Source organism: Pholis gunnellus (genome assembly GCF_910591455.1).
Source record: "Pholis gunnellus genome assembly, chromosome: 1".
Taxonomy (NCBI): domain Eukaryota; kingdom Metazoa; phylum Chordata; class Actinopteri; order Perciformes; family Pholidae; genus Pholis; species Pholis gunnellus.
The window spans coordinates 10,962,308-11,106,486 of NC_136528.1; the positions used below are offsets into that span (position 1 = coordinate 10,962,308).

The following is a 144,179-nucleotide window of genomic DNA, read 5'->3' on the forward strand; positions in this document are numbered from 1 at the left end:
ACACACACACACACACACACACACACACACACACACACACACACTGCGGATACATTTACTCAGAGAGGTAGTAGGTTATAGTCCAACATGGTGGCCACACTGATGCACACCACACAGGGCGGGCTGTTCTCATTCACTGTTGATACTTAAACGATACAAAAACAGAATACATTGTAATTCATATATAACCCACGAAATACAATAAATAATTTTCCTAATGTAAGTAATCAATTGGGGACGTTTGGTTATTACTTTTTACCCTATTCAGCATATCTTTCAAAATGTATGCAATTTTACAAAACATATCTTTAAAGACCGTTTTCTCAAATACACCAAACTTTTCCAGTTTCAAGCCTATCTAGATTCTGAAGATTTTCACAGACGGGTTTCTTCCTGCATCCTTCATAGCCTGATTTATAGAACATTTTATTGCAAAAGAATATGGCGTAAATGGATTTCTTATGGCTTTCTTGACAGTATTTTCTGATTTATGGAGTAATACAAAGAGATAACCGAAATTCCCTCAGTATAAACCTTTGACTCTAATATTTCAATAATACGCTGATCACTTATGTTTCTGTACATTCGTAGGTGATTGCATGAAACTTTTTGTAAGATATCATACGAACCGTTGTATGATGATGCACAGGGATGCAGTGTGCTGCTATAAGTAACGGCCAAGTGCTCACTCAAGTAATACTCATTCAGATTTCCTCTGATAGCAGATGCTGGATGGAAACTTGGCTTCACTGAGCTGTAAAATAAATATGCTAACCACATGCTTGTATCTCTCTCATGTGATGTTCAGTTTTTTCTATGTAGGGTATCAAATTCAGATAGTGGCTTTGTATCATGTAGAAGCCACAAATGGATGTGTGGCGTTAATTGCTCTTTTCTGAGGAAATGTTGCTTCTGAGCACAGTTTTTCTTGGAACGACTATTGTGTCAGACAAAGTGGAAGTGTGTGTTTCCTGATGTAGCATATAGTGGTAGTTTGAAGTCGAGAAAAAAATATGCCTTCTTTCTGAAAACCGTATATGTATTAAGGGAGCTATAGAGAGCTTAGTCAGGACCACTTTCTAATGTACGGAAAGTGTTTCTAATGTAGCTCCACTACGGTCGTAAACACAAGGTTAACGCTGTGAATTCAAACAAAAACACTTAGTTAGATTTAGGAAAATATGAATGTTGGGGGTTAAAATGACTACATTTGTAAAGTGAAAGTGAAATTTGACGTTGTGAACACAAAGACAACAACACGTTGGTGTCGCACGGGTCACGAACAGAGTTTTCTGTTAGTCCCATCCGTCAATTTTCCCGTCCTACTTGTCCTAAGTAGGTTTTTTCAGTCTTTAAACTGTCAACACACTACGTCCGTACTACACACACTGTCCACATGTCAAAGGGTCCTTTCGCGGAACACTGAACCCCAAGTTGCTTCCCGGATGCTTCACAGCCCACTGCTCCTTCATGCTTAGGATGGGATAAACGCAGAGCCAGAGGTCAAATTTCATGTACTTATATACACTTATTATATACTATATATTATTATATACTTGTTTTACGTATGCATGTTCATTTTAACCACTTTCTTTGTATCCTGAAGAAAACTTTTTCTTGGAAGGACTTCTGATGTCGCTATCAGACGACTGGCGTCGGTATCAGATGCAGAGGTGCGTGACAAACGTGTGTGAGCGTGAACATGGAGTTCCTGACAAAAAACACAATGCCCTCAATGAGACTTTTCTAAATAAAAGCATTGGATGAATGTTGTAGTGGATGAAATCATGTTTTATTCGCTATACTAGATTGACTTGCCTCCGTTTCATTTGTCACTTCTTTGTGTGACACTTACGTATGCACCATACATAACCTTCAAACATTCTCACACTGAGATCAAAATAAAGCAATCTCCACAGCATGCTCGTTACTTCTCGCTCAAAACCCTGCAATGCTTCCGCTTCGTTCGATGTGAAAATTACAGTTATTTGTCGCTGCATCTGTTAGTGTTGATTTATAGGTGTGTGAAACTGTAAAGCAAAGTAATGAGTGTTTCAGGAAGTAATGAATGAGTAACCATGGGAGTCATTTCAGACAAAGCACAGCTCTCATAATACATCCACGCTCCAGACAAGAGTCTTCAGCGATCTCAAGGCTGCGTTACAATCATCTCCAGAAAAAACAGCAAAATGGTGGCCCACAAAATAGAACAAAGTGAAATGCACAGTGCATGCCTACACTCGGATATAACAATGTTTCAGGGTTTTTCCACATTCTTTTTTGCCTTTTCTCTTCTCTTCTGAGTGTCTCCTCTGTCTCTCTGCTCTTGTTGGGTTCATTGTCTTTTATCCCACGCCTTTGCTCTTATTCTGTCGCTCTGTTTTCTGGTGGAGTCTCGGTGTTTAGAAGTTCAACCCTCAATGTCTGAACAGCTGACCTGCTGACATGCTTTGATCCCGACGTTTTCCTCTCCTCCTATTTCTCTTCCTCCCTGCCTGACTATCAGAAACAAGTGCAATGGTGAATCAAGCCCACACACAGACAAACACATACAGGGCAGTAGTTTGAAAGATAGTATTTTATTTAGAGGCATTTTTGATATTTTGTTTACCTCATTTGGACATTGGAAACACCTCACACCATTATACAGTTTAAGGATACCAACCACAGAGATCTTTCTCGACATCTTTTTATGTGTCCAAGTTGAACCACTTCCTGTTATTTGTATATGTGCAATCAAGAACCTGAAAAAGCTGGATTGTTATTTTAAAACAAGGGGAAAAAATTGTCTGCACACTGAGTGACTGTTGAAATATAGCAGTATGAATATTATGGAAATGTATAAATTCACTGCAGGCAAGTTGTTGGATTTGTTGTGCACCATCACCCTAGGTTGGATGTGTATATAATATAATATGAATTTAACCGGTTCCTCTTTTCTGCTGTAGAAATTAAGTACGTAGCTGTTACCCAATTCCATATTACTCACTGAAATAGAGTAAGACAGCAATAAAAGTTACAGTGCAGTGTAAGAAATGAATAAATATTTGATTTAATAAAAGGCCGCAGCAAACAGAAAAGTCTTCAGCCTTGATTTAAAAGAAGTCAGAGTTTTCTGGGAGTTTGTTCCACATATATAGTGCATAAAAACTGAACGTGCATGTTCGGTTTTGACTCTGGTTACAGAAAACAGACCGGAGTGTTCTGGATGGCTCATAATGTAGCAGAAGATCAGAAACATATTGTGGCATTAAACCATTCAGTGCTTTATAAAGCAACATTAGTATTTTAAAATCAAATTCTTTGACGGACAGGAAGGCAGTGAATAGACCTCAGAACTGGAGTGATATGATCCACTTCCGTGGTCTAGCAAGTGAGGACTAGCTTTCTAAATCAGCTGCAGCTGTCTGCTAAGACACCGTAGCGGAGTCTGCTGAAGGTAAATGCATAGACAAGCTTTCCCAAATCCTGCTGAGACATACGTTCTTTAATCTCTGATATATTCTTAAGGGCACAGTATGCCCACTTTGACCATATAATAATCGTTGTGATTTCGTTACCTTAGAATGAGCCCTTCGTGTCTACATAGGGAGCAGGTCCTCTTCTACAGAGTCCGTCATGTTGCACCGCCATGTGTCTACAATAGAACGGACAAACCAAACGCTGGCTCTAGAGGGGGGCCTTTTGCTTTTTTATGTTACATGAAGGCCACTGTAGGTTGTCCAAGCTTGAAAAGGGAGGGCTGATTGGAGGGGTGCTCAGTTGGTTGCAATCTGCAACCTCACCACTAGATGTCACTAAATCCTACACGCTGGTCCTTTAATCAAGATGTGTGCCAACAAACAATCAACAACTTTATATTATCATTGAAGGAAACAAAAAAAGACAAATGCTTTTTCTTCTTTCTTACACTACTACTTTTTCTCAAAGACTTTTTTTCCGTTTTGCTTTGCAAACATCTGATGTTACTTGCTACATGGTCCGCAATTTCTTATTATTTCTTATTTATTTTTTTGCATTGCATTGCATTTTTGGAAACCAGTTTCCATCAAAAAAACACAAAAAAATGAAATAAAATTAGTCTGTAACTCTTAGTGTATACATATCAAAACCATGTGTGTAGTATGGCAATAGGATACAGCATATACAGTGCATACAATTAGGTCGAGGTATTGCACATGGGGGTTCCTGGCAAACACAAGCAGAGGATGGAGAAAGTTATCACTGCGATCAGTGGATTAATTGCGAGTGTAGGTGTTCAGGTCGTCACCTGAAACGAGCGGGAACCACTTCAGCAGAGGACTGAGTGCAATACAGTGTTGTCCTCTTCTGAACTTCAGCTAATCAATTAACGTGATTTAATACACAGTCACTCCACGTGGACGCCAGCGATGCTCAGTGTTCTCCTAATTTATACCGTATCGACCGTTTCACACACATGCAGAGACAGAGACAGAGAGAGAGAGAGAGAGAGAGAGAGAGAGAGAGAGAAGAAGAAGAAGAATTGTTGAATGGTTAGGGGTAAATCTGGATCTCAAGGCAAAAATTAAATGATTGTTCTATTTTTTACAGTTTCACATTGCTGATGTTTAAAGGGCTGGAAAGAAAGCGGCGGAGAGCAAGCGGGGCAGAGAGAGACTGACTCAGAGAGTCCTCTCCTGTGAGCCTTCGCCTACCCTTTGGCATAGAAAGTGAGCCTGCATATTACTCAGTCTATCACAACACAGCAGGAGAATGGGAGGAGAATTAATACACTTGGCTTTCATACCAGCGTGCTCTCTCTTCGCCTTTATACTCTCCTGCTCTCACTCTTCTCTTCAAGCTCCACTGGCCAAAAGCACTTTGTGTGCTAATAAAATTAACTTGTATATTGCTTTATTTTGTGTGTTTCTTCAGCCGATAACAACCAGGCTTAAAAAGTAAAAAGAAGAAACAGAAAGATCCTTGAATCTTGAGATTGTTTTACAATTTTCGGTTCATTTGTAAACACACGGCTGGCGCCGGCGGCAGCTCGGTCTTCAGAGTGCTGCTGAGGCTCAGGGGCAAACATTTTTGTCTGTGTGCATTTCAATGACATAAATAAATATATAAATAAACTGTATCTAGCCTGCCATTCCCTCAGCAACCATCTATCTGCCTCCCATAAATCTGAATGACATTAACATTTAAAAAAAAAAAAAACACTCCTGTCTGTGTGTGGATGGGCCTCTCAGACAGACAGGCCTCCATTTTATTTATCCACATGGCGGGCAGGGAAGACAGGCACTGCCACAGACGGGCATAAATCTGTGCGGGTCAGAGCCGTTGAACCTCCTCAGCCGGCAGGTTAAGTGAATATCACCCTCTGCTTCCTGAAAAAGCTCACACTGCTATTTCCCACTCCCATTAAATATGTGTTTCATTTCTGCCTTATTTGGATGGAAAGTCATTTTACCCTCTTTTATAGAAGGTCATAAAATATATAGTGGGTTTTTTTTAACGCTCTGCATAACATTTACATTTTCTATTGTATAAATGTGATCGCCGCGACACGGGGCTGAATAAAACATTCATGGCAAAAGCCATTTCTTCTGTGACATTTGGTCTCCTATCTATCATCAGTTTTCTATATGCAGCCAGGAGAACAAACGCTGGTCAAATGTTTCAATGTGGCCTCTCCACATAAAATTCAAACCCTGCTTTCACATTAACATTAACACCCGCCGGCTAGTATATGGAAAAATGCTTTTTTTGTGTGTGCAGATAAGAGAAAAGTCAAATGGAAATGACTCGCAGGGCTGTTGTGGCAGTAGGGAGCGTGCTGATGGGCCTGGGAAATTGAAGCATGTCAGTAAAATTAGAAAAAAAGCCGGCTCTGCCTCAACTGGCAGACATGTAAATGTGGCAGAGCCACTCAGATGAGTCCATTATGGACCGTGCCACGCAGCCTTTTCTCATCAGAAATCCCATCAGTATATTAAAAAGGTATAGCCTTGGCACTGACAAATTAATTCTTTTTGACCCCCCTGACTGATTTGAATGGTTGCTGAACTCGGTGATGGGCAGCAATTCAATATTATCATTCATCTTCCTTCAGCTGAAAAATACAGAGAAATGAAAATGATTTATTGGAATACAATTGTCTTTTCTAAATCTTTGATTTGGTTTTATCATACTTCAGATATTGAGAATGGGGCATAGATGTTGTGGTACAGAGTCTTCTGAACAAAGCTCCTATACTATGCAAAGCACCAGTGTTGTGTTATTTTATTCCAGTTATATTGTATATAAGTTTAACTCCAAAACTCTATGTGGCAATTTTGAGGATGTTTTATCATAAAAGGTTGCATGAAGTAACATTCAGTAAAAAAAGGTTTCACATCTTAGTGGAGTCAAATAACAATTTAACTAAAAAACAATTATAATCCTTGATTTTTCATTTTACAGATGAGAAATGATAATTTATAACTTAAGTGTCCTGATAAGAAGAAAATAAGTGACAAGGAGCAGATGAAGAGCTCCTGATGAGAAGAAGACTTATTTTCTATATCAGGGGGTTGGAGTCTGTTATCACACTTATACTTTGGTCGCTCTTCAAAGGGAAGAAAATACTGCATTTAAATTATCATCTATTATTTAAAGTTTGTCTGTAGACGGTTTAATCCACGATAAAATGTATTTCTTCAGTGAGTTATCTCACCTGGAATCATTCCGATAAAGTAGTGCAGAACAAAGATTATCCAATTGAAATGATTTTTTGGCATTTAAATGTTTCTTAAAGTGGTTACCTGACTTCTTCCTTTACAAAGATAGTGGAAGCTAATGCGCTGAGAACTGTACTCCACTTGCAGGGCTCCATCCATCCGTCTGTTCATCCGTCCATCTGTCCATCCACCCGTCCTTCCACCCGTCCTTCCCTCCATCCGTCCATCCAGCCGTCCTTCTATCCATCCATCCATCCATTCGTCCACCCGTCCTTCCCTCCATCCGTCCATCCACCCGTCCTTCCGTCCTTCCATCCGCCCTTCTGTCCATCTGTCCTTCCGTTCATCCGTTCATCTGTCCTTCCATCCACCTGTCCTTCCCTCGATCCCTCCAATCCGTCCATCCATCCGTCCATCCATCCATCCATCCATCCATCCATCCATCCACCCGTCCTTCCGCCCATCTGTCCACCTGTCCTTCCCTCCATCCATCTGTCACATTTTAACCGGATGATGGAGCTAAATGAAAAGTCAGGGCATCAACAAAGTTCACAAAGACAGTGAGCATACGCACTAAATTGCTAAATAATTCATCCAACAGCCGGCGAGACATTTCACTTTGTGAACCTCACGCAGGGAAAATCAGGGGATCAAAAAAGTTCTAGTGATTAATCCTTTGGGAAACCTCTGTATCAACATTTGTGCCAATCCATCGAGTAGATTTTGAGATATTTCACTAAATAAGTTAAAGACCTCGAACAGCTGGTGGCGCTAAATGAAAAGTCAGCAATTCACTGAAGTCATCATGAGTCATCATCTGGGAAATTTCATAGCAGTTCATCCAAAAAGATGTTAAGACATTTAACGAAACCCCAAAATGTCATCCTCCTGGTGGCGCTAGAGAGAAAGTAATCATCAAAGCCCGTGGGCTTCATCCTCTGGGGACAATGAATGTCTGTAAAACAATTCATGACATCAAGTTGCTGTTGGGATATTTCATTGTGAGACCCATGCACCAACAGACTGATATTACCATCCTAATCATGGATAAGCGTAAGGCTGCCTGCTGACTTTGTAAAATGCAACATCAATAACACAGTGAGGTTGCCACAACAACAAATCTCAAGTCAAAAAGGTCAAAAGGTGGGAAAACTAGTAAGCAACCCTTCAAGCTTAGTATGACAAGTTCCTTTGTACTTTGAAGACTGGAAACCTCATTTTTAATTGAACCTCTGTTGTTCTATTATTGAAGTTTGGTTTGTTCATTTGAGCAAATATGCTACATTTCAACACATGTGAGACAAAATCAAGACCAACTTTCTCCCAGACTTCATGTATACTTTAGTGAATTGACAATCAAGGAGTTCACTCCTTATGATCAGGATGCTGTTTTTACACCCAAGTTGCTGCTTTTTCTGAGTTTGGAAACTGTGCTGCCCCATTTCAGGTTGCGTGAAGGACTCCCACAGGTACTCATTAGTATTGTTTACTTGTGAACCCAAAGGGGCCGTGTTGTCTTCTAATCATAGATTTTACAACACCTTCTACACTCAACGTTTTCCCACATGTCTGTGATCTTATGAAGAAATATTTCAGGTCAACATTTAAACAGCATTAATGTAGTTTTTTTCAGTATGGGAACCTGAACTCAAATAAAGAGCAAGTCTGTGGCTTTCAGATGCCCCGATTATTTCAATAAGTCCAATTTAAAAATGAATCTATTGTATCCGGATCTCGCCATTAGTGTCCATCATGACCAAGACAATCGATTAGTTTCAGCATGTGTGCTGATTTATATACGAGGCAGTGTATGCTGAGTTCAAGGTGCAGCAACCACAATATTGAATACTGCATAAGATTTCATGGGAGAAGATCAATAACCTTCTTATTATGCCATGTCATGAAGCCTCACAGCCTGAAGTAAACATGCCATAGTAAAACCTTTCTTACGGCCAACAGAAGACACATAGAGATGAAAGACACCAAGGGTAAACAGCCAATTTAGGATAGGATGTTTCTGTCTCCAGCATGATTAAAGTAATCAGGGGTGTGGATGTTGAAGGGCTTGCTTGGGGGTCGTTACCTGATTTGAGAACAAAAAATTCAGACGCACCTAATTTTTATACAAGGAGAAAGTGCGAATAAGAGAAGTTGAAGATGTTTTAACTGATTAGGCACCATGTTTTTAATATGGCACTCTTTAAAACTGGTTTGTACATTGTGACTTCAATAGCCAATGTCTAGTAAATCACTTACTAATGCTTTACAGATTAGTAATAAGCAGATAACACGGGAGCCTTTAATTACCAGATTATATAGAAAAAAAAACCTGAGGCTGATTTTCATCCTGCTGCAGCAAATGATTAGTCAACCTTTATTCAGCTTTTATAAAGCCATAAAACTTCTACGTTATTAATTCGTAAGTAAACCATAAAATTATTGAAAGAGAAAATATGTGACAAGTCAATAGTCTATAATCGTTTGAGCTTTATTAACTGACATGAATTTTGAGTAATGGGCGTCCCCTTCAACAATTTATTTATTAACCATTGATGACGCCAAACGACTTTATTTCAAAACAAACACATATTCCAGACAAATTAAGGGTAGGACAACAACAACAACAAAAAATTAATAAAGCTAAATTAAGCATTACATTATGTTAATTACGATTTATAAACCCTTCATGAAGTAGTTAGCTTATCAATGTATATAATAATTGCCCTACTTTCTTTTCTAATAATACCCTTTATGAACGTGTATTGTTAGAAAGTAGGGAAATTAGTATATACGTTTTTATTAAATATGTGTAACTAAGCATTTTGGCTTTATTCAACAAAAAAATCAACCTTCATTTAGTCTAAAATCGCGGCTGTCTGTTAAGTGCAATTTAGTAGCAATGTCATTTCCAAAAGCAAGTGAATGCAGCACGGAGGTAGAGCGGGACCACGCGAGCGCCCGCCTCCTTCCCTCCTCCCCCTCCCATCTCGCGCCTCGCCGCGCGCGCGAGCCCGCCTGTGAGGGCGCGCGCACGGGAGGTGGCGGGGGGTTGTGCTCGCTCCTGCTCTCTCTGCTCTCTGACCCCAGTGGCAGCTCCGACTCACTGCACTCCGTCAGAGGGAGGCTGCTCTCTCTTACTCTCTCTCTCTCTCTCTCTCTCTCTCTCTCTCTCTCTGTGTTGTCTGTCAGTGTCTCTCGCCCGCCTCTCCAGCTCTCTCTCTCTCTCTTCGCTTTCTTGTCTGGTTTCTTTCCACAGGAGCCAGCCGAGGTCCCGCCGGGTCGAAGGTTCTGCCCTATCTGCCCAGACTGCCGCAACCCCCGGACGGCCGCGTACGAACCTACCCGCTCTCCTGCTGCTGCTGCCGCATGGACCCGCGTCCCTCCACCGCCGCCGCCGCTACTACTGCTGCTGCCGCGTAGAGGGCGACCCCGACCCGACACTCTTTCTCCGGCCAGATATAAAAACGCACAAAAAAAAAAAAACCTACACGACGAAGGTAGAGCAACCTTTCCGCTTTGCTTTGAGAACCCGAAGAGGGAGGGAAGGGGGGGGGAGAGAGAGATAGGGGTAGACGGGGAGAAGAAAAGAAAGAAATTCCTGACACAAAGCCGTCGGTTAAAAGGTGGCTTGTCATTTACGAGGACGAGCAAGAGGTTAGCGCGGCGGTGCCGTGACACTGACCACCTTTGGGTGGTTTTTTATGATTGCAGGAGCAGAGTTCAGGCTTGCATGGACCTCCTTTCTTTTTGTGTACATTTCTGCAAGCGGTTAACAGCAAGAGGTGCATAGCACACATCGTGTGCGTGTGTGTGTCTGTGTATATATCATATATGCATGCATTGTATCAGTAAGGGTCAATTTATTCGCCTTTTACCCTCTCTGCTTACTGGAGGGCTTTCTACCCGTGAAGTTAGCTATTTGGTGTGTAGCTGGTGAGGGTGAGGGGGGGGGGGGGGGGGGGTACTGTATAGTGTGTGTGTGTGTGTGTGTGTGTGTGTGCGTGTGCACCCCTGTTATAGAAAAGCAGATCAGTGTGAAGCTAAAGCCTGCATAATAAAATAAAAAAAAATCTAGTGCCAGGGCAGGTTTAGCAAGCTAAGCTACGGAGCTAGTTGCTGCTACTGTAGCCACAAGGTAGAGACAGACGAGCGGGGAAGGCGAGTTACACACACACACACTCACACACACACACACACACACACACGGCGAGGAGACCGTGGAGCATGCTGCACACAAATCGGCCTGCATTTGCACAAAAAAAAGAGAGCACATTTTTTGGGGATTTTGTTTTGAGAGAAGAGATTGCTTAAGGGGAAGTGTGTGTGTTCAAGGCATCTGACAGGGCAGCTTTTAATTTAAGTGGTTTTTATTTATTTATTTAAAAATGCACAGGAGGATCTGCCAACTTGTTTCTTGTACTTACAGCAGCATGGATTAAATGGGAGTTGGAATAATGGCATTACAACATGTTTTCAATGTAAAGGCTTGAAGTGTGAGCTTCTTCTGTTTTTGGTGCTATCTGCAGGAATTGAGTTCAGCCTCCTCTTTTCTCCTCGGCTGGCATGAATCTTTGTGACTTAAATACATAGCACACATCATAGGAAGTAGCATCCAGCTGACCCAGAAAACATAAATCAATGCTTCTCTAAAAATAGGACAGTTTTTCGAGGTTCAATTGGGAGGTTTGTTTGCTTTACGATATTCAACAACTGGATTTATTTTTTTTACTCACCACTGCATCACAGGATTTAACCATCAAATGAACTCCTGAGCTGCTGATTACCCTCCAAAAATGACAAATTGATTTTCTTTTTCTTCCCTCTCGTCTTGTTGAAATGCTCGTGGCTGCACCAGGAGGTCTGGTATAAAGAGCCGGTGAAGCCCACATTGGCCACTTCACTATCAGTCAGGGAGGTCAGGCAGGAGGGAAGCTCAGGGGTTGCAAGGAGACGCACACAGAGAAGCCCGGTGAGTGAGCTCCGAGGACGCAAGAACAACCACACTTTGTTGTGCAGCATTTTAGCTGCTTTTCCCTCCAGAATTGAAGTGTGTTTTTTTTACCTAGTTGTAGTCTTTATTGTATGGATTTTGCAAAGCTATCGGATTGCATTCATCGTTCCTGGTTCTTTTCATAATCAGGCCTGGAAGAAGAGAAGTAGAACTTTGTGTTATTTCGGCATGTTTTCGGGGGTTTGTTGAGTGTGTCCTGCATTGTGTGAAAAATGTCTTGTTTTCCTGAAGGCATATTTGATCGTTTGCTTGGTTTAATTTCAGCAGGCTACTGCCTTGGAGGCCATGCCTGCAGTCATTTTTTAGATTTGATTATATTAGTTTGTATTAAAACCAGCTGGGTTATGAGCAGCAGAGCAGCAATTAACAACGTGCCTTCCAGATTGTAAATTGTCGCCTTAACGGTCCAGTGTGTCGTTTTTTGAAAGAATTTCTATTCACTTAACAAAACGCCATATTGTGTGCAAAGGTAGAATACGTCTGCTTATTATATTTAAATTGCCTCACTGCATTTTTTCTCTAATTAGGATTTTATGATTAATGGTTTCAGGAATTCATTTGTTTTCCAAATTCAAATTGTGACACAGCAAAAAAAAAACAACAACTCTGTTTCTGCTCTCTGAAAGCAAGCAAGAAAACTGTAATTGCAGCATGAAATGTTGATCACGTTGAACAGTGTGATTTTAAAATGATTGGACAAAGATAAAAAGATCACCTCCTTACTTCATGTGTGCTCTACTTCATGTGAGCTCCTCAAGCCATCTGTTTTTGCTGCTGCATTTTATTTTCTGAACAGTAAAAACGTGTTTATTTATTCACAGAGGTTTTATACCTTCTTACCAGTGTATTCAGAAGTGTGTGTGTGTGTGTGCCTTGTGTTCCTGTTTGAAGCAGCTGTGTGTGTGTGTCTCCTTTCTCCTGCCGGTGCAGACTGCAGTGTGTCGTGGTCGGTCGCTGCTGCTGCTGCTGCTGCTGCTGCTGTTGGGAGACTTCCTGGGCTTCTTGAGCGGCTCTGAAGGATGACCGCCGCACGGCTCGCTGCTGAATCCCGGTGAACGAACGGCGTCTCATGTCCAAACGGCGGAAGGATGGCTCATGGCAAAGTGACCATCGCGGTGGACGAGTACAGCTCCAACCCCACGCAGGCCTTCACACACTACAACATCAACCAGAGCCGCTTCCAACCTCCACATGTCCACATGTAAGTGTCGCACACAATCTGGATCACCTGCCATGGGAGCTAGCCAAAATACATTCATTCATGCTTTTCATTCGTTTACAATCTTAAATGGACAAACTTTTAAACATGCACTCATCCAGGGCTCATCCACCCATTGTCTTAATTCATTTATTTAATTCCACATTTTATGTTTTGGTGGTTTACGGCTGGTTTTGTTTGACGTGTAATAATCCAGACTGCAGAAATCTAGATAGTTTTGAGGGGTAACCGGAAGCCAATCAGGCGCCTGTTTGATGCAGAGTCTTTGTTTATACTCTCATTTAATTGGCTCAAGCTCAGAGAGCGTACGGTGGCCGTGGATGACAAACTTAGAGAACAGACGGAGACCAAAAAAAAAAACAGCTCAAACTGGGCTGTGTAACATTTGAGGAAATGAGATGTTACTGGTCCTCAAAGTTTGAACACGGAAGTTACATTTTAAAAAACACTGAGAATGAAATGCTTTCCGTGGTTCACACAGATTGGCGTAAAAGCTTTCCCTGACTTTGTTTCCCTCCCTGTTGTGCGTTGCAGAAGGCTCGCCGCCGCTTCCTATGAGAGTGTGATCGTTTGTGCCATGTTGTCACCGTGGTGCATGGGCGCTTTGTCCGCATTAGGGCGCTCTTTTTATTTTATTTATCAGACCAGTTACTTAGCGTGGCTCTTGTCTGATGCGGTTATGCTCTGCCTCTCATTAGTGGGTCAGAGTGCTGTGACCCGTCAGCCCTCACCACACACACACACACTCACACTCACCAGAGCGCCGTGTGTTTTATCTGTGGACAGATAGCCTCATACACAGCTGCATCCTTTGTGTCTTCTCCCAGTTACACCAGATTTAAGATGTTAAACAAGATTTCTGAGTGATTCTTTGTTGTAGTTTTATGCACAGTGTGCTTCAGATATTTTATCTGCGGCAGGGACAGGAAGTGATTGAAGGGGAGCCCTAGAGTGCTGCCTGTCTGCTGTTTTCATAGTGGATTTGTGTGTCGTTTCCTTTTTATTTTGCTCTTTTATTGAACTTTCTTCTTTGTTGGGTCATTTTAGCTGCGGTTTGGCTGTTTTTAGATGTACGATTTCTTTTCGGGTGGAGAAAAGCCGCCACACATTCCTGTTGCTCTTTCTCTTCGGCATTTTTCTATATTATTTTCTATATTATCACTAACTAATGATGGATGAAATGCTTCGGCAAAAATACTTTTAACATGAAGCATGTTGGCGGTGATTGTTCACACTTTAATTTAAGTTTTAGGAAGTCACACACCGAACAGGCTCTAATGTGAGAAAATAGAGCCCACGCTAACACCATGCACTAATTACACAAGTGCCATTGTGGTCTTTGTTATAGTTAGATGTGACTGTTGCGTATATACGTAAAAACGACACAACCAAGTCCTCACATATTTATTTTGTTGATGGTAAAAACACAAAGCTTGATTTCATTGTTGTCTTTAAAGGTGCAATGCCACCAGGGTTTATTCCTCACACGTGCATGTGTTGCATGCCTTCAACTGGCTCAAGCAAACACTTTTTACCTGCAGCGTAATTCAGGAATTCAAGTATAACGTGTATTTTATTAAAAATGTAAATCCTTGGATATTCAATTTTCACCAGCAATTTTCTGGTTTGGTCCAAATCATATTTCTTTCTCAAGTGTGCTGAAGTAGAATATCACCTGCGATGGTTAAGCTATGCTTGAGACTGAGAATATGACCACGAATACTGATTATCTCGTAAAACAATTTCATTCTTTTAGCAAAATATTATTTACACAAAGGTAGATCTCCTCCTGCATTTTGAATTATCCCCCCTCATACTTGTACAAGACACTTTTATGTGGCAGTCTTTCCTTCTTTGTATAATTTATTTTGACTAGTTTACTTCCTAATTTAAATGATTAGCATTGATCATGTTCTGCAGATGTCTGTTTGTATCGGATACAGTGGAAAGATAGTTGATCAAATTATAATAAATAAACTTTGTTTCATTTTATTTGACCGGTGTAAACAGACGCACACATGGTCATAAACGCCAGCGAGCGATAAACAACTATCAGGCCGGTTGGCTTCCATGTTTGTTACTGATCATGGACTGTTTTGTTTTCTTTACTGAATTGTTGTTTTTTTTGCTGCCGTTGCAAAGATGTTACCATCGAAACACTGGTGGCGCCTCATGAAAGCGTGATACCCAATGGTGTCATTTCATCCCTTGCTTCCTGGTTCACTATGCTGATTAGGAAGCAGCGCCGCTACATCACTGTAATGCCGCTGCCGTTAAAAATGACACAAATCCACCAAGTGCACTGCTTGTTAAAAGACTCCATGAAGACACCTCCAAGACTTCTTTTGACTGGATGAAATTTGACGGAGGCGAGCCGCCTCGTTATTCTCTATGAAGGAAAAACCCCGGCCACAGATTGTTAAGGCAGGTTAACAAAGACAGATTTATGCTCGACTGTTGAAGAAGCATTTCTCTACCACAAGTTTAGAACTCTTTTGAGTTGCTTTGGAGATCCTTGAAACACTGTTCCCGAAATCAGCAGTTGTAAGTTTAGCTTCTGCATCTCTTGTTGCATAATCATGACGATCTCTGATCGGACTTAAACGAAAGTAATGGAGTTCTCTTGTTCACTGACATTGGAGGCCATCAGATAAGAGACGCTGTAAAGTCCTCCTTTCACTTAATCGGTCCTTCATCCTGGTCCGGCTTCACGTGTGCTCAGATCATCGTGTTGCGTTCAGGTGGAAGTGAAGTGGCGTCTGACTCCGGTTAAACCGATGGAGGCCGGTGGGGTTGACACTCAGTACATGAGTTTATGATATATATCTCATAAAGGAGACATTTTTAGACTAATGTCAGATAGATTAGAGGAAGATTTGGGCAGCAGTGTCAAATCTGTGAAGACTGAAGAGCTGAAAAGTAAACCAGCTGCTCTCCCTCGCGTTGGGGGACATCTAGCAAATAAGTTTATTTTTGGTTTTGTTTCCCTGAAATTCCCACAATTCTGTCTGAATAATCATGTTCACGTAAACAGGATTATTTTGGGGGAGAAGGTCAAATTATGTAACGGTGTAAACCGCTGAATGGGACTCTTACCTTCCTCCACATTATTGTGCCACCGTATTGTTTTGGGATTCCTCAGCTGTGAGCCGCGGTGCCAGCACCAGCGAGCGCCGGTGCCTCGACTGTGCAGAAGGAGACGAGGTCACCCAGCAGTTTGTGTGACGTCAGTCCGTTTTTAATGGTCGACAGAGACGACAGTAAATCAGGCCAAATGCTTCAATAGGAATCAGGGGTTAACACATGGCCGACGTCAGAGGATTCACCTGAATAGATTCTAGTTTGAAGAGGCCACCTCAATTCTTTTCCTTTTCAAAAAGGCAAATAATAGATAACACAAACGTTTTCGCCGCTCTAAAACATGAATTACCCCCCCGCAAGGTTCAATTTTTGCTGCTTACTTTTGGGTTTGTTATTTAGGATTGACGGATTGTGTTGATGTGGTTCATCTCCGCCTTTTATTCTGCGGTGTTGCGCCGGTTGACCTTAAGCGTAGTTCAGTTAGAGAAGCAGCAGAGAAACCTTAAATAAGAAATCTCTTTTGTAGGGAAATAGAGAAACAAGCAAAGTTGGGGGAAAAAATGGATCTGCCGGCTGTTAAAGAGGAAAATCCTTAAAACGCCTACGTTTTTCATCTGTCATCGGGAGACAGCAAGACGACAGATTGTGGACGATACTGTAAAAGAAACGGCTGTTTATTAAGTGCATTAACAGTCAGACAGCAGAGAACTAGATCTTCCAGCCGCTGCATCTCTTGAGAAGCACGGCGATGAAAAAGGACACAGTGACGGTGTGTTTGAGGTGCAGAAATGCAGTTAGAATTCCTGAAACCTGGAAGAGGTAGGAAGGGGATGTGTTGAAGCCGCGGGGCCTCTCAGCAGATATGTGTTTGGATAAATACATTAGCCTGTTTCCTGGCTTCCACAGAGCCTGCACTGTTTTACTCTGCCGTTCTTAAACTCAGACGGGGGAACCCGGGATCACACACACACACACACACACAGACACACACACACGCACACACACACTCCTATAAGCCCATCCCCCCGCTATGTTTAAGCGCTTATAGAATACGCGCTCTGTTCTGGGAAAGTAAAGGCTTGTTTAGATTTGAGAGATAATGATCCGACTTGCTTGGGGGTTCCCGCTCACTACATCCACAGTATTTGGACATAAATAAAGTTGTTGCCTTTCTTCACAGCAAAGACGGAGAGAGAAAAACAAAGCTTGAGTGAGGGGGTTGCCCGCCATTTGAAATACAATCCCTGCTGTAATGTCGTCGTCGTCCCCCCCCCCCCCCCCCCCCCCCCCACCCCGACTGAATATTTAGATTTCCGTGATGGAGTACTCCAGCACCTTTTGTGTGGTGTGGAAGGTAGCGCTCTCTGAACCGCATATGAAAACGTGCATGGAGAGCATGCACACACACACACACACACACACACACACACACACACACACACACACACACACACACACACACACACACACACACACACACACACACACACACACAGTCACAAACTAATGCTCAGGAACGTGACCCTCAAGTCAAAGTGGGCTTTCTCCGGAGCATGGGACGTCTTGCTCTCTGTCTGTAAGTAAGCGACAGACTCGGTCCAGCCCCGTTTGTGTCTGGTTTATTTTTCTGCGCCGTCTATGTTTTCCTTTTTTTTTTTTTTTCCTCAGCCCCCTCTTCATCGTCTCGTGAAATGAAATGCTCAGCAACTTGAAACATATGCTTCGAGTTGGGACACTAATGGCTTCAAATCCAATTTGAGCAGGATCTGGGCCAGACTGCAGGACGCAGACAGACAAACTGACAGAGTATAAACTAAAAGGACTCTACACTGGAGATCTGGGGGTGTTTCAAGTGGTTTGTGAGACCTTAAATAGTCTGGAAAAGTCTTGAATTGTCTCCTATTATTGGACTCCAGGAAAAGTTTAGCGGCAAATCACAGCTGAACTTAAATGCGCTTAACGTTTAATTTCTTAGGGGCCATTTTCTCAAAGCGTTTTCCCCTTATAATTAAATCCTAGTTAGGTTTGCTGCTAGTATTTTCATTATCAATTACTCTTGCACCCATCATAATTTCTCACAGCCCAAGTTGACGGCTTCACGTCTGTTCTTCTCCTGCCAACAGTCTGAAATGACAGCAAATCCTCACATTGGAGAGGCTGGAAAAAGCAAATATTGTGCAGTTTTGCTCAATAAATGTGTATAAATCAATTGACTGATTGTTTAAGCACAAATCTATGAAAGATACAAATTGTTAAGTATTTTAGCCGTTCAGACAACTTAAATATTGTTCAAAGTGTGAAGGGAGAACTTACAATAGAAGTAAAAACGGCAGTTAAACGGAAGAAAATGGCTGCATGAAGCAGGGAGGCAGGAAAACGACCCAATCCCCAAAACAACATGGACTTAATCATTTGTTAGGTTAGATTGTGCAGGGATGATGATGTTGTTTGTGGTTGATCTCGATCGCACATGTGTTGGCATTCCTCACTCGATGGCTTAACCGCATTACACCATTAACGCCTTTAGGGTGTTAATTTATTTAATTCCCACCAGGGGCGCGCTCACCATGCAAGCCAACAAAACTGTGTCAGTTGAGAAAGCAGACTTGTCCGTTCCTCGCGTCAAGCTTTTCCAAATAGCACTTAAGACGGAACTCTGCTGCGTTAAGAGCTGTGAACATGGCCTCGTGTCTTTCTTAGTTTCCCAGACTGCATGCTTTTTGCCGCCAGCTTTGGTTTTTGTATTTCAGGTTTTAAAACGTTCTTCAGTGCAACTAAATCCGTCTCTGTAAAAGCTGCATGTATTGTGTTTTGATGAAGTGATCTAGATAGTTTGCTGTGTTTCCATTAGAGCCGGGGCTGGTCGGGTAAAGTCTCCTCGATGTCTGGTCTGTACAAATTCGGACATTCTGCGTTCTCACATTCGATAAGTTCAGGGTTGCAGTGCATGTGTAGAAGGGGACTGAGTGAAATTATGCATTGTCCCCAATATCTGTATCTAACCCTTATGTACAAGCTAAATGTTTTGAGGGAGACAAAACAATATTTGGACATAAAGAAACGCATATATTTTGTAAAGTGTAGAGCCTACTCTCTTCTATTTTCTCCATCAGGACACCTCAGATTTCTAGTCAGTTTAACCCATGTTTTGGTTAGTTTCTCACCAGTGGGGGTTAACTGCTAGCGTTGCACAAACCTGATTTAGAGCGGTTTAAAACTGTTGACTGCAGCAATGTGGACACACAAGAAGAAAACCAGTAAACACGGACAAGATGCTGCATCCTTTCCCCCATTTGTAGGCAGCTATTCAACATCATTCACTCAAGACACCTGAGCTCCATACTTTTTAATTTGAATGCCTTGGAAATGGAAATTCTCTAAAGCATCTCACAAATGTTGGGGGAAAAAAAAAAAAAAAAATATCCACATATAACAAACTGCTTCTCCTCCAGATGCCTTGTTAATTATTCCCGCCCTCTGAATAATTGAGGAGCTCGTAAGTATGAATCATTTAATGACGCCGCCGCCTGCATCCATTCACGTGGATATTTATTCTGACACAAGCTGGTGAGGAAACGGCACCGGAGGATCACGGCCTTCCCACAGACACTTTGACACCGTCCTAGTTTTTATTAATGAACTCCTTGAGAATATATTCTTAGTATAGTATACAGTGCTGTCAATGCAGGCGAGGAAATTGTTTAGACTTTTTTTATACGATGTGTTTCTGCACAGCTGATGCTGTTATACATGCACACATTTAAAACCAACATTTTTTAAAAATCTTTTGCCGTTTGTGTGTTTTGAAGGGAGGGATGTTGCTAAGCGTGTTGACTCACCTGCCGGTCGAGGTGCTCGGATGATGATCAAACATTTCCTTCTCTATGTTGGTAATATTGGCCGTCAGAGGAGGAAGGGACCCTGAGCCTTCACGTATCACGTTCTGGAAGTTCAACCTTGTTTACTTCGACAGCAGGGAATGCTTTGAAGATGGAAATACTCAGATAATTGGCAATTTAATTGTGGAGAAATGTGTGACTTTCACACAGATCTGTGGGCATTTCAAAACTCTCTGTGTTGTTTAATTTACCGTGGAACACATCAGAAGTGTCACAGTTTTTCTCTCTCCTCCAGCGGTAATAGATCTTTAGATACAAACACTAAATGTTCCTCCCTTTCAAGTGGATCAGTGTTTGCTTCATGTTTTGTTGTTTTGACCGTTTTTGTAGTGAAGCGCTTGTTTTGCTGTGTTTCCACTCCTTTCACTTCCTAAATATTGTCATCACAACTATAAAAAGCATATTTGTCTTGTTTTTGAGGAACATAACTGTTGAGTCCAAACGTTTGTTTCTACTTTTCATTTGCCGTGTTTTCTCAAAGTCAAAAGGTTTCCACTGTTACTGCTTCACTGTAATTGTTACAATCCAGTTATTTTATTAGTTTGTGGCGCAGCTACAGCCTGAAGGTGAACTCCATCCAGTGTCTGTTCTTGTTTGTGGTCGTCTGGTAGAAAGTGTCTCCAGATGATGGTTTCCACAGATTCTTTGTGTGAGGTTTGCGTTGGTTACATGGTTCTGATCGGTCACTTGTAATGGAAACACTTGTTCTTCCAGCCTTATTCCAGACCTTTAAATCTCTTCCCGATTTCTTTTTTTTTTTTTTTTCATTGATTCCAAAAACAACCGAGACTCAACCAGGACCAGAATCTGCTCCACCGATATATATGAGACGGATGAACTATGTAGGTCGACTTAATAACTTTAAAATCAACGTGTTTCCTTGATCAAAATAACAAACAGAAAAGGGATCGTGAAGATATTTTGAAGAGAGGTTGTTTGAGTTGCTTATCTATAGTCTGTGTGTAACGTACAGTAGGCGGCGGTCGATCAATATGGGTTTAAGTGCATGCTATATTTGGAACATTTTCACTATTTTACCTTGCCGTCCGACAGCCCGTACCGGCGGGCAAATAAAGCCGCTTTCTATGCTCTCTTCAAAGCCATAAGCCTCCACTGACAGAAGTGCTAATTGTACCTCGCAGAGCACGGGAGCTCCTGGACAGCCGCTGCTTTGCTCGGTTAGTTTGCGTTATTGTGTTATTTTGGTCTCTTAGATCGGATTCACCAAAGTCGCACAATAACACAAACCTACAGAGCGAGGCAGCGATAGACCAGCAACTCCTGTGTTCTGTAAGATAAAGTTACCCTTTTTGTGAATGGGGTCTGGTGGCTTTGAAGAGAGCTTTGATAACGGCGTCCGCTCCTAAAGGGCTGCCTGACAGCAAGATGAAGCGGCAAACATATTCTAAATATAGCGTACACTTTCTGATATTCATTTGTATTTATTTCTTTTAGTTGGCCCAGATACGTTTTGCATTACTTTGCTCTTGTGCTGGTACTCCTGCCTGCTTCTCCAAACCGCCATCTACTGTAGGTCATACATTCTGAAGTTAAAGTACACACAACCCTGCTTCAAAACATCCACTGCTACAAACTATCCTTTTTTAAATTCAACCTAACAACTGCTACCGTGTGGACTTGAAATGACGTTGTTGGGATGTCAACCGAGCCAACTGAGAACTCCTCAATCCCCTTTTTCAAAGCAGGAAACATCTAACACGGACACAATGTCTAAATTCCCGCCGGTTATCAGGCTATTGATGTACCACAATGCAACTGTTGTCAGGAAATCGATGATTATGAATCAAAAGGCGAGAGTTTCCGATTAATGGTGTGGCCTCATTTTTACTTTTGTTCCATTTATTTCCGTTTGAGGAGGAGGAGGAGCAGCAGTCAGGCTTCAGATCTCCTGAGAACAAAGAGCCAGTCCCATTTTTTTTTTGTGGCCTTTTTGTTTGTCAGGAGTGGAGGGGCTTTTGTAACTGGAGAACCCTTGATTAAGTTCCCTCTCCACCCCTGACCTGCTACTAGAGCCCGGCGGGACGGTGCTGCTGGTGGAGTTGGTGGGGTTGGGGTGGGGTTTGGGTGGGGGGTTAAGTGACAGTTGACATAGGACAGGTCTGCTGTTTTTTGAGATTGAAGCTCTTTTGATGTCTTTGAGATTTTCGGAGCCTGGCATCGCAGGGCCCGATCTCCTGATGATGTCACTCCCCTCTTGACATGAAATGGAGGCGGCGCCGCCCGAGCCTGCAACTTCTCAACGTGACACGTCCTGCACGTTTATGCAGTTGAGGAAATGGCGCTTAGTTTGCCTTTACCGGTAATCACTGTTTTGCTTGTGATACTTTTTGTTCAGAAATCGCCAAATGCGTCCGTCTCTACCTTCAGACACTAAGACAAGTGGTTAGATTTGTCCTGTGAGTCAGTGAGAAGGGAGACGGAGCGTTGTTTTTTTACATTGTTGTCGTTCTTCTGTTTTAACAGAAGCAGCAACTTAATGCTTTTATTGGTCGGTGTTATACTCTTCACTGAATCATTTGTTTTAGGTATACAATCATTCCTTTCTTTCATTTAACAAAAGAAACCTCATGTTGTTTTAAACAGGAACTTTGCCTAAATAAAGCAGCCCAGAGATGAGTTAAAAAGATTATGAATCTGAACAGACGTTAGTCGCTAGCTGAGATACCTACAAAGAGTTTTTATTTATAGATACCAAAACAGTATTGAGGTTCAACACCTAATCCTAATGTGTAAATATCTTCTAAAAGTAGGATTATCTTTCCTGTTTTCAAGTCCTTAAATGGATCTTCACATAAGCTGAGCATCCTGGATACATAAACCGTACACATTTCCTCAAACTGTAGCTGGCATGTCTGTTTTTTTGTTATCTGTACTTTCTGCTGTGAGCCATGTGTCCATTCACACTACTCCACTAGTTTATTCTCCCAGCAATCTGCCGGTTGTTTTTCGGCCCCCGGGGGCCACGTCTTACCCGTCTCCTCAGCCTTCCTCCCATCACCCCTGGAGCCAGGCGGACTGTCAGCAGCACAATTAAAGGCTGTGTCGTAATGAAAGGGGCATTAGCAGAAGCAATTTATTTCCCAGCGCAGTGCCGGAAGGTTTCTCCGGTGCTGATATTCCAACGCAGGCTTTGTGTGCCGTACTTGGCCATTATGTGTGTGTGTGGGGGGGGGGGGACGCACCCCGCCTGAACAAATGGAGTAAAGGGGGAAAGAGAGAGGGAGAGAGAGAGAGGAAGGAGGCATTAAGGCAAGAAGCCATCATTCAGCATTCTTTAAAATCAATTATCATTTGAATATTTTAGAAAATCTTGCTTTTTTTCTTGTGAATTTCCATCATTCTGCTTGTTCTGCCTCTTTTTCCTGTTGGGTTTGCTTGTTTCTTTCTCCCACCTTTGCTTCTTTCTCTGCTCCCTTGAGCACCCCCCCCACCCCCACCCCCACCCCCCAACACCACCATCACCACCTCCCTCTCCGTTATTCCTGTGTTCATTTTGTTCCTCTGAAGTTTATTGAATTAGCGCAGACAGCTGAAATGCAGAAGATAAGAGAGGCGCTCTCTCTGCTCCTCTCAGAGAAATGGTATTTCACCGTGGATGAGTGAGCTGTGTGTGTGTGTGTGTGTGTGTGTGTGTGTGTGTGTGTGTGTGTGTGTGTGTGTGTGTGTGTGTGTGTGTGTGTGTGTGTGTGTGTGTGTGTGTGTGTGTGTGTGTGTGTGTGTGAGTGTGAGTGTGAGAGAGAGAGTCTGCAATAGGGGGAGGGGAACTGATGCAGAGGTTATAGACAGAAGAAATGGAGAGCATTGTGTTTTGATGTTTCTCCTGAAAGAGCGATAAAGACGACGTGAGCTCAGTGGAGGAACGGTGACTACTTGGTCTCCAGTTCAGCTGAGATTTATCTTTTTAAATGTCCTATTACTGTTGCGTAGTGGACACACAAACATCAAATGTTCTCCGACCGTCTTTGTTGTGAAGTTGGACAAGGAAGCGGTGAAGAGCAGAGGTCCATCTACAGACTGCTCTGAGAGTAGAAATTGTCTTTGTTACAGCACACCCTGCTGAGTTTATTAAGATTTATTAAAGAATGCTGCTATAAGCAAAGACAATCCGCTGGATGGATGACTTAAACAATTCATCGATTGTTGCTAAATGTTCTGTTCATCAACTCAAAGATTTAACTGATTTAAAAAGTGATTTTAGTTCCCAGACGGTACTTTCATCACAGAGTCTCCTCTAAAGCATCTCGATTGTTTACCCAAAAAACTCATTCATTTTAGAAGTATTTAAAATTCAGGAAGCAAGTTGAAGGCAATGGAAATTCTGTTTGCTCATGATTTTAATTTTCATGACCTGCAGCTCACCTCCAGTCAAACCTGAGCGGAGTGCAGTTTATATTTACTTTAAACGAACATTAAATGTGATCAGCTGACATTTCTTGCACAGGTAACAGATGGTATTTTGAGGAGGATTAATCCTGCTGCGTGTGGTGTGTGTGAATTTGTCAATTTACGGCGGATGAAATCTATTGTGTTGCAGTTGCACACACGGAAGAAACTCGCTGGCTGTAGAGTCGGCTTTATTGGAGCTTTGTCTTTCTGATAGCCTTTGCACCAGCGAGTGTATAAGTCTTGATCCCGTTTGTCACGTATGAACAGGTCAGCTTTAGTTGATTAGCGGTCCATTTCCACAGTTCCCCTTTGACCCCTGGAGGTTTTAGGTGACTCTCTCCTCACTGGTGGCCTTTATTGATGAGAAATCATTAGCAGGACGACCCCATTAACAATGAAGGAAGGAGAGAGGAGGAGGAGCTGGAGGCTAATCCTTCTGCAGCAGCTATGAAATGGACAGAGACCCGGACCGGCCGTGATTGACATGTTCCTGTCTGAGACAAGTGGGCAGCTTGACCCCCATTGTTGACCCCATTAACCCTGCCAGGACTGAGGGGGGCCGACCTGAACTCTAATCAATCTGGCCTTAATATTCTATGGTAATCTACAAGTAAAGAAGTTTTTGACAACCCCCCCCCCCCCACCCGTCCACATACTTGTTTTCCTTGGTTTTCATGGTTAAGGCTCTTTTAGTTCTTTACGTCTCGTTACACGTACGACGTCGTGGGTCAGCAGCACCCTGCCAGACTGCATATATCTGAGGGAGACAACAAACAAACATTCCAGCTGTTTGGACGTTTTTCACGCTGGCTACGCCAACGAGTTCTATGGCTACTTTATCTGCAAAGTTTCAAGGTTTGGCAGTAGCACCGAAAATATAACACAACCAACTCAATCAAGTCCCTCCAGGAGCATCGGACACCAGCAACTTTGACCAAGTTGTAGGTAAACCTGTTTATTACCACTTCAGAGTAAACGGAGTAAAAAAATATGATTTTTATCCTCTTCTAGAAATTTGCTTTATTACCATTATAACTAAGATCCCATGATGAAGCTGAATGTCTTCTATTACTCTTTACTACAACCCGGACCATACATTCGGTGAAAATGCACTGAATTACACCATTTACGATGCAAGTTTTAAAGATATACTCAGGTGGGCGAGTTGTCAAAATACTTCATAATAGGACATAGTTTGGACAACAAACAGACGGTGCAGTTATTTCTGTAACGATCGGTCAAGTCTTTATTTTTCACATTGGAGGTATACATGAAGTTATCTCTCGCGGTGATGGATAGCAGGCTTTAAATGTAACTAATTCTAAAACGTATGATAAGAGCTTTGGCAGTTTTTTGGCCGCGCAGCAAACACCCTCGGCCTGTTTTGGACGGCGTGAGGACTCGAGAGGAAGTGTTGCAATCAATCACAGCGATTATGTGGCGCGCTTAAAGAGCCGGACGACTCGGAGAGTGACACAGACCGCGACCTTCTTATCTGCTGCGAGTTAAGTGTCACGTTTGAAGAAGCAAGCTCGGCCTGAACTCTGACCCTGTTTGCTTGTGTGTGTTTTTAAAAGGCCACGGAGCCAAGTGTGCTCAGTCAAATTGAATATCCTCCTCCAGACATCCGAGAGCACGCCTCCTTCCCTCCGTCTGTCTCCCCCACGTTGACTTCCACTTCCCTCGCCTCTTATTCTCCTCCAAAAAATGACACCTGTAAGCAATAATTCACATTTTCCTTGTGTAGTTTTCTTATCTGCAAGCATGTTCAAAGCAAAGCACCTCAAGCTTGTCAGGCTTTCATTTGTATTTATATTTTAAATGTGCACATGTGATTCATGTTCTATGTAAGTACTTTGAATTTGGATAAACGAGAACGTCGGATATGAAAACAGCCAAGAAACTTAACGTTTTTTTTTCAGGAAAAAAACCATTTGGCTTGAGTTTATTTCTTTTTTAAGAGAGGAAAAATGCTTTCATTCCCAAATGTGGAACATCTTCTGTCATCTGTGAATTTTGCAATTAAGAACACAACACAAGCATGACAGGTAGGAGAACAACTGTGTGTCTGCTTGAGAAACACTGCGCTAAGTGAAAATGAATGTTAAGTTGCAGAAGGACATTTTTTTTTTAAGGGACTAATGTTGAAGTTCACGCAGTGAGGTTTCCCTCACAGACGTCTCTTCATCGAGCAGATATCTCTGCAGCCACAGACCTCGGTTTTGTGTCAGCTCCGATGTCAGGGCGGATTTGAGAGTGTGCTCCTGCCCTCCTCTAGCGCATTAGCATTTCTGCTGCTCCCCCACTCTCGTTTTTTTTTTTTTTTTTTTTTTTCCCTCCGCCGTCTTCCCTCTGATGTCACGCCGAAGCTCAGACATGTTAACACGAACCTTCATGCTAACACAGTTCAGTCTGTCACTGGAGAATATTCTTTTACCTGCTGCCGGAGCGCAACAAGACTTTTTCATTTTCACTGTCTCACTTTACAATAGATCAGAGGCTTACGCTGCACTGCTGAACTCCTGAACTCTTGTATACATTACTAATGAACCTCTGGATTGTTATACAGTCGTATGTTAACGGGAAAGACAGGGGCCCTCTCTCTCTCTTTGTGTGTGTGCGTGTGTGTGTGACTTGTGCAGCATTATCATGAAGGTTTCTTGGCCCGGGCCTGCTCTTAATTGATGGGGGCTGCTGGTATTTACTTACATTCTCAGGGTGGATTAAATCTCAAAAGAGAGGGGAGGAGATGGTGGTTGTTTTTCTCCCGGCTTTGTCTTAATATGCACCCGTGTGTGCGCGCGTGCGCGTGTGTGTGCGTGTGCGCGTGTGTGTGTGTGCGCGCGCGCGCGCACGTGTGTGTTGTCATCCCATGTGGTTCCGCGTTCGTCCTTCCTTCCTCCATGACGAGAACTGTCGAATCCTGTAAAGCTGCACGACATCCAGGCACCAAATCGAATCACCAGCTACGCTGCGATGCATAGTGCTGCTCTGCTGGCTTACGTTAATGTGTTTGTGTGTATATGGGAGCATTGTTTACTGCACACTGTTGATGGTAAATACCATTATCTCTAGCTAGTTTTTCATTTTGTCCACTGGGTTTGATATGGAGTCCAGGTCTGCTCGGGTGACAGAGAATCTCGCTGGATCCAGGATGTCCGATTTGAGATACGGATCCAGTTTGAAGGCTTATTAGAAGATAATAATTTCTGGAAGGTCATCACGGCAGCAATGATTTTTATCTTTCTTTGCAACAGTTGCAAGGAAAACTGAAGAAAAATGGCACCGTTCAGATTGAGCGATCCACCAAGATGTTGTGGTTGCACATATGTGATTGGCCAACGCTGGATGACGTTACATTGTGTCGCAGCAACATTTGCAATCGGTTCAACTTTACAACCTGCATTCTATTTATTTTTCCGGAGTCCTCTGTGTTGGCACTGTATCAACAGAGTGGCCTCATTCAAATGAAAGACGGTGCTGCATTTATTCAGGCGCTGCTGTTATCTGTTAGCATGTCAGAGTAAAGGGTTTGAGCAGCCTCTTTTTTTCCCCTCCAGCTTCTAATCCATCCAGTTTTGCAGAGGCTGAACCGACACACCGGTGGGGGGGGGGGGGGGGGACCTCGCCATCCAGCAAGTTTGCAGCTGCTGCCCCACCGGTCACAGATGGTGACGACAAATGGTGGTTAGACTACAGACAAGAATTGTTTGATATGGCGGCATACGTAGTGAGACGGCAGCAGTTTGACTTTTCGGTGCCGTTACTACAGATTTCCATTTATTTATATCTCTGGTTGTATTTGGCATTTTTGGTCGGTGTTGTAAATCTGTGAGTTTGACTGCTTTGTGGCACTTTGGGTACTTAATCGAAACTACATAGAGTGGCGACACGTTACAGATGTTGACCAGCTTGTCCACCGTTAAGACAACCTTGCGGATGACTGTCCAAAACATAACAACAGACTCCGGGTTGTTTGTGAACCTTTTTCCCATCTAATATTCTGCTCAACATTTCACAGAGATGGGAAAACAGGAAAATTGCATCTAAAATAAGACTGCTCAAATGCAACGTTGCCTCCCCTTCACTAAGTTTTTCTTTTGTGCCGAGCTGCCCATTTTCTCCATCTCTGTTAATGACGTCTGAAACCTTTTTGATTTCATCTGCTTCTGTAGCTGTCTTTATGCCATGTTTGTGCACAGATGCGAGTTAACTGTGTGTGTGTGTGTGTGTGTGTGTGTGCTTGTCAGATTGGAGATCGCAGCGTTGATTATGTGTCTGATGTTTTCGACAGAGTGACATCCCTTCTAATGAAATAATGGTCTGGTGGCAGAGTGCTGGAGGATTGCACATAGTAGACTTCAATTACAGACAAGATGATCCCTCCCCCCCTCCCCCCCTTTCCTTTCAGTCAGAAAAGAGTACGTTTTTTTTCTTCCTTTTTAACAGACGTACTTACACCGAACAAAAAGGCTGAATAAAAGGCTTTCTTTGCAGCCAGACTTAGGGTCTAAGTGTTTTTTCCTTCCGATAATGGATAAAAGGAACACGGCATGCCTTAATTCACCGTCTCTTTAGCCAATCTGATGCCACAAAACAGCCATTGCCCTCCTTGTGTGCACAAATCAACCCGAGCACTGGTTGTTTGCCAGCCCAGACTGCCACATCTTTCACCGTTGTAATGTCTCTTCTTTTCTTCCAGATGCATTTTGCTCTGCTGCATGCATTATTCTGTGGACCGTGTAATTTATTTTTCACAACAAATGATCTTTTTAAGGTTCCAGTTTTCAGCTGTGCCCCTTCTGCAATCTGGTATGAAATTAGCATACATTTCCTAAAAATATGCTTCTGGATCGAGTGAACCTTTTTTTTTAAATATCACAAAGAGGAAAAAGGGCACCTTCTTTGAATTGCAGCTCTTTTTTTACAGAAATAATGTTAAAAATTCCAAAATAAAACCGAAGGCAGATGTCTCATGAATAAGTGGAACATTGCATAACGTTAACATGGAATCAAACATACTTGACTGTTGACACTGTTTCTTAAAATTTGCACGGTGCTTTTTCAGATTGAAGGCATTATGAGAGCGCCACGGCTAAAGATGCTTTTTGCAGACAGAGAACTGTCAAGGTCTGAAAATATTCACAGACTGTGTCGACAGCTTCTGAAGTTGAAGATACAATTATAATTCATTATCATAATTACAATGCAACTTTGTAGATTGAGTAGACAAAGTAATTTACATTTATACTTCATTTAAAAGGAGAGCACAATTGTTTACAGTTTGAGTTCTTTTCACAGTGTCATTTTCATATTATTTGGACAATGACATAACTCAAACATAACTTGAAATTTGCTGGAGTTTGCATTGGGCAGCATGTTGTGAAAAGAGACTCTTGTTGTTGGGTCAGGTGATGGACAGATTAGAGCATAAAGAAATCTAGCAGTGACCTGAAAACAGTTTATTCAACACAATAAAAGTGCAAATCATTGATTATGTTGTGTGTGGAAGCTGTTGTACAGTACGTACAAAGAATGAACAACATCACGTCTTTTTTGGAGGGAGGGAGCCAAAACACAACAAACTGAATTGGGTTCAGTGAAACGGAGTAGCTGACATTATAAATGTCAACCCATCGATGCATAATTTACTGTTTTATTACAGTTTTCTTTTTTTCAGTGTATGTTATGTAACCTTATTTGAACGCAACATGGGGTGAGACGGGGGGCGATACCATGCAGCAAAGTTCCCCGTCTGAACCCAATCTATAATTTAATGAAAAGAATAATATCAGAACTGAGAAACCACCGCTGATGAATTTCAGAATACTTTGGTTACTGTATCATTATGGAGGTAAATGTGACATTTTATCATGACGTGGAGTTTAGGACTCATTGTGTCTTTTGTTTCATTGTCTTTTCAGGGTGGACCCCATTCCTTATGACAATCCCAAGCCAGCAGGACACACCAGGTTTGTGTGTGTGTCAGACACACACTCGCGTACAGACGGCATCCAGATGCCCTACGGCGACGTGCTGCTGCACACGGGCGACTTCACCGAGCTGGGCCTGCCCTCCGAGGTTAAGAAGTTCAACGACTGGCTAGGTATTAACCTGCTTAAGACACACATTGATCCGGACGCACGCATGTTTTTCACACTCGCACAAAGCTGACAGGCTGAAGCTCGCACGTGAACAGAGGGACGGGCAAAGGCACGAGACATGATGCTCGTATAACCAGGAGCTGGACCACACAATGAGTTCCACCCCCCCACTGTTGACTCACAACTGCTGTGCTAAAGTGTCCAGTTTAACCCTTCTGACCTAACACCCTGGCTCAGTTAACCTTTGACCCCTCCCTCTGGCCGTATGCTGTGGGTGGGAGCGCTGAGCTGTGTGTGTGTGTGTGTGTGTGTGTGTGTGTGTGTGTGTGTGTGTGTGTGTGTGTGTGTGTGTGTGTGTGTGTGTGTGTGTGTGTGTGTGTGTGTGTGTGTGTGTGTGTGTGTGTGTGTGTGTGTGTGTGTGTGTGTGTGTGTGTGTGTGTGTGTTTTATCTGTCCCAGCAGCAAGTGTTTCTTTTCTAGACCCTCCAGGGGAGAGCTGAAGCATTTTTTGGCCCTCTAATGTAGTCATGTTTCACACACATAAAAAAAAAAACACGCACTGTCTGACCTTCCTTCTCACCGAGGGCATAAATCAATAAGTGCCACCCAATCGCACTGGCCTGTAAAGTTTTAACACATTTGAATTCTTTTGTCTATGCTTCAGTCGTTTGGGTTTTTGCCAGTTGATCAGCTCTCAGCAGGTGAAACAAAACGACAGGAGCGCGACGCTTAAAAGTCTGAACACAAAGCAAATTTTAGAGTCATCACGATTTCATGTAAAGAAAATGTAAAGACGCAAGTGGACAAATTTCCGCTGGGAGGCAGAGACATGCGTTTAAAACTTACACCCTATATTTATAAGTGTTACGTCATCCATTGGTTTGTAGATTGCGGGTTTGAAGCATCAAGTCCGACATTTTGGCTGTAGCCGATTTACTTTTTAGAACCAGAAATTACCATATTTCTGGATAAGAGGGTGGCGCAGTTGAAGAAGGAGGCCGGGTGCTGTTATCAGCGGGCACTAGCTAGCCAGCTAGTTTGATTAGCATGGTGCATTCGTAATTAAAGTTATCTGTTACAGCGAAACACAGGCTGCTTTGTAATGAACAGCCGACTACTTAGTGTCTTTTTGAACCTAGATGGTGAATAATTACAAGAATGTCAAAAGTGTAAAAGAAAACGGATTCTGATGTGTTTTTCATTATATCAGTGTAAGAAACTTTAGATTTATTTTTAAAAAAAAGTAAACCCCTTAGCTCAAAGTGGCATTGCTCTCAAAATCTATGTTTGGAGTATCAGACACCCCCCCCTGCAGAGTTGAAAGGTAGCTGTCAGAGTTTGGCCTCTCCAAAGACGACAGCGGCTGCAGTCAGTCTGGATTCACAGCAGTTACAGTTGGATACCAACATTGACCCAGTTTTCACAGCAAAACTCAGAAATCCAGAGGTCTGCAGAGACTTCTCAAACGGCTTCAGCAGCATAATCCACTTCTCTGCTGTCCGTCAGTATGCTCTGCATGTTCAGTCGTATTTCAGCAGAATTTACCTAAAACATGGCTTCCATCTCGATCCTCACGCACATCCTGTCAAACTCGCCGCCACCCGCTCTTCCACTTCTTTGCTGTGTGTAAACGTGAGGCTGTGTTCACACAAATTGCGGACACATTTTAAAACACCATTTATACGACAACCAGGGTTCACATCCGTGTTTTAGGGAATGATGTTGTACAGTCCACACTCTGAAATGGTTGAATCTCGTCTTCAGGCTTTTTGAAAAAACGTCAGTGATGCAAAATGCTGGCTCAATGTGAATAGAAGACAGAAACAGACCTGGGTAAACACTGTTAGCTCTGTCAGCACTGTTGCCGTTGTTTGCGCTGTTAGCACAGTTAGTTTCTACCGGCGTATTGTGAAAAACACTTTGAATTGGTGCTTTTGTCTTCTTAAATCTTTATACAAATATAAATCTGCCTTCTTGAGAGGTATGACAAAACATTTCTATGCACACGTAGTTCTGCTTTCATTTTCTCTTTCATACCCATTCGTGGGCGACGAATAAGAAATAAATCGAGGTGTATCACTCCACCAGCCCTCTGTAAGATGTTTCACGGCAGCAATAAAAAGCAGCAGAAAGTCCCAGTAGAGTAATGGATATGGAGTTGTTTGATGGTAATTATGTTTCCCTCGTCTTTTCCCTGCGTGGTGGTGGTGGAGAGGATGATTCGCTTTGGGTAGAGTGTGTGTGTGTGTGTGTGAGAGAGAGGGAATGGATGTGTGATCCAGTTAGAGTGCTGGGGGAACTGAGAGACGGCGCTCTCATATAAGGTTAGACTGGAATTTATGATCCTGAGACGCGACAAGAGCTAATTTAAAGTAGCGGGAATGAAACCTATGGACCGGGGAACCATGATTCTTTCATTTTCAGCATTAGAGAACACACACACACACACACACACACACACACTCATGCTCACTCTCTCACACACACTTAAGACGGATGCGGTGGAATTATTTTATCTATTTGCTTTGAACCAGCGTATCCTGATTGGATTTCTATTTTATTCGGTTTCTATTATCTTTATTTCCAATTGTGCACTTGACCGCTGCAAAATTGGGAAGTGCATTTGCACCTTTTATTTCTCTCACTTTCATGAGGTAAAAGCGTTTTTATTTAACAAATAAGTTTTATTGGATTCTGTATTCGATTTTTCCTTTTGGCAAGCGTCATAACCTTCTATTACTGGCCAGAGCAACACAGAGCAGAGGAGCAAACGGATCAGAGCGATTCATGAAAACGGGTCTAATGTTGGTGAGCAGAATACTTTTCCTTCAGTCGATCTCCATGTCGTACGTAAAGGATTTTACTTTTGTACAGTTTTTGTAAAATCCACGAAACCTTAAATATAGCTGCTAAAGATATGTGAAGTCTCAACCTATAAACTTTTAAATCAAACTACATTCAGCTCTGTTTAGTCAGACGCCATGATGACTTTACACCTGCAACACACAAGAAGCAGCTGACGGAGCTTAAACCTTCCAGAGGAACCATACTTGATGTAGTTTTAGCCAATGAAAGAGTCTACACAACTCTAATTACATTTTCTGAAATTCATTTTGAGTCTGTATGAATCATGCTTGAATACATAAAATGAACATTGTTGTTATAATGTTAGATTATAATTTATTACAAAAGCGAAGACATTTATAACATAATCGTTCAGACTGTTTATTACAAAATGCAGCAGATTATTACTAAATGCGGGTGTTATGACATAATAAAGTGAAGATGTATTTATGTAGTTATTACATAATGTGTTATTACATAATGGGTTGTTGAACAGCATTATAGATTATATTGCCTGCGTTGGGGGTCTGCTGGTTAACTCTAGTCATAAATTAGCCTGATGATGAGTGTGAACTGAACCTACAGAGCTGGCTTTAAAAGACAGAAGGAACCGTTTCAACAGGAAGCCTAAAAACCAGATCAAAGGAGAAGAAAAGCAGAAATATAGAGAAGGAGCAGAGGGGTGATGAAGGCCAGAGCCTTTCGTTGAGTGCTCAATCTGCTGGAATAAAGCAGTGAGTCAGTTTCTTGATGGCGAAGGGGAACCGGGACAAATCACCTGGCAGAGGAGAGCGAAAAGGGCACCGCAGAAGTTGAAAGATGAGGAGATGAGAATTGTAATAGATGTTCTTCTCCATTTAGTTCAGGTTCATGCTTTTTCCAGCCGCCCGCTGTCTGCAGAGATGGACGGTGGCCTGCTGGGGTCAAGCAGAGCCGTCGGCTGTGGTTGTAACCTATCTGACTGTCTGAATTGAGGGTTTTTTTTCTCCTCCACTTATCTGAGTTTTCTTTCCAGTCGTGATCTGTGCTCTGGGTTAGGCATTCAGGGAGCTACTGAGGAGAGTTTATATGCTGCTAGTAGAACATATTAGGTCGACCTGCTGTTTCTGTAGAAAAAGACCATTTGATTTTATAATAAAATACTGTTCTGCATCCCTAACAGGAAGCTGTAACTGAAGTAAAGGACACCGGCTATTGCAACTTCTGGACAAGATTTATGCAAAACTAGTGAACAAGCATTTGTAAATTCATGTGCTGGTCTTCCTGGAAGTCCAGACTCCTACTATGTAACTGCAACACCCTCAGTTCAGTTCTGTTCATCACTTCAGTCAAATGTCCTCATCAGCTACATATTGGTGGAGCGACTGTTCCTCATGTGCTTTGTAGTCTCTGCGATTGGTTTGTTTCAGGTCAGAGGTATTAGAAAATGTCAGCGAGGACAAACAAAGGGCCGAACAAAGTATGAAAAGAAAGAGATGCAGACTAGAGCTTAACGTGGATACATACTGTATGTGGATACATACATGGATATGGGACCTCAGCTCACCAGATCCTCTCTTGTCTCTTCCAGGTGGCCTCCCGTACGAGTTTAAGGTGGTGATCGCCGGCAACCACGAGCTGACCTTTGATAAGGACTTTATGGCCGAGCTGGTCAAGCAGGATTACTACCGATTCCCCTCAGTGTCCAAACTCAAACCCGAGGACTTTGACAATGTCCAGACGCTCCTCACAAACTGTGTGTACCTGCAGGACTCGGACGTCACCATAAAGGGATTCCAGATATACGGGGCGCCATGGTAAGATCGCCGACCTTCCTTTGTTTTTGCTTTCCATCCAAAACTTCTCTTATCGCTTTCGGTCTTTCATAACCGCTGAGTCGAATTTCTGTCTCATTGTGTTGTGGGTCCCCGAGGTGAAGGTGTGCCCTCCCCTCTGTCAGTGTTTGGCTGTCTCCCAGCTGCCCTCCCTGCTGTGACTCTGTCCTCTCAGCGAGGCGCCTCTCTTACATGCAGGGTGCTATTCCCAGCTCGCACATTCCTTTATGAGCTCAGGCCCTCGCCTGCTCCCCGAGCTTACGTTACACCTGTGTTTTGACACGGGGTTAAGTGATACGCGTGGTACCGGGACACTCTTGTCAATAGGCTCTCAGGTGTGGAAAGAACGCAGAGAGAGAGAGAAGGGGGGTGGTCGGGGAATGGTGTAAGCAGCTTGTGTTCAACAAACAGAGGCAGGTGGGAGTGAGAGGTGTTTGTGCAGAGAAAGTAGTCATAGTCACGATGGAAGAAAACTCTGCTGAGATCTGTGCTGCATTCATGGATGTATAACTTCTCATTAAGCCAAAAACTTACTTTTTTTTTAAGTGGTGTCATTTCAAAATGGACTGTACGTTCTGGAGCATGAGGAACATAACAATGGTTTAGTGTTTGGCAGAAAGTGTTTCCCAGAGATATGATCATGTATTTATTTTAAAAGCAACACCAATATCCAGTATTTTTACACCTATATCACACAAAAATGCTTTATTTTTTATTGCGCAGATGCACAGAGGTTGAGGCTTTTACAGCTGCCTACTATAAGATAAATATCTTAAAAAAGGCTACGATACTTCTGCAACTTAACTTTTAACCTTAAGGGAAAGCAACTTGGAAAATCTCTCTATATCTATATATAGAGATATAAGAGAGAGAGAAACACAATGAAGCTAAAATTAGCATATTTCTTCTGAATAAATCAATGAGCAAATTCAGAATGGATTTTGTTCCACTTTGATTGCCTAACTAATCTATTAATTGACGAATCATTCAGCATTGTTTTTCTACAGAATTGATCTTAGATTGATGCTGGGTTAGCCAATACAGATGTGCTTCTAAAGATCCTTTATTCTCATCTTGGAGATGCCGTCTCTGATCCTACAGTCCCATAGAAAGAAAGTCCTGTCGTCCGGTCTGGACCGCTGTTGTCTGACTGTATTTGAACCGTCTTGCAGCCGGCTCTGCTCCCGTGTGTTTTGTCTTGCGACGGTCAAGGCTGAAACTTCCTCCGTCCTGCTGAGACTCCCTCTGCTCTCGCTCTCTCTCTCTTCCTCTCTGTGTGTGCAATGGTTCTCACAAGTCTGCTCCAGACTTAAAATAACTATTTAGGTCACACCTTCATCCTTTTAGTGGCTATAATTAGCAGGTTTGCAGCCTGACTTCAGAAGTGGCAGAGGATCAGATCCCAGCATTCCTCCGACATCACAGCAGCAGGAAGAACAGATTAGCTGCTCTTTTTTTTCTCCCCTCCATCCTTCCTCTCCTCCACCCTTCGGTTTGAAAGAGGAAGGATGCTCCCCTCCCCCTCCCCCTCCCTGGTGGGTGTTTAGTGTGAGGGCTGGTAAGTGTCTGTTGTGACAGCTGGGGGTCTCGTGAGAGGCGGAGTGGACAGCTTGGCCACCCCCACCCCTCCTCGGCTTCGGCTTCCTCACCTCCTTCACACCCATATGCCATCGTGGTCCCGAGGTCTGGCCTGCTTGTCCGGTGTGAGGTCTCACTTAGCCTTGCAGTGACCCCTCACTTCATCAACAGCTCACCAGCTCGCCGCCTGGGTGGCCGAGCTCCTCCGAGCCCTCAGCGGTCTGCCGCGGCAGCACCGGGACTCGTCGGCATCACTCAGGAAACGTAGCGTGTAACCACCACCTGATAAACGCTGCAGCGGTCTGCTCGGCCGCTGTTAAAACACAATCAAATCGTATGTTAGGTTTCCAGCTTGCTGGCCAGTTCATCCAATCACACATCTGCTTTAAGTGGTCTGAAGTACGGATGAAAATATCTGGATTTTGTTTTCAGCCGATGCGATAACCAATAATGAACTGCTTCTCAATAAGATGTCCGATAGTTTCACATTAAAAAGGAAGCTAATAACCTGTAGTTTATTGTGCACACCTGAGGGTAAGAAATGTTAAGACGCGTATATGAGCAAAGACAGATGACCTAACTAGTCCAACGATCTAAATCCCTTTTGTTATCGTAACATAAACAAAAACGTTCTCACTGTGATTTGCTGTTTTTCTTTGTTGGTTTCTCTGTCTGATGTTGCACTTGTCACGTCAATGAAAACAATTTGGCTTTGTGTTATCATCCTATAATTTCTGAGGCGAGATATATATCATGCATCCCTCGTCTGAAGTTTTAGAGTCTTTTAGTCATTACATTTTTCAAACTAAAATTGATCATTTCAGGTTTACCAACCAGAAGTCATTACATTTTGTCCCACCTCTGTCTCTAAAACTGACAAATGTCAACGACAAACAAAATACCATCAAAAGGATGTTAACTAGTTTTAGTTTTTAGCTTGTTTCAGTTCTAAAAAAGCAGTTTGCTTTCTTTTTGAATCCATAATCCACTCTGCATTTATCACAAAAGAGTAGCAACTTTAATGCTTCCTTCACAGCTCCTCTGTTGGAATCCACTAAAATAATTAATGATTCGTGATTTTGCCAAACACATTAACTTCTGGATCAATTAGTCAGATTTCTAGCACGAGAGCGAGCAGGACTGTGAAGTTTCCTCTTGGACATCGCGGAGAAGCAGCAGGTGACGGCAGTTCACACACAATGAGCCTGCAGGTTGTCCTCTGTACACCATGGAAGGAAACATCCTGCTCTGATTGACTGATAATACTACACACTTCTTTCTATCGCTGCTCCCACCATTTCTTTTATCAATCCATCATATAAAGGTCTTACAGATATTAAAAGGATATTCCGCTGCAGCACTTTTCAAACATATTCCATTTAATAATTATCTGCAGCAGAGAGTCCGTTCAGCATGCGGCCACTCACAGCGGAAATGTTTGGATAAACCACCGAGGAACCGTTCAGTCAATTCAATACGTGTTTCCTAAAAGTGTTTTGGACACATCTGGGTCTGCCGTACTCGCATTAGGCCTAAAGGAGCACACGCAAACCAAACATGCTTTCACACCATCAGTGAAAATCTCTACTTTCCCACGCAGATTGTCTCAACTTTTTATCTTCTAAAACTTATAAGTAAAGCCTGTTCTGAACTCCTCTTCAGGGATCGAGGTGGATTTTAACGTTTCTCTCACACACACACACACACACACACACACACACACACACACACACACACACACACACACACACACACACACAGCTTTTTGGTTCCTCAAATATGTGTCCAACATGTTGCCTCAGTTAATTAATCTCACTAGAGTATCTATAAAAAAATCTTCAGTGTTGAGGGGAGAATTGCCCCAGATGTTGTAAATGTGAGGGCTCCTCTGGCTGTGGGTTTATTGCCACAAAGAAATGTATTCAGAGATTAAATTGATCTAAAAACCCCGTAATTAAAGATGGTGGTAAGAATGATTTGTTATCACGTTAATGACGATAGTTGGCTGTAGATTACAGTTGTCCTTTGCTTCAGACACTATTTCAGTAAAGTGAGAAATGAAATGAGCACCATGCATCAAAGATATGTTACGCTTCTCCTTTCCTCCCAAAATAAAACTCTCTAATTTGCTACAGATTGCTTTTTATATGTGAAGAAGCTGAAAGGAATTTTTTTTTAATTTCTGTAATTTTTTTACTATTTCCACATCCAGATGAATTGGATTTAGTCTGCGCTCATTCAGATTCTTGAAAACAAAACAAAAAGACTGAAGCATGAACGCTAATGTCTTTAATAAATTAAATACTCGGAAAATATCCTTGAGCTTTTATTAAAGATTAAATAGGTGAAATGAATGATCAGCAGATCACTTTCATTATAAGAAATACTTAACCTGTTAATCGGTTACTCACCCGGTTTAGGGCCAGGTTTAACAAGTCTCATCTATCAATCCATTGTTAATCTTCTCTTAAATCTTACTATTTAAAACACTACTGCGCATGTGCGTGACTGTTTATGCAGAAGTGTTTTTGATGGTAGCCGTACCTTTTCTTTGTTGAACAAATCACTCGAGGAGACGTTTTTATGATAATGATCGTGGTTCTGTGTTCTAAACATTTTGAGTAAAACTCTCTTCTGACCCTTTTCACTCCTGCTCGGAGTGAAAGCAGTGTAGCATGAAAGACACACAACTCACGCCGTTTAATGACAGATGCTCAACAGACCGAATACCTAAACCTCCTCTTCTCACACACTCACACACACACACACACACACACACACACACACACACACACACACACACACACACACACACACACACACACACACACACACAGTGCAGGCTTCTGCACCTTGTCAATCAAGCCTCCTTCAGGAGGAGCTGAAGGTCTCCAGGAGCTGCACAGTTTGGGAATTCATTCACATCGTTAACTCTTTCTGCTCCAGGCAACAGTGTTTTAGGGGCAAAGTAAAACTGTGAGTCCTTTTCTCTGAACTTTAGACCCATTTAATATAATTATTAATCTGCTTTTTAATCACCTGTCTTTAATCTACTGCTTTATTGCAGGATATGAATTTCTATTTCTTGCCCTTTTGTAAATGTGGAAAGAAAGTTGAGCTCTGTTCCAGTCTTGACACCTTTTGGGTTAATCACTTAAATTACTTCAGATTTTATACAAACATAATATTTCCTTTCTCTCTATTTTCTGTTTACTTTCTGCCAGCATTTAGTTTTCAGGCTGTATATCATTTCATTCCGTATAGGAGAAGAATAGAGAGAGCCGTTTAAATGCTGGTGCGACCAGGTCTTCAGACACAACACACACTAATGCAGAGTAATCGGTTATCCGCCCCAAACGATCCCAATCATTTACCCCAATGTGATTATTTGCTTCTTTTGTTTGTTTCCTCTAATTATTAATTCTCTAATTAAAGAGAATCCCTTAATGCGGAGTCCTGAGGACATCATCTGAATTACATATTGGCATATGCCGTCTCAGCTGTTTCCACTCATCAGCCACTCCCGACTCACTTCCGACACCGCCTCCCTTTCCGAAAAACCGTCCGTGTTCAGCAGCCAGACTGGATCGGCAATCGTTACTCTGAAACTCGTAGCTAGCTGGCCGGCTAGCGCTTTTGCTCCAGACTAAAGCTAGCGACCTAGCGCGCAGTGAATCTACGAACCAGGCTAACGCCACCTAGCTCGTTGAGTCGAACTAACACGCTAAGTTACAAATGGCATAAGCAATTCCAAACTATGACTTCATCAAATATTACACCACACACCGGGTTTGTGAGGCGCGTTCCTAAATTATTGAAGTCGTTAAAAAATGTGATTTCATACATTTTTTTTCTGCCGATGTTTAACCTTTATAGATTAAAATGTGCTCATTGTTGACTGTTTTCTGAGTTTGTGATTAGTCGACTAGTCTTCAGTTTAAACTTTAAGGAAATTGATCGTTAAGAACAAATGATCTCTCACAGAGACTCTGCTCAGACATCAATAATAGAAGCAGTGACCTCTGTGTCCGCTCACAGATATGTGAGGAATCCTGCTGCTTTAAGCTCTGCTGACTGATTCAGAACAGAGAGGGAGAGCAGGGAGGAGAAGCGGTCTGTGGGGATTAAACCTGTTTTGTGATTCTGGACTTGACCGCAACTTAACTCCCGGGTCGTAGGTCAAACTGTTGCTGTTGATCCTCCCAGCCGAAGCCCTCCTCTCTCTCCTCCTCCTCTGTCTCCTCCCTTCTTCTCAGGTCCCTTCCTCCTTTCATTTCTTCTTTCCACTTCTCTCCTTTCACACGGATGCAATGCCTCGCTTCTCATTTCCGGTCAATTCATCCTCGCTTTTCTTCACAGTACTTACTTTGGTTCCTGTTAGCGAATTAAATGGCAATCAATGTTTGCTTGGCTTGTGTGTGTGTGTGTGTGTGTGTGTGTGTGTGTGTGTGTGTGTGTGTGTGTGTGTGTGTGTGTGTGTGTGTGTGTGTGTGTGTGTGTGTGTGTGTGTGTGTGTGTGTGTGTGTGTGTGTGTGTGTGTGTGTGTGTGTGTGTGTGTGTGTGTGTGCCTCCCAGAGGCAGCAGATTAAATCCGACTGCCCTCATTTGACTCTCTGAATTTCACCTTGGGGAAAACCTGCAGGGCCAAATGCAAATTTGTCATTTGCAGAATTTGGTTTTATTCATTTCTCACTGTAAAGGTCAGGTGTGTGCCGGCGTGCGCGACAGAGGGAGAGGGAGCGATGCACATTGGTGGTGTTTGAATATCAGCATCATGTTTAGCCTCGGTTGTTTTCATTATGAGGAGGGCAGAGATCCGTGAGCTTTGTTTTCCTCCCCATCCGTCTGTCTCTCTGTCTACGTTGTGTGGCCATAAGTATATGGACTCCCCGCCCGGTCTGCAGACTTTTACTTTTGTTCTAAGGCTTCGTTCTAGTCCAGGACAATCTTAATGCTAAAGCATAGAATCACATCTTAGACAATAGTATGCTTCATTCTGGGGAGATCCTTTCCTGCTTCAGCGTGTTGATCCCCCCCGTGCATGAAGCTAGGTCAGCGGTCTGCACACAGCTGGACCTCAACCTCATCCAACACCTTGGGGATGAACCGTAACAAGCCAGACCTTTTCACCCAACATCAGTGTTGGACCTCACTAATGCTAATCTCTCCCCCTCCCCCTCCCCCTCCCCCTCTCCATCTCTCTCTCTCTCTCTCTCTCTCTCTTTGTCTCTTATTCTCTCTCTCTCTAAGTGGCCTTTAGTTGAACGCACGCATACACACACACACACACACACACATGCAGGTTTACCCTCCTGGGAAAATGCACTTTGAAAAATATTCTTTTAATTAACAGTTTATTAAAATATTTTTGCTATAGATGTATAAACACGATCTCTCATCTGACCGTAACAAGACGGGTCCTCATTATAAACTAAACAACAAAACTGCAGAATAAATTAGACTGAAAGAAAATAAGCAGAAACCAAGAACAAACAAACGCAGGATTAACTTTATTTGGACCTTTTGATGTGATCCACATTTACCGCAGTGTATCGTAACCTTCCAGTCTGTTCAGTAGCGTAAAGGAAAGTGTGTAATCTGCCTTCTTCTCTAACTGGACTTAATAAATATTCACAGATCTGATGCAGACTTTATTTGATAACAAGGTTACTAATGAAACTTTTATAACTTTTGTCTTGAATAGATTTGCATGCACAAGTGAGTTTCCCTGTATGTATTCCACCTGTTAAGTTTCTTGGATCCCAAATTTGGTCTTAAATGTATTTGGCAAAAACGTTCCTATACGACTGTGTATCTATTGAAAACTTTAGTATATTTGGACCGAGCATAGACTCTTTAACTCAACTGAATATGAATACAAACATCTTTAACTCTGTGTTGTTTTCATTTGTCTGACATTTGTGTCGGCTGCTTTTAGCTTAATCACCCTTAAGTCACCTCTTTGCCGGCGCCAGCCTCTTGTCAGTTTGTGTTGGCAGTCTGCCACACACACACACACACACACACACACACACACACACACACACACACACACACACGCTGTTTTCTCTGCCTGAGTGTGAGCACATGGCAGTGTTGCCTCCGATGAGGCAATGGGCCCTGACAAATGTCCGTCACCAGGAAGTCAAGGGCTTCATGGTCGCTCTGCCCTCGTTTGTTTCACTCTGCAGAGAGTTTGTTTGGTGAAACTTATGTACAGAATGAAAAGAGTTCTTCTTTATTTCTAAATACGCATTCGCCGCTCCAGTTTTACAAAGAATTCTGACTTAATAATTAGAAAATTAAACCCTGCAGGGATATTTATTTTAGTTACTAAAATAGTTTAAAAGTTTTGGATGAACACTTGTGCCGTCATTGACAGTCAGAGACTGCATAGATAATGTCTTAGATCTCTTAACTCTTATAGAAAGCTTTGTTTTAGATTAGCTACAGTTTTCAAGCAAAAATGCCAAATTTTCCCTCAAATATGAGCATTTGCTGCTTCTCTTTGCTGTTTATGATAGTAAGCTGAAAATGGTTTGGGTTTTGGGCTGATAAGTGATCTGAAGACATTAACCGGGGCTCTGGGACATTTTATAAAGAAAACAATCAATTGATTAATAGATCATTTTTAGTTGCAGCCCCAAATGTGACCAACATAAAACAAACATAAACAAGAAACGTGCACTGGGCCCAGATCTCCACCTGGTGTGTGTGTGTGTGCTACGAACACTGAATGGTGTGATTGAATGAATACAACCCACACTTGGCTGTATATGTTCTGGTAGTTCCATTAGCAGTTAGCCAAGCACACCGACTAAAGCGTGCAAACTGTCCCCCCCCCGTCCCCGTCCCCCCGTCCCCCCGTCCCCCCGTCCCCCCGTCCCCCCGCTGAGTCTTTGGAAGCAGAGTAGCTGCTGGGGGGGTCGGAGATGAACTCACTTCATACAGTCTATCGCTGCTGATGAAGAAAAACACTGTCGGAGTCTAATTCCCACTGAAATCCAGGCAAACAGTAATTGTTTGTTTTAAATATGCCTATTAAAAATCGCCTATTCATTCAGGAGTCATTAGGTAGATAAGAAATAACAAAGAGATAAGGAAATGCAGATTTTTAACCGAATCAATGTTTTTCTTTATCCCTTTCTGAGGACCTTTTGTTCCAAAGGCAACACTTTCATAATGTATCAGATAAACACATGAAACCGGTTTCTAAATAAACTACAACAAAAGCAGTTCTTCTAAAAAACCTTTTTGAAAATGAAATGTTTTCAGTCGACAGCCGTGTCACATTAATTTCAGTAATGTTTCAGAATTAATGAGATAATGATTTATTGATGTTAAAATGTGACACCTTTACTTAATGGAGCGTAAAATAGAAATCGTCCAGCATCTGTTAACGGGCCCGGATTGCTGTGGACGCTACTGCTGTGTGTGCGCGTGTGTGTGCGTGTGTGTGTGCGTGTGTGTGTGTATGTGTGTATGTGTGTGTGTATTGCTGCTGCTGCTGTTGTTGTTGGCACTGCTTTATGCACCCATGGGTGCTGGTGCAGCTGCAGGCAGTAGGATGTGGGGAGGTTCAGACTGTATGGAGCCTCCTTCAGCTGGTGATGAAGGCGAGGAGGAGGAGGAGGAGGAGGAGGAGGTGGAGGAGGTGTGTGTTTGTTCTTGCAGGCTGTCAAGGTCTGCAGGTGTAGCATGTGTGTTTTGTTTATGTGTGTGTGTGTGTTAAAGGAGTGAATGAGAGGGTTAAGTGATGGATTTATCACAGCACACCGTGCACAGCGCTCCCTGCTAAATAACTCTGCGCACACACACACACAGGCACATAAGCACTAAACACACACACACACACACACACATTACATGCAACATACTGGAAACCAACAAACACACACGGTACGTCGTCACAGAGGTGTTAATACAGACTGAGTAAATCTCCCCCACCCCCACCTCAAGGTGAGCCCCCAATATGTCAGAGGGAGAGTGATGGGTCCTCGCCGTCGTTTAATAAAGCTCTCCTCCGTGGCCTCGTGTGCATCAGTCACCGGCCGGGCAGCCAGAGGTCCTGCCACACGACGGCCGGCAGCTCCATCAAACACTGTCGGGCCGGGAAGAGAGCTGACGTAGCCAAAATGCTGCTCTGGATCCAGGCCACAACACAAGACTCAATGCAGAAGTCTAATCTAATCTACTCGCGTGAATAATTCGTGCCGCGTTTGGTGTGAACGCACCTTAAGAGTCTGCCGTTAACTCTCGACAAGTAGTAGTAGTTGTTGTTGTTTAGCTAGAAACATGATTTTGTTTGGTTTTCAATGCGGTCCAAATCAAGTTTTTGTAAAGTAAAGGTGCCGTTATTATGAAAATAAAGCGATTTAACTGAAAGAAAAAAGACGTTCTTTTTCATCTTACATCGTGGTCATAATATTTTTCCTGCACAAGAAAATAAAAATAAACTTCCAGCAGGGAAAAGTCCTCCTTTGCTTTGTTCCGCTCCATTTCAAATCCCCTTTTTCTTCATTATAGATCAAGGCTCTTTGAGAATTGTGTTGACATTTTCCTGACACCAATAAAAGAACGATTAGTCATTTAGCTCGCTATTGATCTGGAACCATCTCCAGACATCAGGATGTTGGACGGTATTGATTGTTATTTTGGATTGGAAGTGTGAAGTATATCTTCCGTTGGAGCCATTTGTCTTTTTTCACTGTGGCGGTGTATAAGACATTTTAAAAAAGAAAAGAAAATTAATAGGCAAGAGTCACAGTCAGCGTCGTCACTTTGACCTTCCGCTCGTCTCTCAGTATTATTAAAAGATGACGAATAACTTTGAGTCTTGTCAGCAACACAGGCTCTTGAGAGGTTTTCCCGCCTTTTTAATGTGATGTAAGCCAAAAACTGAGCGCTCTGTGAATAATGGAGAGAGACAGCTGTGTTTCAGCCGCTGGTGTTTCTGCTCTCTAGTTGTGTAGCAGACTGTTGGCGCTGCTCAGAGGTCAGATCTGTGTGTTGTCCCGGACGGTGTGTGGACAGACTGTGGTTACAATACACACACAGAGCCGCCGGCTGGAAGGTAATCGCTGCAGTGTGTGTGTGTGTGTGTGTGTGCGTGTGTGTGCGAGACAGCTCGGTTGACGCTGTCTGAGATGTCGATGCCTTCGTCCCTTTGATGAGGAGACAGAGTCAGTGTGCTCTCCAAACTTATGGAATCTAATGAATATATAAAATGTGCATTAAAAAAAAGCAAGAAAGACATCTTGAGATACGGGCTATTTCTTTTATTGAATATTATTTTACTCTGTGAGTCTCCTGGCTCTTTTCACCTAATATGGTTTCCATCTTTTATCTGGAAGCCCTTAGATTTTCCTCACACGTGTGAGAAACACACATCCGTCTGCAGCAGCGAGACTCTTAACGCCGGGCTAAAAGGAAATGCATCTCACCTTCAGCTAATTTCAGTTCCAGTCTGAACCGAGACATGTTGACGGGTTTCCTGCCATTTATATTTTGTAAGCTTCCAAGTCTTTTCTCTCTCTTCACTGATCTTTCACAGAACGAAGATAAATCTGCCAGATTCTCACTAATAGGGCTGTGTGTTGTACCTCCGTACTTATTTTTTGGTACCGTCTGAATGTAGTGGTGTAACGGATCATAGTTGATCTGTGATTTATGCGGATCACAGATTGGCATCAATGCTTTCTCGTTGTCGGTAGCCTCATGATGCTTCATTGTCAACAAAAAAAAATACTCTGTTGAATTCGGCAGGAGAGCCAGTAACGTTAGCCTCACCGGAGCTAACCGCTAACGTGAGGAGGTTCCATTGTATTACGTTATGATGCGTTCAGGCGCTATTCAGTAAAAATGAGAATTAGGAAAAGGTAAACTATAGTTATGAATGTGATCAAATCTTGTAAAATGTAGTTTTTGGTGAGAAACTTGAATATATACTGTTGTTCGAAGGAGAAGTTTTCACAGCAATAAAAACTGTAGGGAATTATGACCCGTTTAACTTCCTAACACTAGCTCTAAGCAGCTTATACATAATTAAAACTACTTATGCCAAGATTTGATGATATATACACGAATATGATACAATCTTTAATTTCATAATCATTTGAATTGTATGTTATGCAAATAAGCACTATAGCAAAGTAAAAGGTTATGTACATTTAAAAAATTTTATGTTTTACACTTCCTTGAATTTCTGGTCAGATTACTGGTCTTGTTTATGAAGATAATTAATTTTTTTTGACTGCATGTCATCACAAATGATACATGTAGACGCCAATTTGGTCGTTTTCACTCATCTCTAGAACTTAAATTTGAGTGTATTTTCTACGCGGGTGTTTCAAGTCAACAGAAGCCTCACATCTGATATAATACATCGTAATTGTGTGCTCAGTTTGTCAGTGTCTGTTTTGTCTTTGTCCATATCAAATAAACCACAAGAAAAAGAGCAGCGGTGCAGTATGTCAGGAGTGAGCATGTAAACCAAATCAACTCTCGGAAACAACCTCAAAGAAGGTTTCTGGGCGAGGAGGAGGAGGAGGAGGAGGAGGAGGAGGAGGGGGACCATGTGACGCTGCCTCCTTTGCAGCCCACAGTGTCTGACCTCCGGGGTCGACATGCAGCTATAACAAGAGACCTCTGAGTCCATGTGACTTCTGTTTACAAGCTCTGGCTCACTTGTGCTTGATCAAATACAACAAGGGACTCCTTTACACTCGGGTTGACACCGTTTTCTCTTTTTTTCGAGCGTGATGAATGGCTTTCTTCAGCACACTTGCTCCCACTAACTCAACACCAACATCCTCGAATACCTGCTTTAAAAGAATGGACACGCAAAGTTCAACAGCATGCCTTTAGTTCTGGTGAACAGATATGATCATTCATATGAGAGAGCTACACAGGGAAGTTCACCTCTCCACCTACAGTATTTATTTTTCCCGTGACATGTTTGGCCCTCGGTTGATGACCTTGCGCCTCCGAAGCGGCGTCCCTGCTCTTTCATCGCGCTGAAAGGGCTCTGAAGTGGCAGTTTCCTATAGATGTTCTGCTGAAAAGCCTTTCCTCTTCCTCCCCTCCCTCTTTCCTCCTTTTCTATTCCGTCTCTATTCTTTCGCTCCCATGTCATTGAGTGGATAAATGTGTGGAGGCGGGTGTGTTTTCTTTTTCCCTGGGAGAGGGATTGGAGATAGAAAAGGGAGAAGCAGGGACTAGTGGGGGAGGACAGGTTAAGGAGGTGGAGGAGGGGAGGCTTTCAGAGCGTTTCACAGTGGCTACCTGCTTGTGTCAGTGGTTGCGTGGTGACCTCTGACCCAGAGGCTGGCGGGCTTCAGTGGCAGCGTCGGCATTAATTAGAGGGTCACACGACTTGAAGCTCTGCAGAGCCTCTCATCCGCCGAACGCTCAGATTCAGGACGGACCGCGCAGAAGGGACAACGTACGCATTCAAAGACACACACACACACACACACACACACACACACACACACACACACACACACACACACACACACACACACACACACACACACACACACACACACACACACACACACACACACACACACACACACACACACACACACACAGGGTGAGATTTAGTTTTAAACAATTCTACTTTTCAATTTTGTTGTAAAATGTGTTGAATAAGAAACACAACACACAAAAAAAAACTTTTCATAGAATATAAGGTGTGTGTCATACCTTTTATCTATATTTCATCTTTTGGCATTCTTAGCTTTTATTGACTGCAAATGAGGGAGACGGACTGCTTTCAACGGTGTTTGGTCCGGCTGGGTGGTCGGCCTCGGGTGATGATCGTCTCAACGTTTGATGCTCACGAATGAATTCAATCCCCACGCTTCCTACTCTGAGGTTTTTTTTCTGTCATGTACCACAAGGGATCCAACAATAAAGACGAAAAAAATAACAAGAATGTCACAAAATCGATTTTGCTTCTTTGCATCTTGCGCACCTTAACAAGGCTACAGTCGGAGCTATGACATCGCCGCTGTTGATTTGCTGGTGTTTCACTCTTTACTGCAGCGTCTCATCCATCACGATGAAGTACACCAGACCCTTGTCTTCATTTTAGTGTTGCACTGAATGCATTTTAGACTGCGTCCAGTCTGCCTCTGCAGATAAGAGCCCTTAGCTTCAGGCTTTGGGTCAGGTTTGGTTTGGGTTCTTGCCAACGGTTTAGTCAGCTGTGCTTCCAACGTCAACCATCCATTGCGGTTTAGACACATGTGATTCAAAGAAGGTTGCTTGTCGTGCGTTACTAGGAAATCCAGTGCGTTCATATCTTTGTTTTGTGACGAATAAATGTAGAAATATTGGTTCGGAAAGGATGAGAAATATGCAAACCCTATAAAAAGGTGGTGCAGTCCCTGTGTATTTTCTATTTCAAGCTTGGATCCTTGATGTAAAGTTAGTCTGGGAATGTAGGTTAGGGAATGTAACTGTTCGCATTAACAGTCAGTATCTGACCCACAAAAGTTCTTCCTGCAAGGAATCGTTTCTGTTATTCTCTGCGGTTCAGCTGCTGTTGGTTTTACAGTCGGCCTTCAAAGTGCGCAACATTTCCAAGAGGATTAATTTGATTAAACCGAGTGTTTGCTCGCTCCTTAAAGTGTTTTCTCCTGCAGGACTGTGTGGCTTTGTTTTGTTTTTTAAGGAATCGCATTAAGGAATAATGAAGGGGGTTGGTGGGCGGTGGGAGCCCGTGGGACCAGGCTGCGGTTTGTGGTTGCAACGTGAGTTTACGCAGTGTTGATTTACAGCGTGTGTGCGTGTAAAACGTGCCCCCCACCTGGTCCGCGCACTAAATCTGCCCACCCCTCCCCCCCAGTCGGGACTGTTGTTTTGCATCTTTTGCCCGGCGGCAGCGTGTTCATGTTTTTGTGTTGTGTGATGGTTAACATTGATGTTTTTCTGCTGAAGCGCCTGATTAGAGGCAAAGAATAGAAGAGTATAGAGGTCTCAAAAACTCTTTTCTATAAGTGTCTTTGTCAGCTTATATAATTAGGGATGCACAGATTGTGAAATTCTGGGCCGATTGCTTTTTATTTTGTTTGCTGTTTATTCTCCCTTTGTGGGAAACAAATGCATCATAAAAATAATTAATTGAGATGTTTTAAAGTCATTCAGCATTTCATTATACTGTCTTTGAATGAACACAAATTCAATCACACACATTTTCGAAACAATCTTTAATATAAACTTTTTTAACATGAAAAGGTGCTTTGCATCAAAAGCCTTTTTAGCTGCTGTACTGCCTGCTCAATGAGAAGAATGTTTCAGTATTTACAAAGCCAGAAACATACATTTATTCTAAGTTTGATTAGATACTTAAGCAGTGTGTCCAACACATAGACTCTACTTGGGCGGGCCACCCAGGTATATTAAGTTTGATGACCCATTTTAGCACAGTTTATTTAAATCTTTTAGCCGTGGTAACAACGCCATCTGCGATCGCTTAACGAGTGGACTAGTGGCTGCACGGCGCCCGTCTTCAAGCCACAGTCGTGTCCAGCCAATGGCTTCTTCTCCGAGTCAGCAGCTGGTTACTGTTGTCCGAGTCTGCAAATATTAGCCGCCGCAAAATCAATGCTTCACAGCGGTTAAACATTGGCCACTGCCATTGGCAAATGCCCTCTTGATTACCGATAAAAAGATGTCCGTCAACAAGGCAAACATCAACAGATAGCGATGTTTGGCCAAATAAATCGGTGCATCCCTAACATATATCCCTGCTATTTTCCGGTCTCTCTAAAAGCCCTTAATGAGTTTTCACATTGTGTGTGTCTTTTGTCCATCATTTTGACCTCCAGCCTCTGTTAGCTTGCAGCACGGTGACTTTGGTTAGTTCACAGTGGAAGTGGCATTACCAGCCGTTAAGCCAGAGCGGGGATCAGCTTCCTCTCGCCCGCATCGCCTACGAAGGTGAAACATGCAGAATTGGCCTCACAGCAACATATTTGTGCAGCAGCTACATCTTTCACAGGTCAAAGAACCACACCAGTGAAGGATGTTCAGAAAACATTAGTACTTTTTTGAATAACTTAGTCAAAACAGGGGGAAAATCCACAGAAGAAACATGGAAACACTGGCGCAATCCTTTTTAATTAAACCAGGAAAAGATTGTTGTCAAGCAAACGGACTGAGATGTGAGCGAGGGATGAAAGAAAGCCGGAGTTAGGAATACAGCGGGGGATTAAAGACAGTGAGCGAGTGTTACAGACCCCTGGCCAGTTTGCTGCTGTAATGAACATTAGGGCTGCGGCATAAATTTAATGACCTGTGAAACAAACAGCGTGGCTGAGACCAGTGCCTCTGAATGCTAAGTGGCTCTATTATTAATACCAGCTCAGAGATGCCACTGTGTAAACACACAGAAAGTCTCTTTTCCCTTTGAGGCCCGTTAAGCACACGGCAGCAGTGTGTTGGTGGTGCGCCACCGGCTCACATCAACATCTCTGAAACGGGGTCACGTTCCTTGTACCTGCAGAATTAATGCCACGTCGCCCGTTAATGGCATAACCAACAGGAAATGAATAGCATCGCAGCTAATGGCTCCGCAGGTTGGTCACCTTGATAAGGAATAGCTTAGCGATGGGGCAGGTGAGCAAGTGGTAATAGATTCCATGCTGCTCGGGATTTAGCAGGCAAGCCAAGTGCGAATGAGTTCATTCTACGTTGTTTGGGGACGTGTCATCAATTGATTCTACCTGCGGCTATATATTTTATGCCAAAATGTGTTCGTACAAGTTGAAATAAAACAAAGCACCTTAGAAATAACATGGAAATAACTTGGCAGATGAGGTGCAGGGAGAAGAGCTGATTCACTACCTTTACCTGAATGATGTCTTCTAGAGCTGCTCGATAATTTAACATGATTACGGTAAAGGTTGTAGCCTACATTTTAAATCAACATGAAGTACGAACTTTGTGCTCTTTTAAACAATGTTGTGCTCTAATAAACAATTTAATCAAACACATTGTCGAACGAAGGCCAGCCAGCGCCCTCCCTGTCCCTTTGAGCGGACGGCACCGCTGTAAAGGATTTACAACACAAGACAAAACGAGAGCGTCGCACAATAATCGCTTTATGTTGATTATCTTGATTTCGTAATTGTTGGAAGCCAAATTTGTATTTGAAATTCAATGATTTGCACAGCCTGAATATATTCATATTATTTAGTGTATATATTATAATAATACTCGTTATTATTATTCATATTCACTTAAATACAAATAGATATTTGAAAAACACACAGTTGTTTCTTGTGACTGTTTTCAGTTGCTTTCCGTCTCACCCGGACTTTCTGTTTGAACTAATGTGTCAAATTAAAGGAGCAATACTCAAAATGCAGTTGTCATGGGACTTTGAGGCAGTTAGGATGCAGGTGTGGGGGGGGGGGGGGTTGAGTATGATTAGGAGCGATGCAGGCTTAATCAAACGATCCAGCACAGGGGAGTCTAGAAGAGCCCAGAGCTAACCAGATGTCTGCGACATGAGGAGGGATTCATGACATGAGGTGGCTGCTCGAGGCGATGAAATGCAATCACAATCCCCTGGAAGGGTGCCCAAGATGGCGCAGCAACCAGCCGGGGAGTAAAGGCGATCAGTCAGCAGACGGTCCCCTGCTCTCCCCCTGAACCCGACCTCAGGCTACCAGCTCATTCAGCAGAGAAGATGCTAAAAACTCCCGACTGCTCTTTCAGCAGACGCACAGCGGTGGGGTTTTCATCATTATCAACACTGTCGGTCGTGGTGTATGTCTCTGACATCTGAATCTTCCCATCTGTTTGTTTTTTTTTTGTTTGCTCTGTTGGTCCTGGTGTCTATGTGTGTGTACACTGGCAGATCCTGGACCCGGCAGGTCTCATCTTGCTTTCTGTCCCACGCTGTGTCTCACGCTATGAGGGGATAAATATTTGAAAAGCAGAAGAAGTGTCCCCAGCTGCTGTTGCCGGAGGTGTGGCATCCCTGCATTAGCTGCACCTTTTACCTTCTACCTAAACATAGATTTCAGCTCAAAGAGTACCTTACTGTCCCGCCGATTATTCTCTGCAGAGTTTGGTGTGAAAGGTCACCAACCTAAGTGCTGGCACAGCTGAAGCTCAGATGAATAAGTAATACCATCAATGACAACAAGCTTGGATATAACAGTAGAGATGCTAAGTGCTTGAAGGGTTTTTTTTTTGATGGAGAGAAAAGAAGTGCAAGCTCCACTGAGTTTTCTTGCATGTTTTAGAAGGAAGACGACATTGATTCAAGATTGAGTGGAATGAAATAAAAGCTGAGGCAAAGGCTCACTCTTTGTTATTTTTCCTCTGAAAGCAGTCCGCACTTCAAGCTGGGTCCTCTTTATACAGTATAGCACATCACGTTATGATTATATTCGTGTATACTCACTGAAGATAATTAAACCATGTGTGTGGGGACACTGCTGTAAAGAAATGGCTTTCAGAGTTTTGTCCGGGCAAACTTGACGGGTCTGCTCAGACCCCTGATCCCAACCAATCCCTCTAGGATGACCTGGAAAGAGCAAGATCAACACCAGTGTTGAACCTCACAAGAACCAATACTTTGGTAACAAGTCGATGCCAAAATTATGAAAATGTTGCGGTAAGTTACTCATTCTTCTACAGTAGTGCAGGTATCTTATCAGGGACCAGGGCTCGAGTGACTAGACGCGGTCCCTTCGTTCTGGCAGGATTAATAAACATTTCCCTGATTGTGTGAAGTTGTGAGCAACAAACCTGCGTTGAAATGGGCAGAGAGCTGATAACGTTAGCTTTTAGTGGGCAGTGCAGTCCTGCTTGGGTAAATAGTTGAGCTAACAGCTAACGGAGGATGCATTGTTTCATTATGATGCGTTTAAGCGCTATTCAGTAAACAATTTCATTGAGTGATTGTAAATTATAATGTTCTGTTTTAAAATCTTGTAAAATGTAGTTGTTGGCAAGAAACATGAGGGGAATAATCAGGAATTGATGCTAAATTTGCCAAAAACAGTCATGGAGGAGTTGAAGTACATGAAATATTTCGATAACAAGACGATTAAAGTTCACCTCATTTGAAACTTGCAAAATGATCTAGTGACAGAGTTTATACTTAAAGTTGATTTAATTGGACTGATGACATGAGATTTCCCAGTGTGGGACATCTGTCTACTTAAAATGGACTTAACATTCACACAGCTGGAACAGTTTTTCCAGCACAATCTCGCACACCTCTGGTTCTCCCACGTCGTCTCCCACCACACTATGTGGCCCGTGAGGGAGATGTGAATTGTCTGTAGCGAGCCATCAATCACGGCGGTAACGACAGCTCCATAAACAGAAGGGCAGCCTACCTACTCGTATCTGCTCGGCGGCGATAGCATTCACGTTGTCCTGCAGCACTTCCTTTCCTTCCTGCTGACCTCTGCAAAGCTTCAGTGGCAAGGACGAGACTCTGCTTATCTCCACAAGCTGAATTTAGACACCCGATGTGGGTGGCAGGAACACCCAGGTGTCTGCAGGGATGTGGGGTCATGAATTAAGAAGGTGGGCAAACTGTGACCTCCATTCAGTGATCGGTGTCAGGCAAACAACCAACAATAGGAAGCTATATTTAGGGGACATATTTAAAGGAATGTACCAAATTGATGGCGAGGTGAAATGACTTATTGGGCGGTTTGATAGCTGAAGGGCTGCAACCATCAAATCTTACATCTCCGTTGATTTTAGCAAGAAACAGTCAACCATGTTCCCCTAAAAGAATTGCATTTCTCATTAACTTTGTATTTTTGAACAGTTCCCCAAGTGAAATTCCCGATGATTTGATCCACTCATGTTTCATAAAATCCTTGATGAACTGTGACGATAAAACATTTGATTCTGAACCGACATGTATTGGAAAATGGAAAAAAGCCAAAGGTCCAAGACTGTGTGCGTAACTATTTTAGGAGCGAAGGAACGACTGATCCCATAAACCATTGCAAATGACAATCGACGCATCTGGAATCTCCCGAAAAACATTGAAACCAATAGACTGCTAGACTACTTTTGTAAAATAAAATAAAGTTTCCAAAAGAGCCGCCACGTTGGTCCGTTTTGAAAGCCGGGAGCAGCACGTACCCTCACCAGCCGTTTGCAGGCGCAATAAACATTTCTGTGGTAACAGCGAGCTAAAACAATCAGTGACGTTGCTATGTCGTAGTGTCGACCGTTGACCAGTTATTCTTGAAACAAGGTTGATATCATGGACTTCTACAGGAGCATAAATGAACAATCCACAATCTCATACCTTGTGTTAAGTTTACGGCTGATAATCGAGCTTCTTTTTCATTTCCTGGACCTCGCTGGACTCTATGGGTGCGTCTGTACAACTCCTGATCCACTTTGTACAGGCTGCCCTGTTCAGCCTTGTGTGTTTTGTTCTGTCTGTGTTCCGGCTCTTTGTATACAAACCCACGAGACTAACAATGCCAGTTTGTGTGCTTTCCTGTGCCTATTGTTGCCACTGTGTCTCCGTGCCCCGGCTAGCATCCACTGGTTGTAAGGTCGAGACAATGACCGCGAACAGAGTGCCGTGTATCTGCACTGGCTTGACCCTTTGGCCCTTCCTGTTGCCTTTCACACCCCCTCCTCGTCCTCCCCCCTTGACCTCTCACCTCTCCGGCAATAACTGGTTGGCCTGTCATGTCGGGACAAGGCGCGGTGTGCTGCCGGGCTTTTGACAGGAATCTGTGGTAACCTGCTGCCCTCTCTCTCTTAATCCTCAGGAGGAGAGTTATTCCACACTGACAAATACCAATATAATCAAAGCAGCGCTGTCATTGAACAGCCTGAAGCGGGCTTTGTTAATGACGTTAGTTTCATAATCATCTGACTGTGACAAGACGAAGCTAGTGTGAAGGCTGTGAGGAGAAAGGAACCAGGGCACCTTTTATGTGATAAAATATTTATATAATAAGACTATTCTAGTAACTAATGGAACTTAATTGATTGCTGAGTGCTGGCTCACGCCATTGTCGGGGCAGGAAATGTCTTTGCAACTTTTAATCTTTAATAGCATAAAAACTTCTAAAATGAATGCATTTAGATGAGAATGAAATCTTAACTTACCAACAAAAGCACAAAGTTTGTTAGATGTTGTTTCTTGGAGGATGATCGTAGTAATGGGCTCGTTATTGACTAATATTTGTTCACTACTTTTTACATTGCATTGTGGGATACATGCAGTCTACTATACTGTATATTTTGTGATAATTGTTTCTATAAAATGCTACTGTGCTTGGCCCGCTCTCCTCTTGACTGTGCATTCATGATTCCTTCCCTCTTGCTAAGTGGGCTCAGATCGATCGTTATCAGTCGCTATACGTTCTAAATAGTGTGATTGGTGGTCTCTATAAAGGGGGATTGGAAAAGCTGATCAGACGACGCATCCGTTCTGAGTTGAAACGTTTCTTTAAGTCTTTAAGCTTTCTCGCCAGCTCTTTGATTTTGCACCGGCGTGCTATCTGAAATCACACACTGGGGCCACATTATAGCGCCATTATTTGGTTCGGTGTGAAAAAGCAAAAGCCGGCTTGAAGGATCTTTTGTACAGCGGTGTTGCAGAGTCTCTGTGTGAAAGGGGCTAACGAAGCTTCCAACTACTCGGCAGGCTACAGCCCTCCGGAAACCAAAGCAGGCGAGCATGAGATGGAGCCCGAAGTTACGGAGACTCAACCGAAAAGAAGGATGTCACTATTTTTACAGCTTGCCTGTCAATTTCTTTCAAGCTCACTAAACCGATAATATTTGACTGGAATTTCTCTCTCACACACACACACACACACACACAGGAGAGGAGCAGAATTGGTTATTGACAGGTGCGGAGAAATGGCTTCAAATAGCCCCCATGATCGGTTATCGGCCCCAAAAATCCTGACGTGAGCATCCTTCACACTGGCAGCACAAAGTTGATTGAAAATTCAACCTTTCAGTCATAGACCTTCATCACCAGACGTCCAACTCTCAAATATTTATACCAGAACCACAGACACCTGAGAGAAGAGTAAAGTGTAGGGAGGTAATGTAAACTGGATGCAATCTGACTGAACTGTTGGGGATGGAGATGAATTGTGGGTAACGTAGGCACGAGGTGTTGACGAGGAAGAAGTGTGGAATGATATTTTTCAAACTGTCCGACAATGTAATCGCAGTGCGCTGCTAAATCGTTAAATCTTTTTAAATGAAGGCTAACGTGACAAAGGCAACAATGTACTGCAGAGTATTGTGAGAAATAGTGGACCATGTGTTGAATAGTGAATGATTTTGGACACAGTCTGGCTTTTTATTAAAGTAACAAAGATTTAAAGTCTGAATGCAGCAGCTTCTAATGTCACCTCTCTGGGCTAATTTATGTCAAAGCATCTCAATAAGTCTTATTTTTGTTTGTCCTTCGTGTCTGAAGCGCTGCAGACCTCGAGTCTGTATCGGCACAATAACTCGCAGAGGCCAGAGCACACAATAGTCCTTTTTGATGATGTTCTTTCATCTCTTCTCTCAGTTTTGTATGTCATAAATGAAAGTTTGAAATGTTCAAACCGCTTTTTCTTGCTTTTTTATTTTTTTTCAATGAACTGGAGCTTTTAGTCTTTGTGCTGAGGAAGAAAAGCAGTGCGAGCGTGCAGCTTTGTAAAACAACCTGAAAGACGCACCTGCGTAACAGAGTGCGTTCATTTTGGTTTTCAGATCACCTCGTCCCGTTTCAGCCCTGGATCCTTGGGAGCAGAGCTGGGAAATTAAACCATGCCTGTCAGTTATTGTCACTGAGGAAAGCTCGCTCATTTCCCAGAGATATTATCCTCCCACCTGCCTCCCTTCACTCCCCCACCCCTCCCCCCTCTCACATTGTTCCCTAGGATCAAGTTCACGGAGGTCGGGGCTAGAGGAGGGTAATGGGACCCTTGTCCCTACGTCTCGGGGCAGGTTGAATGGGTCTCGGCCCCCTGCCCCCATACAGGCTCTCTGAATAGGTCAGCTCTCGCTCTTAGTCTGGTCTCCAGTTTCCTCAGACCTGCCTGGCCTCCCGACGATCCATATCCATATTTCAAAGTGTTTGGATTCCATGTTGGCATGTAGACACATCCGTGTTCCCATAACACCTCACTGCTCCGCCCGAACGCCCACCTGCCACATCCACAGGCAGCTTTGCACCCGCATGTCTTGAATGTCCGTGTGAAGCAGTAGTGGTATTATTTGTTGCGGCTGCACTGGAGTTTATTTCAAAGCAGTTTCTGACTAATCAGAAAATCTGATAAAAAGAAAATATACACACACACACACACACACACACGGCTCAATGTCACAGATCACAACTAGGAGTGATGCTCCTAGTGGAAAATGTCTTCTTTTCTTTGTTGCATGTTTTGTATAATTATTTTGGTAAATCTTGGTTACAAACATGTCATGTCTTCCCTCGGTGCCACAGTGAACTCCCTCACTCTGCTGCAGACACTAATACGATAAACATATTGTGTTTTAAATTGTTCTCGGGGCAGATGTGTGCACACTGAGTAACACTTCCAGACAGGCAGTTTCAGTTACTGTAGCCTTAGATGACTTTGATGTCTGAAGCGGGAGATACAGCGGATTAGAGGGGAGAGAGAGAGAAAGAGAGAGAGATATATAAAAAGGAAGTCTCTTAGATGTAATGATGGCAGGGGGATACACTCTGAACATCCCTGCTCTCATTTGATTTCCTGCTACAATGTTGGGCACTTGCCCTTTCCTCTTCCCTATATATCTATATATATATTTTTTCCCTTTCTTCCACTCCCGTCTCTCTCCGTCTTCACATGCACTCAGACCTGCATGTAGTGGACCGCTGGAAGCTGCCGGGTCGCTGAGAGCAGCTGTGTTTTCTGCGAAGCGTCTGCTGGCTGATGCAGCGTTTGTTTTACATTAGCGGCCTGCAGGTCAAACTGCAGCTGGCTGCATCTCAGCGTGGAGACCAACCCTGGGGAGTGTGTGTGTGTGTGTGTGTGTGTGTGTGTGTGTGTGTGTGTGTGTGTGTGTGTGTGTGTGTGTGTGTGTGTGTGTGTGTGTGTGTGTGTGTGTGTGTGTGTGTGTGTGTGTGTGTGTGTGTGTGTGTGTGTGTGTGTGTGTGTGTGTGTGTGTGTGTGTGTGTGTGTGTGTGTGTGTGTGTGTGTGTGTGTGTGTGTGTGTGTGTGTGTGTGTGTGTGTGTGTGTGAGAGAGAGAGAGAGAGAGAGAGAGAGAGAGAGAGAGAGAGAGAGAGAGAGAGAGAGAGAGAGAGAGAGAGAGAGAGAGAGAGAGAGAGAGAGAGAGAGAGAGAGAGAGAGAGAGAGAGAGAGAACCAACCCGTCCCCATGGTTGTAGCCTTTCCTAAGCGAGCTAAGTCTGGTGGCTAACCCTCAGCGCCTCTGCGTTTGGCAGCATGACTGCAGCAAGATTAATCCATTCCAGCGCCTCTGCGTTTGGCAGCATGACTGCAGCAAGATTAATCCATTCCACACTCCATCAGTCACTAGGCACAGGTTATTAGTGCTGGGGCAGAGCACACAAACACACACACTCATACATACACGGCCCCTTCACCCTTGCGACTTCGCCTTCTACCTCGTCCCCAAAGTTTGCAACGGTGGCCTTGGCGTTGAGAGGCCATTTGTCAAAACCCAGCCAGAGTCTCCACTTGGCTCCTTTTAATAAGGCTACCTGGGCTCTGGGATTACACACACACATACACACACACACACACACACACACACACACACACACACACAGGGCGTACTTTCTGCTTTGCACATACTCATACAGCTCTGAGTGTCAGGTGGTGCGTCCCGCGGGGCTTATAAAAGTCCCATTAACATGGCCCTCCTCATTGGTTCTGACAGGTTGATCAATTAGACCCCTCCCCCCGCTGACCCTGGGGCTGCTGTGACTCAGAGGTCATACACGATGGATCGCTGGACCTACACACACACACACACACACTCTCTCAACTCTCCCCCTCTCTCCTGTTATCTCTGGGCGGGTCACCGCGCAGCTTGTTCGTCCAGCGTAGGGGCCGATATCCCAGGGTGCAGCTGTTCTCCGGGATTTGGGTGGAGGATCATACTTTACCTGAGACATGTTTCGATCTAATCTCTGCTCTTAACACGACCAAGAACAGTACACAGTGCTCATCCTGCAGAGGTGTGTGTGTGTGTGTGTGTGTGTGTTGTACTATTCTCCTGCAGACTATAGAAACGTGGTGTAGTAGTTTACATTTTAAGAAAGTTTAGAAGAAGCTGCAGGATTTCCTTGAAATCTACTCTGCTTATTAACTTTTTAATGATGAATCCTCATATTTTAGTTTTTTACTTTTCACAGGAAATAGTTAGACTTGATGGGCAGACTGTCAGGAAGTTTACTGACCACATTTATTCTCCTCAGAGTCTGAACTTATATCCTCTAGCGCCATCTCAGTACGAACTGGCGAGACTTTAAGACTGTTGACCTTAGCGATCATTAAGTCATTTAATCTTCAATATATTGTTGAGTCTTAAACATGCAGCCTGTAGCGGGTACAGGCAGACATTTTAGGACCTTCTGTATAACATAAGTCTTTAAAGCTTGTAACTCTTGTAAATCTTCTTTCAGTTTTTGGCCCAAGAAATGAACACAGTCCGGGTCTTTACAGGTGGGCGTTACACAGACAGACAGTATCTGCCTCATCTCTCCAGCTTGAGTGTTTGTTGGATTCTCTGCACGGCTGGGCTTCAGGTGTACGTTGACTGAGACGCAACCAGAGGTGGCTGAGTGTCTGCACCGTGTTTGGTAAACAGTCTGCTCCGCAGAGGGTAAATGAAGGGGTGTGTGTGTGTGTGTGTGTGTGTGTGTGTGTGTGTGTGTGTGTGTGTGTGTGTGTGTGTGTGTGTGTGTGTGTGTGTGTGTGTGTGTGTGTGTGTTCAGGTGCACAAACGGAGGAAGAGAGCGGTTGACCTGAGCTTGCTGAGCAGAAAGAGAGGAATAAAAAGCATTTGTAGAGTCAGTCGGTGAATAAACAGCAGGTCAGAAGGAGAGTAAAGAACAGGATTGAGAATCTGTAGCCCAAACAAAATGATCACTACTGTGTTTAATTTATCACAAAGTATCAAGCAGCTCAAGAATACCAAAGGGGGAGTTTTCCCGTCGCTCATGGGGGGAAGTGTTGGGTCTCATAATTAAAGAGTGCAGACCTGCTCTATACGAACACTCCTGTTGTGATTCGGTGCTCTATGAATAAAGTTGACTCGACCGTATTCACAATATGGTAAATGTTAGCAGAATCGCACATAAAGTTATCAAATTGATAATTTAGTTACAAAATGTGACATGAACGTGATAGATAGAAACTCGCATTGCAATAAATTCTTCTCTGCACTATGAATAGAGACATTTTGTGCTCTTGTAAACAATGTAATCATAAACACATTGGTTGTATGTACGATCAATATGATAAGATTCAACAGTAAAGTCAGTAAACGAGATTATTTTATGGTTTCATTGATTCAACTGTTTGGTCTATGAAATGACAGTCTCCAGGGTCTTCAGTTTACAATTATTTAAAACTGACAAAAAGTATAAAATCATCACACTGGAGAAGCTGGAACAAACATTTTTCTGATCAACTGTTGTAGCAAAAGTTTCCGTTGTACTGTTTTTAACAATTAATTTGGAAACAAACAGAATGGTAAAGCAATAACATGTTTATGATCATATCAGTACAATTACAATACAAAAGACCATCAAATATATTTAATTACTGCGCTGCCCCTTTAAGGATTAAGATGATTTCAGGGTCTGTGACACAAAACTGTCAGAGAAACCGCTGATTCAGTCAGCTGTAAGAAAATTGTTGAAATGATCCAGTAAGTGAGGGAGGAGTCTGATTAAAAGGCGTAATGAGAGGAGTGTGTGTGTGCGTGTGTGTGTGTGTTATTAGGGGGTATCATAGCCTCGTGTCTAGGGACCCAGAGAGGGTATTTCGGGGGAGCAGAGGGTTAAGAGCGGTGTCACGCCCAGAGAGACGCTGCGCCGCCGTGCTAATGATGTCCAGCGGCCTAATTGAATATCGACGTTCTGCACACAAGGGCTAAATGGCTTCTGTCTGCTTCACCTCGGGGGGGCGGCCCGGGCTGCAGATTTTTTTAACCTGTTACCACAGTTTAATTCCTTCTCTCTTTTTCTTTTGAGGGGGTGGGTCGTTAAATGTCCCCATTACGATGTTTCCCGGCTTTTTGTCCTTTTGATGCAGTGTTTGGTCTAGCTTTCAGGATTTTGAGTAATTATAGTTTCTCACAGTCAGTGTTCGTTAAGGTTTGATGATGTTTTAAACACCTCATCTTCCAACGTTGACGCACAATCGTACCACAAACACACGATCGCGTTATCTTCCCTCGTTGTTTACTCCTCCTCTTGATCTTTATTTCCTCTCTGATCGTCACCTCCTTCATCCTTTTTATTCTTCGTTTCTCGTACTTTCCTTGACCGTGTTTTACTTCCCACTGTGCCCGCCTCAAGACGCTTTTCCTTTTGTTGCCACAGCGACGCTCTCCAGATGGCGAGTGTCAAGGCGAGACTGGGCTCCGAATGTAGTCTGAACACACACACACACACACACACACACACACACACACGCTGGTCTACATATACACACACTCCGAGAACAGACTGAGACACTGGCAGAGTACATTCTGTTCAACACTCACATCCTACTCAGATGCTGGTGGACGTGCACTCTGCCCACTACACACACACACACACACACAGCAGTACAGTATAATAAAACCTGTGTCACAGCCACATAGGAAACAATCTCTCCTTTATGTGACCGGGATGTCATTAATCTTGGCGGAGGTTAACAAATGCACTTGCATGGAAGGTATATTTCATAGGCAGACAGCCGACAATGGGGCCATTGTGGCGTCGAGCTGCAGCGCCGCGCTCTGCATTCAGTCAGGACCTTTTTGGTTGGCTGCGGATCCACGGCTCATGTCGGGGGTTATGTTTCATCTCCCAGATGAATGTGTTTATGCGGGAGAAAACATGTGAAACACGGCCGCGAAATCAACGCTCCAGCTATTTATTTGTTTTTGCTGCCTGAAACCACGATTTATTTTTCTGAGTCGGTGGGGGGAATAAATGCATTTGGCCATTTTTCAAAGTTTTGTCTTGTTGCTATTAGTCAAAACTAGAGCCAGACAAATCCCCTGCCCGTGATTTCTGTGTGCAGCCGACCGACCAGGCCGACTCTGCTCTGATTCACCGCTTTCTAGGTTTCTCCACTCCGCCGCCGCAGCAGCGCTATTTCCATCCATGGAGCGGCGAGTCTTCCCAGTAATCCATTAGACTTCCATTAGCTCCGATTTGTGTGATTAGTTCTAATTAATCAGTTGAGTCTGTGGCCTTCACTCCCCCGTGCGCTCCTCACATTTCATTTTTAACCTCATTTCTCAGCTCTCCACCGAGCGAGAGAACGAGGCAACGACTGAGCGAACAAATCAAAGAGCGGGCTTCGGATTCTGCCGCCGCCTCCTTTTTGATGGAGCGCACAAACACTCGATACTGCTCGAGCACCAGACCCCAACCAGTCTGCATTATACTGCTCATTTCTCTCGCCGTGCTGAATTAATGGGATTTTTTTTTTGGGGGGGGTGTCTTACTTAGAGAACAGATACTTTAGGAGCTTGGTTGGATTTTAAAATGGCTCTGGTTAGCCCCACTCGGCCCTCCTGTGGAAGTATTGATTAGCGCCGGAGCGTCCATCCCTCACTGTAACAAAGCCTATTGATGTTTGTGGAGCCCTGATTTCCCCTCGGCCAAATACCGTACGCAGCCCCATCGCTAAGTGACCGGAGGCTGCTCCGAACTCAAAGTAACCTGCAAACAACCGAGCCGACATCATCTTTTCATCAGCTGCTCTGTGCTGCAAAAACTCACATTTTAAAGTTAAAAGATTTCTTTTGGAGTCTTGTTGCAGTAGGTCAGTTTATATACTGAGGCATTATGTGGTGATAATCTGTCTTCCTTTCCTCTGTTGTCAGCCTTCTTCTGCCATTACAACTATTGTGATAAATGAAGGCTCAATTTATCAACCGGGCCTCTACTCAATTTCTTCTTCTCCCCTCGGTTTCCCCGCCCCCGCTCCCATATGTAACATCTCTGCACGGTTCGCTTTACTTCTTCAACCGCCCCGCCCCTCCTTCCTCCTCCCTTCATCCATCCATCCATCCCTCATTCCCAGTCAGCCAGATCGAGGCTTTCTTTGTGTCTGCCGGGGAAGGCTGAGATGCTGCCTGTCACCCTGGAGCTGCAGACTCCCATCCAGGCTGCCGGAGGTGGCCCGGCTGCTGTCAATCAATCCGCAGCCTGTGTAGCAGAGGGGATGGGGGTCGACAACATGATGTGGCTCCCTGCTGCTTAGAAATTCACTTATTTATTTTCTTTCTAGGAGGTCTGCGCAGTCAGTCGTATTGTTTTTGGCTTCTAAAATGAATTGAACTTGGTTGTGACTCTTTGAATTTAAAGCTCCAACTCTGGTGCGTCAAACGAAGCGTCTGACCAATCACAGGTGTTTGTTTCACGTTTAACCCTCTCATTCATTTTCACGACGATAAAAGCTGAAGAGAAAGAGTCACGTGGACTGGAGACTCAAATGTCGCACACAAAATGGCCACAAAGTATGGACAGTAAGCACGACTTTACACAAAAGGCATGCTGGGATCAATAAATCAGATCAATCATTTATATATAGTGATTTGTTTTTCTACTGTGATCTATCATAGCATTGTGTTAAGCGCTTCTACACAAGCCAACTTCCTGCTGCTGCTTCACAATAAAAGCCACAATCGGTTCCATTCCCTCAAAGCATTTAACAGCTGAGCAGCAGCAAGTTATGTTTCTGCTGCTTTTTAAGAAACTGAAGAAAAGCTCCATAAATTCAGCGATATATATTTTGCTTCCAGATATCAATTTAGCTTTAATGCCGTAATCACGGTAGAGTTGGTCTCCGGAGCCATGTTAATGTGATCTCCCTCCCTCCGTCTCTGCAGGACTCCGTGGTTTAACGGCTGGGGGTTCAACCTGCCTCGGGGTCAGTCTCTGCTGGATAAATGGAACCTCGTCCCTGAAGGCATCGACATCCTGATGACCCACGGACCTCCGCTCGGTGAGTCCAATTAACCAATCACAGCCCTCTCATCATCACCATAGCTAATGAGGTTGTTCCTCATTATGCAAAATCTGTATGGAGTCACTGGAGGCATCGCAGCGGGCGGTGTGTGTGTGTGTGTGTGTGTGTAGCTGTGTGCGTTTTCATATAAATCCACCAGTATCCGGAGAGAACACCTTGAACACGGTCTGATTCAATATTTGTGTTTGACTGTATGAAAAAGAAAATACATATTGTTTGGTTTTCACTACAGACTGATTCAGTTTTCCTCCTAGTTGTTTTTTCCCCAGTTGTTTTTTTTTTTTTTTTTTTGCGCTCTCCATCTGGCTTTATTGAGTGATTTCCTTCCCTCTCGCCTACGGAGAGTTGCTGCTGCTGCAGCCGCTGTGGCCAGTTGATTGCATGGAAACTCGATTTTGCACCAGTGTGACAGACGCTGCAAACGATTGGAGAGAGACCATGGGAGAGCGGAGCAGAGCTTTGGGGCGGGGGGGACGGTTGAAGATGTAGGGTGGCTCTCCAAAACTGAATATCGGGGTTGTACGACTGTGGAAGACATTTTTCATGTGCCAGAATTTGTTTAGATTGCTGTTACATTTGCAATCTCTTTCTGTGAAAAGGGCAGTAAATGAACAGTTATTTACAGAGCGGAGTATCAGGAGGAGGTTCTGATCTAGAAAAAGCTTCCAAAATGTAACAACTACAGATTACGGATCCATTCTTTCCTTTCAGATACCGATTTTGATACCTGAGCTTGTGTATCGGATAGGGAATACTGATCCTTGACCAGTGCGTTGACAACAAAAATGTATATATAGTTATTGTTTCTTAACAGCTGTGTACTACTAATATGGATTTTCTGCATAAGAGGCTACAGACGTTCAAGTTGTGAGCAGCCAGATATAAGAGAGAATATCCGTTTCTTAATTGTAAATATTTAACAAAAACAATCACCTGCTACTTCAGCATTAACGGCAAATGATGCTATATGGCAGCCTGAATATGATTGATATATATATATATATATTGATATATGATGATAAAATGGTTCTGACTCAAACCAAATGACGGGAATCACAACCAGGATTTTACAACTAAAACTTTCAATAAGTAAAAATGTAATCGTAATTGTGAGAGTTAAAGGAAAGCTGACAAAGGCTACTGTCTGTGCGCTTGTAAAAATGTATCTCGGACTCCTTCTTGCAGTTACTGAACTTAATTGTACCTACAGGACTCATTGCAGGAGCTCAAATGTCCAGAATTTAGTTCTTTGCCCGTCACCGTTTGTCTTCATTGATGCTCAGTGCGGTTTCTCTGCTGCCGCTTCACTTTAACTCATTTATTACACTTCTGTACATCCATTGCAGATGTTGGTCAGGCGTAATGGAGGAACTTGAGGAAATGTGTAAACCACAACCGAGACTCTCTGGGGAGCCGAGCATTTTAAAACCACTAATGTGTCTGTCTGTGTAGGCTTCAGAGACTGGGTTCCTAAGGAGCTGCAGCGGGTCGGCTGTGTGGAGCTGCTCAACACGGTCCAGAAGAGGGTCCGACCCAAACTTCACGCCTTCGGAGGAATACACGAAGGTACTGAGAATAAATGAAATTAACTTTTCATTCAGTGATTGGTGCGGTCAGACATGGTGGACACAGTGGTGTCTGAGTTTGTTCTGATTGACTGTATTCGGGACATTATACAGCCGCTGTGTGTTTGAAGAGTGAACAGTTTTGTCTCGCTAACTTGTTCTGTTAAAGAAATCCTAACTCAAGTAAAACAAATCTATCACTAGAAAGAGTCTTAATCCAACACAACCTGTGTAGCAAGATTTGTATGGAATCATTTTTCTAAGTCGACTTATTCTTTGAGAATCCAAAAAGACAAGTTTTGTCAAATTGGGGACAAGTGGATGGAATTTATATCCCCATTGAGAGCAGACTTTGAATGACTCCACTAACAGTTCATGCTCCTTTCCTCTTCTTGATGGGAATAGTTCTCTTGGCTCTAAGGTACACAGTTATGTTTTTATTGGAGGGAGAGATAAAGAAAGGCTGACATGGACATATATACTACATTATTAGTAAATGTCTTTCGCTTCATAAGCATATCTACATCCATATAAACATCTGGATGCGGAATTTATGTAAAGATGTTGATAAACACTGCAATCTAGCCTATTCCAAAAAAACTAAAATGTACCACAAAAGGGAAAAAAAGATCAAATCCAACCAAAACTATCAGGTCTTCAAATTACTAATTCATGCGTTCAATAAACATATTTCCTCTTGTTATAGTAATGTGAATACATTCTACAACTACGTAATTACTTAAAATTACAAAAATAGCTTCAAAATCTTAGTAAACTGTCTCAATATCATTAAAACATCATATTAATCCCTAAAAACCCAAATTACTAATTGTATTAAACCCAAGATATTCATTGCAATTAGTACTGCTGCGAGAAAGTGGAATAAAGGTGATACGTGAACATGAAAACACTTAGTACAAAGATAAAGAAATAGGTCTTTTGAGCGCACACATTAGAGATTTGGGGGAGAAATGTATCAAAAACATGGTTCCTGGCAGTAAAGTTGTTGAGGTGATTGAATGTGACCTGTTGCTGACGTTTGTTTCCCCCCCCCCTCAGGCTACGGGATCATGACGGACGGCTACACGTCGTTCATCAACGCGTCGACCTGCACCGTCAGCTTCCAGCCCACCAACCCCCCCATCGTGTTCGACCTGCCCAACCCCTCCAGCTCCTGAGACCAGAGGACGGGGGGGGGGGGGGAACCATAAACTACTTTTTTTTTCTATAAATATGTCAAGTAAAAAAAAAAAAAAAAAATTAAAAAAAAGTTCTACGTGTTTCTTTGCAAACGTTTGATCTTCTCCAAGCTGTCGTTGAGATTGGGAAGATTTGGAGACGTGGGGCGGGGGCGGGGAGTTCGTCAGGGAGGGTTAAAGGAGAATACCGGTGGTTTATTTTTGTGCTAACAATGCTGTGTTCCCTCTCAGATTTTTGTTTTTCTACATAGAGTCTGAAAAACAACTTCCATAAAGAAACTTTGTCCCAATTTCACCAGGCACTTAAACATTTTTACATCAAGTCAACTCAACGTGACGCTCCGCTTCCTGTGGAACAGCCACGGGAAGGAATGGAAACCAGGAAGTAATCCCTCAAAAATAAGTTGCCTTAGTGCAGAACAGCAGAAAGCGAGGGCGGCGATATGATTTTTGTTTTTGAATCGTGACGTCATGAAGTTATTTTCAACATAAGCTGATTTTCTTGACATCACAAATCAATATTTTTGTTCGGTTACAGGACACTTCATATGTTTTGCGTTCCCGACATAATCTGTTAATTTCATGATGACAAGAAAACATGAGGAATATTAACCCTTGTCCTGTCCGACCTTCCGTACCTTAGTACGTCACATTTGTTAAAGAAACAAGTGTTGAAGTCTACATACGTATGCAATGCAAAATGAATTTGGGGGGATTGCGAAGTCGTGAGTGACACCGGTATTCTCCTTTTGAGGGATTTTGTGGTTAAACAATCTTGCTCTTGATAAATATTGGTCAGATCTGTAAAATAAATGATGCTTTGTGAATTTGTACAATTTCTTTATGTTTTGTTTGCATTGGCCGGACAATGGATCCCATTGTTTTATGTTGTATCATCTGATATTTTGTGTTTAGGTCTTTTATTTGTTTTGTTTTTCTCGTCAGTTCCTCTTTTCTTATTGGCTGACAGGGACGCTGCCTTAAACTAGCTTTAATGTTCTCAGCTAGAGCCCCACTCTCTGCGAGCTCAGAGAAAAGTCCTTATTTATTACCCCGCAAAACAACACCTGACTAACGCATGGACGGAAAGCTATCAAATTACAGCCCGAAAAATTTACTTTGTAACATCCCGCTATGGGTTTCTGATCTAATTTGGAAAATGTATGTATAAAAAATATATATATATTATATATTCATGTTGTAAAACATCTGTACTAAAAGTTGTGTTTTGACGGAAAAAAAATAATCTGGTGCATTTTCTTTTCTGTATGCGCCCGTATAATTGACCTGTTTCTTTAATGCTCCCTTCAGGCGCTCTTCATTCGTTTCTTTAATGTTTTTTGTATCGACTCTCCCAGTGAGGTAGACATTCATTTCGGATGAGAGAGGAAAATTTGTCAGAGTCACAATCCAACAGGTGCTGGTTGTAGCCAACAACACGCCTGCCTAAACCTGGTAAAGTTGTCCTTAAAAGTGTAAATCTGATAGTATTTTGTGTTTTATTGCTTTCTTTTTCTAATTTTGCACTGTGTGTAAATGCAATCTTGCTAGCACAAAAAAAAAAAAAATGTTGCCAATAGTTGTCTCAACTTTGCCGCTGTAAATGCTCTTTCCGTGCTCTGTTCCTCTCTCGCTCTTTCTCTGATTGTATCCCTCTTCATGGAAATGTTAGTTCTCTCTTTCAGTTCATTGTGATATATTTAGCTGCCTTTATATGCAAATAAAATTGCAAGATTTTTACTTATCATGCTCAGTCTGTCGTTTTTTTTAATCTTTAAAATGTGACCAGTCTGCTTTGGGTCCTCAATCGAGTTCACACTAACTCAACTCGAGTCATTGCTTTGCAAGTCTTGGCTGTGAAGTCCGGAGTCGAGTCCGATTCCAGCATTATGTGTCCTCCACAGAATCTGACCCTGTTTGCATCACCGTTTATTCATGTTTGGGCTCAGGTCAAAAGGCCAAAGTCCAAGTGATGTCACGATTCATCAAAGTCAATATCATGTTACAAGTATTTTAAGAGTCATCACATCCATTTGAGTGGGAAACGCTGTTGCTGTACGATTGTGATGTGAACAGACTTATTCTGAACCTGGCTGATATATGCATTTAGATTTAATGTAAAGGAAGACAACTGAACAGCCGTGCATTACAGGTTTCCTATGTTATCTGCAAACTAATAGTACAATATTAAATTACTACTTTGACTTCCAGTAACCATGCTGCTCCTTTTGACATTAGCAACGTTTTGTATATTATGTCAATATTGATGATGATGGTCATAGCTTGGACGCAGCTGCACGCGGGCTTGGCCTACTTATGAGAGCCACATGTCTAAAGTAAATAAATGTAAACTCATCTGCACAGCCCAAATATCACAGCAGGTGTTTTGCCTCTACAGGCAGAACACCTGCTGGTCCTGATTGTGCCGAGGCCAGAAGAGCAACATGCTTAAAAGTCCTGACCCACAGATGAATATAAAGCAAAAACGTTAAAGCTGAAATGTAAAACTTTTTACACACTGTTGACCTCCAGCTGTGAGGTTCATCCGACATTATTTGAAATGACAATGTAAGAACTGCAGCTCAAATGGTGGCTGCTGTTTATTTGTATCAACCAACGTTAACAGCTTCATGCTGTTCATTTCTGTGCAGAAGATGATGTGAAACTCACCTTTTTACTGCATCGATGCGGACGCACCTGACAAGGTGATCAACATGTATTAACAGCAGAGACGAAGGACTCAATCAAACGCAGTAAATGTGCCGATCAATTATTAACCATCAATAATAATTATTACGAACATTGTAATTCAAAGGACCTTCAACCGATCACAAACTCAGATCGAGAGATGACTCAACATGCTTCACTCAGCAGGAGAGAATAAAAAATCTGCCTTGTGTTTCTCCTCATGCTTGTTATCTGAATATTCACAATATTTCGGCTCCAGATCAGCATCCATCCTTTGTCATCGGTTTGATTCGTTGTCGTCACTGGCCAGCTCGGATCCTTCGTAGGCCAAAAATAAAATGGGCTTGAGTCGCGGGGCGCCTTTGCCAGCCTCTCCCACCAACCCCCTTCTCTCATCACCACGACATCAAAGCAGCCCAACCAATTAACTATTCCCCGAAACGAGAGCAGCAAAGTCCCCCCCCCCCCCCCCCCCCCCGCACATTACCATAATCCAGTCTAATCATATTAACATAGGCCACAGATGAGCAGGAGGAGACACGGCTGCTCTGGATCTGCTGCGTTCGTTCAACCTCTTAGTGTGGGTGTGAATGCATAGGGACTCTATAATGCTGCACACCAACATATCTCTATACCTCTGCACTCCTTTTAATATCAGACCTAATATACTGTACGCCTGAGTGCTTTAATAAAGACCTATACTCCCTATCATATATCATGCTAAACACCTCCCTCCTAACATACTAACAGCCCACATGTTAACATGCTGCAATGGCAACATTACATGCTAATCACTAGAGTGCTAACATGCTAACAAGCACGCCGCATGTCAGCACTCTAATTGTACACATGTTAACATTAGCGTGTTTGTTTGTTACAGCTGTGGAAAGGCGCTCAGTGCATTCCCTGTAGTACTGTGCTGAAGTAGAATTTTGACCTACTTGTACCTAATTTAAGTATTTATATTTTATGCTACTTTATACTTATGTTCCACTACATTTTAGAGGGAAACATTGTATACTTTTACCTCCTTTACATATATTTTATAACATTACTTACTTTGCAGTTTCGGATTATTAATGCAAAGTATATATATAATGATGAGATATGATGTATTATTATGGATTAAGCTACCCGGCAGAGTGTGAAAAAATGTAAAGAAGTAGGTGTGATAAACACATTACTGTGTCAGTAATTCATCAAGTAATATTCATTCTAAAATGTTTCATTCTGGAAACCCAGAAAATGGGGCCAAATATTTATGTTGTTGTGGGCTTTTTTTTGTAATATATGTCAAAATAATAGCATTAGTAAAAGATAGTAAAAGTAATACATTTGTTATTTCTTTTCTTCCCGTATTTTGGGGCGCCCCTATGGATGGATGGCACCCCTTACATTCGCCTAAACCTGAAGCCGTGTCTGTTAGAGAAATCTCTTATGTTTCCTGGATTATCAGTCATTCTCTCTCTCTCTCTCTCTCTCTCTCTCTCTCTCTCTCTCTCTCTCTCTCTCTCTCTCTCTCTCTCTCTCTCTCTCTCTCCACCAGTCACCCTTTCATGTCTCAGCGTCAGGACGTTTATAGCTCTGCCAAATTGCTTGCTGTATTAATTATCCTTGCCCCGGCAGCTGCTGGTGGTGTTGGGTGTTTGTCAGGTTAGCCTTCATCTGCTGCTGATGGATACGGGGCAAAACACGGTGAAGGCTGACGGATTCTCAGCACCATATCAACCTGTGTGTGTGTGTGTGTGTGCGCGTCTGGCTCACTCTGATGCCAGCACTCTGCATGCAGTGTTTATATGGACCTAATTGCCCGCCAGTGGTATTATTGTAATCTGGAGCTCATTTGGCCCGAGTGCAGTTGGTATGAAATAATACTCTAAATCGGAGTCATGCAGGCTCATGCTTTCCATGCGCTCATCTCTCCCATGTGGCCTTACTTAACATCTTTTTAGAGTAAATATTTTATTGTGACAGTTTACATTATTTGGGAGTTAATTTGAGGGCTGAGCTCCTGAGAGCTTTCATGAATTCAAAATGGACACATTGGTATTTAGTATTTTCTCACAGAAATGTGAATATACTGAGAATATACAGCCGTATGCAAATGAGACAAGCACTGGTTCACTTTTCATTTAGTCAGACCCAAATGTAAAAAACTTGATCAAGTTAAATGAAAAGTTAATTGGCTAACTGAAGAACTTTCCTAATTATTTTGTTCAAGTTAATTATTTCCCCTGCAGAGTGGATTGATGCTGTCGCTGCTCTTTACGTTCTGCACTTTAAAGGAATCTTTGAGTGCTGATTGAACTGGAGGAGAATTGACCCTCCAACCCCCGCTAACAATACGTGATTATCACAAGTGGATCGGCTGAATGACGGGAGATGATTAGTACCTTGGCTGTCTCTTTACATCACCGCGGAGACAAAAGCTACATTTGTCTAATGGTATATCATTTACCTCCTTCCTGATTTTCACTCTCCTGTCTCCATCTCTTCTTGCCGCTGCTCATTGATTAGTTTGTGTGGAGTTTAGAAAATGACCGTAATTACAGGTGTTGGGCACCGTTGTTCCATTATTCACTAATCAAGAACTCAAACGCACAATCAAAATCACTCACAATCGAATACATCAGTGTAGCTTTTCCTCCACATGAACACATTTTAAAATACTGGGCGTCTGACTCATGTTCATTTTTTTGACATGACTTTGATCAGTCAAATGACCAATTGCCTGCCAAACAACTTGATTGATATTTTCAAATACTGGACACCTTGATTTTCTGTCTGAATTTGTGAGTTAGAAACCGCAAACGAAAGGAAAATGGCCTTAATTTGAGGGTTCTCATTAATCGCCCCTCAGACTTGTTGCACTCCCTGCTCTCTGTCCTCCACCACATTGACAAGATGTTCTGCTTCGTGTAGGACGGTCCTCTCCACTTATCTTCTATATGGGTTGAGTTACAAAAATTGTCTTAATAAATATAGTGCTTTAAAGAAAAGTAGGGACAGTGATTCAAAATGAATGTCGCTGAAAAAGTCAAAGAGTTAATGCTCCGCTAATAATTAAGGAAATTCTCAGGCCACTTGGGCTTGAAAACATCTTTTAAATGATTTACCGGAGCAAATTTGGCTACCAGACAACACATAAGGAGTCCTGGTTCTACAAAATCAATGTCCACTTACTAGCTTTTACAAGAGCTTTCAACTGCATCTAATGTTCGAAAAAAGCTCAGGAAAAATGTATAAGTGGACCTTGAGTGAAGAACGTTTTGTTAAAGCACTTTACCGACGGTCATCAATGAACTTTCATGCTCAACAGATGCTCCACGTTTCACAATGATTCAATACATTTGCATTGAAAGTGTCTGTTTTTATTTATATAGGAATTTTCAGTGCCGTCGTTTGCTTCTTGAAAGCCGTTGCTGTTGGCTCATCGTACAGAAATCAGCTTCAGCTTTAATGTTATTTAATGAAAAGCAGGAGATTCTCAACAGTCAACGAAAAAAACCTTCCAAGAAAACTGAGCAGCAGGTCGATACGACTCTAAACGTAAACAGGCAGGCAGACACCGTGAACAGCAACGCGGTGCAGAGGTCAAATACTTCATTAATGTCTGATTAATGTCTTCAAGCTGATTAATTCAATTGAGCCCTTTATTACACTCTGTGTATTAATAGGAGTGAAGGAGTCTCTCAGCAGGAGACGCTGTCTGCCATATGGGGGAGCATTAAGTCTGGGAGGGTGCAGCCAGAGCCCGAGGAGGCCAACCACAGCACCAGGAGGGAGAACCAGTTCAACAATTTTCTTGTAGTTTGAATTTTATTTTAGCTACGATCACAATTCACGTTTATGTAACAAGTTTATCACTGATGGAATGTATATTTCATTATTTTGAGGCAATTTTGAGTATAAAAACCCTGCGCTTCAAAATGATGTTGACATTACCCTGTTTGACTCTGCAACAGGCTAATTTATTCTAAATGTATTCATAAAGCCTAACAATATTACTAATAATTTAAATTGGCTGGTGATGCTGTTGTATAACACAATATCATTATGAACATCTCGTCTTCATAATAGAAAGTTAAGATAAGAATACGAAAATGTTCTTGCATGACATGCAATGTGTTTTTGGGACAATGTTACGGCAATAAAAGAGAAAAATGGGAAGAAATTTCACAAAAAATCCTTCAAAGTCATTTCAACAAACTGTAAAACTTCCCAGTGCTGGATTTCTTTTTCATCCAAAAGTCCCAGAAAGTGTGGAAGCATTTTGTAGTTCAGTTTGATGTTATACATTCCAAATGTAGATTATGTCTTTTCACATTTTTGTCTAGTTTATTTCAATGATGTAGTGATGGATCATTCATCAAAATGGAAACACAGAGTCCAATTTAAACATGAATGCAATGCAGCAGCAAGTCAGGTTGAGGTTTGAGTTAAAGGAATAATAAGGATAATCCTCTTTTCTTCATCTGTCATAAAAGTACATTTACAAAAGTACTGTACTTAAGTACAATTTTGAGGTGCTTAACTTGAGTATTTCCAATTAATGCTTCTTTGTTTGTACTTAATTTTATGTTATTCTAGTCTATGTCTGTAGTTTAAATCAACATCAGCATCGTGGGAAATGTAGAGAACTATGAAAAGTAAAAAGAAAACAAAGAGGCTAATTGTCTGCACCAAAAAAGTAGGAATTTAAATGAAAGTTGTGAGAAATGGACATTTTAGGAGTTCTCCTTGTTGTTGAGCTATTTAGTTATTCCTGAATTTCAGAGCCATGTTGGGAAACAAGAAAAACAAAACACAACAAAGGCCTTCCAAGGTATTTTAACAAACCCAATGTAGTAATCGTAACTGGTTAAACCAAAAAACCCAACAACCAATTATTAAATCTGGAGCAACACAGCAATCACATACAAGCAAGGGAAACACAACTTAATTTCTGGCACCACATAGCATTTCTTAGCTGCAAATAAAATCAAAAATGGATGAGCCCCAGCAGCGTAAGAGTATCTGAGGAGGATTTTTCCTTTAATCCTGTGAAACAGTCAGTTGGCGCCAGTGTTTCTTCTTTTACCCCGATGACGCAAACCCCTGGCACACACACACACACACACGCACACACACACACACACGCACACACACACACATATATGTGCTCTCAGGCTCACTCAGACGCACTACAGCTGTTATAGTTGGCCCAGAGTGTCAATTGTGTTTGACCTGGGAGTTAACAGCAGCCACTCGACATGAGATGCCGCTCTCGCCCTCGGCCCCTCTGCCTTCACATGACAAAAGATTTGCTTCTATCTCGGCGATGGAGGCTTAATTGAGTATGATAACCTCTGAGTCACAGTTGTTTATCTAGCCGCTCTCCTTTTTCCACCACGCACAGTGAATTTCAATACCTCTGACCAGTGAAAGTATTTGAAGTCTCCATGAGTTGAATGAAGCAGGTTTTATTGAGTAGCTCTTTACTTCACTGTGTAAATGCCGCAAACCAGGACTTGAAAGATGCATGCAACAATATTAACAGACTTAACCTTGCCCTCTGCACACATTTTGGATTCACTTAAACATCTGATTCCACGGCAAAGCAATGACACATTTGACATTTTAAAGAGATTGGAGACAAAGCAAGATGAAATGATGTCCTCTATCTTTATGTGTGATCTTATAAAGGAAACCATAGTGTAGCTATGTAAAACCTTGGGCTTCCTTGTCTCTGGTTTTTGCGGAGCCCGTGGGGGAGAGAAATCCCTCTGATTGGCTGTTGAGCTTCAGCCAATCAGTGCACAAGAAGAGAAACAGAAGTGAGGAGAGCAAGCAAAGTCACACATTTCATTTTTCAAGTATTTTCATAACAACATGGCCATCTAAGTGGTGAGTGGAGTGGTGTGAAAATGGACGGCTGCTTTGTTTCATGATGTGTATTATAACAACAGCTTGTATATTCGCAGTCCGAGGTCTTCTGTTTTTTTCATTTTCAATGACGAACACAGACTACTGCCACCTGCTAGTATGGAAATGTATTTCCTCTCATGCAGGCGTTGAACATATGCAGCCGCTGAAAAGTGAAGCCAATGCTGAAGTGTCTTAAACTTTCCTTCTCTTAACTGGCCAGCAGGGGGCGACTCCTCTGGTGGCCAAAAGAAGACTGATTGTATAGAAGTCTATGAGAAAATGACCCTACGTCTTAATCAATTTATTACCTCATTAAACATTGTAAACATGAGTTTATGGTCTCAATCACTAGTTATAAGTCGTCATACAGCATGATGTTCGTTTAGTAAATGACGGCCCATTTAGAGTCAAATAGATGATACTAGATTCATACGAAATCACATCTCCCAGTAAAGAAAACGTTCTACAACCTAAATGCATGAAAGACCATTCAAATATATAGAGTAGTCCTCTCAGACATTTGACTGGACACAATCAAGCTTTTGTGACAGAAGATTCCACTCTTTTGAACAGTTGTGTATAATACACTATTAACGGCACAGTTTTCTGAGCACAAGTCTGAAAAGTCTATTAATTGCTTTTTTTTGTGTGTGTGTTGTGTCTCTCAGGTGCTGATCAGAGTATTCAGCTGAAGGTTGGCTCTCACCCGGAGCGTCTCCCCTCCCCGGTGTTGTGACCTCGAGCTCCGGGTTTGAATCATTTAATTATCCACGATTCTTTTTTTTGTGACGAGGCATGTAGGTGCACGGCCTCCTTTAATTGAATGACCTTCTGTGTAATTATGTCTTTGTGAGCGCGAGGGAGATAGCGAGGATATCCGTGTCTCCTCTGAAACATAGCCAACCAACGAACTTGCTTTTCCTGGCGTAAACATGGTAAGTAACTCAGATCTAAGTTTGCATTCAGGTATCTGATCTGTGTGTTTAGTGTAGAATTATTAAAGACCGGGCCCCTTTGCTTTCTTTGCCGGGTTTTTCCAAAGGGAAACGCCCACTTAGCCGTAAGCAAAACGCAGTGACGTACGTTATCAAAGTAAGCTGACCAATACAAGGTTATGAATAATGTGATCGCTAGCACTAGCTGAGTCAACGTTAGCTATTTTCACTGCTTCCCTTTGCCGTCAGACGACCCTTTTCGATGGAGATCTGATGCCGTTATCTATGCTCTCTTTTAAACCACCAGACTCCATTAACAAAAACAGTGACTTTACCTCGCAGAACCAACATTGCTGGTGAACCGCTGCCTCGATCAGCTTGTGTTATTGTGTGACTTTTGGATGCGAACTAACGTGGTATCCACACAGAAGCATATTGGTTCCGTGCTAATACTCATATGTGCTTCTCCAAGCTGGGAGCCGACAACAATCTAAATGACTGTGTTTAACACTGACTATAAGGATGTGTGTATACTGTTTACGTGGCTGCGTCATAATGCAGAAACCTACATCCATGTGGGATACGTTTTTAGAATGGTTCGGGGAAATAGCATTTTGACGCTAAAACACACGTACTTCGATGAAAAAAAAAAGCAGAAGAAAGACACCATTAAAGAAAGCTTCAGAATGACATAAAAACCTAAAAATTAAATAAATAAATAATGGATTGGCACTTAAAAGGTCCAGTGTGTTGCATTTTGGAGAATCTACTGGCGGAAATGGAATATAATATTCATAACTATGTTCTTCTTTGGTGTATAATCACCTGAAACTAAGAATTGTTGTGTTTTTGTTAGCTTATCTACACAGGGAGCGGGTCCTCTTCACTGACTCCGTCATGTTGCACCGCCACGTTTCTACAGTAGCCCAGAACGGACAAACCACACACTGGCTCTAGAGAGGGCATTTCACATGTTTACGTTACTTGAAGGCCACCGTAGTTCTCCGACTCGCATGCTGAGTGAAGGGGTATTCAGTTGGTTGCAATCTGCAACCTCACCACTAGATGCCACTAAATCCTACACACTGTACCTTTAAGCTTGTTAGTTTATTTGAGGGAAAACACAAGCTGGGGGGAAATATTAAGCATCTGCTTACTGTCTGTATGATGGACACAACTCTCCTGAACCGCCAGAGAAGGTCAAGCTGCCTTTGTTCTCTGACTAATTAAATCTCCAGTAATTATGGCGCTGCAGAGGATGTCAGGAATAAAATAGATGAGGAGAGATTCAGGAGCAGAGTTGATCTATATGAATGCAGAAAACATTCATCATTTCATGAAGCCACGGGTTATGAGGAGACGGAGCCTCATTCACAAAGCTTAACGTTAGGTTTACTGGCAACAGAGAGACCAAGAGCTCAAAAGGAGCATTCATCATTGTTCTTGTTGCTATGCAACTCACTAATTAGCCTTAGCCAGCTAACCTGATGAAACAAAGGGGATCAGGTTGTTAAAAATAAAAAATGGTTAAGAGGATAGGTAAAGTATTTGCTCTTGTTGCTCCTGATTTAGAGGTTGAGGAGCTCCTCCTGACCCCAAAGGACAAATCAAAGGTGATCATTGGGGTTTTTGCTGCATCTGCATGCAATTCGACCTCATAAAAATGTGCTTTTGAGTTGTGTTTCCTCCTTTTTTTCGTAGCACATTCTCAGATAACAATCTGAAGGACGTTTCTGAGCTCAGCTCCGCTTCTGATTGATCAGATGACCGATTCTTTTGATGTCAAACAAAACCTATTGAATGTAACAAATTACAGTTTGCTGTTCTGACACAGGATTTTCCACATCCCTGAGATAATTGCTCTCTTTCTACTTGGCTTACCTTTCACATTCCAATCAATACTTTCAAAACAATTACACCCCTCATATTTATGTGTACAACCAATGATTGGTCCAACAAAAAGCTGGTGGCAATAATTTGACTTTATAGAGTTAAAGTTCCCTCTCCTGGCGAGGAAAGGATAAACTCCAAAAGCTAACTTGATAACATCACATAGATGACGGATGGTATTGATTTATTACGTCGACTTCATAATGACAAATACTGTTCACCTGTAAGTCATGGGCTCTATTTATCTTCATCTTACTTAATCTGCAGTTTAAACCTCTAAGGGCGACAGCAAACCTCTGATGAATGAGCGCGTAGTGGGAGATCAGGGGAGGAGCAGCAGGATGAAAACCTGGGACAAGCAGCTCTGTACTTTACCTTCAATGGGATTCCATTGGTTGCCGTTTTTATCTCCAGGTGCAGACGGGGAGGAAGGACGCGTCCACGAAGATCTCCCTGACACACGGATACACTTCCTGGCCTATTTCAACGTATAAAACATTCAAATTCTCCCATTCTTGTCGGCAGTAGTGTCTCTCTGTTCCACTGGATCAGTATAATCACAAAGACGCTCACAGAGACAGACACACATATTGCTCTGCAGAGTCTCCTGAATATGTATGCTCACATGAAATTTCTGTCCCTTGTCAGAAATTCCTCGGCTTTATATACGAAAAACCCATAAACCCAGAGAGCGGATCTGGACATTAAAATCCTTTTAGAAGAGCGGTTATGATCTTCAAAAACCTTTTCTACCTCATTCCCATTTTCAACTTCTAAGTATTTGCACTTAAAGAACAAGTGCAGAGAAACGCAGCTTGGTTGCTTTGAGAAAGCTAAATGTAAAACAGGGATATTACATTACTAAATATATAGAAGAGATTGGATAAAAATAATAGTAATTACAGAAAATCAGCCTCTGAGCCTTATTTCAATCATTGCAAGTGTCACAATAACTGTCTCAGGTTTTTTCATTTTACTCAGTCTGTCCTCACACTTTCCCACCTGTCCAAATCACCTGACTCCTTCATTCACCAGCTCACCTGTTTCCACTTTCCCTCATCAGCCCTGCAGTATAAAACCAGCCTATTTCCACTCGTTCCCTGCCAGATTGATAATGTTGTGAACCTTCATTCTATCAATCCATGAACTGCTCCAGTCTGCCTGGACTTTCTGTATATGCATCCTTCCGCTGCTGCCTTGTAACCGCCCAGGTTATTTGCTTTTTTGCTGAGAGTAAAATGTGACGATTGACACCACAATAATATCCAGGAGCCAGTTAGCTTAGCTTAGTACAAAGACTGTAAACAGGGGGGGAAGCAGCTAGCCAACTAAAGCTTGCTGTTGACTTAAAAAACTGGTGGAAACCATGTGCAAAGGCGTTGAGCAAGCTGCTACCCAAAGCAAAAAAACAGTAAGTCCAAACATAAGTAGCCATTCGTAACATCTACCAGAAGGTGAAGCTGTCGTGGTTTACAAAATGAAATGGATTTCGAAGTCAGTTATGAGGGATATTTACACGTGAGGAGGAGGCTGCAGCAGCAGAGCGGAGCTCTCCATCTGCTCCCTGGCGGCGTCCTGCCGCGGCCTCCAATACAAATCCATACTCGCTGTTAGCTGACAGTCCTTCAGGGCTGCTACAATAAGCTAACTGTTGCTTTGGCTAACGCATATAGCTGCTTGATTATTTAAAAAAGAAAAAAGGGTTACGTAAATCCGAAAAAAAGAAAATTTGTTGAAAAGATTTGCACGATATGATTTATTTGTAACATTGTACTGTATGAATATATAATTCGCTTTGCCGCCAGTTTGTGTCAAACTGCTCGTCACGTTCTCGCTTGCAATGGTAAAGAATTGTTGGTGAAATTTGGAATTCATCAGTGGAACAACGTGTTATCATATTGTATTCTGGTTGGTTTTGGAGAACGTCCTCCTTTGGAGCATCATTGTAGCAGAACCCTGTCCTCATTTGCTCCCCACCACCATTATTCGTTGCCTGTCCTGCAGGTGTTGCTGTTGAAGCATTTTAATCAAAAAAATTCAGTAATACAATTTGTTTCCAAAGAAGAAAGGACATTTTGAAGATGTTAGAAATAATACTAATTTGGTATTGTTTTATTTAAATCAATTATTCTTTTTACATTTTGATCCACCTCTTGCCTCTCAAAAATAGTGGAGGGGCAGCCTCCTCCGCCTCCATGGACCAGCCTCCTCTGATCACAAGCTCCCCAAAAAATCCATCTCAGGCTTTGCTATGTCATTAAGAATGTGGATCACATACCCAAGGCCACTCAGCTCGATCTCTGATTGGTTGGCGGTCTTTGTTACCCGCAGCGGTCCTTTCCAAGGGCACAAAGGTCAGACTTGAAAGCTCTCATTGGTAAGAAAAAAAAAAACTGAAATGATGAAAGAAGGGCAACAGGGAGAGGCTACAGATTGATGGTCTCCAGTAAGCAGACAGAGAAAAGGATTCGTGTCCTGGGGGAGGAAGAGACAAATGTTGAAAGAGTTGTTTGTTGCACTGATTGAAAGGATTGTGGAGTTGACAGAACATTTGGTGCATGAGGTCTGCTTGCTGCTTCTGCAGCCTGCAACTGGTTAGTCGCTTTAATGCCTCCTTCCTGTGCCTATTGATTCAAATTATGTGCAAACACAGGAATATGCACGCACACTGGCAAACACAGACACACAAAAATATATACGCAGCAGCTCTTCTCTCTAAATTGGACATGTGCTTTTATTAAAGTAAGCAGCTGCTCGATAGTGCTAAGGAGTAATGGGGATTGACTCTGGCATAATTATATAAACCCCTGCATGAATTTGGTCCAAATGGAAGCTGAACACTTAACCCAGACTAAATGCAGAAGGGCAGATCAATGCTAAGGGGCGTTTTTTTCTTCTTTTTTTCCTCACTTGAGCAGCAGCCAGCTCTCTCCCAAACAGGACATTTACATATGCAATGCATCTCCTTTACGATAATCTCAGGAAGGCAAGAGCCCCGGCGCCTGGGGAATGAGGTTGGTGATACGTTACGGGGCTTAAAAAATGAAGATGCATGTCTGAAAAACCCTCTTGTGAGGGAAATATAGTACATGCAAACACACGCTCTTGCATGCTTGAACGCAGCCCATTTCAGGTTATTTCTAAGGCAAAGAAAGACACTATGGAACCAATTGAGGTCGCACATCATGAGGCCAGAAGCACAACAACCCCTCATGTTTAAGCTGCAGGAACAGCTCACCACCCCCACCTCATCTTAAACCAGCAATCAATATCTTTAATCCCAGTCTTGCCCTACATCACCCATATGGTGCCCCCAGGTAGGCTGGATTTTGACGTAGTTTATTCAGCTTTATGTTTATTCTTCTTTTATTGTACTTGCTGTGAATGTAACTAAATGTAATTTATTTTATCTCCAATTTGGAATGTTTTTTTTCTGTCAACACTGTGATCCTTGTCGCTGCAGTCTCTGGTCTTGTGGAGGGCCGCAGAGAAACATAATCATAAGTAGGACGTGGGAGTTCCCCGACCAACCAGTAGAAATCACCGGTGTGGCGACACGGATGATCATAATCCCTCACTGACTTCCCACCTGTTAACACAAAATGCCAGTGGCGGGCCGTCAGGGCCTGCAAAGCCTTCTCTGCTGGCCTAAACAGAATCACAAAGTTATAGCTATTTTATAATTTAATATTTTTTCTTAAATACATTTAATTTTTTCTTATATGTATTATAATTTATAAAAATATTTTTCACATTATCTTATTTTCTCATTGCACAGCTACTGTGCTCCTCAGTTGCTCTGCTTCCAGTGCAGCGTGTTTTAAGTAGAGCTTTTATCCAATCAGATTTCACCTCTGTGTCTCTAGTAAGAAGAGAGGCCCCAGCCTGCAGACTCACCCAGTGCTGGCATGTGCAGTTTAAATTGAATGGGGACGATATTGTTGATTCAACCAATCAGATCTTTAGTTTGGGATTCATGGCCCCACCAGAACAGTTTGCAGGCCTAGTTACGTCAGCTCAGAGTCCAGATGCCTCTCTGCCAGCAAGGTGCAGAGTGTGCTGTGATTGGTCAGTGGGCGGATACGTGACTATGTGCCCGCGAAACATGATTGCTAGCAGAGCTATGTAGCAGACAGAGTTCAAGTGGAAATATTTGAAAGACATTTTACCTAGCTTTGTTTTTTTAATATGAAATGGCAGAAGGAGGAGAAACGGATTTAGTGGCGGAGTTACTGGGAACGCTTTTCTCAAGAAGGACATTTCTGAACAAACTGGACAGTAAGAAATGACCCCACAGCTAGCAGCCCTGACCAGCCAGGAAAAGGATTTGTATGCAGCGTCAGAAGCGTTGCACATATTATGGCTGTGAATGTGTTTCATTTTAACTGAGCGTCGGTACTTTTGGAGAGACTCGAGTGGATCTACAACTCACAACCGCGGCCCGCCCTTCGCCGGTCCACGGCCGAAGACGACCACCGAACGCGGTCGAAGACGACCACCGAACTGCGGCGGAAAACGGACCACCGACCGGCCGCGGAAGACGGACAAGCGACCGGCAGCGGAAGACAACCGAATGTCGGTCGAAGACGACGACTGAACAGCGGCGGACCACGGACAACCGACCGGCGGCAGATCCGGTTGGACTTCTTACTGGAACTGATGTACTGGGATTAAACTCTTTGTCAGCATAGACAGCATTTGGTAAGTGAACTTCGTTTGTTTACCTCTACTGTTCATTTGTCTATCGTGGCGTTTTTATGAATAGTATTTGAATGGCTCGTGCTCGTGTGGTGGAATGCGTGGATCCGCTGCAGGTCTGCTGGATTGATTTGTTGCTTTGTTGTCATATGAATATATGCGACTGCTCTTGTGAGCTTGTCATTGTGTTACATCGATTTGGACTATATTGTCCGTTAATGATGCAGCGTCCCGTCATGCTCGTATTCATGTATCTGCACATTTTATTTTATTTGTCAAATGTTGCAGTGTTATGTGAATACGCGGCTTTTACACGAAACAAATAATAACCCATAGCTGTGACGTCATAATGAGGTTATTAGAAGTGGAGAACAGCACTGAAGGCCCAGGTATAAAATCCACGGCCCGCCACTGCAAAATGCATAACCAACCCAAAGTAGACTAACTAAGTCTAAACTCTAAACGCTTTGCTCAACAAGAGACTGAAGACAATCTCCCTGGTTCTGTAGCCAAAACAATTATAGAGTAAAAAACAAAAACACCTCCATAGAGAAACAGGTCGACCCTTCATATTGAAGTCGTGACATGCAGAAGTCGTGTGCTTATTAAACACTGTCGTATTAGTAACACACACAGATCTGTTGTTGGTAACGTGTTGACGGACACACACAGACGGTTCACTCACTGTTGCTACAAAGTCTAAAATAAGTATGATCTCAGAGCTCTCCTCCCCACAGTAAATGGCTCCAGAATGTGAACCCTGCTTACTTTCTCACCTAAGCAGCTGGCCAATTGCTGCGTGAAGTCGGTGGGAACGTCCAGTTGTTAGTTGGAAAGTTGGAAAGTTAAAGAAATGGTCGGATACATCATTGAGGTTTTGCTAATTGTGATTAACTAACATTATAACACATTTTGCAATGCTACAGTGAGTATTCATTAGGAAATACTGATTGTACTTCATCCATGGCAAAGTGATGTGGCATGTTGGCTAGTTAAACTCTATGTATGTTAATAATCAAGATATGCAGCACACAAAGCTTCTTCGTCACCGCAGAAGCCCACAAATTCAGTGTTACAGCCACTGTGTTAAGGACACGGGAGCGGGCACACTCTGCTCTCTTTTGTCTGGCCCATTGACATGTAAATGTCCTCCTGCTATAAGGCATCAGCAGAGAGCAGTGACAGAGGGGGGGGGAAAAACCCACTGAATTGAAATGTCAATAGTAATTTTTGGCATGCGAGGGACATCTGAGAGTCAAGGGCGGCCTCCCAGGAGAAATGTAAAAAAGGAAGAGAGCGAGGAAAGTACTGAGAATGTGGAGGGAGGATGGGGAGTGTGTGTGTGAGAGAGAGAGAGAGAGAGAGAGAGAGAGAGAGATGGAAGATGTAATAGAGGGGGCAGATAAAGTGGAAGACAGTGTGATGGAGGAGAGGAAGAAGGGGGAGTAATAGCAGTCAGAAGGTGAGCTGTCAGAGGAGAAGAAGGGCAGGGACGTCCAGGGGGGAGGAGGGGGTGGGAGCAAAGCGAGTGGCGGGGGAGAAAGATGGAGGAAGGACGGCCGAACCCCGGTCCTCCTCTGGGAATCTCTCCCCATCCTCCTCCTCCACTGATGGACAGGCTGAAATACCACAGGAGCCACCTCCCGTAATGACTTGATGAATGAGCTTCTCCAACCGGCCCCCCTTACCCCCTCCCCCGCCCCCACCAATACCACCTTCACACTTCGCCCTCTCTCCATCCCCCATCACAACTTCACACCAGGAAGACGGCAGTATCTGCATTTACACTAAAATGTATTTACATACAGGGCTCGGTATGAAGCATTGCACCTGTGATTCTATTTTATTCACAAAAATGTAGCTGATGCTGGCACCAAACGATTGGACTCCTATTTCATCATTTATATATATATATATATATATATATATATATTAATGCATTTATTGACATTGCAAGCCACTCAAATCAAACTGTGTTTGCTCTTGCCTGATTTGATTCCTCTTGTAATTCTGCAGCAATAACATTGTGTACTGTGCTGAGCAAAGTCATTAATAGTGGATTTTCTAATCAATGACCCCGGCTCCGTCTTGTTTGTCAAATCAATGTTGCGCTCTGATGCTGCTTTTATTTTATCTGACATGTCCCCCCGTGTCCCCTGTACTTTTCTCCTCAGGTAAAGCACTTTTCACATTTCAGTGAAATGTATTGCTTTGTTGCTTTTTGCTGCTTCTGCTTTGCTTTATTTTTGCAGTGTTTGAAAAACATAAATAATTCTGTCCTCAAAAAAAGTCCTCCAGTATGTCAATAAATGCCCTAAGATGATTTCATCAATAACCTAGAAACCCGGGTTCACTTGCAATCATAGAATATTCATACTCTTGGAGGAAAATATGGAAAATACTAACATGTGATTAGCAGAAAAGGTCGAGCTACATTCCAAACACTTAAGAACACAAATAATGAATTCTGTTTGTAAGATCATAGAACAATCTTTGAATCCTTATGTCTATATTTTTAGAGGGTCAAAATGGCTCAAACTGTACAATCTATATTATCTTCTTGCACTGATCCTCAGATGTTTGCAAGCAGAAAAACTGAATATTCAACTCACGAATGATATAATTAACAGCTTTTTATTCCTCTTTCCAGAAATATCTGAGCTGAAATATTGTTGAAATGGGAAAAGTTTCCAAAGTCCAAGCCCTAACACACACACAATCTTTAAAATACAAGACGGTGTAACACGAGGTGAATCCAGGTAAAAGCATATTGATTTCCCCTCTTTAATCTATACCGAACACAGAGCAGGAGGGTTTTTGTGGGAGAGCTGCTGCTTAACATCAGGAGGAAGTCTGTGACACTTCAGGATATTTCTTAGAAAATGCACTCGATAGTAAATGTGCTGCAGCTCAGGAGGATTTATTATGGCTGCCATGTTGTGCTTGTTGTCTCTGCCTGTCTTGAATTAGAAGGAGACCGGAGACCAATATGGTTTAGCTGATTACTAGATGATAAAATTCTACACATGCCGCGAGACGGCTCAGTGATAACTCATGTGGGTATTCTCGAAGAGGGATTGTTTTTGGTGGCATTTTTGCCCCGTTCTGTCTTTTATTTATTGTTGCACTGCAGTATTGTTTAAAAGATGAAAGAGCTTAGGGTGCAGGGATGAAAGAAATCATCTCAGTTATGAGACTCTTCACCCTGCAAGCATAAAATGACATGAGGTTGCACAAATGTCTCAAGGACACATCTTTTTTTTCTGCTGCCATCATTCAATAATATGATGGATTTTCTGATGCTTTTTTTCAACAATTTGAGAAAACAAACTCATTTCTGCACGGAAAACCACTGTATTCACATCTAAGTAGCATTAGCTTAGCTTGCCAGATACACATCTTAAGCTGCTGTTACTGTTGAGAGTTCTACAGTGTTGACACAGCCGTACACAATATATGGAAGAAAAAAACGGTTTGTTCAGCTAACATTGTTCTCAGTTTAGCTAACACACACACTCTTCTTCTAGCGATGTTAAAACACACATATAGGCTACCCTATTTCTACCAAAATAAGAGCATATATGAAGATTTTTTTAAACACGGGAAAACACGCTGGAAATTGTCGGCAGACGATAATAACTTTCTGTTTTTTTGGGGGGGGGGGGGTTTCTCGTGTGTCACGCTCAACATCCCTGACGCGCCGTGCAGCAGCGTCTTTTTTTTTTTTACAGTAGTTACTTTAAAAAAAATCTTTTAGTCATTTCTGTAAACGCCCAAACCAGAGCTGGTGATTGTAGAGAGACTAACTTAGATGTTTTGATGAGTTTTATTTAGCTTCTGTCAAGTTTTAATGAGCTGTCTGCTAACGATCAGCGAGGTAAAATTACAGTTGTCTGCTTGGAGTCTGGTAGCTTTGAGTAGTGCAGATAACGGCTGGTCTTTTTCCACATCTAATTCCGTGAATTAAGATTTTGTTTCGTCAAACCCGAGTTGCTGATTGTTAGAACAGAGGACAGACAAACCAGGAAAGTTTTAATGATTTTTATTTTGTTTCTGTCGAGCTGTTATCTGTGACTGCTGCGGAGTCATTTGTCCCAGGAATGAATGGCGATTGTAACCTTTCCCACTGAAGACAAAAGCCAGATGAAAGTGGGTGTAGTGTATTAAATCATCATTATTTCATGTTTTAATTTATCAAGTTTGAAAGCGTTTTTTTAGTTGTTGATTGCAAAAAGAAACTTGGTGTCTAGAAATAATCATATTTCACTCAGTGAGTTGAACAACAGCAGGAAGCTTCATCTGTGGCATTCATCTGGACGCCCTCAGGCAAACACACACACACACACACACACACACACACACACACACACACACACACACACACACACACACACACACACACACACACACTCACACACTCGACCCATGGGGTTAGCAGTCTAATCCTAGAGGCTGCACCCTGACAGAGGGCAGGGTAATCTCCAGGACAGGCCACTTCACGAGAGACAACACACACATTATAGAACAGACAACATCGGTGTGGAGCAGCTGGTGCTCGGGCCAGGTTGAAAAAATAAATACTGGAGATGAGGCAGAGAAGGAGGAGAGAAAAGTAAAACCCGAGCAAACACCGAAGAAAATATGCAGCCGGGACGGAGGGGAGCGCTTTAGCAAGAGGGAATTACAGAAATAGATACGAATGAAGAGGAGAGGCGGGGAGGCAGGGAGAGGTAAAGAGGAAAGTGAATGTGTGAGTGAGAGCAGCTGTGTGAGTGTATGCATGGTGTTATCTCCCAGTCAAGCAGATGTGCTTTATCTGCCAGGAAACAGGAGGCTGCTTCCACAAAAGGCTCTTTTCACAGGTGAAGCCCCAGTCTTTACTTACAAGACTTTTACTGCCAGTTTGGCCTTTTTGAGATTGAACCTGAAATGGAGATTTCACACACACATACAAGCCAGCTGTAAGGCATGCCAGGGAGAGCAGCCCTCTTCCCACTGACAGACACCGTGTCCACTCTGGTTATTTTTGCACACATCCCTGCAGGCCGCTGTTGGCGAGAGACACTCTCAGTGACGCAAGGCTGGAAATTTGTCATTTTAAAACGCGGGTCAAACGGCCTCTCTGGCTATTGATTGGCTTGTCCCCCTCTATTACTCCTGTGTTATGTATTGCACCCTTTATCAGAGCTGCGACAGCCACAAACACATTAAACTTGAGCAGCTTCGATCCGCCATAAAGTGCCACGGCGTGCCGGTTGGCGAGCCGCGCTAGGTGGGGATGAGCTACCGATCAAGGACACGGGCTCAATGTTCTCGCTGCTCTGTTTTCTGGAGTTACGACCCAAAGTCACGAGAGTCGTGGCCAGAGTGAGAATCTACAGCTCCCCTGAATCCGCACTGCTTCACACCTCATCACACAAGGTCACTCACTTCTCCTGGAGGAGGGAAAAACTGCAACCCCCCCACGAGACAACACAAGAACTGTGTTTGATACTTTTACTGAGTTTATGCAGAATATATGAATATTTAATGAGTAGTTAACAGGACTAAGCATGCTTATTTTTTGCCTTTCATCAAGTTACCGTAAAAAAGCCACGACGACATACTGGTGTAGAGACGTTCTCATTAGCAAGAGTTAGCAGAGGGAGGAAAGCGGTCTGTTAATTATTGTCTTGTCATATTACCAGGAGCATTATTATAGCACAAATTAAAGTTTCTACAAGGAGCTTTTAACTAGCGATGAAACTCAATGTAATACTGATGCCTCTATATGACCTATAAGTAAACAAGATCTTCTGCATGACTGACTATTTCTAGGTATTCTTAATGCTTGTCATCGGTGCCACCGGGTCAGATTCTGGTGAAATCATGCAGGTTCACCAGAAACTCCTTCAGCTCAGACTCCAGCAGCGACCAGTTCAATGTGGACTGAGTCAATGGACAAAGCTCTGCGCCCGGCAGCAGCGGCTTCTCCTCCTCAAACACTGATACCAAGTTGCTGGAGGCAAAGGCCGTATTGCTGGGCATGCTGGAGTGAGGGCAGGCAGAGAACCAGAGCAGAGAACCAGAGCAGAGAACCAGGACTGAGCGGACAGACAAATTGAGGTTGTCTAAAGGGACACTACCCCTTTCGTCCACAGGGACCGCCAAAATCAACACAAAATGAAAGTTCCTTACAGTAGCTTTAATGCCTGTTTATAAACACACTTTATGCGTGACTCATCATGAAATTGGTTAACATGGCTTCCCTTTTGATTGAGAGATGGAACAAATAGAGGCTCATGTGATAAAACTGTTGAATTCATTTCTATATTTATGAATGCTCATGACATGTTATACGAGTAGATACAAGCATAACAAGTCCACACTTTTACCTGTAAATTGCTTTAAAGTTCCACCGCAACCTAACAGGTACCTCAACGGTGCCTCCTTCTAAATTATATCAAACACATTTACCATGTCATTTGAATACAACTGTAATGAACAGAAGGAAGATGAAGGCTCTTATTCACAAAAGCTTGTGTTTTCTCTGCACTGCGATTTTCAGTGATATGTTCAAATGAAAAGTGTTGGCCCAGCTTTTTCTTTAGTTCCCAAAAGAATGCTTCCATGTTTGTGTCGGCGAGGGAATCCACTTGTATTCCAGGAAATAACTGGTATTGATGTGAGAAATGTAAATAATTCACTGAACTGCAATCGGTGCGCCGCGTTTGTGGCTGTGAGCAGATGGCCGCGGACACGGAGTTCACACGAACAGATTAAACACAACTTGAATGGCGTCCAGTGAAGACAGTTGCCAGCCCTTCACTCAGATCTCTCAGCTAAAAATTCCTTTATCGCACAGAAGGCGTTTAAAGCCCTCGAGCTCACTTCGTACGCCGGCTGTGCTGCAGAGAATTTGCATAACCGCAAAAAGGTGTTTTCTATTAAAGCAGTGGTGTAGATGAGGCAGCCATGTGACAACAATTTCATGGGGAAGACACAGTATCTCCGGCTGCATTGTGAGATAATGGGGATCATTACTTTGCTGAGTGGGTTCATGTCTTCTGGGCTTAATATGAGCTATTCATCAACACATTAATGTGACAATTGTCATGTTGCTGCAAATCGGGAAGTTTACTTTCAGATATTCTATTTTTAAAGAGCCATGTTGTTGTTTTAATTATCTTTATATCCAATTTCACTCCTCCTGTCATGTCTGTTTCCACCCTGGTGATGTCCTATGTTTCCCACGGTGTCTCTTTAATTACTGTTTGATATTTTCAGTTACTTATCACAGAAAAGGTCTCTTTTACAATACTGCAGGGTTATATATTGTCTAGTTATAAATGTTCCGCCTTTGTTACTAAACATAAAATAAATTATTACAAGGAGCTTATGTTTGGTTATGAAACCGTCTCTATGTAATACTGATGCCTCTGTGTGACCTACATAAGTAAAGGAGACCATCAGCAAGAAGATTGGCTATTTCTTTGTAATTGCTATTGATGCCAACGGGTCAGATGAGATGAAATCATGCAGGTTCACCAGAAAGACTTAGCAACCGCCTTCGTCCTGCAGTGGGAGCGCCGTGGAGCTCTGGAGCTCTGGAGCAGAGAGCTGGGAGTCAACACCGACACCACGCTGCTGGAGGCCCAGGCCGTGTTTCTAGGCCCGCTGGAGGAATCATAAATAATAAGGACATATCTCATGTTTTACATTATACTGGCTTTGCCTCGAGAAATATATATTCCTTTCGTAAGCCACAAAGGTCATTCATAGACAAATAATTATGCAGTACTTTCTTTTGTCTAGGGTTGATTACTCCTCATATGGCTCCAGACCTCTGCCTGTTGTTTCATGAATTAGCTTCAGAGTTATCTGTACCTAAATCCTGAAACCTATACAATACTTGCACCTGAACCCAACCAGAATCTGTTTCTGTGCGTCTGCACCTTTATCCTAGCCCCATTTCTATTTATCCGTGGTCTCTGTTACTTTTATGTCGGGGACTTTTCTACCCATGCCAGTAATCTTGTGTACCTCATTAAATCCATGAACTGTTCCTGTCTGTATTTGGGTCCTATTCCTTGCTGCCGTGCACTCACCCCAGTGACAAAGAATGAGTATTCAGCTTTTAAAGAGGTCTCCAGGACCCCATAAAGAGCATCAGAGCGTTCAAGGGTTCATGTGAGAGTAAGATGGCTGCAGGTAAATGGAGATGTGCATGGAGACAGAGAAAGACTCAAGCTAAGGGGTCAATAATTCTGCAAACTGGACTACCGCTTCATCCCTGACTCATCCCTGCAGTGTCGTCTCGGAGAGCGCCCCAGTCTGCGAGCGGTTGCTGTCCAGACAGCACCGGGGCATGTTACATAATGCATGACCACAGGCGACACGGCGGGACGAGCTCTGCTGAATCAGCGGCAGAAAAAAAACGCCGCCGCTGCTGCCCTGAGCGAACGTGGGGCCCAGAGCGGCCCGTCCTGCCCCCTGACCCTGAGAGGAACACTTGAGCGCCCAAGTAACCTTTCGCATGAGTGCACTCAATCTGCCACTCGCCAGAGAGCCACTGCAGACACGGGGTAGACAGGGGGCATTAGGTGGGATTATCACCCCCGCTGCCCTTTGTTGTTTTGATGTCCGTCCCTCGCCAACTCACCCCTCCCCTCCCGTTCCTCCCTCCACTCCCGTCCGGCCCTGGCAGTGCTACAGAAAGGCCGTGCACTGGAAAGCTGAAACCAACAAAACCTCCCCTCGCACGGTAGCCCACTTTCACAGCCACATGCACACTCTCACGCAAATTGAACCGAACACACAGAGACACACACTGGCTGTGAGAAATAATGGGGGAGCTTTCTCTCTTTAATGAAGGACATGATGAGGTGGATCCAGGTTAAAGCCATTAACGCTCATTGATTTCCCTTACTAAATCGAAAATGTAATCACAGAGGTGAGATGTTCATAAAGCGAGGCAGAGATGAATTTTGACGCTCTATGGCGAGTGTTTGTGAAAACCTTTCAGTGTGGATGACTTCCTGTTTACAAAGCAGATTGGTCTCCTTGTTCTGAAAAGTTTTGAGAATACAAGATTCGCTTCTGACGGCAGCGATACTTTTTAATTTACAGTTGTTGAATATATATCGCAAATGTAATTGAAAGAAAGACCTTGAAGAGCATAAACCTCCACACAACTTCAGCTTCCTGCTACACCCACACGCACATCAAACCTCTCACTTTCATTTTTAGATTAAATTAATTGCTCAAAATCTGCAGACATCCTCCCAGGAGTTGCAATCAAGTCTCTATCATGTTACTTTCATTATCACTGCAGAAATCACAGGTCCAATATCAAATCACTTGTTTGCTGGCAGGACGCCGATCTGCCTGCCAACATTTCCTGGAAATTTCAGATGTTTGAGGTATCCTGCTGCCAGAGAGAGGAACTGTCAAAAATAACCTCATTAGTGGAAGGAAAAGTAAAGAAATCCGAGATGAGTTCACACGTTTATTATGTTTTCTTTTGTTTTTTTCTGACAGATGGCACGACTATCACCAAATATCTTTCAGAATGCAAATATTTTTTTGGAAAGCAGCAAAACACAGTCATTGGTTGAAAAAATAATCTCACCATCGGGTCTATTTAGCAGCTGCTCTGATGATATCACATGATCTTCATCAGCAGATGGAGTTTGCTCAATCCAACGTGGACAAGACAAAAAAAGGGACATTTGAACATCTACAATTCCATGGCAAGTGATCAGACTCCTTATCGGAAGACTATTTCATAAGATATGATTGATATTGACCTTGTGGTGAGTTGGTTTTCCTTCTGTCTTCACAGGAAGTTAGATTTAGGCAACAAAACCACTTAGCCAGGGTTAAGTTTACGAGTACTTGACAGACAACTCACGTGACTAACGACTGAAGTGACTAAATGTCAGTGGTTACCTTTAGCTTTGCATGGGACACGAACAGGCGTCTTTTTGGACGAGAGCCCTGAGTTTGTTTGAGCGTTCCACCTCCCCTCCCACATACCCTGCGTGGACTATCTTGCTCTTCATAGGTCGCTTGATGTGAGTGTGTAATAAGGATGCTGGTGTGTTTATATCAGAGTTAGTGTTTATACAGATGCTGAACAGTGCCTCCGTGCATCGGCGTCAGACACCAAGGAGTACGAACCAAGCTGCGGTATTTGACACATCGGGACAGAAAATTGGTTGCATGGAGATGGGTTTGTGTATTCGAGGGCATATATATAAAAATCCCAGTTTTTTTTTAAACCCAGGAGTAGCTCCGAGGTGTCATTCTGAATCACTCTAAAGGGTCTATTCTCTGTGCAACACATTGTTCCAGGGCCCACTCTCTCTATAGCTTCCCCTCCACCCCACTGGCCCCAGTGCTACTGCCTGTCTATACAGTCGCCTCTGAGCCTGTTTAACCGGATATCATAATGCACTTTTCTTTCATTCATTGGATCATATTAACCCCCGCATGAATGCTGGTTATGTATCAGAGTCAAGTGCAACATTCTATGTTTGAATGGGGACTGGGACCTCTCTTAAACGTCCTATCTCAACGTGCCCTTCATGTAATGTTGCTGCTTGACTCCGTCCCTGAACTCAGAGAGCGAAACAGCAAAACAAAGCTCTTGTGTGCCCTGAACTCTGACCGACACCCCGAATGTCTTTCACCCAGTGTCACTCTTAAGTGTCCTGTTTTCCCGGCTTCATTTATCGACTCTAGCCTTGTACATATTCCACTCCACACAGACATAACTGTCCCGTATTCACACTGATTTACTTCTGCATGTGTCTGTAACTGTCTTTTAAGACAGACTCATTTCGAACACTCCCAGCAGCCCTCTGTCAGTATTGCCATGCAGCGCGCTAAAGAGGTCAAGCAGGGTTTCAGTTTGTGACCCTCGCTCTTACAGGCGGCAGTGATCGGGGCCGACCTCTGACACTGAATACCACTGGTTCTCTCGGGTTCAAATGCAGACCGTGACCCAGCCGTTGAACTCCCAGAGGGGGGGGGGGGGGGGGGGTGGCAAGCAGCGAGGGGGGAGCAGGGTGAGAGAGACACACTACAGTACCTACTGCTTCTACTGAGGCAGACTCAATCTGGTTATGCCATATTAGTCTGATTATCTGGCGGATATTGATGGATGTAATGGTCGTAATTGTGTCTTAATTCTGTGTTTAGTTGGCAGATGTGTAAAACATTTAGCAGGTGTATTTGTAGATGTGTGTGAAGTGTGTGCAGACTTCCTCAGTATGACCAGTCTCCCTCTTTGTGGCTGACAATTAAAGGAAAATCCCTCCTTAAGACGCCTATCAAAAGTCTCTTCTATACTCGGAGTGAGTCAGTCATGAAAATATGTAATCCGGTGAGCTAATTTGTTTCTGTCTTAACTTCCTCTATTTTTCTACATTTCATTTACAACTAAAAGATGTTTTAGCACCTGTTGTGAAGTGGATTTTCCCTTTAAGATAAGATGGGATAAACCTCGGGACAGTCAATCTTCCATCATCTCATATTCTCAAATGACAAAATAATGTCTCACATTTTTCCTCCTTTGTTTTACGAAGCAACCAGCAGAGAGTCCATTGTTCAGTCCCACCGGCCACCACACACTATACTATAATTAACTTCCATCGGCTGGGGTCTTCTCACTTTCATATCTGAGCGTATCTCTGGAGAGTCTGAGCACCGCTCAGTGTGAACACAGCAGGTTGCTCAGCATATTAATGCTTTATTTATTCTCATTACGATAAAACAGTTTGGTGTCAGGTTTAGGATGAGATGTGTTCTCAAGTAACACTGATCCTTCTGGAAAAATTACAAATATCTTTGATTTTTGTCTTAAACCTGTACCTGTAAGAATTAACTCAATCACAGTGTGTGATGTCACAATGTGTTTCTCAGGAGTCGGTTGAGATCAAACCAGAGCTAAAAGGAGAGAGAAGATTATTTGGACATAAACATTACTGCAATCGTTAGTTAACCTGTTAGCCATCGCAGCTTTGACATGTGTTGTGTTTTCAGCTTACTTCTCTTCATTTCCAAACTCAGCTTTGTTGGTATAGATGGAGTAGAGGTGGTAATCTAGACGTACTATCGCTTATTAAAGGGCCAGTGTGTTGGATTTGGTGGCATCTGAGGTTGCAGATTATAACCAACCGAATAACTCTTCAGTACTCTCCTTCCAAAGACTTTGGTAACGTGAGCCGCCGAGTGAAAAACTGGAAGACCGCTCGCCTCACTCGGAGGCAATCTTTGCCGCAATAACACTACTTTAGGGGCAACAGAAGTCAGATGGCGGCTGACGGTATCACGGTTTTGCACTCTGCGGCTCACATAGTTTAACAAGCGTGTCCGAAAACTACGGTGGCCTTCAGGTAAGCTGCAAATATGAAAGGCTCTCTCTAGAGCCAGTGTTTGGTTTGTCCATTCTGGGCTTCTGTAGAAACATGGCGGTGCAACGCGGCGGACACCATGAAGAGGACCTGTTCGATATGTAGATACGAAAGGCTTATTCTAACCTAACGAAAGCGCAACGAATCTTAGTTTCAGCTAATGAAAATATAACAATGAAACAATTTTCTATTTCTTCTAATAGATCCCATGAAATGCTAAACAATGGCCCTTTAAACATGAAGCTTATTGGATTTTCACATTAAAGACCAGGTCTTCAGCTAATTTAAATGAGTAGTCCTCATTTCTCCTTTCCTCTAACAATTTGTGGGACATTTTCTTCTTTGTTGATTTGTCTTTTACTACGGTGACTCGTGATGGTTACTCTGACACTTTCATGGTAGAGTACTACAGACATGTCTGCTCATTGTGAAGTGTTGTCAGTATCAGCTGGAAACTGTTCTAGAATTGCCCACGCGTCTCACAAGAGTTCTGGGAGTCAACACCCACACCACGCTGCTGGTGGCCCACCGGAGAACCACAACGAGGACTGTGCAGGGCAGGCTGTGAGACCCTGCTGCAGTAAAATAAGAGGTTTTCTCAAGGGACTCTGAAAGGGTTTCAGACAATTATTCAAAATGCCAAAAACAGTACAAATACCAAAGCATTATTAGATTCCACAAAGGCTTTAATGGGAGCAAAGTCCGCTCATACAGCTCCCCTCTGCTGCTCTATCGGCTGTGAAACACACATCCTCAACATGTTTTCATTGGACCGCCCTGCTTCCTTAATCCTTCTGTTTTTAATGACCACAGCGGCTGCTCGTTAAAGAGTATGGACTCCTACCAAAGATGAAGGCCATATATGTGTTGCTGACAAGCTACAATTCTTCATTTTCCTTTCATGGAAATACTTTAATTCCTTTTAGTTTTTGCTTCTACTCTCACGCCTCGCGCAAACGGTACTTATCTTGACCCTTAGTCCTCTTCACTGTTATGACTTCCTTCTTGACAGCTCAATTACTTCTGCTTGGCACGTGCACTCAAGCTGTTGACTTGTAGGCTTCGTGTATTTTAAAATCAAATTAAACTCATTTTAAATCAACTTTCCTTAAATTAATCACATTTGGGGGGGAAAAATGTAATCAGAGTAGCACAGATCAACAGGAAAATCTTTCATAACTGTCAAAATGTGACTTTTTGCCCATTAAAATGAAACATAAAAAAAACAAGGAAAATAACACAGATCAGATCAACTATTTTGGCGTCAGTGTGTACTGTAATTACAAATTAAGTACAATCAAGAGCAAGTCTCAGGAGACTTTATAAAGAGAGGAAAAAATATGACTTTTATTTACCTAACAATCAATCACAAACTCATGAAACCATTACAGAGACAAACAGCCCGTTCAAAAAGCTAAAGTAGACGTTATCAAGCAACAACATCCGCAGGCCCCCTGATCTCACAAGGAAACACGTTACATACACATGTTCAGTTTTGTATTTTGAGCAAGTGCTTGATCTATCAGTAACACTCAGGATTTACTTAGTTTGTCTTTACCAACATGTATAATCGTTGGGGTTTATTAAACTGATGTAAATGAACGTAAGGTTGCCAGTTTGATCCCTCAGGATAAATCTGAGCTTGTGAAGTAAGAAGGTGAAATAGGAAGGTACAGTACGTGTTGGGTTGCAGCTTGAATTTCATGAATATATTTGTTCACATTCCTTATTCATCATTAAACCAGGGCCGTCACATTGACAATAAATCTCCTCGGCAAAGAAGGCACCCAAGTGAAACCGTGGACGTGTTTCACCTGTTCCTGTTCCACAGCTTTCTTTTACACATTACCAGTGTTTTTTTTACATGTTTTACTCTAAAGCTTACAATTGATCTTCGATGTGTATTGTTCGATTTCAGGCTCGGACACAGAAATGATGTTAACACAATGCAGACCAAATCTTCATCTCCATGCAAGAGTGAGGGCAATTCACTGTGAAGGATGATCTGTCTCAAGCAAGTCTGAGGACATTATTTATTTGTCACCTGCAGAATAATAAATAAAGCAAAGGATTAGGTCTGTGCAGAGACAATCCAAAAAAGTCATGAGCATTGACAACACAACGTATAAAGTTATCAAGTAGTAGATTGGACGATGGCGCCACCTACTGCTGCTCTTCTCGAAGTGCAAGACTTGATCGAAGTTGGTTTATTTTTATTCCAAATTAGTTTGGCTATTCAGAAAGTAAACAATCACACAGGAGTTGTATTTAGATTTTTTTTTGTTAGAATAAAACTATATATTAATTTGGCCAAGTGTTATAGTTATTGTAGAATATGACTCTAAATATGCATATTTGGCTTAAATTATGCAATCGCTATAATAGGTGGACAGTATGTTGTTTGTTTTAAAGTGTTAAAATACGTTTGACTTCCTTTCCACTATAAGATTTAATAGCTTTGCTTGAATGACGTATGTTCTGATATTTAATCTGAGCTACATGATTCTATATTGAGTTGAATCTTTAAACCCAAGATGTTGTGTTATTATGACTGCACCACGAAATCAAATGGAAATATTTCGAGTTGTTTTCTGCATCAATTTATGCGCATTTCATAGTAGGCACATTTTGTAACACACTGTGTATTTATTAGGAAGTGGGCTCGGCAGAGTTGAAGAGGTTAACACTGATGACACTAAATGAGTAATATGCTAATATGCTTTCACCTAAATTGGAGTGTGCCCTGCATGTGTAACTTCAAACCAACAGTTGCATTTAAAGACACATAACTATGAATATTGATGGATATCATTTTCATTTTGTTCCATTCAAAGTTTCAGTTTCCCAAACTGAAGTACAGACTGAGTTTCAGTTAGTCATCTCTGTCATTTCTGTCAGTCCTAGTCATTCATTGATTTTTGTTTTAAGCATTTTAGTTGCCTTTGACTTCATAAAGTAAAGACTTTTTTAAAGTGTATTTATTGGGGGGCTTTCCACATAACTCCATCTTGACACCTTAGTCAGACATTAGTGAAGGATTCTGATTTGAAATCAAAGCATAATCAAGGTTTATTTGGCCAGTTAGTGAATTTGAAACATTGCACAATGAGTATTTAAACAACCAACGTTGTATTCTGTTTATTTGACATCACAATCAATTATTGACTTATTTTACAGACTAAGTAGGGTTTTTCGTCTTTTCTTGATGATAAAAAAGAGATATATATTTTCATGTTTCTATTCATCTTCGTGTTTTAGGCTGAGGTGAGCATGCTGAAGTAGAGGTTTGGATTAAATGTCTGCTTATTAAGTACTTTTTTGCCTCCTAACAATCCCTTGAGTCCAAGTATGGATCTCAGCTGCAGGGTGAGTCTGTTTCACACAATAACAACACAGCAGATATACGTGACATTCATGGGAAATATTAAGTTACAACCCTAATGCCTGAGTTTCAATTTCAACACAGCAGTTTGAGCTTGTGGTTGAAAGAATGAGAGGACATCTTCTGCAAGCATAAACACATTAGGAGCTTGTGAATTTCTAATCGGAAACAGCATTTGATTTTCACTTATGATTCCAAAACATATTGTCCCAGAGGACATTCATTCTGAGAAAGCTTTTATTCGTAGACTGGTTTGTTTAAAATCCAACATCTCTGATGATTCTATAATAAGATGCCTCGTTTTTCGAATTGAATGTGCATGTTTTGTTTCTTCCAATCAAACTAAGTTTTTTTCTGTCCATTCCAATTTGGACACTAAAGCATTAAATAAATATTGTCACTGTTGAATAATGCAGTCAGAAGCAGGAAAGGCCTGTAGGCGCAAGTAAACCAACAGCCCAATGAAATTGACTGTTGAATTTCCAGGAAGAAAGAGTGAAGAAAAATGCATCAAGTAAATAAAAATGATCAGAAAGAAGATTTCCTGTTTAACAGCCTTGCCTTCAAAATAAAATGCCAAGTGTATTTTCCAATTTGAACTCCAGAGGCCCCGCAAGCTCCAGTTTTACTGTGTGCTAACTGGACTGTGGCTTAATTGAAAATTAAATAACCACTTCAGGGTTTGAACGCTAATTTCAAGGCATGCGTCACTGGGGTATGATGTGATTACTAGCTCCAAAGTCAGCAAGGTGTAGTGTATGTAGACAGGGTACACCAGACTACCATATCATATGATTAAGAAGTAATAGTGTTAATCTGCAATAATATAGACATAAAATATAGTATACAATGCAATAAACAGTATAACATATTAATATGACATAGTATAATACAGTATAATATAGTATGGGTTATAAGATGTATTGTCAGGTGAAAAAGAGTAGTATTACATAATATATAGTATACTACAGCGATATAAATTTAGTACAGCATATAGAGTATAGTGTAGTAATGTATAGTATAGCATAGCATAGTAATGTATAGTATAGTAATATATAGTATAGTAATGTATAGTATAGTATAGAAATGTATAGTATAGTATAGTATAGTAATGTATAATATAGTAATGTATAGTATAGCAATGTATAATATAGTAATGTATAGTATAGCATAGTATAGTAATGTATAGTATAATATAGTAATGTATAGTAGAGTATAGTATAGTAATGTATAGTATAGTATAGTATCAAAGTATGCATCAAAGCATCAGAATATAATTTGACCACATTAAAATCTTAAGTTATGGATGGTATGTAGGAACAGAATAGCTTCCTGTATTTTCAACATCATATTTTGTTTCTGTGTTGTTTTTTTACCTGTATCCGTATCCTCGCGACCTTTATTTTGAAAAAACAAACCGGTGTGTGGTAAATGAAGTGGTACATTGATTCTGGTCCGTTCAGCCACAGGAACTTTCTCTTCGTTCCTTCACAAGATGGACTGGAATGAAGACGATAATGTGAGTCGGTTGATGTCTTTAATTCCTGTTTCTTTAACGTTACTTGTGTTATTACCTAACGTCGATTCACCTGCTGGGAACTCATGTAGTTCGTCCAATAACGTTACTAATATCTCCGCAGGTTGTTCGCATCTTTTGTAGCTAGCTTGCTGTTTCACTGTAGCTTGTCGGTAAATTGCTGTAACGCGGAATAACCTGTCCTCACCGATAGCCATCGAAACTGTCAGTACTAGCTTCAGTGGGCGTTGTTAGCTTCTGATGCTAGTTACCTGACGTTAAACAGTAGCTTAGCTAGCCAATCTCTCCTCAACCCCAACGGTCAGATTTAGCTTATTTTCTTCGAGTTAACGCACAGACGTCCACGTCAGGAAATGTCAGTTTGATTTGTCTGGATGACATGACGCGTTGACAGCCAGCGCGTGTGTTTGTACCCATTTCTTTGCGTTGTTACCATGCTTATCATATTATCCTATTATTATGAAACTGTAATCCTCTTTCACAACTCTACTCTGTGCTGTTTTGTGATAGTCGTTAGCTGCATGTCTTCATCCAAACCCACATGTGTTACACTGTTCATGGCCAGACAGTGGTTAGCTTCTGCCATACGTTAAGTAAGCCATCCTTCAGAACATGACCATCAACATCCATCCCAGAGGTTGCATCATGCACAGCTGGAAACGTGCACTCTTGAACCTGTGCATTTGGTATAACTTTGAATTTCCCTGCTGCAACTGTAGCTCTGAGTTATTGTGTTGATGTTGTCTTCTTGTATTATGTTTTTATGTGAACCCCGGCTGCATTCATGGCAGTAAAAAGTCCACTGGAATTTGTAGAACCACCAAACAGAGCAGTATACCCATAACAGTCCCATATAAGTCTCCTAACCATTGCATGCTGCTGTTCAGAAATCCAAACTAATATAAAATATTTGGTACAGTCAGCTCGTTGGGAGCGAGCAAAACGGATACCGTTGTCTATCACAGCATATTTAGTTATCTACGGACTGTAACAAACGTTAGCTTTATTATTAATTGATTGTTTAGTCTGTAGATGTTTAAATATCTAACTCACTATGACCCGTTTTACACAGGGACACTTTACAAATAGAAGCTGCAGCTTTAACCTGAGGCCAGCTGGGTGAGCAGTCAGCCAGCTTTCACCTCGTCAAGGCTCCAGGAGTCTGATGAAAGCTATCGTTCTCCGCCATTTTATTGTTTGAGACCACTTTTGATCAGTGTGTTTTCCTTGTGTGTGTGTGTGTGTGTTGCAGGGTCACGGCCACAAGCACGACAGCTGTAACCACGGAAACCCGGGTCATTCTCACAGTCACGGGCCGAGAGCAGCGCACCCGTTCATGGCGGCTTTCAAAAGCGGAGATCAGGAGATGGACATCAGCCAGCAGCCGAAGAGACGGTCGCACCTGGATGACAGCGGCAGTTGGGACATAGTGAAGGCAACACAGTGAGTGGTGGGACAGACAGTGGACAGTTCAAATTCATGCAAGAGGTTTTGTGGTGTTCCTAAATCTATCACTCATGGGAATGATTGCCCAAACTACAAAATAAAACCCAAGTTGTAATAAACTAGACTTTTCCTGATTTCCCTTTGCATTAATATCTGTATTGACTTGACAGCCGTTGCATCAAGCACGCACTTCCTCTTTCTCAAAGGTTGCAGATGCCCCTCGTAAAACCTTTGTCAGATCATGTTTTGTGTCAGTGTTTTCTTCACTGTGAATTTCTGCCACTGACAAGTATTTGATCGACGTATTTGCTCCGGAGTCACACAACGAAATTCAAGGAATGCACATCGGCTCTCAGAGCTCTGTGTTTAATCAGAAGTCAGACGGATGATGAGTCCGTTTTTTTAAAGCACTTAAGAAATAAATCAGTTGAAGTAAAGGCAGCACAAAGCTTTCAGTGTGCTGCAGTTGAGATTAGCACTCGGCAGTACTTTGCATTAAACTGAAGTGCTGGCGGCTTTTGCGAACTGATAAGTGAGTTGAGGTGCAGCAGAACGAAGGTCAGTTTTCTTATACGTGGAAAGAAAAGAGAGGAGAGAGAGACACTCCTCTCTGACTATTCATCTCACTGTCTGTGGACATACTGGGAACCATGTGTATACATGCCACAGATTCTTTCCACAGTCTGAAACTGATTAAATAATAAAAGTTATTGTCTTATCAAGTGGCTTTTAGTTGAAAATGTGTCATTACTTACTCCTTTAGCAGAAGTAATGTCCATTTCTTTTAGGGTTCTGTATTTTTGGGGCATTAGTCCGGTAGTTGTTATTATTATTATTATTATTATTATTATTATTATTAAAGCAACTACAAGGAACTTTCATGTTGTGTTGATTTTGGCGCCCCCTGTGGACAAAAGCCGTAATGTTGCCATTAGCACCGCCTGCTCTCGATCCGGCCGACTTTGTTTTGGAAGCGAAGCTCGTGAAAGAAAGTCACAAATTAATTTTAATAATCTTTTTTCTAAACACAGCTGTTTGCAGGGTGCATAGCAATGTGGCTATGTAGGATTAATAACTGCAATATGACGATGTTGAAACTAAATCAACTTTATTTTCACCACCAACGGAGCGTAAAATCATATATTGAAGTAAAACCATAACACACAATGTATTTCATAAATAAAATAGACATATTACATAACAGTGTTAAGGAAGAAAGCCAATTCAAGATCTGTTGAATCACTGACCACGGTTGACTCTTGTTTTCGCTCATGTCTGTCCGTCCCTTTTAGCTTATTTTTGATCTTCGGTTAATTATTTTCTTGCCCTAGTATCAGCCATAACCAGAAAATATAACATTAAAAATAACAATCTTCAAAGAAAAATCTCCTCCTGCTTCCTTTTAACTGGCTAACATACTACTTAATGTGAAACTTTGCCTGTGAAAATGTAAACATTAGCTCTTCCGGTCTTTGTGTTTTGCCTGTTTCTCAGGGAATCGGATGCTGGGACATGCGTTAAGAATAACTTCATAGAAATTGCCACTTTCCTGCTAATGGTCTTGTTTGCTTATCGGGGTCGTATATAGATATCAGTGTTAACTTGAGACTGTTTCATAACCATTTAAAAAACTCCTTGTAGTACCTTTAATGTGTTTTCACTGCGTCATCCTCTCAGGTTTGGTATCCTCGAGCGCTGTAAGGAGCTGGTGGAAGCCGGATACGACGTCAGGCAGCCGGACAAGGAGAACGTCACTCTGCTGCACTGGGCGGCCATCAACAACCGCTCAGAGCTGGTCAAGTAAGACCTGCCGATTTAGACATTTAAATAACAAAAATCATTTAAATATCATGCTAACATATAAGCATTCCACTGCAGGTTACCCACTATACTTCTCTCTGTCTGATCTGAGTAGTAGTTACTAGTTTAGTTAGAGGGAAATTCTGGGAAAACATTGTACTCCATAGTATGCTCAGTTACTTAAGATGCTATTGGCTGAGACACACAGACCCATTATATTAAAAATGTATTGAAATATATATTTAGTATGATATTGGCTATTGTTTACGTCAATATCACAAACAAGTTAACATAACATGACTTTAAATTAGATTTACTTCACTCACAAAGTAAAGTAAATGCATTGGTGTTGTTGCTTTCAGCTGAACATCATATTGAAAGCAAACCGCTTCAGGGCAGTCAGTTCTTCCTCGGGGACTTCATGTATTATGTTTCTCTTTGTCGGAAGCGTCCGACATGAAGCGCTTTGAGCAATAATAAACGTACCAGGAAAGAAATAGAGACAACTGAACTGAAATACAACAAAATGTTCTGAACGGTTGACACAGATATTTGTTTTGATATTAACGTTCTCTCTGTATCTTCCCCGACAGGTATTACATTTCTAAAGGGTCGATAATTGACCAGCTTGGAGGAGACCTGAGCTCGACTCCTCTTCACTGGGCCATAAGGTGACTGAACGACTCTAAAGAAGGGATTTGTTGCTCCGATTTTGCTTTTCTATCTCAGATTTGATTAAATCCTGGTTCAACTATTTACATTTCATTTATCTGTCAAAAGAAATGTTTAAATAAAATGTTAAAAATAAAAGCTTTAGGAGGTTTGAAGGTAAGTTAAAGACAAATAAATATCAATCTAATTGTAAACACATGTACGTTGACCCATGTGTGACCAGTGATGCAGACAGAAAAACAGATCACAACGTTGCTTTAGTCCCAGCATTCCCACTTCTCATGAATATTAATTAGCTTTTGATACTTACTTATCAGACACCACTGGTCAGATGTTGACAGAACTGGGGGAGAATATGTTCTTCAGTAGTGTGTAGTTAAAAGGAACACGTAACTGTATCACAACTGCCAAAGTTGTGACACTTTGACTTTGTCAGTTCAGTGCTTCCTCTATAAAAATCCGTTTGTTTTGTCGATGATGAGGCAGGGCCACCTTCCCATGGTGATCCAGCTGATGAGATACGGAGCAGATCCCACCGTCGCAGACGGAGAAGGCTACCGCGCTCTCCACCTCACCATCCTCTTCCAGCACATGGCCATAGCAGCTTATCTAATGGCTAAGGGACAGGTGTGACCTTAAGCACAACCCGTAACACCTTTTATTTCTCTCTGTGGAGGTCTTTTATTACACATTTGTTCTATGATAATCCTCTCATTTGCCTCCAGGAGGTCGATGGACCTGACTGCAACGGACAGACATCGCTGATGTTAGCGGCCCAGAAAATTATTGGGTAAGCGATCTTAATATTTTCCAGATATACTTTAAAGCCCACTGGGTTCAAGTCCATATGTGAGGTGTGGTAAAGTGAATGGAGGTCAGGTCTTTGATTATTTTAGCATTTGCAGTGCTGTAGGTCTGAATGTGAAAGTATGCTGCACATGTTGAATGGCCACATGTTTACATCAAAGCATAGTGTGTTAATAAGCCGGGATGTATAATCAGAGAACACAGTCTGTTGCTGCCTGAAACACAATTCTTTAACTTCTTTGTCTACTAAAAACAAACAGCAGAAATGTATAAAATAGTCCTGAGTCTGTTAGTCTGCCCTCTATAGAAGTTCTAATAATAAACGGCACATGTTGTTCCTCTGTCGTAGGCCTGAACCCACAAATTTCTTGATCAAGAATAACGCTTCTGTGAGCGCTGTGGACAAAGTGAACAGGAACACTCCGCTGCACTGCGCCGTGCTGGCAGGAAACGTAGACGCAGCCCACATCCTGCTGGAGGCCGGGGCCGGCGTGGACGCAGAAAACATCAACGTAAGTCTTGTAGAGCAGGTTTCAGTCTGCTGTCACACTGTGGGTAACGCACGACATGAGTCAGAAAGCCAATTCTCAAGCGCATTAAACTTGCATGCCAGCAAGGGGCGACTCCTCTGGTTGCAAAAAGCAGTGTGATTGTATAGAAGTCTATGAGAAAATGACCCTAATTCTCACTTGATTTGTTGACCTCAGTAAACATTGTGAACATGAGTTTATGGTCTTCTTCAACACTGCTGTTGAGCTGTGATGTTGATTTAGGTCCCATTTAGAGTAAAATAGACCATAAAGCAGGCTGTGACGTGGAAACTTGAAACACTGAAAATGGGCTTTGCAGTGAAACAGAAGACATCTTGTCTGCAGCAGTTTAGTTACGTTAAAAGTTTAGTTTAGTTTAGTTAAAAGCAGCGCAATTATAAACCCCTTACATTTTGAATGAAGTCAGCAACGATGCACATCTTCATGGTGTTGTTAATGCTTCTTCTTCAGGGGCACACGCCCATCGACTTGGCCCACCAGGTGCACAGCCCGCTGCTCATCCACATGCTCAACCACGTCAAACAGGAGAGGATTCGCTCCAACTCGCGCTGCCTGCGGATCTTCAACAGATACAGGGTACACACAAACTAAAGGCCACACACGGGCACTCTCAAATAGCATAATATAAAAATAGAATCCTTACCTGTTTGTATTTTCCAGGTCTTTCTGCAGTTTTTGCTCTGCACTGGCATCTTTGGAAGTGTGGGCGCCATAGTAGATCTGAACTCAGAGTCCTGGTTGCTCAAAGGGATCCTGCTGGCGTGTTTGATAGGTGTGGTCAATCTGGGCGCGAGGTGAGGACACGTGTGCACGGAGCTGTCCACTGTAAAAGGAGATGTTGCGCATGTTGTTTGTCATCCAATAAGAAATGTTTGTGTCTCAACAGGAACTTCCCGAGCGCATCCTTCCAGACTCTCCTACCAGCTACAGCTCTCATGGCTTCGGTGTTCTGGATGCTCGTCACCTGGTGCCTCTGGTTCCTGCCAGATATCCTTTCTCTGAAGAAAACAAACTTGTGATGTTTCCTGGATATCAGCGCTTGTTTCGTCGTAGGGTGGGCGTTTCTCTTACCTTGAGAGGATTTTTTGTTTTGTGAAAGAGTTTTTTTTTCACCTTATTAACACTGAGAAACTCTTCACTCAAGTTTCATTATCAGAGACAGGAAGTAAACAAAGAGATGTTAGTTTAGAGTAATGTTTGATGTTTTTATCCTGTTGATCAAGCTGATGAAGGAAGCGTTTCTTAACCTCTGACCCCCACATGGGCCCAGCGCCACAGTTCAGGTCTTGTTCTCTCTGAATGCCACCGCTCTGCTCTACTATTACCTCCGCACCTGCAGGACCGACCCCGGCTCCGTCAAGGCAACCGAAGAAGAGAAGAAAATGGTAAGAAAAAGTTGGGACACTGAAAAATAACATCTAACATGTAAATGTTCTGGGACGGATGAACTGAGTGTTGTTTTGTTTGTGTGGTCAGAATGTGTTGGTGTTGGCTGAAGCCGGCTGTCTGGACCCCAGAATATTCTGCACTTCCTGCATGGTGAGTTTCTGAACACAAAACCTTCACTTTCTAAGACGCCGTTCCACTAACACAGACAGTGACGACCTGTTATGTTTTGCATTCTTTTACACTCAGATAAAGAAACCAATGAGAGCGAACCACTGCTTCCACTGTGACGCCTGCGTGGCGAAGCAGGATCACCACTCCGTCTGGACCAACGGCTGCATCGGTACGACCGGTCGTAGCACGTAAACAGTGACTGCAGCTGTCAGGATATACAGTTACATGTGTTTCTAGGTTGAGAGCACATACATGCACAATCCTCAAAATTAGTTTTTTTTTTTTTAGTACTGAAAAGTTTCATCAAAATACACAGAATGGTGAGACTGGGCCGGGCGTTTGTACTTTATGAAGATTATCTTCATTTAAGTTAAGTAGCTTTTGAGGAAATAAGATAAATTGCGCTGTTTCACATTCTTAAAAACAGTATTAAAAAATAATAATTTGTTCCTTGTTCAATTGTAGATTTATTAATTATCTGTGCACAGGTTTTTTTAAGATTCTGCTAAGTTAACAAAGACTATAAACTCCTTAGGAAATGTAGTTTTGTATTCTTTCAAGGCGAGTACTTTTCTTTCACTGTAAATTTGTGTTTAAGAAATATGGACAAAAGATAAATTAACATACACGTAAAAAATTGACCAGCATTTCATGGATAAACTGTGTTTATATTTGAGATTATTAGCGAGTATGAATTCAAAATTACAACAAATTGACACTATAACAAAGCTGTATTAATAACCTATTTTAGAACAGTAACACATTAACCATCAGTTACTGCAATTATTGCACATGTTACATGTGCGTTTTGACTTCTTACGATGCAATATGTTATAGTTAATATACACGTTATTGTCAGCTCCCTCAGAAGTGCACATAATGTTGGGTCTTTTGACTAATAGATTTGTTGTGTTCCAGGTGCGAGGAACCATCACTACTTCATCCTCTTCCTGCTCTCCCTCATGCTGATGGGAGCCTGGATGTTCTACGGTTGCCTCACATGTGAGTGACTTGACATTCAGTGGAACAACAGTATCTGACACAGTTTTACATTCCCACCGGATACACTTAACTGTGCCGTGTATGTGTATATACATATATATTTTCTTTCTTCAGACTGGTCCACTCACTGTGTGCTGCATTACGAGGAGCAGGGCGTGTGGGGCGTGGTCTCTGCTCTGGTCAACTGCTCTCCCTGGCTGCTGAGCATCTTCCTGCTGGCCTTCTATCACACCTGCTGGTCCGGCTTGGTCCTGCTGATGCAGCTCTACCAGGTGACCGGGCTGCTTGGAGTCTGCTAGTGAGCTTTCTACAGCCTTCAGACTTCCTATGAACAGTGTTCTTTGTCTTTAAAAACTAGAAGAGAGACCTCAGATTTATCTGCCTTCATGAGTTATAGACACCGTGAAAAGATTATTTTAATGTAGTCTAATAAATGCCTTTATAAATAGGATATATATGGGTCTCTGCTCTTGTTTCCACTTGTTTGCAGTCAGCATTAGACATTGTTTCCTGTTTCTGTAATGACAACTGTCTTTTTTTAAGTATCAAATCCTGGAAATATACCAACATAGAATTGGCTTTGATGTGGCAAAAGAGGCCAAACCTGTTGGTCCAGTGTGCTTTAAATCTCATTGTGTGTTTACGGTCCACTGACCTGCAGTGTGTACACACACACAATGAGCGTCTTCTGTGTCCATGCAGTGACTGATGTTTGTCCTTTTGTGCCGGAGCAGATTGCCTTCCTGGGACTGACCACAGCGGAGCGGATGAACCTGACGCTCCACCAGAAGAAACTCAGACAATCCGGCTCCCTCAGGCAGAATCCATACAAGTGAGTTGATATTAGTGATTTCACTGAGTGCACTACGTCACTATCTTTTAATACTGAAGTTGTTGTTAAGTGCAGCTTTATAATGCCGTGTTCAGTTGGTAAACAATTTTAGATCAGTGTTTGCCGTCAGAAGATGAATGTCTTTAGTTAACGGTTGTGTTGTAATTATGATGCAGGGGGAGCGTTATGGATTTCAGTCAAGGTCTTGTGCAGTAATGAACATCTGTTTGTACATTATCCTGATTTATTATTGATGCCACTGTGCCAAACGTGATATTAAGTCTCTACGGAAATAGAATCAGGACCTAAATCAATTTGAACAAGTGGAAGCTGAAGTTTGCTTCGAATGTGGATCTAGTTGTGGAAGTGAATGCTGAAAATTGTTTTACTCATTTTGCGTCGAACTGATTTTTCTCAGCATATCTCGGTACGCGACAACATGACGTGACAACAACATAAGGAGGAATTTGAGATTGAATCAGGAATTCAGTAATATGAAACATGAGCTACTTTTCAGACATTTTCAAATTTCATTCTGCATTAAATTATCCATTTGGCTAAAAGAGCAATTATTCACATGGCTACTCCCGTTCTGCAGTTATTATTATTATTATTATTATTATTATTATTACTTTAATTTGTTCTTTTAGTGCCTTAACTGATGCCCCACTAAGATTACTTTTGTAGCACTAAGATTACATTAATTGTTCTTCCCCCTATACCTTCATGCTAAAATCAACTGTCTCCACCATTTTAAAGCTCATATTTAAAAAAGAAACTGTTTGGTGAGAATTAAACTGATGGAATGGAACAGAAAGTCTCCTGAGCATCGATGCATTTGCACGAAATCTGGTGAGGCTGTAACTGTGGTTGTGAATGAAATTAGAAAATGTCTTGTGAGGGAAAAAGTGCAGTGATTACTAAAATATAAAATAAAATCCTCTAGTGGAACTGTTTGTGAGGACTGGACATAATGGAAAGCTCTTGCAAATAATGCTGGACCTGGTTGATTTAACAAATCCCTGAGAAAAGGAAACTGTACACATTTAAGGGAGCGTATATTCAGTGAAGTTCTGGTTTTATTTCCATTTATTCATCTCTTGATATCCAATTCTGTACATTAGAAAATACTTTTATTTGTCCCGAGGGCTGCCGTCGACCAAAGTAATTCTGTGACTAGCTATAATGTGATTTTGTTAATTAATTAAATTGAATCGACTGATCTGTAAAACTGAGTTTCTCTACAGAGAATCACACAAAGTCATCACTTTAAATCTTGTCTTCACCAGAGATGTGCTCATAAGTCATTCAGCATGAAAAAAGCATTAAAAAAACGACTAATCCACTGAATAAATCTTAGTTTGAGTTTGAACACAAAGACACACAAACATTCCCACTCATAAGAACATCTAAAAAATGCCACTGGTCACCATCATCCAACATCTCGTAGGCACATTATGTCAAGAAGTGGAAGTGCGTTGGTCGATCGGCTCTGACTGATGGTCCTCTCTCTGTCTCGTCTCTCTGCAGTTTGGGCGTCGTGAGGAACCTGGCGTCCTTTTTCCACCTGCGTTGTTGTGGCCTCTTCAAACCGGCCGTCATCGACTGGACGCAGCAGTTTCCGCCCGGCCGCGACCAGCCCCTGTTCGGACACACCGACATGGTCTGACCTCCGCGCCGCTCCTCGCTCAGGGTCAAAAGTCAGACTCTCACAGTGGTTCTGGACCAAAAGCACAAAGTGTATTTATTTATTTTTCTAACGGTTTGGCTCCTTGTGAAGAGAGACCACGAAACACAAAGCATTGTGTAGATATATCGTTTGATTCAGCTCTTTGTACAGACTGCTGCTGCCTTATACTTGACCGATGTAAGTGGAACGAAAATCACAAATGTTTTACTTTTGGGCGAGGTTAACAGACTTATAAAGGCCTAAATTGTAATTGAAGTTTTGAGATGTTTTTTTATGAACACATCAAGCCTATTTTTTATCATCTGTTCTGGGGGAAAAAGAGGATCTTTGTATGCGTAAACAGTTGGTTTTATGACTTTTGTAAGAGTTGCATGTGTTTGATAATGAATGACCACTATAGTTCTTCAATAAAGCAATGTTGTGCCTGTCCTTTGAGCTGACTCAGTCTGGACTCAGTACAGGAGGGAGGAACGGAAACTCTGTAAATCAGTATATCATTGTGGTGAGGCTCATAAATGTCCGGGTTATTGTGCAGGTTGTTCGACTCTGGTCATTTTTCGAGCCTCGGTTTGAAGTCACGTGAAGCAAACATGTTATCTTTGACCCTTTTGACACATTATGTGTCGCTATTAACGAGCCCGAGCATCACATTTTGGTTTTTAAAGCTCTGTTAACCAATATTTTTATATAAACAATGAGACGAATCACTTTGAGTTAAATTAAAAGGGAGTCTGTTAAGGCAGTGATCTAAGAGTCTGCAGGTTCAAACTTAAAAACAAAAGAAATCTGTTGTGGACTAACACTGATACGATTTTGTCCACTAAGTGATTGATTGATTTATGGGACAGATCTGTAAAAAATTGATTTCTCTAGAAAGAATCAAGCAAAAGCAGCACTTTATATCTTCACCAGAGATCTAAAGCTCGGAGGTTTCTTGGAAATCATTCAGCATGAAAAATTATTTATGTCTGTCTACTAAGAGGGGCATTAATAGTTCCCTGAATGAAGTCATCTTTCGGAGTGACCTTGTTCTCATCTCTTCTGATTTCATGGTGTGAGATAACCGCTTTATTTTTAGTTTGACAAAACCCGTCTAATCCCATCGCGCTCCGCTCGGCTGCTCACACACAACTGTTTGGGAGAAATGAACTCGTTCCGTTTGTTAATCACTTGTTGCCTTGATTACTCGAATTAATTGTTGCACATAATTATTTATGAATGCAAATAAGATTCTATTAATAATTTAACTTGAACAAGATGAGGCACTGCTAATTGTCTTCTCACAGCAGGAGGTAACAAATTCATGCACAGACTTATAAGCAGGGTTGGGCGAGTTGTTGTTATCAAAACTATAATTAGTACTACAAACAAAATGATTACAAATAAATGTTTGCATGCTTTATTAATGAAAACAGTCATTTTTCATGAATAAACTCCATTCAAGATACATTTCACTAAAATAGTTTTATTGAGGAACTCGCAATGAACCATCATTTTTATGTCATTTTATCTGCTCAGGTTTGTTGATGCCCAATATGGCGTCTTTCATGTATAACAAACATCATCCAGTGTAAAGGTGAAAGGTAAAAAGCTGCTGTGTGACACAGTGAATGTGAGTTTAAAACCACAAGAGTTTCCTGTCGTTACGCCAACATGGCGGCGTTCCCCAGTCCAACTCCTTTTGGCCCGAAGTTTTTGGCGTAACAAACTGCAAAGAAAATAAAAAATAAAGAAACAATGCTGAGGTAAAAAATAAACATTTTCTGATTTGATTTTTAAATCTGATCTGTGTTCTGTGGGCTGTACTGCTGTGTTTCCATGTTAATGACTAATATATGCTTTCAAAGCACTTTCAATGCAGGACCCTCAAAAAGTATCGGAGTCTATATGCAGTGTGTGCGTGTGTGTACCTTTACAGTACAGCTCTCCATCCTTGTCTGTCACGGTGGTCGACTCCAGGCTTTTACCACACAGGGCGCAGCGGAAACAGGTTTTATGCCAGGACTACACACACACACACACACACACACACACACAATTATTGAGATATTTATAATAATGGTAATAAAGACAAATAAAGCTAAATCTAGCATTCAAACAGAACGAGGGCCCAGAAAAAAACATGAGCAATCACAAACTATGAACAGTGTTTGAGAGTGATGCTACAGTTTGTGGCCCAGCTGTGTAATGATGCAGAAAGAAGCCAGAATAATAACTTCTACATTTTCTACTGGCTAATTTGGACAATCAGTCTTCTCTGTTAAGGAGCAAAACTATTGAACTGTCTACCAACGGAATTGAAAATGCAAAACAATTTATATGTTTTTAATAGAAGTATTAAATCATGTCCAATACCGCATTAGACACACCTGTACTTTGTGGATGTAAATGGGTGTGGATGTATTTGTGGACTTATTTGTTAATGTATATCCTTTTGCTTTTTCTATTTTAACTTTAGAAACTTTAGTGTCCTGCGGAAAGCTGTTGTAAATCAGCATTTCGCTGCAAACACTTTTTTTAAATTTTTTTATTTTCATGTTTGTCTGTGAACAGTTTGGGGGTCAGAATTCTTTTGTTATTGTTACCATATGAATATAGCATTAGATTGCACACAGCTGTTATGAATCCCTCTGCTCCTCTACCAGAATGTGCCTTCCTGGCTGACAGTCTTTGCAGCTGCCTGTCGTCAGCACTCAATTAGCTCGTCGGCCTGTGGGACTATATGAGGCCTTTCTCTCCTTCAGTCTCTGTTCGACCAGAGAGACTTTGCCACAGAGTTCCTGAAAGAGTTTAGTGTGTCGCTGTATTTTTGGTAAAGCTTTAAAGAGATTGTTTCTGCACTTGGGACCTCATTCTCTGCCACCGTTACACCACTTGTTTGGGCTCTAAGAGCGCCTTGGTGGTATCGTTTAAGACAGAAAAAAACAGATTATTTAGAGATAAGAGGTCTGAAATCAACATTAGTCTGCTGAGGCCACAGGAAAGCAACAACTTCACTTTAAAGGGTGGTGTTTTTTAAAATGCGTGGAAATAAAAAGTACAATAAACAAATTTGATTAAAACAAATCCACCACAGTGTTCCTTACCTTCCCTGCTGCCATCACCTTCTCAGCTAAGAAGACGGCTTTGGAGCAGCGAGGGCAGCGGTCTGAACATCCAAACTTCGGGGAAGATTTATTGTCATTGGATTTTGGGGAAGCTGGTTGTGGTTTAGGGCTAACACTGTGATGACATCAATCAATCAAGTTTTATTGATATAGCACCTTTCATACGAATCAATCAACTGCAACTCAAATGGTAAATGGAGAAAAGAAGAAGAGACTAATGCACACCAAATGAAGTTAAGAAAAAAATAAAATACAACACTAAATAAATTGATCATGGTAAAACAAAACATTTAATAAAGTAAAATTAGAGCAAAATAAAAAGAAATTAAATTCGTACAAATACTAAAACCATAGTGTATAAACAAGACACTGTATAAATTCATATTTAATAAGCACAAATAATAGAAACACTAAAAAACACTACATGAAAGTCAGACTGAATAGGTTTTTAGTTCTGTTTAAAAATGGCTTGAGGCATAATGGCTAAAAGCAGCATCACCAAATGTTTGTACCAGCCATGCTTTTATGTATTCACTTATTTTGAATTCTCACAATTTAGTTCCCCCCTGAATTTAACTTTCACTATTTACACCTTGTTGTGTCTTGAAGGTAAACAACATTTCTCAAGTTATAGACGTGTTTCTGCAGCTGTGTTTAGAAAGGAACCCCAATCACACTGGAGAAAGGCAGAATTAACTAGTTATAGATCTTAAAGCCTCTGCACATAAAACTACCTACACGGCTAAATGCCACTATAGGGGTAAGATATGTTGTGAATATGTTGACTTATGTGATTTGGGTGCGATGACCCTTTAATTAATGACAGCACAGACTTGTGTCTCTAACAGCAGCGTGAGCACGTACTCTTGATGATACAGGCCCGCAGGTCGAGGAGGGACAGAGCTCAGAGCTCCAGCTCCTTGCCCGTATCCGTAGCCTTTTGGCCCATATTTCTTGCCATAGCAGGACTTGCAGTAAATCTCAGACTCGTGCGCCGCAACCGTGGTGCTGTCCAGCCCTTTTCTGCAGCTCACTGTGTGAAAGAAACACAAATATTTTGCATATTTAAACCAGCTGTTGTCCGAGTGAAATGGATTCAGTTTGCCCAGACTGGGGAGTGTCATGGTGGAGTAATGGAAGTTAAATAAAGCCCCCACATCTTTTATCAGTCAACGGTGGCATTACACATAGTCAGATGTCTTGTGTTTCTATTTGTAGGAAGAGAGGAGAGTGCGAGGTGAATGTTCGAGAAAAGACGAACACTTAGCATGATGGTTGTGCTCATCGCGGAGGCCTTTCAGGGCTCCCACTGGAACAATCGAGCAGTCACACAGACTCACGTCCGACCAGCTGGAGAGGGTTTGTGTTTGAGCAGAGAGCAGAGAGCAGTAAACCTATACGAGGAGTCTCCGGATGAGACCACCCGGTGAAACAGTAGGAAAAGAGGGGGGAACTCTGCTGGGGCGGTCAAAGCCAGAGAGCGGCCATTCAACTACCAGAACACGTCGTTACATGAAAAAAAGGGATTTTTTTAAAAGAGAAAATATGAAAGATTGCTGAGAGAATGTGGTTTGTGCTGGTTGAACATTAAAGAGTAGCAGCAGGAGAAGGAGGGAGAGGAGAAGAAGTGCATAGAGAGGAAAGAAAGAAAGAAAGAAAGTGACAGAAAGAAAAAGATGAATTGTGGCAAAAAAAACAGGTTAAAAGCTAGAAAGAAGGAATCGATAGACGGAATAGGAAGCAAGAAAGAACAGCAAATAAGAAAAGAAAGTAATAATAAAAACTAAAACAAAGAAAATGAAACCACAAAAACTGGACTCTTCACTACAAAAGAATACAGAGAGGTGCCGCTGTGCTGTTGTTGGGCTCTTCTCTCAGTTCAGCACCAAAAGGCGTCAACAAGGCAGCTGGTAAGAGCAAACGAGCCTCACAGAAACATGGCACCATGACACTCTCTGTGCTGCACCAGTAAACAGAAGAAAGAACCAGTGTGCTCACTGCAGATGAAACAGGGCTTGTGGAAGCTCCTCCCGTTACACTGGATCTCCTCTGCGTGGTACACCGTCTTCTCACAGGCCGCACACTTGGTGCCTCCTCCCCAGTTTGGCATCTTACAGAAACAAAAGAACGAACTCCAGCAGATTACTTCGTTATCAGTCTGACAACAAACACACCGAACAGTCTTTTAGAGTCTATTGTAGGGCCGCAACTTTACATTTAATTCGCGATTTCTCTGCAGATTATTTGTTTTGATGTTTTTCATTTGATAAATGATAACTTTTTTAATATATTTATATATTATCTTATTTTGTTTCATTAAGTGATTGACTAGTTGTTTAAGTATTGGAAATAAGAAATCTGCACCAGCAGGTTTACGGTCAGCAGATGACATCCCGTGCAGAGATTCCTAAAGTAGTCCAGCCAAAATAAATGCCAACTGAGGACGTTTCCTGTTCGATGACTATGGTGATGATGATGATGATGATAATAATACATTATGTCAGATCGAGTCAGAATTTATTCTTGCATCCCAGCAGCTCCGTTTGCAACATCAACAAAGACAAAACAAATTAAGACAGTAAACAAAGATGCATTCATTTATCACACCATTACAATCAATAATCAAAATATTCAACACCCTTCATCGTACGTTTGATCCGGGGTTAAGCTCCACATTCACTTTTAGGATTGCCTGGTGCCCAACAGAGCTTCAGTTCAGTCTAACCTCATTAAATCGAGGAGCACTGTATCTCTTATTTGAGGGCAGCAGCTTGAATGTATTGTTCATGGACAAATCAGAAGTGATACTAGACTGAATATAATATAACTGTAGGCAGCACAGGAGTTAAACGTCGATCTAAATATAACTATGAATTGAAAGAATCTTCTTCCCTCTTTTTTATTTACTTTTACCTTTAAAAACCTAAATGTTCCTCTGTGTGAGGTCTTAACCTGCTGTCTTTTTTAACACGCAGTCTGGTGGTTAAAACCTTTTAAATATACCGGAACACTCAAACCACTCATTACTCACACAGTGTTATTAGTATTTCACTTTTGATGGTTCTCATTTAATCTGATTTGACTCTAACGTCAGCGTGGAGATGTGGCCCGGCCTGCTCTCTGACATTTCCGTTCCTGCTCATATCAGAGGCTGCCCATCACCTCACGGGTCTGGTATGTGATATTCTAGGAGGCGAGGCTTTACTGAGACATCAGAGACCAAAGACAGAGACAAAAGCCACCAACAATACAGGAAATGTCAGATTTTTCCTTGAGACAAATCAGAAATCTCACATGGAACTGACTCCTGACATTGAGGTTTACCTCAAAATAAAGTCTGATAGAATAATGTAATTCAACCTATAAAATAAGTCATCATAAATCAACCACATTACCCATGCTGTAATACACCACTCAACTACAAACTGGAATGAGTCCTTACCTTGAATCCAAGCCTGTGTGCTCTGGTCCTACCGTGGCAGTGAACTCTCCCCGGGTGGCTTAAATACCGTCCATCTCGCCATCACCACAGTCCACCGGTGACGCTTCAATGAAAATATCCTCCTAAAAATAACTTGTGACAGAGCAGAGCCCTCTGACCCTTCATCACAGACTTTAAGAGGCCCGAACATCAGCCCCCGCGACATTTGTTCTGGACTCACAGGCAGACACAGGACACTCTAAACAAAACTCTGACAGCTGAGCCGTCCACATGGTATGTTGGAGGATTATGGGCGTAAACGATGGGAGCTCAAAGCATGTAACTGACAACTGCGCATCTGAATGTTAACACGTTTGTGAGCCATAGTGACTGTGATGCTCATGAGGCAAATGTTACAGTTCGGCCTGGAGGTGGACCCCGAGAGGTGGAGGCCATGTTGGTACATGGCAGTCATTCCAAAAGACTGGGTCGGGACCCACAGGTGAGTCGCAGGAGATCTTATCCCATAATACCTTTTTTGACTTCTAATCATTTAGACATCTTTTTGCAACCGGAGGAGTCGCCCCCTGCCGGTCAGTAGAGAGAATGAACTTCAGTATTGGCTTCACTCGGCAGAACCGGAGGCTGCCGCCTGAATCTGATAATTGAAGCCTCCTCATAACATTGAATCTAATCTGAGAGGTAAAAAGAGAGACCCTGTTAACTCCACTTTAATGCCTTAATATGGGAACCCAGAAGAAAAAAAATAGTTTGAGAAACATTGATCTTTATGGTGGCCATTTTAAGATGTTTCATGCTACATTTAAATCACATAGCACATCAATTAAATTTGTGCAGCCAGACCTCTGAATCACCACTAACATCTCCGATTATTTCAGTGATTCAAAGAGAATGAATGAGGTGAAACAAAATGGAAAATCAGTTTGATTATCAGGTGAGTAAAACCTGTGTCCTTATTGTAAATATAAGTGGAAGATATGGGAACTGTATGACAGATATCTCCCACTCAAGTAACACAACTCCCAGGTAAACTTAAAGTCCAAGGCTTCAAGAGAGCTCTTTTGTCTCCAATCAGCTGCTGAGTCACAGACAATAAAAACTATCCAATACAACATGACATCCCTCAGTTAGTCAGGCTCAGCTCTCGGTTGTCAGACTTGGTTCAACTTTCATGAGTCCAGTCAGAACATCTTCAGCCTCAGGCTGTGCATTGAGCGTTTTGATACTTTCACAGTATTTTCATGTTAAAATCTTACTTTTTATGAAGTGGGACCTTTGAAGTGCTTTGCAAATGTTTTATGAGGAAGAAAATGCACTCACACACATTTGTTAATGTGTGTGAGTGAGTAACACTGAGCACAAAACTGAACTTTTGTTTGTTTATAACAAAACTCCTCAGAGCACCTTTAAACCTAAAATAACCTTTTTTTGTGTTACTTGGGGTTAGCGGAGACATGTTGTGAACACAACCTTGATTTTATCACCTTTAAAATAATATGATGAACTAGTTAGCAAACAGTTTCTTATATTAGGATCATTGCTATGAGCTGAAACTATTACTTGATTAGTTGATCAACTGTTGGTTTGTCAAAACAAGCAATTTGAAGACGTCACCGTGAGCGATGAGCACGTTTAACTATTTTCTTATTGATAGTAAAAGTAATAAACAGAATAATCTTTTATTTAAATATTTGTTGGCAGCAGCCCTTCGTGTCTGTACTAATTCCAATCAAATAGTTGTGGAGATATAAACCAAAACACAGACCAACTTCACACCATGTTCATAGAAAAAAATGTATTAAAATCAATTTGCATTTTACATTTTACATTTAACAGGACATCAGAAAACAAAGGTGATTTCCTTATAAATTAAACTCGTCTGATAAACCTTAGAATCACACACATTCACATATTCTTAACAAATCCATGTTTAACAGGCGTAACAGTTAACACGTACATTTGTGCAAAAGTCCTCTCATTGGGTTTAACTCGGAGACAAAATGATCGATCAACAATGTGCCCAATCTAACCCGCCTTTCGGTCAACGACGTCCATGTTACTGAAGTGTGAGTTTTGACTACTCTTGGTAATTTGAAGAAAGGGAAATTGGTGTTCACATCGCCCACATTAGCAGAAATAACTAAAAGAAAGAAAGAAAAAGAAAGAATCAACAAGAAAATGAATTCTCCTCCGTTAAGTCATGCAAATGTAGTCCCGGGAAAAGTTTCTACCAGCATCACAGTGTTCATGAGTATCTGGAGAACTGAAATGTGTCCACTGGGCCAAAGTCTGCATGGCAGCTACTTGTAGAGCTGGCTGTGACCAGAATGAATGCGGTGAAATGTTCAGAGGTAATGAATACTGTAAAATGCTCAAACAGACAGAAAAAAAAGACAGTCACCCACCCACAACATACATCATGTACACAGTCATCAGAGGGCTTCCCTCAGGAGTCCTCAGTGGCGACGTCCAGCTTCCTCTGAGGAACGTAAACAGTTTTGGCGGCCAGGTGTCCACCGGTGGTGAGCATCGCAGCCAGGGGTGAGACGGGGACCGGCGTGTGGAAGAAGCTCTGCTGGGGGAGCCCCGTCCCGTTGGGGGTGTTCATCAGAGGCTGGACGACACACAAGCTTCAGTTAGTCTTTAAATCGTAAAGGACGAGTTCAACCAGATCAAAAAGCAACTAGTTGTCCCCGTTACTCCACAGAGCTCACTGGAGTCCTCAAGAAATCTACTGACAGCGAGGTTTCAAGTTTCCCGATGCGGAAAACTCAAAATCGTAACTATCTGCATGACTACACACGCCGACTATCCCTAGTTCTTTACTGACGTCTGTGTGAACCGACCCTTTTAAAACACAAAGGGGTTGTATTGGTTTACGGGCTAAATGTGAAAAACTCCTGACGTCTTATAGTGTACAAATGACTATAATATATATATATATATATATACTAAATATATCGACAGGGTTGTTGAAGAACGTCAATCACTTTACCAAGTGTTTACCAAGAACTCAAAGTCTGATCTGTGGAGTAAAATATTGAGACTTCCTCTCTCTTAAAGTATTTTAGTCCTTAGTACTATTACTATGACTCACTATTTTTTCTCAGACTTGACAAAGCTCCTCAGAAGACATTATACAACTGTTTTAAGACGGTTGAAGGTAGCGATGTACTGATCGATCGGCCGATGGTCAGCTGTTTAATAGTCAATGTTTTATTATGAAAATACACCATTGAAAGACAGATAAGTCACTGTAGTATTTGTGTATGCTGTCAATTATACTTCTTAGGAAGAAAGAAAATCAGGATCAGCCATGATAATTGCAATCTGTACATCTCTAGTTGAAAAGCAGGGAAGTTACTGGTTTTTACCTGCTGTACACTGAACAGGGCCATTGGCTGCCCTGACATAGACTGCTGGACAGGCACAGGGGACACCGGTTTGATGAAGACCATGCCCCTCTGCTGCAGAGCCAGCGGGCTGGCCAGGGTGTTGGCACACTCCGGAGTCTGGTGGGCGGTGAAAGCGTTTCCTGGGCTGGAGCCGGAGATCAGGCCCAGGTTCTGCAGGGTGAAGTTGAGGATGGCAGGACTGGGGCTGTGGAGGCGGTGGGCCTGCTGGACGGCGTGTGGCGAGGCGGCAGCAGCGGGTCTGTGGAAACGAAGGCTGATGGGCGTGATCTCCTGGGCGAGGGCAGGTCTGGAGCCTGTTGATGACAACACAAAACACGTGGAGAGACACAATGAATGATCAACTAAAGGAGCATCAACAAATGAACTGATAATGAAATTAATCACATGCAAGAATTTCCCACAATGGTGTGAACAAAAGACTAAATCTAGGTGCACTCTGAGACCCCGAATCAACTTTTATGACGTCTTTACCTGCGGTTGGTGTTTGGTAGATGTTGTAAGTGGGAGTTGAGGCCTTGTTGCTTTCTCTCCCTGAATCTTGAATTGCTGAGTTGTAGCTGATGAGGGACTGCTGGGAGATTGGGATCAGGTATCCGGCCGGTACTAAAGTCTGGACAGGCAGAAAAATAAAAGTCACACATACTGCCGTTGAATCGGCAAACACAACAAAAGCCGTTCTGCTGGTAACTGAAGCCCGGTCAGCATTGTGTTTGTGTGTGTGTGTGTTCACCTCGGCGTGGAGATGTCCTGGCGTGAGCGGAACGACTCTGACGGGTGTTAATCCGGCCTCGCCGTCCGAGTTCGCCGCCTTGTCCTCTCTGTCCAGGAAGGTCTCTAAGGTCTGCTCGAGTGTCTGATGGGCTGCAGCGCCGCCGGGGGTGTTGACAAACTCCGGGTCCAGGTGGAGGGCTCGGGGCGAGGGCCGGCTCGAGAGCTGACTGCCGCGACGAGCCTTCAGACGGGCCTGGAGGATCTCGCACAGTTTTGGAGACGTGTCCTACAGGAGGGCAAAGGGAAGAACTGTATGTCAGAAATAAATAACTGCTTAACAAACATTTAAAAAGTGATTTTGTCTCATCATCTGTTTTATAACCACATGCCGGTTGATGTTGTCATTTTGTAAAAACACCAGCCACTTGCAACACTCAATCAGAATGTTGTATAAATGTAGATTTATTATTTACCTTACAGCTGGGGTCCATCCTCTTGGCTTTTGAGGGGCTGCTCTCTAAGGCTGAATCTAAAAGCAACCGTTTGAGCACCAAGGGGCTGACGTCCAACGTCCTGAAGGTCGGCATGCTCCTAGCCGCACACTGGCCCGTGGGGCTCTGCCCGGTCTTGTCCTCGAAGGTCATGGAGCGCACGGCGAGGCTGGTCGGCTGCGGCCGGACCAGAGGGTTCGGCCTCGGGGAAGGAGACTGCAAATACACGGCGTAGGGCATGCCCCCCCGCTGCTGCTGCAGCAGGACGGGGATCAGGGGCGAACACTGGGCGGGGAGGTAGGCGACGGAGCCCAGGGTTGCCAGCGGCGTGTTGGGGGTGAGGTGGACCGCAGCGTTGACTCTTGTCTCTGGGGTTGGAGATAGCAACAGGGCCTGAGGCGGCTCCATCGAAACAGACGAGGTCGGCTCTTCTCTCATAGCAGCAGTGTCCGTCTCAGCAGCAGCAGCAGGCTTTGGAGCCTCAGCTCCCGTCCTGGAACAGAAGCAGGACTCTCATTTAACAATCTAGAGATCTACAATGATCTTAATACAAAACAGCTGGGAGATTAACCTGTAGTTTGCAAGTACATAGGACCAATCAACAAATTCTATCACATGTTTAAACCACATCAGTGTCTGAATGGGTTCATATTTAGGTTGAATAACAGTCCAAATGAATCCAAACTTACGGTGACTTCTGGTCAAGCTCGATCTTACAAATAGCAGCAAGTTGGGCCATTTTGTTTAGGGAGGAAGTGTTTGAATCGCCTGATGATAAAAGAGGAGAAGACTGTGTCGTCACACTATTCACAAACATACACCGCACACATAGCCTCGTCCTGAGAGACGTCTTTACTCACTGAGGAAACCCTTGACAGGACTGCTGGGCGCAGAATTGATCTTCCGACGGTCGTCCTGAATGCTCTTGGCCAGCTTTATGAGGGAGGGGTGCCGGGTGAAGCTGCGTTTGGCCCCCGACGACGAAAATAGCTTTTTGGCACAGTTGTCTAAAGACGCACGGGACTCCAGAACACTTTTCTTCGTGGTTGAGAATTCGGATGTGGAGCTCTCCAAGTCTGAAACAAGAGGTAAATCTTAGAACTACATTTCAACTCAGACAGTAGTTTGCACATAAGAAATGAATATAAATGTGATGCCAGGAGGTCCAACATTCTCCCCAAACTGTGGACCAAAATATGAATAATAAGTAAATGGGGGGAAAGAGATCTGCGATACCTTTGACTTGTGGGAATTCTTCGGGGCCGACCCATTCAAAGGCCGGTTTCCTCCCCCTCGTTTCGGTCACGTGGACTTTCTCGATGAGCTTCAGGCTGCGCAGCACATTAGCAATATCATACAGCCGGCGCACTTTGGCTGCAAAACACCAGTGAAACAAAACATCAAGATTATCACCTGCCGATACAGAGACGCAGAACATATTCTGACAGAATGTACACATGACACGGCGTCTAAAACTTCAACTTGACATCGCCCCAGCTTTTTTTAAACGCACATGCCGTGTGGGTGAGTATAGATTGCAGTAATTGCGCAATAATAATACTGACTTTAATAATGTTTAACTGGTAATAAATGTATTTTGTATAGACTTTTTCAAAAGTTTTGAATAGCTTAACAGTGCAAGGAAGTTCTAAAACCAACACCAGCATCATTCTACTCGGACTTTAAACAACCCTCCATCTAGCAGGCTCTGTACTCACTCTTGAACTTGTTCTTGTCTTGATCGGCGCCCTGGTCCTCTCCGATCAGGATCTTGGCGGCCACGTCTAGACTGACCACGCGAGGATTAGACACCAGGAAGAGCATGACAAACTTCTGGCTCATCACCCTCAGAGATTTGTCCTTCCGACTGTTAACAGAGGCTGGACAGGAAAAAGATATCAGATTACTGCGCCACAAAACATGGACATCCAACGTCAAGGACCGAGGAATCTGGTCTCAAGTATGACAAACAGCTTCTCACCTGCTTTGAACTCTACTCCTGGAAGCTCCACAAAGAAGAGCTCCTTCTGCCCCTGCTCCCCGCTCTCCAGCTCCACCACCTCCTCGTTCTCCTTCTCCTCCCCTTCGAAGTCAAACTCCTTGTCCAGGAGACGCTGCCGGATGTGCAGCATCTGCTGGCCGTACTTTTGCTCCTCGCCCACCTGCTTCAAAATGGCCAGAGTCTGAGCCAGTTTGGTCCGCCCGTGCCACGTGTAGCGGTTCTTGGCGGAGCGGCTCACCATGTGCAGGCTCTCCAGCACGTTCATGATGTCGTAGATGCGCCGGCGTTCTACGCCTGAGCGGACAGAGAAGAAAAAGATGCAATTTAATAACTGAGCTAGTATCACAAACAGTAAAAGAAACAGTGTATGCATCTGGCATCGATAGTGATCTTATTACTTATTCCTCTACAACCAATAGGTGATAAAGAAAACGTACTGAGCTCAGTGGCCACGTCATCCAGGCAGATGTCGTTGTTGAGGGCAGGGTTTGGGTAATCTGGGTAGCGGGCGAGGAATTTATGACACAGCAAACCCAGACTCTTCTCCTTCCTGCTGATCATTTTCTCAGACTCTTCTCCATTTTCAGTGTCCTACGGGAAGAGAACGGATAAGAAATGTATTCCCTTGAGTGCCTTGACTTATAAGTAAGCGTCTATCTCGTGTTGATGATTTATTTTTTCTGTACCTGTGAGGCGTCAAGACCGTCCCGCCCGTCATTGTCCATGCACAGCTCCTTCTCTCGGTTCCTGATGTCAGGACTAGCAGCGCTGATGAGCATTTTAAGGTTGGAGGTCGGCGTCCAGGGGTCCACGGAGCCTACTTCCCTTCCCTTTTTAGGTGTAGTGAGGGGACTCATGGCGAGCTGGTTCTCCACTGACACGGCACACAGACCAGATGACTTCTTTGGAGTATTTACCGGAACCTGGGGTGCAACAAAGCAACCATCCTAGTCAGAAAAAAAGAAAGAAAACAAAAAGACAATGAATAGGATGTAGAAGCCCATCCAGTGAGGGAATTTTCCACCTTAACATAAGAATTTAATTAGGATTATATTAGCTACCGTTAGCTAGTCATTAACACAGCTATAGATTCAGATATGATAGTAAATATTAGTAACAGTTGGTGAAAAAAGCAGCAATTAATTTTTTCCCAACAAACAAAATTGCTTTGTTGTTGTAGTTTATCCACCGTCTTAATTAGCATTAATCTATCTCGTATCCTGTTGTTTTTAGCTAAACGACATTAACAAACTCTTTATTTAACTTACATATTTTCGCAGAGACATCCTTACCGCTTCTTCAGTGAAATTAATTTGTCGGATACCATCGTTAAAAACAGAAACGTGACAATAATAAGCTGGACTATGCACATACCGATTGTTTAATTAGCTTTACTCCCGCCGTTCCTTTTAAAATGTATCACAAAATACGTTTAAATCTAATCAAAACACCAGATTCATATTGGCGGTAACTGACGTGCATTCCATCAAATCGCCGGGCCCAACAGACGCAGCGGTGCCGCCCTTTTTCTTCGGAAGTAGCCAATGGGAGCGCCGCGCGAGGCAAGCGTACAGGAAGTGGAAAGACTGTCCCGCGCAGGTAAACAGTTTTTTGAAATCCTTGGCGCGGAACAGCGGCTCGCTTTAAACTAAGATAAGCTTGTGGCCAAAGTCTGAATTCGTTACTACAGTGAGAGAGTTGCATTTATACGGTGGCTTATTTGAGAAGCATACGGTTCCTCCCCCACTAAAGTTAAAGTTTGTGTCACGTAGCCAGTAAAGTTAACGTTAACAAACCTAGTAAAACCGGATAATCCAGAAACTTCACAACGGCTTTGCTTTAAAACACACTGCGGCCAGATACGTTAACGTACGTTACACGGCCAGCAAGTGAAGGCGGTAATACAGACACACTTCAACCAAAGCTCTAGTTAAAGGAAACATCTTGATCTATTTAAGGATTAAATAAAAAAATCAAAACGTCCACAAGTTCGCTAGATAAAACACACAGATACGTGCAGACTTACCCAAATCCGTGAAACACGTCTATGCTTCAGATGAAACGTCCCATCTTCACAGTAGTGTTGTGGATAATGTTACCAGCTACGTTACTTCCAAAAGATAAAATTAAGATTTTAATATAAGAATATAATCTCAAGCACAAAAAAAAAATAGAAACCCCCAAAGTGAAATAGTAACTCTTCTTGTTTTCTCTTGCTAGTGAGGAGTAGCCTCTAGTGATGGGTCCGGCAACACCGATGTGTCGGCGCATGTGTCGAGCTCATAGAGCGAAACCCCGTGTCGGTGCACTTATCGCTTTAAGAAAGTCACGTGGCCGATACAGCTGCTGTTTCGCCTGTCACTGAGGCGCCAAACATCTTCTGGCTGTCCCTACAATTTTTGTGCACACCAGCCTCATCTGTGCCATGTGAGCGGGTGTTCTCTAAAGCTGGAGAACTTGCGTCAAAGAAACGTAATCGCCTGAATGCCAAGACATTGGAACAACTTCTTTTTTTGAATACAAATATATAAAAGAAATCCCCTCCCTGCCTCAAAGACAAGTACATAAGCATCCTCACATTCACATGTTAAAGATATAAAGGTATCAAATATATTTTAAACTTAAATTAAGATATAAAATAATACAATATAAAATACAATAACTTAAATTATATTATTGTATATACTAGGTCATTAAATCATTATGTCAGTTGAGCCTGTCAACTCGGTTGCCTGTAATGATTTTTAAGATCCAGCAGGTGTCAGTATTGAGCAACACAGTGACACAGTACCGATACAGTATCAATACAGTTTGGGTAATGTGCCGCAACGCTTCATGAGGCCTCATCTACCCATCACTAGTAGCCTCTTGGTCAACTTTACTACAGATGTGAAAAGTTTGGGTGACCATCGTGACCGCCAGCGCTCGTCCCGCCCCGTATGAGCACGCGAGCTGACGTCAAGCGAGCGCGTCCCCGACGTCCACTTCCTTTCTGTGGGAGAGAGGCGGGGCCAGAGAACACGTCGCCTACATCTCCAGTATGAACTCCAGTCTAGATTTGACAAATCTATGATGAGTTTTTATTATTTTTAATGTGAAACGACAATTATAAAAGGCCTATATGTTCTACAAGTGTGCAAATGCAATGTGTTTTGTAATCTCTCTTGATATTGGGATGGTAATCCTGCAGGGAGCATGGCTGGATTAAACATTTAGAGGGACCTGGGTAGTCAGTGGCTGTGCCCCCATAGAGTGCTGCAGGGATGACATGTTTTTTTAGGCCACACCAAGGTTATTGAAAAAGGCTGAGAGAAAGCGAGCCAGTGAGATAGAGAGTGAGAGACAGTGGAGCAGTGGTCCAGTGAGCTAAATAGTTAATGAAGAGAGGGGCCAGTGTAGTTAGAACCCGGAATCGGTGAAGTCAAGGCTTCAAAACGTCAGTCTAAAATTCAGGAGACGGGTGTTTACTGATGTTTTTTTATATATAGAACACAGACCTTATTTAACCCATTGGTTAAAAAAAACATTGACTCTGAGGGGGGGCAGGAAGTGTAAACATGCTAACTAATTTCCGGGTTTCAGGTTTCATTACTGCAGCACTCTATTGATGAAAATGCCAGATTTGCAGCAACATTATCATGAAAAATACTGCTAATAAGCACATATTTCACTTTTAATGGAAAACTTAACATTAAAGAACAACCAGTACTCATGTGCTAGAAGAAACCTCCTGACATCTTTTTAGTGATTTTATTTTCTTTGGGGAATTTTCCCCTCCAAAGTACAACTTCAAGTAATTCAGATCCATTGGGGCTAGTGCCAGGTTATTCCAGCAGTTTGTGTTTGGTTTAAGAGTCTCTGTGCAAAGAATGAAGCTGTGTGCACACATGGAGGTGGCAGTAGGCTACATACACAATGCAGGGTAGGAGGAGGTAGGCGTTGGAGGCATAGGGTCCCGCCCAACACAGCAAATGTTTGCTCTGCTAATCTGTTATTTGTCGAATAATCCCAGAAGGTGGCGTTTTCAAATGTCTGGTTTTATCTGACCAACAGTCCAAAACCCAAATATAGTCATAGTTAGTTTATTGTCATGAATTACCAGAAAAGACAAGACAATTGTCTATGACATTTAATGCTGGAACAATGAATTGATACATTTCAGATTATTTTTTGTGTATTGACTAATTGTTTCAGCTCTAATTTAAGTGCTGCTTTATTTTTAATTAACCACCACGCCGCTGTTTGTTCCGCTAAAGACTGCTTCCTATTAAACACTTAATCAAATCAGACCATGCCTTTTACATGTGAAAAAAAAAGTATAATTAAATGATTTAACTAAAATTAATCAGTGCATATTAAGGCTTAATGTGATCACATTGTCGACTGTATAATCACGATGACACGGTAGTCAGAGCTAGGGGCCACAGTTATCTGATAGATTCATTTAATTGACTCCAGGTCAGCAGACAGCGGACGTGTCTCTGTTTCGACTCTAGGTGGCGGTAGAGCCCCGCTTAACGGGAGTCGCCATGGAAACCCACGGGCGACTTTAAGGATGCTGGGAGAGAACAGTGACGTAATGTTACGGTTGCGAGAGAGAGCGAGCGAGTGGGACCCTGATGCTGCCTTCAAATGCTCCTCGTAAATTAGGCCACTCACTCCAAATGGGTATAAGGAGAGCGATTCAAAAGGATTTGATCCAAAAATTGACCCAGTTCGCTGACAAAATATAACAAATAGTCAATGTACATCTATGGGAGAGACATCTGCCTTGGGCTAAGGAATACGTATGTTGGTTAATACATATAACTTTTGCACAAGAGATCCATCATGTATTTACCTAAGTGTAAAATGTGTTATACAGCAAGGCCCATCTCTAAAAACTGTCAAACAACAGTGAGAAATTGGTTGTTTCTAAAATAATAACAACAACAAACTCTTCTTTTGCATCACTTTGCAAAACAAGGTCACAAAGTGCTTTGCAAAATCCAAAACACTGTAACAGCCTCAGAACAAAATCGACAAAACCTAAAAGCCACTTGAACTTCAAGTCACTTAAAAGCTCGTAAAAAAGCTCGTAAAAAAAACAAAAACGTTTGGGAAAACGGTTTTGCTACAAAAATAAAACGCGAAATGACAAGTGACAGGGCAACATTTCCGACAGTACGTGAATGCATCACCTGGTTGCTCCGCTGCGCAGCCAGAGAGGAGCGGACAGCGAGAGGCACGAGGCAGGGACCATCTCCACCGGAGAGGTAAGAACTAGAGAAGTGCTGGGTGAGCAGGTACCGCTCTTTAACGTCTGTTTCTCCTGCGTGGTTTATTTATTGTTCTTACATTTAAGGCAAACAGTTATTATTCATTAAGCTCAGAAACGCAGCAGCCAGTCATGCAGCCTATGAGGGCTCGCAGATTGTGCTGTAGTGATGCTGCAGCAGCTCAAACCCTCGGCAGGCGATTTGTTCCAGGTTACTACTAACTCTTCAGTTAATGCTTGTTTTGTCGTCAAGCATCCGAAGTGTTTGCTCCAATTTACAAGAGCACTATTGCAAGTTAATGCCCAACAAAAGAAAAGTTATCCAGTTATGTTTGAATAAGTGTTTTTCTCGGTGTTAAAAGCTCACACCTGCAGCAATTAGCTGGCGGTTTGTAGAGAGGTAAACTCAGGTTTACGTCATTCACTCCCACGAATGAACTGTTTCCTAGATGCAATAGACACAAATGGTACCTCCAAACATTGATATACTTTGCAAGTCAGGAGGAACTGTGAAATAATTCAAATGTCTCTCATCAGATGTGGGTTATCTAGTGGCTGCATTTAGGATGTCTGTATGATACTGAATATGTGTCTTTTTGACACCAAAGACTTTGCTTTAATGCTTACTTTAATGTTTTCTTTCTCAACACAAGCACCTGTTCACTGTCAGGATACCACACTTGACCTCTGAAACTGAAACCTGCCCTCTTTTTTAAGATTAAATCTCGGGCAGTAGAGAGGATCATGATGATCACTTCCTCCTCTGAGATGACATCTCCATGGCAGCGATGATGGTTTTGGGAGAGAGGACCATCCTGGTTATCTCAGGTTCCCGTTCTCCGCCCTGATGCTCGTGTCAGCCCCTCAGGACCAAGAGAGAGGAACCACCAAGAGACGGTATGACTGAGACGAGGCGTGTGGCCGAGGTCGGATCCTCCCAGAGATTGGGTGTCACCTTTTCAAAGACGCAAAGTTGACAGTTTTTCCCATCTTTTATTTTTTGGGGGGTTTAAATTCATGCACCACAACCGGGAACCAAGTGGGAAGGGGACATAAATACTTTGAGCAGGTATTTCCCTTCATTCCCAGAGAGTCTGGATATTTAGCTGAGGGGAGAGCCTGAGTACTCACTCACTTATGGAAAGATGGAGGCAGGAGCAGAGGCGAGTCCACAGCAGCACCCGAGGAGGAAAGCTGTGCAGCACGGCTTGGAGGACCAGAAAAGGGTGAGTCAAAGACTGATCCTCTTAAATCTACCAGATCTACCGGTCTGCTCTGCGTTGTGTGACGGCTGAGGAGTGCATGAGGCGGAGGGAGCGGACAATCAGTCTCTGAATGTAGAGTTTTAATGTTGACAGTGGATTCTGAATATTGATGCATCAACAAAACTAATGCTACCTAACTTGATGAAAAGGTTCATACAGACTTGGCTTCTCTTCAGTGCCAGTGGATGTTGTAATCAATCTTTTCTAAAAGATCATCCCCTGACCTCCAGAAGTCTGTATAATTGTACAAAATTGTCAACAAGAAAAGATCCAAAACAGTTTGTCACATTGCAAAAAAAAAAAAAATGCCTTTACTTTGTCTTGGTGGAGGTTTAAATATTTGCTAAAGTCATCTGTAATATTGCATTGTGACCGAGTCTGACCTTCATCCGGAGTACCCGCTCAGGTGTCAAAGGACGCATAACCGGATTGTTTCAAAGCCAAAGACTCGGTGAGAGCATCGAGGCGTCTGTGAAGTCTTCTTTGATGCATTGTGGTTGTGTAGAATTACTTCAGCGGTCTGCGCTAAGATTGATGGGGTACTTGATACCGTGACTCATTTTCCCTGTTTCAGCTTCGCTCTGCATTTTCCACACACGGTTGATGTAGTGCTTTTGTCGTATGCAAACCTCATAGCTCTAGTTTCCCACAATATTTTTTTGACTTCAGATGAAGGATTAGATGGTTAGGCAGTTGAAAGGTAATTGACAGCTCCGTGGGCTTATAAACCCTCTCAACTCTGTATCAGATACATTTAGAAACATGGCTTCTTTTCTTGCAGTAGTTCTGGTTGAGCTGACATTTGGGAGATACAATGTTTTCACTTCACTCTGAGGATGTGCAGTTGTGATAGACTGTGCACACGGCAAATAGATGTCTGTGTTGATTCAGTCTTCATTTTAATGTGGAGTCGGACTGAATTTCTTCTGCCCGCCTGCAGTGAAAGCTGATTCAACTGACTTATACAGAGCGCAACACTAACTTTTAAAAGCAACACTATTATATGTCACCTTGATAATGCAAATGTCACATAAAAAACAAAAACGTTATCACAGTAAACAAACAAAATTCTTTGAAATTGTGCATGTTTTATCTAATAAATTACAAAATTTGAATCCTAATTTTTAACAATTGATGTGTCCACACTCATTTCCTGGTATACAAAATAAGTGCAGCTAATCCCTCAAAAATGACTTGTGCTACAGACGCAGGTTAGCGATATTAGTATCAGATATCGGACCGACTCAAATAGCTGGATCCAATATGGATGACAATGGGCCAATCTGGTATAAACCATTATTTTAACAAATAACAATTTAGTACATTTATATCTTATGTATTTATATGTTATATTTTGTTTTAAAAAGTTAAGAAAGCAATGTGTAAGTCAAGCCTGATGTTGACTAACACATAAAATAATGATCCTCGTCACTTCTACACAGTGAGGCATACGTGTTATTGATGAAACACTGATATTGGGATGAGAAAGTCTTATCCGTGCATCCCTTCTTAGTCCTGATACACATCCATTAGCCCTTCAGCATTAAAGTCTTGGATTGTTGGTCCCTCAAGTGACACCTTCCAGAGAGGACAGCTGAATACCCTCTCACATACAGCTGCAGAGACGAGGATGCACGTTTTTCTGTTTGCCATCCATATTTTTTATTTTTTTAAAGTTGTTGCCACTGATGTTAGCCAAAGCCCAAGAAATGGTTGCCAATGGCATAAGCCCTGCTCATAGATCCATACATGTAGTGCTCTGTTTAGAGTGCATTCACAGCTAAGGTGGCAAAACAGGAGGGATCCCAAACTGCTCTAGTTGCTCTAGTTGAGGTGAACTCACCTGGGCTAGTAGGGTCAGGGCTTAAGGACAGCTGTGGATTGGACAGCTGTTGAAGCTAATACGGTGTGTTAGAGTTTGGTCTGGTTCTGTTTTAATGCGGTGTGAAGACTTTACTACTGTAGGTTAGCCAGGGATCAGATTTGTTCTGGTTCATTTTCTTTCCTCCCCCCATAAATTATTGATTTGATCAGGTGTGTTAAATTAGTCACCTGGGATTATGTAGAACATGAATATTAATTGATGTGACCAAAGTCCCAGCTGCTGTTTTCCAGTTTTCCAGCCTTCTCTCTGGATGCTAAGTGACACGCAAGCAGCAGCAAAGGGAGTTACAGCAATTCTGTCTAGTGCAACCCTTATGCCATTCATACAGTGAGTTTTTTTCCCTTTGCATGCTTGATGAGTTATCAGCAGCGACACGTCTAGATTTCATTAGAAGCCTCGGCTGCAGCCGAAAACGTGGCGGCATCATCAACCGGAGACCAGACGAGGCCAGACGCTCGGTGGTCTCCGGGGAAGAGAGGTTGTGCCAGACTGAGCCAATACGCACCTTCCCTCTTAATGGACATCAGACGACTTAAATAAATTGAAAGCACTGAGGTAGTAACATGGACACACGGGCTCCCATTGTTGGAGAATTACCCTGGGCATCCGTGCAGCAAGGTTCAGTGTCCCCCGACAGTTACCTAGGCTGCGTGAGTTCAAGATCCTATATGTGATAGTCGCCGCAGTCGGAGGTAATTGGATTTTGTTCCCTTTGTAGAAACTAGATTTACTCTCTTACATGTCCCCGGCTCTATATATTAATGTTCATTGAGCAGCAATCATAGACCTGCGTGGGAAAGCAGAGAGCGTTAGAGGAGAATCAGGGATGTATTGTATTGTGGTGCATGCAGGCTCAGTGTTTGATGGAGCACTACTGCAGACTTTGCTCCAATCAGAAACCTGCCTATTTGTAATCATTTGGTATTCATTGAACTAGGATTCCATGTGATTGGATCTTTAGTGTCATGAATTGTCCAGCTGGAGACGCGAAAGGATTAAGGTTGTACTGTATGTTCCTGATTTTCGCCGTAATGGGAGGATGAGAGTTGCATGAGACGTAACCTTTTCAGAACCTGTTGGAAACCTCTACCAACACTCAAATCATTATAAGTGGGGAGTGGGGGTGTATTCAACTGGTATGTATTGTCCACTTAGTGTCTGTGCAGCAACAGCATCAGAAGTTGCTATTTGGTTCCTGAAAAGTTATTCTGATTGGAAATGACTTTTTCCTCTTTGGACATCACACGGAGTGACATTTTAGAATGGTTCAAATATGAATCCATTGTGAGGAGTATCAGCTTCAAGCTTTAATAGCACTAAATAATATTCGACTACCTAAAACAGGACAATTGTTGCTTTCCATAATATCTACATAAAGTCATTTTGTCTTCCATGTTTGATTGTCCAATAAAAAGCAGCCGACTGACTATGAAGTCTCAGATAATGGACAACCCCATCAGCATATAAAAAGATTCTGAATTTATATGTAGAATCTGTTGGCAAAATTTTGATATTGGAAGCGTTGTGGTTTCCGTTTGTAGTCCAAGTAGTATTGACCAATCACGTCCGAGCAGGCTTTGGTTGTAATGCAGGTAAACAGTCTGTGTGGATAAAAGAGGCGGAATACATGAGCTTGAAAGCAATCTTGGAACTTTTTCTCCTCCTGGCTTTTTATTGGTTTAAAGTTAATTTGTAAACTGGCTACTTGTGAAACAATCTGGTTGCAGACGTCGTCTCTCAACTCCAACTCTGGTCTTGTATCCTAAATTGCTAAACGGACTGTAAATAAAAAGTAGTGCACGGAAAAAGAAGTCTTGGTCCGTATCTCCGCTGGCTAAACCGGAAGTCCAGAAATTTGTCCCCTAGCCTCAAGAGGCTCATCTGTCGAGAGACCGATAGCCGATGGGTTCCCAGATTGTCAGCACAAGCATAAGTGCACTATAAAGGTTACTCTCAAATCAAACCATTCATTATTGAGAATTTGATCACATTCAAAAGCTAATCAGAAGATCCTTAGGCAGAAAATGCCCTCTCCAACAGGTCTCAACCAAATCTGTAATGTCTTAAGACATCTTAAAGAAGTACAAAGAGACAGGACCGTAACTCCTTCAAACATTATAGTCAGGTAATGGATAACTTCAAGAACGTAATGTTGTAAATCTCAAATAAGAGGTTCCCTTTTAGTCGCTAAAAAGTTGTATTTCATCTGACAATGGCCCCATGTACCACATTAGATTCATCATTTTTGATTCATGCATTGCGTCTCCTCTGTATCACAGATTCGAGTGAAATTATGTCGGAGCACTTTAAATGCCTCTGAACTGCAGGTCCAGACAGACATGCTTGATTTATTGGAGCGCAGTTAAAGAAACGGAGCAGTGAGCTGATCTTTGATTAACAATGTCTGAGCAGCGTATTGGGACAGTTGGCATAACCCTGCCTGGTTTAACGCGCGCTAATGAAACACATTGAACTCTGTGTTATTAAATTGCTGTGTGATTTATGTCCTGACCTCACACCGAGTTGTTGTGGATACAGTACAGATTTACAGCATTCATGTTGAAGCACAGCGGGGCAGACAGTTTTGACATAACCTTGTGTTTCTCTTAGTCATGTTTTAAAGCTTACGACATGTTTGGTGAGAATGCAGCGCTCACGATATCTTCATTATCATCCAGTGTTGTAACACAAAACAAACTTTATTAAGCTGAGAAAGTGCCTCAAACAGGCAATTAGGAGAACACTGACTGAAAAAGTGCTCTAGATTTCATTACAGAAAGTGTATGATTTTTTAAAATAAAGAGTTTGACAGTAGATCTCATCCCCTTCCACTAGTGTCTGATAGAGATGATGAAGGGCATTCACAAGGTGACAAAGAGCATTCTGTAATGGAATCTATTATTGATTCAGTACATTGAGGATGAAAGGGAATTTGACACTAATTGCTCCATCAGAACCATTGGTATTTAGGTATTTATTTTCCCTAGTCATTTGTGACTGCTCATTAAGAGGCGTTCGATACGGTTGGGTGCGGTTCTGTAGGATAATGAGGTGTTTACAGTGGATACGTGTGCCGCCGACTGCTCTGCTGCAGTCATTCTCTAACGGCCTCATAATTAGCTAAGAGACACAGATGAGAGGGAGAACCTACATGGCTTTGTTTGTTTCTTTCACGAGATGGACTTCATCCTGAACCTCAGGGTACAGTTTATTGAAGCAGTAGAGAACACAAACACAAAGAAAGACAAAATGATCCCTATCATGGTCAGCCATATTGTGATTTAAAATCAGATTTAAAATGATCTTGAGACAGCAAGCTATCACATTTCAGAATGGTGAAGTACGCTAACATGCTCACCAGCAACACCCCCATCCATCCACCCATCCATCCATCCATTCACCCATCCATCCATTGTCAGTTGGCAGCAGGCTACGGTTGCAGTCTTTTTTGCTTAGAAAGGTTCCTAACTGAGTGAAATCAGGGCTCGATAGTAAAGGTTGCCAGGTTGCCATTGGAAACCATTTTGAGAAATTGGCAACCAACTAATGACCTTTGGTTTGAATCAGTCTTTCTAACATGTCAAAAATATGGACAGCAAACAGCAAAACGTGCACCCTGGAATACATTTTTTGCATTGGTGATATTTAGATATTGCTGTTACAGTAGGAACCAGACAACGCTGCAGGTTACAATGCTGCATATTACAATGCTGCATATTACAATGCTGCAGGCTACAATGGTGCATATTACAACGCAGCACGTTACAATGGTGCATATTACAACGCTGCAGGCTACAATGGTGCATATTACAACGCAGCACGTTACAATGGTCCATATTACAACGCTGCACTTGCGTTGGTGCCTTTAATCATGTATGCACAGGCATCTGTTTTAGAGAAATGAAGGTTGACTAACCGGTCAACAGCATTCCTTGCAACAGCAACATTAAAAGCCACACACCGTTCGGCCGTCAATAACATCCGGCGTTGCTGTTTAATTGTACACTATGGATACATTTAAAACAGCAAAGTCACTGTTTCTATGTGTTATGAAAAGTTAAAATAGTAGTGGAAGCTGTGGAATTCTCTACGCACCGTGGTTATCTTTTCCTTAGTCCTTAATCCTCCACATCTTTCCTTAACCTTTAAAAAGTGGATCGGGAAAGACATAGGACATTTCTTTTTTGACTATTCGACTGCAGCCTCAGCCTATGAGCCCAGTCACCCTTCTCCCTTGCTACGACCTTGAGTTCCAACCGAGGAACCCCATGGCCGATTGGATATGTAATCCCTCCAACAGCAGATTCTTGATCTGACCTAAGGTAGCCCCCCCCCCCCCCCCTCCCACTCCCCCCATTGGACAAGCCTAGAATACCTCCACAGGGAGGCGTGAATGAGGCATTCTGATTGGATGCTGAGCCACCTAAAGTTGCAGCATCTCTACTTTTATCTCCTTCTGGGTTGTCGGAGCTCCTCACCATGTTCCTGAGGCTGAGCCCAGACAACCTGCAAAGACTTGAGGTACATGGAAACACCTCCGTTTCTGGAAGTATGAGATCAGTAGTAGAACAGCTGAAGACTATATTTGCTCGTTACCTGCTATATATGGATTTTTAAATAACCTTGTTTGACATGCTACTGCACTGAGGCATTTCTTCTACTTTACTACATCCAGGTTTGTCTGGTAACTTTTGACAGTAGTTGTATGAGGAAGTCTTTCAGCTAAAGACAGTGAAATATCTAGCAGACATCCTTCTTCCTCAGATAATCTCGTTATGGTGAAACAGTTAAGGTGTTAATGTGTAAATCAAATTACTAGCTTGCTCCTAAATATAATCATGGCAACAGAAAAATTGCATTTACTGCTTTCTCTACAGTGTTTCCTCCAAAAGTGGACATTTAGCTGGACATATGGGCGAGGTCACTAAGTCCATACCCTCCCTGAGCTGCCAACCTGTTCATTAGGAGTACAACATCTGTGCTCAGATTGCTGCAGTCAGTGCCCTCTTACGCTATTCTCTGAAACAAGCTAACAAACAGTCAAGGGCATATCTCTGTCGGCTGTGCGTCTTCGACCATTTGTGGTTGTCATTTGTTGCTATACAGATTTGAATAATGACGCATCTCTTCGCTCTCAGCGAGAGCTGACGCTGGATTCCGACCCCCAAGTTGAGACAATCATTAGACTTGGTGATCACCTCCGCAGAATTGTCTCTCCACTGTTTCGTTGGCCTGTTGCCTAGAGGAGGGCGACTAGAAGGGTGACGATTTGTCATTGACAGAGTTTGATTGATTGCGTGCGCCAGCCGCCCTGCACCGCTGCTATCTGAAAGTAATTGGATGTAATATCAGAGAGATAGGACAGTGTGATGACAAATGAGCAGCCTTGTGAGATTATTTAGGACCCATTGTAGACGTTATCCCCCTTCTAACAGTTGCTCCTCTCCAGCCAGCCCCCGACTGGATCCCTCAGATAAGTGATTGCCATCTTTAGTGATCCTAGTGGCCGCTTATTATCTGACTTAGCTCAGGTGCTCTATAGCTGAAGCAGACGTGGCCCATTTTCTTTTAAAGAGTTCCACTTAGCCAAAAAAAGAGTCAGCATGTGGAGCAGGTTCTGGCACTTTGTGATAGTGAAAATCTTAATGTCATAAATGCTGTTTTGCCAGTAGAGAAGAGGGCTCTTCCAGGCACCGGCTAAGCTGTTCTCACAAACCAGGCAGCTGCAGAGGAGAGAAGAGGGAGTTACTTTGGTGAAGGACTGTGTTTGCCCAGTCATGCAGCACTGACGAGCGCTGGGACTCAGGGGTTTGGATTGGGGATGGGGAGGGGGGGGGGGGATGGAGGTGGGACCAGGCATGCAGCTCTGAGGTTGGGGGAGGATGCTGCACTCAGGATGCTGCTTGGCCCTCAAGAGCCATCTGGCCATCACCCTCTCCCCGCACCCTGAGGGAGGCTGAAGGACAGGTGGCAGGGGCTGTTCGGATGGCCTGGACTTCAGCTACGGGGCAATACTATTGGCTAGCTGGCCCCCCATAAGAAATGGACCCCTCACATACCAAACGCCTGCTCAGCTTCGGGTCAGGAAGGACCTCCTTCATGACCCTGGAACGAAATCTTTTGCCTTCAATCTGTATTTTATTGTCTTTTTCAGACCAATTACAGGTTGTGTTATTTATATTGGCAGTTCCCCAAATTTGTATCAAGCAGATTTGGAATTATATAAATAGTCTATATAAATTATAGAAAGGTAAATGGCTTAAGAAAGAGACATATTTTGCTAATTCAGACCATATTCCCTGTTATTTCTTGAGCAAAAATAACCCAGCCTTCTCTAAGTTACATCACATCAGTTGCATACATTTAACAAAATAAAAGATAAACTAAGCGTTATCTCATGTCATTTCATGAAAATTAAATAAAACATGAAATAACCAATTGAGATGCAAGTGTAGACATACAAGCTGCATATCCCCCCTCATTTTAATTACATGGACAGTTCTTTTTTTTAAGCTTTTTTGCCCAAAGCCTCCATTAATTTTCCACCGTGCTGTCCACGACTAGTGATAAACGCGTTCTGTTTCACTATGGCAGTATTGGCTACAGCACAATATACAGCTGAGTTTGAACTATACAAACCAATAAATTATCCGCGTTTTCAATACAGTTATTCTGTGTGACAGCTCGAGTCTATAAGGCCGGATAAATGGTGTTGTCAGTGACACACTCAGCAGGGTGCGTGATGGTCCGGCTGTCTTGACTCGCACAACATTGTAATCCCTGTCTGGGGGTCAGTGGACAGGATCTGGTTCAGTCTGGTTCAGGGGAGGTGCTCGGATGACGAACAGGTGCTTCAGCTCGCTCCTGTGGCGACGGGATTTCCTCTGTGCTGTGGCACATAGTATCCATATTCACATGGAGAACAACACATTTTTTTAAATTGTTAATCAATTCAGCAGGTAGCTGTGAATCAAGAACAGTCTTTATAAATTAAGGACTCTTTTGTCTTTGGTTTAATTGAATTGAATAATGTAGTTATAATTGAAGCTGAGAACCAGCGTTTTATCTGGGGGGAGCTTATTTTATAGCTGTCCACCCCCTATCAGACATAAATGCTTCAACCTCTTTCAATTTAATTATTTTTCCTCCAAGAGCACTTATTCTGATGGATTCCTGCCAGTGGATATATTTCATATTATTAGATATGCCGGGTTTTTTTTCACTTCAAGCTCATAAAACATATAAAATCCTTGTGCAGCACCTGTTAGCATATAGCTCCAGGCTCAGGTTGTATGTGACTGGAATGAAAGAGTAAGGTAAGATTCTTGTTGTCGTTTGTTAATGCTGGGGTGTGAACACCAGCTCCACCAGATCTGCATGGTTGATACTGGAAGTGGGCTCTTCTTTGCCTCATTGGCTTAATGGGAGTCCACTTCTGCCTTTGTTCTAGGAAGACACCGTTATCTTGTGTCTGCAGTCAGTATGTGTGTGTGGGTGTGTGTATGTGTGTGAGCAGTGTGTTAAAGAGCGTTCGTCCCAGCTCCTCCACATTATGTTTTCTTCAATCCCTGCCCTCTCATCTTCATCCTGGGAAATACCGTCGGAATTCAATTTTACACACTAGGAATTTTCAGAGCGATAAGGAGGGATGAGGGGTAAAAAAAGGTGCTGTTTTTTTTAATCTGTAGCCCTGAGTGTGGAGCTGGAGGTTCTCCAGCCAATCTTTTCCCCCCAAACACACACACACACACACACACACACACACACACACACACACACACACACACACACACACACACACACACACACATACATTCACGCACACACACACAATCCACAGCCTCTTAACCTCAGCCCACACCTCCATCATTGAACCCGTAGTGTAAACCCAACACATTTGGAGAGGAATTGTAGGAGTCTGTGGAGAGGGATGCTGGAACAAGCTTTCTCTATATCAGCCTCCTTTGTTACACGAAATAGAGATTTCTGCCATGTGTTGCTCAATGAAATATTGCTGGACAGTGTTTGCCTGCGGGGCTGTGGGGAACACAATTGGCACTGTGACGATGAACAATGGTACTAAGGGAACATGGGGCCTGTTTTTCTCCAGAAGGAGAATTTTATTTTCTTCTTCTAGCTTTTACTCAAAATTGTATTTCTTTTCATAATTTATAATTTTGCAAAAAACATAAAGCAGAAAACATAAACCTAGACTTATGCAACACAGATACAGAGATATATCAAATAAGAGATATGTTAGACGATGTGTATGTACAAGTCTTAATTAATTTGATGCGTCTTTATGAAATCCACACCCATCCATTGTAGTTCCTGTGATGGCATGAAGCTCCCGTGAGATGATTTGTGAGATCATTTATTTGTGTTCTTATGGAAGGATTACACCTTGACGCTTCTTTATCTCTCTGAATAAAAAATCCTGTTTTGCTCACGGAACAGATTTTCCACCAGCGTTCATCTCAGCATGCGATGAATCAGACAATGATTTCCTGTCTCCAGTATCCTCCCCCAGCCTCCCTCCACCTTCTCAGACACCACTGTTGCTTCTCTCTGCATCTTAACACATTCTCTTGTGGATGTGCTGCAAGGGAGTCAGAGGATCTGAAGGATAAATAACTTCTACAGCATGCAGAGGTGGGAAGTATCTAATTATTGCTGCTCCTTTCTGTACTCGAGGAGTGATGCTTGCTGGTGTTTTTCTTGCTTTTGCCTGTTTGGGCAGCAAACTCATGTACCACAAAGAATGTTTCATTTGAGATGATCATGTCACTTTATCAGTTTGATAATTTGATTTAGTTTCCATTCACATATTTTTGTGCACATTTTGAAGTATCTCATTTGAAAAGCTGTATGGAAACAGCATATTCAGTAAAACTTCCTAATTTGTAGTAAAAAAGTTGTTATGCTTCTTTGTGTTGGTTTTTGCCTTTGTTCAAAAAGAGTTGATGCGCTAAATGGATTATGGAAAAGTATTTGCAGAATAGATTCTGCCCTAGTGAACAATGACTGATCAGCTGTTTCTGCTGTTGCTGTCATCTTGGGTATTTCCATATCGTGCAAATGCTTGTCTTGGTCTCCAGACAACATGAAACATGGCCAATAGTAGCTGATAAGAAAGAACAAAAGTCTGCTCTAAATTTGCTCGACAATTAAATGTAAACAGAGCTATTTTTAGCTGCTTTTAGATGTCTAGTTGGTTCTGAAACAAAAGCAGCTTCCGAAGTGCAACTGCTGACTTCTAAAGGCAACTTTAGGTTTTGCTTTTAGGCTGTTTTTGTTTCAGCACTCCAGCAGCGTCCAGCTTCCAGTTGGAAGTGTAATGGCTCATTAGTGTGGATACCAGTGAGATCTTTAATTTTTCTATCACAGTAGGACAGGACGGGGAGTTTCTGCCCTCAGGAGACTGTGTGGGCTCCCTCTGATGGCTGCCGGATGCTGCCTCAGCACTATTTTGCTGTAATTGAGCCATTCAATTCCTCGGAGGGCACTCAGCTTGGCTTCAAAACAGATGTTTTTCATGTGACTCTGTCTATAGTAAAGACACAATCAATGTAAATAAAGGGCAGCTGGGATGACAGGCGGGTCAGGGGTCCTATTTTGAGAGGAAGGGAAGGCTCAGTTATTATGTGACGTCTATGGTGCAAGAATAATTATGAATCTTTTTTTAAGTCCACCATGGTCAAATATTCATGCCCTACTGGGTGTTGTATCTACAGACTATTTGTAAATGAACCTCCATATTGCTTATAACATTGTAAGTATGGATGGTAAACAAATTGTGCTTTTAGAGTCAGTGATTTGTGTTGATCTTGATGCCCTGAATGCCAGTGAGGCAGAAATAATCAACTCTTAAGGATTTAATATGTTGTTTACAAATATAATGTGCAATGGCTGAGATAACAATGATTGATGAATGATGGAAATTATTATATATGTACAAACTACAGCAAAGAAATGGAGAATTATGTCAGATCAAATGTACAGTTTCCATACACTTCACAATACTGAAATACCAACTAACGGCAGTATATTACAGTTAAAATATCCAATGTTAGTTAGTTTTCTAAGTGAAAAGGTTTTTATCAGGTTGCTTTCCTTTGTAGGTAGAATTGATTGAAAAACTAATAATGAACACTTAAAAGCTAAAAAGAAAACTTTCCCAGTTTACAGCTTGTATTTTTTTAATTTAATGTAACAAAACTGCAGAGTAATAGACGAATAGCAAAGGATTTATTAGGGGGATGGCAACTTTCAAAAGCTATAAACTTGCCTTACTGGAAACTAACTCAAGTGTTAAGAGACGGGAGCTGGTTGTGATACAGTAGTTTTACTGAAGTAAGTCCAAAATTGGCTTCAAAAACATTTGGGTTTCTGAAAATGCAACGGCCTTAAATGTATTGAGTCAAGCAAAAATGTTCATAGATTGTGAATGCAGGAGAGGGTGACATGAGGGAATCCACCCCCACGAGTTAAGATTTTGTAAAATGATCCTTGATGCGGATCATCCTAGCATTGATCAACAGCTCGACGGATGAGACCAGGACACTTCTTCTTCAATCAATAAAAACTCTCCAGGCACAGTCCAGATAATCCAGAATGTCAAAACCGTCTCGCTGAAAGTGCAGCTTGTGTTTCTAATTAGTCGAAGGTCTCGTTTGAGGTGAAGTGAGGCCAGTCTGTCGCAACGGGTCAGACCAGGACACGGGGAGGAGGGGTACGGCACACCTTGGAATTCAAGGGTAAACCTCTATTGAATAATACGACATCTCTGTGCACACGTTTTAGACATCCGGCCCTCTATGACAGATCACGGCACGTGAGAGAATAGTGAAGCCAAATAGCTCACGCACCAACTCACCAGGGTCACCACGAGGCTTTTTCCCCTGATCCAAGCTACCAACCTCCCACCTCCCATCCTCCTCTTCCAAAACAACCCCCATTCTAGTATCACTTACACACATAATCAATACAGGCTCTCTGCTGTTATTGATCCAGGTACGGTGTATACACAGCTGCCGAGCCCAGACTGTGGCCTCCTGCCTGGAATCAAGGACCTAGAATAGGACACTTGATCACCCGCACCTGGTTCTCCTCAGTCATCTCCAAGATGTGTGGAGCACGGGGGAGATCAAGGGAGAATACAGACATCAAAAGCTTTTGATTT

At 42.4% G+C, this 144,179-nt stretch overlaps 4 protein-coding genes across 6 annotated transcripts; 2 read left to right on the forward strand and 2 right to left on the reverse strand.

The window, feature by feature from the left end:
• Positions 1–9,775: 9,775 nt before the first annotated feature.
• mpped2a (metallophosphoesterase domain containing 2a) lies at positions 9,776–69,358 on the forward strand. 2 transcript variants are annotated; one of them, XM_079158703.1, is made up of 8 exons: positions 9,776–10,180; positions 11,539–11,652; positions 12,625–12,895; positions 30,225–30,406; positions 34,818–35,043; positions 64,723–64,838; positions 66,315–66,428; positions 67,487–69,358. In XM_079158703.1, the coding sequence occupies exons 3-8, from the start codon at positions 12,783–12,785 to the stop codon at positions 67,603–67,605; spliced, it is 870 nt and encodes a 289-aa protein (XP_079014829.1). In that variant the 5' UTR covers positions 9,776–10,180; positions 11,539–11,652; positions 12,625–12,782; the 3' UTR covers positions 67,606–69,358. The 2 variants fall into 2 exon arrangements, with proteins under 2 accessions (XP_079014829.1, XP_079014830.1); XM_079158704.1 differs by lacking the exon at positions 11,539–11,652.
• Positions 69,359–101,019: 31,661 nt separating this feature from the next.
• zdhhc13 (zDHHC palmitoyltransferase 13) lies at positions 101,020–111,961 on the forward strand (the record flags this gene model as incomplete). Its single annotated transcript, XM_079161472.1, has 17 exons — positions 101,020–101,043; positions 102,314–102,504; positions 104,185–104,307; positions 104,901–104,978; positions 105,462–105,606; positions 105,705–105,769; positions 106,136–106,298; positions 106,788–106,913; positions 106,998–107,131; positions 107,224–107,324; positions 107,598–107,722; positions 107,814–107,876; positions 107,973–108,066; positions 108,816–108,899; positions 109,014–109,171; positions 109,634–109,731; positions 111,262–111,961. 17 exons carry the CDS (start codon positions 101,020–101,022, stop codon positions 111,398–111,400), a joined length of 1,911 nt encoding a protein of 636 aa, XP_079017598.1. The 3' UTR covers positions 111,401–111,961.
• Positions 111,962–112,806: 845 nt separating this feature from the next.
• csrp3 (cysteine and glycine-rich protein 3 (cardiac LIM protein)) lies at positions 112,807–118,085 on the reverse strand. The gene is made up of 6 exons (XM_079158901.1): positions 117,971–118,085; positions 116,527–116,638; positions 115,393–115,561; positions 114,508–114,643; positions 113,332–113,425; positions 112,807–113,129 (listed from the first exon to the last, which is right to left on the reverse strand). Exons 2-6 carry the CDS (start codon positions 116,636–116,638, stop codon positions 113,065–113,067), a joined length of 576 nt encoding a protein of 191 aa, XP_079015027.1. The 5' UTR covers positions 117,971–118,085; the 3' UTR covers positions 112,807–113,064.
• A 1,746-nt stretch (positions 118,086–119,831) lies between these two features.
• e2f8 (E2F transcription factor 8) lies at positions 119,832–126,734 on the reverse strand. Of its 2 annotated transcripts, none has more exons than XM_079181768.1 (13): positions 126,617–126,734; positions 125,277–125,537; positions 125,028–125,181; positions 124,570–124,884; positions 124,307–124,468; positions 123,825–123,962; positions 123,449–123,664; positions 123,278–123,356; positions 122,571–123,081; positions 122,117–122,383; positions 121,858–121,996; positions 121,345–121,679; positions 119,832–120,584 (listed from the first exon to the last, which is right to left on the reverse strand). In XM_079181768.1, exons 2-13 carry the CDS (start codon positions 125,445–125,447, stop codon positions 120,417–120,419), a joined length of 2,655 nt encoding a protein of 884 aa, XP_079037894.1. In that variant the 5' UTR covers positions 125,448–125,537; positions 126,617–126,734; the 3' UTR covers positions 119,832–120,416. The 2 variants fall into 2 exon arrangements, with proteins under 2 accessions (XP_079037894.1, XP_079037893.1); XM_079181767.1 differs by lacking the exon at positions 126,617–126,734 and adding an exon at positions 125,859–125,961.
• Positions 126,735–144,179: the final 17,445 nt, after the last annotated feature.

What these genes read in the sequence shown, in the direction of transcription:
- mpped2a (XM_079158703.1), top strand. Translation starts at nt 12,783, where the DNA reads ATGGCTCATGGCAAAGTGACCATCGCGGTGGACGAGTACAGCTCCAAC. An exon ending in GAAGTTCAACGACTGGCTAG is followed by an intron (nt 30,407 to 34,817) that starts GTATTAACCTGC and finishes TGTCTCTTCCAG; the next exon opens with GTGGCCTCCCGTACGAGTTT. An exon ending in CAGATATACGGGGCGCCATG is followed by an intron (nt 35,044 to 64,722) that starts GTAAGATCGCCG and finishes CCGTCTCTGCAG; the next exon opens with GACTCCGTGGTTTAACGGCT.
- csrp3 (XM_079158901.1), bottom strand. Translation starts at nt 116,638, where the DNA reads ATGCCAAACTGGGGAGGAGGCACCAAGTGTGCGGCCTGTGAGAAGACG. An exon ending in CAAGCCCTGTTTCATCTGCA is followed by an intron (nt 115,562 to 116,526) that starts GTGAGCACACTG and finishes TCTTTCACACAG; the next exon opens with TGAGCTGCAGAAAAGGGCTG. An exon ending in AGGTGATGGCAGCAGGGAAG is followed by an intron (nt 113,426 to 114,507) that starts GTAAGGAACACT and finishes GTGTGTGTGTAG; the next exon opens with TCCTGGCATAAAACCTGTTT.
- e2f8 (XM_079181767.1), bottom strand. An exon ending in AGACAAGAACAAGTTCAAGA is followed by an intron (nt 123,963 to 124,306) that starts GTGAGTACAGAG and finishes GGTGTTTTGCAG; the next exon opens with CCAAAGTGCGCCGGCTGTAT. An exon ending in GAGCTTGACCAGAAGTCACC is followed by an intron (nt 123,082 to 123,277) that starts GTAAGTTTGGAT and finishes CTTCTGTTCCAG; the next exon opens with GACGGGAGCTGAGGCTCCAA.